At 40.0% G+C, this 110,232-nt stretch overlaps 4 protein-coding genes across 8 annotated transcripts; 3 read left to right on the top strand and 1 right to left on the bottom strand.

Annotated features, from left to right (window-relative positions):
• Positions 1–8,494: 8,494 nt before the first annotated feature.
• gpat2 (glycerol-3-phosphate acyltransferase 2, mitochondrial) lies at positions 8,495–94,857 on the top strand. The gene is made up of 24 exons (XM_028414784.1): positions 8,495–8,591; positions 12,662–12,723; positions 70,208–70,311; positions 72,867–72,974; positions 73,243–73,313; positions 73,405–73,515; positions 73,946–74,068; positions 75,815–75,914; positions 77,329–77,462; positions 77,650–77,749; positions 79,713–79,898; positions 80,863–80,961; positions 81,527–81,609; positions 83,644–83,774; positions 83,893–83,963; positions 84,232–84,392; positions 84,467–84,570; positions 86,470–86,654; positions 87,144–87,221; positions 87,559–87,681; positions 91,360–91,480; positions 92,652–92,720; positions 93,070–93,125; positions 94,741–94,857. The coding sequence occupies exons 3-24, from the start codon at positions 70,240–70,242 to the stop codon at positions 94,855–94,857; spliced, it is 2,403 nt and encodes an 800-aa protein (XP_028270585.1). The 5' UTR covers positions 8,495–8,591; positions 12,662–12,723; positions 70,208–70,239.
• A 963-nt stretch (positions 94,858–95,820) lies between these two features.
• On the bottom strand, positions 95,821–102,194 carry fahd2a (fumarylacetoacetate hydrolase domain containing 2A). Of its 5 annotated transcripts, none has more exons than XM_028414767.1 (8): positions 102,049–102,194; positions 100,274–100,539; positions 99,833–100,049; positions 99,021–99,080; positions 98,779–98,941; positions 97,905–98,013; positions 97,302–97,389; positions 95,821–97,202 (listed from the first exon to the last, which is right to left on the bottom strand). In XM_028414767.1, exons 2-8 carry the CDS (start codon positions 100,537–100,539, stop codon positions 97,140–97,142), a joined length of 966 nt encoding a protein of 321 aa, XP_028270568.1. In that variant the 5' UTR covers positions 102,049–102,194; the 3' UTR covers positions 95,821–97,139. The 5 variants fall into 5 exon arrangements, with proteins under 5 accessions (XP_028270568.1, XP_028270567.1, XP_028270565.1 ...); XM_028414766.1 differs by lacking the exon at positions 102,049–102,194 and adding an exon at positions 101,030–101,069; XM_028414764.1 differs by lacking the exon at positions 102,049–102,194 and adding an exon at positions 100,925–101,057.
• LOC114441710 (putative aminopeptidase W07G4.4) lies at positions 101,477–106,189 on the top strand. Its single transcript, XM_028414762.1, has 16 exons — positions 101,477–101,588; positions 102,206–102,247; positions 102,335–102,425; positions 102,692–102,840; positions 103,005–103,113; positions 103,251–103,378; positions 103,454–103,553; positions 103,641–103,716; positions 103,801–103,886; positions 104,521–104,625; positions 104,705–104,780; positions 104,849–104,967; positions 105,054–105,137; positions 105,231–105,288; positions 105,527–105,708; positions 105,793–106,189. Exons 1-16 carry the CDS (start codon positions 101,578–101,580, stop codon positions 105,928–105,930), a joined length of 1,554 nt encoding a protein of 517 aa, XP_028270563.1. The 5' UTR covers positions 101,477–101,577; the 3' UTR covers positions 105,931–106,189.
• Positions 106,190–106,629: 440 nt separating this feature from the next.
• pcna (proliferating cell nuclear antigen) lies at positions 106,630–109,363 on the top strand. Its single transcript, XM_028414045.1, has 6 exons — positions 106,630–107,088; positions 107,992–108,089; positions 108,176–108,243; positions 108,333–108,527; positions 108,614–108,737; positions 108,816–109,363. The coding sequence occupies exons 1-6, from the start codon at positions 106,868–106,870 to the stop codon at positions 108,890–108,892; spliced, it is 783 nt and encodes a 260-aa protein (XP_028269846.1). The 5' UTR covers positions 106,630–106,867; the 3' UTR covers positions 108,893–109,363.
• Positions 109,364–110,232: the final 869 nt, after the last annotated feature.

The following is a 110,232-nucleotide window of genomic DNA, read 5'->3' as shown; positions in this document are numbered from 1 at the left end:
GAACATGTGGTCTGTTGTTTGTTTGTACGTGCCCCCTGTCCTACTTCATATCACTGATGTATGACCTGATTACAGTGACCTCGTGATAGCCTTTGTTTACCATTTGCCCACTGATTCAACTATTTCAGTGTTAGCTGAGAAACAGGCTACAATGGCTGGATCAGTTACATGTTAACAAGACCTTGAAATGCTGAAACCCCCCACCTGGGAACCATGACCACAGATACTCAGTCACAGAGTGAGGCCCTCTTCTGATAATGCAGGAAGCACAATGTGGTAGAAAACACTGTGGGCAGCAGCATTCTTAACTTGTGTCAGCTATACTGATGTACTGATTGTGGACTCGTGAGAACATTTCATACTACATTGTAGGAAGTGGAATCACTGCTCTGTCTGTCTATGTAGATATTTATTGAATCACTTATTTCTTAGCATATCCGGAGCTTCTAAGTTCACTGTCTTTGTTGATATTCACTGAATATTTATTTAAACTAATAATATACAATATAAAAAGCATATAAATATAAAACTATGTTAACAATGGCAATAAAAATATTAAGAAGGCAGAGTTAGAAAAATAATAAAACCATTAAGAATAATTTAAAAGCAAATGAATCAGTTGGAACAAGAATATTTGGAAGTAAAATGAGACAAAAATTAAAAAGACTCTATCTCTAGATCAGTCTGCTATTTTCAGGAACACGGTAAGTAAAAAATTAATTCTCCAAGTATAGTAAAAACAGCCAAGGGGCCCACATTAAAAGAAAGCAATGAAGTCGTGCATATTTGTTGACTTTTACTTGGACTTCTTCCCAGTTTTGACGTTGCATGTGTGTCTGTGACACTGGCATACGCCACAGTGCAGCAGTAAACTCACATTCCAAACATTAAACAGAAGTAATGTGTGAAAGCATGAATTTAAACACCCACAGTTCAATAACTGACGCACAAAGATGTGACAAAATAAGGCTGTGCAGTTACCCAGCAGGAAGTGTGACGCTTTGTAGAAAAATATTGTCGCCTCTTTGCTGAATCAGAAATGAGACTCATTTCTGCTTTTTTTTCCCCCCATGGACACAATTATTCCCATGTTTTTCATTCACATAAATTCTGACGCATTATTGTGCCTCCTGGTGTTGGTAAAGAAACAGAGTCAAAACATCACATTATTATCATGAGTAGCACCAGGCCCAGCTGTAATAACTCTATTAGCGCTGAAGAAAAAAAAACACGCCTGGTGAGAATCCAAATCAGGACTGAATCATCTGATTGAAAAGTACACACGCAGACGGCAGCTGATGTGTTGGCAGATCAACACACAATACAAGAGGTGACTTGTGCAGTTGTGTGAGACTTCCAAGTGAAGGTTGCCAAATATGAAGAGGGGAGAAAGACGGCTGTGTCTTTATTTAGCCGGCCATCATGGAAAGGTCACAACGTTCATTTTGACACACAGGCACGCACAAACACACACACACACACACACACACACACACAAAGAGAAACAAACTGGTGCCTAAAATAGAGAAACAGATGACTAACACTCAACGGCACAAACAAATACACACTTATGATTTTCACAACAACCCCATATGGAAGGAGTTTTTGGATATATCCAAGCTTTCTGACACAGACTGACAGTTTGAGGCATCAGCCTGCATGACTCTCTCACTGATCCACAGAAATCAGTGTGTTGCCTGTGGTCGATTTAAAAAAACCTCAACAACAACAGGGGAGAAAAGATGATTAGAGTGTCAAAGACAGGATGTTTATTGACTAACTGTATATACAGTATGAGTGTGTGTGTGTGTGTGTGTGTGTGTGTTTGTGTCACTTTTGGCACAGGAAAGAGGACAGGATGTTCTGTTTGGATGTGAAAGTGTCATGTCCCTCCTCAGCTGTACAGTAGAACAGTAGCCTGAACAGTGTGCGTTCCCATTATCAATCATTAAATATTAACTTTTGGGCTGCTGTTACATCTTTGGCATCATGTTGCATCATTTGACTGTAGTCTTCAGCAACAGATCCTTCCTGCATCCCAGTATTTCCAAATGCAACCAATTAACCCCTCCTTCACGATGGAGAGTGTCTGGCTATAAATTACTTAATAATCTTTAGTTGGATAATTCATCACCACAATGATGAAAACAAGGTTGTTTTTGTGAGCTGAGCTGACTTTTTTAGAGATGAGCGTGTTTCTTACAGGAACGTATGATGATGTCACAGAATCTGATGCATTGCAATAGATTAAATCAACAGTATAAAGAGCACAACCTTCAGAATATGCAACATTAGCATTAACATTGATCCAACAACATCCAAACAAGTCCTTATACATCTTTAAAGCTGTTTTATAAAGAGCACATTATACAATCCACTTTATGCAATTCATACCATTCTCTCTATATTTCATAGTATACCTGCAGTGTAGTTTCTGAGGCAACATTTTGCTCGAGTACACTAGTAGCAGAGCGCGTCAGCCCATCCTGAAAAAGAAGGAAGAGTTTTTTTTAAGGCAGAAGAAACATCCTGTGGTTGTATAGTGCAGTCAGATGCGCCGCAGGACAAAGAGAACTGACAATTTTGGCAGGCTAGTAAAATGTTGTGAAAGGGTTTGATCTTTTCCTAAACCTCACTAGGTAGTCCTAAGGCCTGAACTATGAATGAAAATGAATCCCACGTGTGGATTTATATCGCCACCATCCACACCTTCACCTTTTCCTGTGAACCTTTGGTGGCTCTTACACCTTTGTACGTTAGAGGCGTGACCAAAAATATCATCCCAGCAGTCCAGCCATATGTGATGTGTTTTAGAGCTGAAAATGTTTGGTGAGTGTTTGTGCATTTCCACAGACTGTTCATGGTGACGTATCCTTTGAAAGCCAAGGCAGCATTACGTTGACTTTGTGAACATGCTAAGGTGGAATAATGAGTTTTAAGAGCAGCTTTATATCACAATCTTTGTATGCAAGTGAAGTGTCATTTCTGCCATTGTCAGAAGGGGGTACACACATAATGCACTGTAGCTTTAAGTGCATTTTCATTACTGTAGGATACTTCTCTTTAATTAAAGGATCTTCATGCTGGGATGGTCTGTAGCTCTACTGTGACCCTTAACAGAAAAGGATGCTTAAATAAATAAGATAATTAGTAAAGTTTAGAGGCCCATTTGGTCACACTAGGGTTGATGCTCCACTAACCAGCTGCTTGTGTACTTTCCTATTTCTGCTCTTTTCTTCTAACTCTCTGCAGAAAGTAAATACATTTCCCAAAATGTCAAACTGTCCCTTTAAACAAAAGCTAATTGGGTGAGATCATTAATTCCTCTCCTCTTTAACTGATCATATATTCAGAGGAGTAACACATGAATTTTTTTGCCCTCCTGCTGTGATAAATTCACTCAAGCCCAGACTTTTTTTTCCTGTTTTTATAAACATGGTCTACCTGATTGTGTTATTTTCCCCCTCACATCATTACATAAGAGGAAATTTCTGAAATGAGGTCATTAACCTTATAGTTTGCTGGCATCATCCCACAGTTTCTCTTCCTCCGCTCCACAGCTCGAACAGTGACTGATTTCAGTGGTTGGCCTTTCATTATTAGTGTGGATGAAGAGCTCCATGTGACTAACAGGAGGAGAACATCCAGCACGGCGAAGAGAAAGAGGCATTTATTTCTTATCACAGACTCAACATTCAATCCTTGTTTAGGTCTTTGTATCAAGAATCTCTTTTGAGTTTCAAAGCTTTTTACGTGGCATTTTTTTTTCATCAATATGTTTTTAGTCTACTTTGAAAGCTAAGAATGAGGCTGGCACACAAAAAGTAAGATCTGTGGTCTCTGTCAACACAACACAGGTCGTGTTTTGCTTCTTTGTTATTTTTTTTTTTACATTCAGGTGTCTCTTTAGCACTCAGCACATGCATTCATCTATTTTTATGTGCTCATAGCACTGAATGCTACACAATTATTATACATTTCCCTGGGGGGAAAAAGGGTTAGGGCATGTGATGGAGTACTGTAGCTCCTTTCTACTGACGTTTGTAGCAGCATTTTACAGTGTGGTAATGCGTGAATATTTCTGCTATCTATCAAATGTGTCCAACTACGAAGAGAGGAGGCCCTTGTTTGCTTTCTATCATATGCCGCTGAACTTGAGTCAAGTCATCTGAGATGTTTAAGATACATATTTTCTGTGAGCCTCCCTGTGCTGAGATGAAACACATTCAGAAAAAACGGGTTGTTGAAGCACACATACAGTGTTCTCATGCCAGTCATCGACTAATGTAGAGTGCCAAATGTCAAACCCATTCTACAAAATATTGATGGGATTTTTCCTGAAGCACGCAGAGCGAAAACATTGTTTAAAAACAGCTATTTTTGAAGCCTCCCCCTGAGTTTAAACTGTGTTTTGGTCATGTGTGTGTATGTAGTTTTATGCAGGCTCACCCAACTCACCGAAAAGTCAAATCCTGCGATTTATACAACAAGAAGAAACTTACACAAGGGCAATGTGGCTGCATCACACAGACATTCACAGTGGACCTTCAGGGATGTAATGTAGACTGTTGTAACTATAGATTCTAAATTTTTCAGTCAGAGGAGCCATTGATGTCATTTTTTTAGAAGCAACCTAACCAGGCACTTTAACATTTATGGAAATTAAATCACAGACACAAATTATTAATCAAAGTATTTTTATGCTCTTTGAACACGCCTGGAGGCAATCAAGGCATGAAACTGGTGTTCCTCTGTATGATATACAATTAATGCTATTCAGTGACTAATTCATCCTCTTCAGGGTCTGAATGACATTTGTTAACTAGCAGATCGCCTTGTGAATGATTGAGAATCACTGAGGGGAAGGACAACACCAGCAACCATTCATAGTAAAGTTATTGGGGGGGGGGGGGGGGGGGGGGGCTTAGCACCTGTGACTCATCACAGGTAAAGTATGGTGCACGTGGTGCTGCGTAAATGCTCTGTAACTGTCGACATACCTGCAAGCAGACGCGCTTATGTAGACTTCATAGCAAAAATACAAGAGTCTATACAATAGCCAAATATCCATCTTGGCATTCAGGTCTATGTGAATCTTCCTGAAGACATTCTCCTGGTTCCATACATGAAGGTGGGTGTGGCAGTGAAGAACTGTTGAAGGCAGTTTTTCCTCCTGTGGTTGTCATTGCCTGCCTGGTGTCAAAATCAGCTAACAGTGTGATTACAAACAAGTGGGGAGCCAAGAGAGGAGAATATAATTTGATTGGCATCAGTGTTGTTGATTGACAGAAGAAAAATCCTCTAAATTGATCATCAAGCATTGCAGCATGTGAGTGTCAGACTGAACAATAATATATCGTGACACTGTGAGAACACAGAATTCTCACCTATTGGTGATTCAGGCAGGGAGCCTAGTATCTACCTGTGACTGTGTATGTTCCTCACACTCGTACAGTACATGAAAACATAGCCATGTCATGAATGTGAAGTATGTTTTCACTCAACAAAATTGGATGTTTTTCTTCTTCTGCAGCAGCAGCAGCAGCAGCAGCAGCAGACCACTGGACTGATGAGCGTAGTGATGCATACTGAGTCTGAAATCAGCTGAGCCTCGGTGAATACAAAGCATGCAATTGAGTTGTCCTCTAATGTTTGGTGTAGCTGGAGGCAGCCCTGAGTCCTATAACTTCCTATGAATATGTGCACATGTGTGAGTCTTGTAATGCTGACGGTGACATGTTTATGCAAATGTAGATTTTTCTGAGGCAATTATCCCTGTGAAATGTCCTGGAATGGCTCCGTGTAGCTATGTGTGTGTGTGTATGTGTGTGTGTACATGTGGGTGGATGTCTAATCATCTCAGTATTCTGACATCCTGAAAGTACACTAACTGCTTAATTGACTCCACGTTTAGGGTGCAAATAAACACCCACATGCATCAGATACCAATTAAAGATATTCAGAGGACACATACTGTATATATGGTGAGTCAGAGTCAGATGGTGATGCATCTTCTATGAGGAGCGGAGAGATGTAACGCTTTTGACACCTACAATAAATATGCTTTAAGAAAAAATGTGTCTAATAAGCATATGGATCCTTATTTTCTGTGCAATTAAAACTCATAAATTCCACATTTAATAGGTTTGAACACGAGTTACAAAAAGTGATACGTCTTTTTGGTAGAGTCCAGTAAACCACATATGCCTCTCCTACAGTCATGGAGCACAGGTTGGGATGACATCATCATCACTGGTCAAAATGGTGACCAGTAAGTAAGTGTCATATCAGGTAAATGAGGGGACTTCAAGTACACAGCAAACTTTCTGCAGCGAGGTGTCCACTTATCATGAGGTTTGTAGTTCAATCCCAGATTCCTTCATATACTCCTTGCTTTGCACTGCTGCAAAACTGAAGTGTGGATCTATGAGTGAATGAAGAGCATTGTAAAGTACAAGTTAGGTAGAAAGGTGTTGTATATAACTCAATAACTCATCTTCTTCTGTGCACAGACTTGTCAATCATCACTCATATTGTTTGCCACTGTAGTGTGACGTTATTTCCTGGTTCCTTCCTGTGGTTTTTGCTGCTGTTCCTTTTCCTTGTTTTCCAGCTGCTGGAGCTACTGGGTGGAGCATCCCAATTGAAACTCACCTGTGTCCAATCTCTGCTCCCCCTCTGGTGGACTCTTAAGTGTCGTTTCTCCTCTGGTTCAGTGCCAGTTCTTCACGTTACCTGAGGTAGTAAGACACCAGCCTGAAACCTTACCTTTTTCTCCTCATCTCAGGTCTCCAGTCACATCGCCCAGCAGCTCCTCTCCCTGGCACCTGGACACCTTCTTTTCGTTTTTCTCGCCCTTGTGGTTGTTTTTTGTTCTTTTATCTATTAAAGACTGTGAATCCAACCTGCACTTGGATCTTGCTCTGAATCATTACATAACAGCCACACCATGAAACAACCTGTCCTGTTGAATTTACATTTGTTACCATTACACCTTGTAGTCAACGAAAAGCAAGGCCATGCAGACACAATGATCATATAAATGTCATTTTATCATGTTTCATCCTAAATGTTAGTGTTGCTGTATTAACATGATGATTGTGGAGTAGTTTATGTGGATGTCACAGAAGGTTTCTGCCTCTTAAGGCTCTGTTTTGCCTCTTCTGGCCCACAGACCATCACTAGGGAAAAAATAGTTTGAGTTGTAAATTGGCCTTGGAATAGACCACAGTGTGTGTCATACACAAATGTCATATGATGTGGGTGGATGGAAAAGTTAAAATATCTTTACCATTATTAAAGCTTTAAATACAGAGAAAAGGAGACTTATCAAACGTTGTTGTGTGGCTGCTCCCAGGCTGACATTCTGTTAATGTTTTTTTAATTGTGGTTTGTCAGTCTATCTAGTGAGCAATACCCACATTGTTTCCATGTCACAGAGGAAAAGAAGAATCATGCTTGGACCTTTGGGGGCCACTTGAGATGATTTTACTGATTAGCATACCTTCACCTGAAAAGAGGGAAGTAATCAGTGAAACATACACCAATGCCTGGTCAATACTTGTGTACAATAGAGAAAATCCTCACCCAGGTGTCTGAAAAATAAGTGTCCTTTCAAAGATGGAACAAAAGGATGTAAGTGCTTGATGCTGCATGCATAATCAAGTGCATGCAGCTCTTCATATCTCCATCTGTCAGAACATGGCTTCCTAATACTCTATAGCACTACAGATTCACAGAGAATCCTGATGCTTACCAGTCTTACAATACTTTACTTTTTAACAAATCTTTCACTGCTTTGGTACTGACATGGCTTTGGCTCCATACTTCAACACTCCCATACTACTTGAGATGAGTAACCGTCTGTTTATGTCTTATCTAACAGGCCCTTTTCTCCTTTTGGCCTCTCCTTTCGACGGCCCACTGTTTATCTGCCCTGGCTGGGTGACCTGCCCAGTTTGAAGCACTGAGAAGCTGTTAGCCGTGGAACACAAACAGGAGGCAGGCCAAACTCAAACACACCAGTGTTATTAACCATATAGGATTTAACACATTCAGTTCAACCCAAACTTCTCAGACACTGTTGAGAATTTGTACACATAAATATATTAAAAATATTTAAAAAAAACGTGTATGGCCAGAGGCTTATTTATTAGGCATCGATTGTATGATATAATTTACAGATACGATGCTAAATTTCGTGTGTTTTTATGTCTGCTGTCTTGACTTGTTTTGCTCCAGTATGTCATTTCCGGTAGCCATGTTTGTTTAGATCAATACAAGAGCAGGAGCAAATAAAAACACACAGTAAATAGGTGAAATATAAAGCTTTACAGTGAAGGTAAGAAGAGTGTTTGAGCATTCTGGGAGCGTGTTGAAAACTCTGGTAAGTCTGTTTAAAAAGTTTCTGGGTGTTTTCCAGGGACTCAAGAACAGTTGCTGCGGTGCTGTCAGCAGTGCTGCAGGGACTCAGCCGGCTGGTAGCTAGCTAACAGGAGTGCGCAGCACAGGTGCCACTGAGCGCGCACCGTGAAGTTGGAGCAGCTGTGAAGACATGTTGACCCACAGGACTTTTGATATTTAATTAGCCGGTAAGCTTGTTTTTGTTCTGTTACTGTCAGGAGAAAACGCTCCACAGGCCGCCTGCTGCTGCGTTTGTTTTGTGGAGCAACGTTGCATGCTAACAAGCTAAAACGTTAACCTAGCTAACCTTGCTAAGTGTGTTAGTTATACTACAGAATAATGCCTCTGCTGCTAAATCAGAATAATGGTGCCTCATTCGGTTTGCTAACAGCTAACACACCGCTCTCCTAGCTGATTAATTAAATTGCAGTCTTTGCTTTATATTGAATTTAGATGGATGTTAATTGTATTTAGGAAACGGCTGGTGCGTGTGTGAGTCATGAAAGAAAACATTTGAGAAGATGGATTCAATTTACGTCTTGTCTGCTTTGAAGGAACTTCACTTCTTGGTGGTGCTTGCGAACTAATCATGCACAGTTTTTAATAGTTGCTGTTTAATATTTGTGTCTCAGCCTCTAGTTTAGGCAACACTCTAAGTGGGTATAGTGTGTGAGACCTAGATTTGTAGAAATAAATATAGAAGCAAAAATAGAATATTTATAGTGTGTGCTTTTCTTTCCGTTTACATATAAATAAATGAATAATAATGTAATAGGCCAGTGTTGCATTACATTTTTCTGATGTATGTATTGTCAGCAGTGACTGTAGCCAGTTAAACTGCTAATTGTGCAATGTGACTCAAAGGTCCAGCTGTTATACAGTGCCAGAGGCAGAGACTGTCTCCTGCATAATATGAGCAAAGTAGAGAAGTGTGAGTGAAGCTACAGTGGGTGGTTGTTTTTGATAGTAATTTGAAGGAGCATCTATTTCAGGTAGCCACACCCGAATTATGCATTACTTTGATCCTTTTACACTTAAGTGGTTGAGTTATATAAAAATTCAATCATAAATTGGGAAATTAGAGACTTAAACTGATTTGTGTCTGGGACATTTCAGGGCTGCAGCTGTTGTGTGAAAGGGCCTCACGTATCTCATGGAGTTTAGAAGTTCCTTGATGGAGCAGGTTGAGACTCATAGCAGGTTAACAAAAACAGTTCTATCACACTATCAGCATAGTGTGCTTCATATCTGTTGTTATCTGTTATCTGTTATCCCAGACTCTCAGACATGTGACTGATCTGTTGCCATGCTATGACGGATGTGACAGTAATCTAATATTCTCAAACATGAACACACGTCATGTTTAAGTCATAAACTACAGAATTACAGTAGAAGCTGAGATTCAAGTAAGTCTGTAGACAGCATAAATTAAGATATCTGCCCTGATACATCACAAATGTTTCTTTCTTAAATCAGATCTCTTTTGATTTTTTTACTGCCTGTTTAATCATCTGTTGGGCTTTTCTCAGATTACACAGAACCACTTAAGCAACACTACACTTTGGCCCTTCAAATTCAATCTATTAAAACATTTTGTGCTTTTTGGAGTGGTAGAAAAGGTAGGATAATGTCCCACACTAACATTCAAGCAGTGGCATAATATTAAATGTTAAAAAGACAGCCAGCAAAACTCATTAATTCATCACATTTGGCAAATAAAGCAAACGACAACAAACAAAACAATGCTGACATCTGTGTTTTTTTCTGTGTAGGACCATCTGTGTCTTTTATTGCAATTGCCACAGAATCATAATAATTTTTTTTATGAATCATTAGACCAAATTAGAAAGCTGCAAAGACTTAGTAGATAGAAGAAAAAAGTAGATAGTCAAAAATGTTTCATTGTCCCTTTAGGTCTTGTTTAGACATAGGAAGTGTAGAATAATAAAGCCATGTATTTGTACACTTGTTTGTGACAGTGTGATTGTCAAGGCCGGATCACAGCAGGTGGCAACACATTTCCTTGTCCACTACACCAAAAACATAAAAATTAAGTCACTGAACAGTGTGGGTACAAAACGTTCTGTTAGCTGCAAATACACATTCTGTATTAGATCTCAGTAAACAAAAACTTCATGCAGAGCTGATGAAACTGGATAACGGCGATACACAAATATTCAGAAGTCAAGCTCGAAGCATTTCCTTTTGAATAGGACCTCTTAATTATCATAGCACCAACAAGCTGATAAACAGCATCAGGCACCCCCCCAAACAGCATTCAATTTAATTCTTGCGATACTTGGATTGCCCTAATTACTAGAAGCCCATGCATGTATCCCTGATTGGATTTAATTCAACATTCATGCAGCTTGTGCCAGATATCAATGAATCTAGAACATGATGCGCATTTGCTGAGGGTTATCATTCAAGATGTGTGGGCGTACAGAGCTTAGAAAATGTTACAAACTGACCACAGCAGACACACTAGATCGTGTAATGTTACTCAGGGTTATCAAGACGGTAACCGTAATGGCGGTAATTATTCTTGTTATCTTTATAGTGGCATAGACCATTTTTTTCTGAAAGACCAAATAGAAATCTGAGTCTTTAAATTTGATTCATAAAAGAGGTCAGGTATCTTTCATATGAGCTGCTGCCATATATATGGGAGGTAATGCGTCGATAGTATAAGTTTATTTCCTTTTGGTGCCATAAATCTGCAGGCATATGTTTGCTTCTTGTTTGCAGAATTACTGGAGTATAAATCCCTGAGATACGCCTCGTCTCTGATGGGTTGTGCTGCTTGCTAGAAGGAGGCTGTTTTTTTTTTTTTTTTTTTTTTTTTTTTTTTTAAAAAAACCACTGACAAGACATACTTTAGGTTTTGGATGCTACAAGACAAAAAAATCCCTTTAGGAATACACTATAAATGATAGCTGCTCAGACAAACTCAAAGAACTGAAACTTGCATACTCTTGGTTTCTAAATTGCGTCTCATGTCAGGGGCAAGCCTCTTTCAAGGGGCTGCACGCTTAACATTCATGTTACATAAGAGCCACGCCCAGAATTTAATCATCAGTGTTTTAGCATTTTCATAATAGAGAAGCTGTTTGTATAATGAGCCTCACTGATTGGTTAAACTGTTGAGATTCAGCTTGGCTCACAATGACTCACTGCTTTTTTCAAAGCTAGTTGTAATGGTGATAATTGATGCGGTAACAGAGGAGAACTGATGTTCAAAGGGAACACAGTTTAATGTAGATTACCAAAGCAGATTGACTTGGATTTGTGTACAATGCTTAAATCAATTTTACATTAATGAATAAAATTGAAGAGGCCGTTGCAGTCTGTTAACATCGTCTCAGTTATTGATGTGATGGTCATTTGTCACAAGTCTACTGCAGTATGAACTATATTTATTACACAGCATGATTAGAATGGCTGAGATTTTATATTTGATTTGATTAAAATGATTTACTAGCAGCCTATTTTCCAGTTTTAGTTGAGTTACTGCGCTTTGATGAAGAACAGAGGAGGAACACCTGTGTGACTGTGTGTCATGTTGTTACATGAGCTAATCCATGTTGCTTGTGTTTGTTGCCAGGAATGTGTAGTGGTTGTTGGCAGAAAAGTGGTCGACTGTAATGTAATGTCATGGGTCATGGCAAATAAATAGGTGCGTACACAGTATGTGTGCATCACAGTAGATAGGACAGCACTGCAATCGAACGATCTGAGTCAGTGGTTTTCTCTTCTACTCACATCTCATTGCTCTCCTCTCTCATTTGTCTTTGCTCGCTGCAGTCTTCCCCATTACCAGTGATTTGACTTGTCTTGTTGTGAATACCTAATCACACTGAAGATGCCACACTTTCATTTCTTAAAGGCTTTATTCTCAACCTTCTCCTTTCCCTTCATTTCATCATTGGGGTGACAATTATTCCTTGCTGGGAGGGCGGGTGTTGACGTACCACATGCAGCTCTACAGCCTTGACCTTCTTTGTGCAGCCACCTACACACAGGAGCACATGTGTATGCCATGCCATGTGAAGGGACTTCATAATAACACTTCAAATCATGCACGCAAACGTATTCACTTGGGTTACTATTTATGTATTTGTCGTCTTCAGGAAAACCCTCTATTCACCAAGAATTACATGCTTAGCTTCATAGTGCTTTGATCGTCTTATGTTCAGCTCTCAGTTACAGTCCTCACATTCAGGCTCATAACAAGTCTTTTTTGTTTCATTGTAAACAGTGTTGCGTGTCGAGCCATCAGTGGTCTTCACCAGAACAACCCTGCAGCTTCTCCAGAATAAGGTAGGACGAACATCAGTGTTTCTGTTGCCCATAAAAATGCAATAGGAGCCTACTGTGTCTTTGCCCACTTGTCATATTGGGGAAGCACTTGGATGAATGTCTTGGTATGTGTGAGCCCATTGTTTTTAATCCCTACTGGTTGGTGAATTGCTGTTGCCTTTGGGATTGTTCTCAAGGCCATGGCCAGGAGTCCACAGCTGTTTTATGGAAAATGTACTGAATAAGTCACTTGTTGCTATGTTACAAGGGACCATAGCAACAGTAGACCAGCATCCCCATCACAGAGAGTGTTAAGCTGTATTCTGAGGGAAAAACATCCTCTGAATTTTGGCCTGCTGAGAGCTTTATGTGTAACAATCAAAAGGAAGTGGGTATTTGATCATGGAATTGTTTGTACCACACACAGCATACATACAGAATATCTTTGTACAATGCCAAGGCACTGTTCATACATATTGTACACTGTTATTCAATACCTTCCTGGTGTGTACACTACAATTTTATACATGCCTGTGCTGTAGACCTTGGACAGACAATGAATGTAAATATGGCTGTAGCTATGCCTACAGGCATTCATGGCCAGAGGCCAGAGGGAGTATGGATTTGGCAGCCCATATATACCAGGAGAACATAAAAAATGTTCATATTCCCAGGCCATATGTTGGGGGGGGCGATCGTGAAGGACTGTGAAGCAACACTAAGACAAACTCCATCCTCCTAACTGTGGAGCAAAAATGTACACTCCATCCAGCCGTTCTACTGGCAGACTCAATTTGAAGTTACTAAATGTAGGCTAACTTTTAGAAGAGTCAGAAGAACAAGGACACAACATCCTGATATTCTTTATAGCCCTATATATTTAACTGGTCAGATATGTTTTGTTTGGAGAGAAAATGCGAGTAACCTTTGGATACTGAAGCACTGTGTTAATAATGAATCGTTAATCAGCTGTAGCTTACAGGTAGAGATGTGTGCCAAAACCTGCTAATGAGCCCTGGAGCTGTTCATAAAAGCTGTTGTTTTTTGGCAACAACATTGCTGATACCAGAGAATTTACTTTTTTGTCAGAGTCAGTGTGCTGGGCAGTGCAGCTCTCACACGTGTAGGCTGAGAAGCAGCAGCGAGCAGAGAACAATAAACATATAAAACGGTAATTGCACTTTACTGAAATTAAGGCTGAAAACGCTCATCATAAATCCAACAAGTTGTTTGCACATAAGGGGAAAAACAGGTAATTTCTTGAAGCACCTAGCAATAATGTACACATAGCTTCCTTTATGTTACATCTACAGTGTCATTGTTAGTGGCCTGTGTAGTCCTCAGCGTAGCAGATATGAGTAAGAGACTAAACGATATAAGTGTTTTGTGACGACGAAGATTATGACCACTAGGCTTGTATAAGAAACATTCTTTAGAATAGTATTGAGAAGGTGGTCAGAACATTGTAGCCCTGTTGTGTTACTAGAGGTACCTATCATTCACATAACTACAAACATGTGTCGTAGTGTTTTCTCAAAGTGTGTTTTTGTGTGTAATGAAACAAACTAAACTTTTTTGTAATAGCAGTGTGATGGCTGAACAGATACTTACAAATCCTTATGGCAGCATTTCACTGTGCCGACACTAGGAAGAGCCAAGTGCAGTTGAATCACCTGAACTGTCACCACCTCCAGACTTGGTGCAGACACAAAATGCAGATATTATGCAGAAAAACAATCAGCATCAAATATTGGTTGCCCTAATTTCTAAAAAATCAGCATTGGCATTGGCCAACCCACATCAATCGACCTCTAATGCAGAGAGTGCTTTTGAGTCTCAGCCTCTGCCTCTAGTCTTAACTAATCTTTTTTTAGTTACTGGGTGAGTGCTAACTCAAAGAGCTGATTGTATCTCTGTCTGTTTTGGTCCACCCTAGTCAACTGACACAATACCCCACCCACCCCGCCTTTTCTTCCTCCTCCTGAGGTGTCACTGACTGCACAACCACAGGAACAAGCTTCAGGGAGACTGTCTGAATTCTATTCCTCTCTATTCACTTTTGCCCTCTTTTTTATTTTCCTCAAGCATATGCTCTCACACAAAGCTGGTATTCTCTCTCTTAACTGCTCATCGTGTCACACTTTTACTTGCCAGGAGACAGTGGGCGGGCATCTACGGTCCTGTGGATGCAAATGTATCTACAAGTATCTCTTTATCTCAGCACGCCAAACCACCATTTTCACCATGTGCCATGATCTACCCCTCATTCTGGCAAAACTTAAAAACAAGTATTCATCTTTTAGGGTAGAAAGTGCTTTTTCTCCTTTTAATACTTCACTGGTTCATATGTAGATAGAGCATGCATCTCATTTTAAACACTGTTCAAGATTTATGTTTTACTGACTAAACGAGAAATTATGCTGCTCTTGCACCTGACTGATGAATTAGCATTGGACTGTGACTGTGTTACCTCGTATGATCAACAGAACCAGTCGGTCTGCATATTTTATTATTAATGCTAGGTGAAGAGAAGAAATTGGGTGAGGCGGTGTGTGCTAAAAGTCATTGATTCAGACCATCGGTTCAGGATTTGGACCTCATTTGTCAGCCCATATGTCGGATTTTCCTTTTTGCCGCATCCTTTTTACACATAGCAGAGCACAGGACAGCAGCTTGGCTGGCAGGTTACAACCCATGCATGCCATTTACCTACCTAACTTAAAGAACCTACCTGTGAAGGAAAACAGAGTAACACACTGCTTTGTTTGTCCCCTTATACCTCTCCTTTGGCAAGTTGGCTAAATATTTCATAATTTTTTTAAAGATAATTTACACATTCAGCTTAGCCACAGGTTGACATTAAAACATCATCATTTTGTTTTAACACAGATTTTTATAAAACTTTCCCCTCTGTATTCATCACTTTAGTGTCACTATTGTCTTTTTCTCCATATTAGCAACATCGTTTTTTATGGAGTTGGTTAGGTTTGAGTGGCATCAGTTCTTGCACCATCAGCATGCTTATGTATAACATAGGTGTACTTAGACTCCTGGACTTGGCTCTCATGAGCTATCTTAGAGTGCTTCGGAGAGGAGCATAATCAGTTGTCCGTCAAGGACTCGCTGACGTAAATCCATTTCCATGCTTTTGGCCTCTGTGCACCAAAGTCCTTTGTGGAGCTTTGTTTGTGCATTGTTTTTGCCACTTCACAATGTAGTGCCTGCAGTACCATCACATCTGCATGATGTGGAGAGGCTTGTGGAGTGTTTATTTGTTTCAGTATCCCTGCAGGAGTCGGATTTTTAATAGTGTATGAGCGGCTTCATACTGCTAACAAATTAACACTCTAGTGATGTTTTTGTAATGTCTCTTATTCTACCTCACTGTTTGCATTTTCATTTTCACTGTCCTAACACCGCTCTTTTTTCCATTATCAATTTGTTGCCTTTTTTCTTCCCTGGTGCTCCCTGTTGCTGTTTCACTGGAAGTCATCTCAGCCTCTCCCCTTCCATCACTGTGTTAGCCACTTGGGAGCTGAAGTGCATTTGCTAGGATGTTTATGCATATCGCTGATAAATTGTTTGGCTTGATCCAAGAAAGCAGGCCTGTTATTAGAATGGTTTATCTGATTTGGTGTTTGGGGAAGCAACACTGTCATTATTTTTATGTAATTAAAAAGGATTCCCAAGGGTGGGCTTTTCATTTATAGGATTCCCAAATGTAAGTACACTAGCCCAACTCTGTCTGAGGCTTCTTTTTGTCTCATTTAGATTAAACTTGCACTATTTTAGCAGCAAAGGGGCCTTTATACATTTCTTAATTAGGCTTCATTATAGAGGTACATGTCAGGTTTTCCACACTGATTTAATAGTGTAAAGGTGCATTGACCTTTTTTTTAGGAATGAGTTAGAATTGTCTGATGATGATATTTTTACTGCTGACAATACCATGAAAGTCTAATTACACACTCTTATCTCAGGGTGAGAACATGTCTCTGCTTTATTATACATTTTTTTTGTAAAATAATAGACAAAACTCTAAAAACATTATGTTGGCACTTTATTTTTGATTCATTTGCCCACATTTGTTTCTGGGTACAAGTCCAGTAGTCACCCATTAGCTTTTGCATCTACTTCAGTGCATTACTTTAAAAACATGATGAAACTATTTTTACTTTTAGGATATAATGAGGCCCAGTTCTTTTGCTTACATTCTTTCACCGACAATCATCTACCAAGGCATTATTTGCTGCCCTAGTGTTGACATGTTATCCTTTTGTGGACATTTTTTGCTTTATTCCCATGACATTGATCAGCTGCTCTACAGGGCTCTCAACTGTTTGTTAGTGTGTGTGCATGTATCCTTGGATGCTTGTGTGTTTGCACTAATGGCATAGCACTAAGTGTTGTGTCCAGGACCAACAACTGTTTTTCGTCTATATTATGGAAGGTTATTTTCCCAGCATTAACGAAGCTGAGATAAAAAATATAAACACTTAATATTTTACAAATTCTTCATTAAAACGTGAATAATAAAAATATCTGTATTTCTTAAAATTACATAGTTTAAATACTTCTTCGTAAAGGTCATAACCAGATTGTGTTCAGTATTTACTCTAGAACAACAATGTTAGATTATGTCTCTACTCTGTTTATATTCAAACAGGCTTCCTTAGTATCAGTTGAATGTGGAATGCATTAGTGATTTATCCTTGTGACATGTTTGTAACAAAATCAGAGAAAGTTGGGAAACCACACGAGAATAATCAACAATCTATTTAAAATGTAAATCTATTAGCATAAAATAATGACTGGTGGAGCTCCTACTCCCATCTGTTGCTATGCAGTATTATTTGGTTGTCATATGATCTGACGAAATCCAAGACATTAAACACAGAAAAGAGCTGCACCATATACAGGCTTTATTAGACAAGAGAATGTGTTGTACACTTCCAGCAATTGGGGAAATTGTGTCCTTTTCAACTGTAAACAGAACACTAACCTGTTACCAACATAAGCCTCAGAGAGCTAGCTGAACCTGACAGCTACCGAAAAGCAACCCCAACACTTCCTTACCAAGTACGACATTATCCAGTGGTGCACACAGTTATTGTAGCAAATCTGCAGCACATGTTCGGGCAGGTACAAAACTGAAAAAAAGGTAGTATAGCAAAACAAATAAGAAAATTTTATAAGAGATTGAAGTTCAAATGCCGAGAAAAGCAGATGGGTTAGCTAGATCATATCTCCCTCTTGGTCAGCCGGAGAAGACCTTAGACCAACTAGTAGCTCATGAAAACATTTTCCAGTCATCGTGCACTCTTTCAACCATGCATCTTTACAGACAGGGCTACTAGCTTAGACATTGGTTGACACACTGGAGTGCTTCCTTGCATCAATATCAGCCAGCAGCTTCAGTTTTTGTATGGGATCAAAATGCTTCATGGATATCTCCCTATGGAGTTATTGTAGGCCTGTGGAAGCCAAGCGGAAGCAAAACCAACATGCTGGAGAGATGACATATCATTTCTGGCCTGTAAACATCTTGGGATCCCCCCCAAAAAAAGACTAGCAGGGGAAGGGGAGGTGAACAGAAGGATCTGCTGTCACAATGACTGGGACCTGGATAAGCAGAGGCAAATGAATAAGTGGGTGGACAGAGGGATGGATGGATGGAAGGGGCTGTCCATTTGTTTCAAAGCCTGTGCTTGGCAGGTTAAGAATGCTTATCATTTCTTTTTTAGAAACAAACAAAAACTCAAAAGGACACATCAGGCCTGTAAATGGTTTTTTGCTTATCTTGTGCTTTTGTGCACCATAATTAGGTTTTCTAGCAATTCTTTGCAGCAGCTTTGCTTCCTGTTTACATCAACACAGATGGACAGCCCTGTTGGAGAGAATTCAAAGCCAGGCAGGGAATATTTTAAACAAAAACACATTAATGCGTGGACATGCACAACAAATACAGATATTTTTGTACAGGGCACAAGGCCAATAAGTAGTTTAATGATTCTGAAATTAATAGGAAGTGCTGGAAGGAATGGAATGGACTGTTTCAAATAGGTAGCATAGGTGGATGTAAAACTATAGGGCCATGGTAATATTTACTGCCAGCATCTAGTATTGGATTGCATTATATTTTGTACCGTGTAGTATTGTCCACCCCCATGTAGATCTGTCATCAAGACTTATTCCTTCCAGTCAAACTGTGCTGTCTGAGGAGCACTGAACTCAGTCACAGAATGACTCTCCTGTCACATATTTATAGCAAGTACAATATCGGTTTTATAGCCGTCATGGGCTTGTGCTGATTCATAGGGTACTAAAACATCTCAATCAAATGAAGTCAGTGACGTACTTTGAAATTATAATGCAATAAAAACAATTTCAGTAATGCAAAACGATTCCAATATGCTTTAGTATTGATGTCAGAACATATTTAATCACTGCCCATGGCTCAATTTATATTATTAGAATAGAAGCTCAAGTGGCAGGAATTGGACTGCTGTTTACCATGCTTTCTCCACCAATTGCTTCATGCATGTCCAAAGAATGTTCTTGAAGACAACTTTTACAGTTATTTTAGTGAGGTCAGAAGCGGTGAAGAGTCTGCAAATAAAGACCTTAATGGAGGTTGAGGGATGGATGGTACATAACATTGCTGCACTTTCACAAGGAGGCTGAGATTCATGTTCCCTGTGAGGTCATTGTCTTTTCCTCTAAACTTACGGGTTAGGTGTATGCATCAGAACTACTGTTGAATAATTCTATATTCAGACAAGGCCTTTAATACATAATAGGCTTACATAACCCTGATCAAAATCTGAATATTGTCTTATTCTGGAAAAACAGAGATTTTATTCACGTGAATTTACTTGCCCCTATAGTTATCCCTCCTGAAGAAAACAATAAAAAAAGAAAGAGCAGTAACATAATTGGGTGATAAACACAGCATAGCAACATTTTGATGGTTTTCCTTTATACACAGAGTGTGCTGAAAAGGCAGAAACACTGTACTTGCTGTGGGAAAATCCTGCAGTAAGATGAAGTTTTTTCCGTTACTTTCTGTTGTCTTTTCTTTCTCGGTTATTTTTCCTCCTCTACTGTGGTGATTAAATTGGCTCAGAAATGTAATATCAGAAGTTTTAGTTAATTCAATTCTTTTGAGACAGCGGCTGTAGGGTAAGGCTACTTTCTTTCAAGTAGTAAATTGATGATTGTTTTTGGCATTTTTCATCCCAGCAATTTTTTTTTAACATCTAATGGAGGAGGCATGGTGCAGTATGAACAGCCCAAGGTAGCAGTTTGTGCAGCACTTAATAGTATTGTTTCTTTTACATCCGTTTACAAGTGATTTTTTTTCTATGTTTAGCAGCTATTACGAAATCCATTGAGGGCAACTCATTATTCATAATCTGCACACAATGTTCTCTTTGTTGGTTAAGTTGCTTATTTTATTAGATTTCCGTCAGTTTGATATTCAAGGTACTATTAAATATGCATGAGAATTCTCAGTTTCAGGAGTAGTTTAATTTAACTATATTTTCAAGAGAATTCCTACTCATTCTGCAAAGAAACAAATGCAGGAACAGGGTGCCTGTGTGGGATGGTGGCTGAAGAAGTAAAACGGAAGTGTTTCTCAGATTAAGGAGGAGAGAAGCTGACGCAGCAGAGATTTAGTGAAGAGAGAAAGCTGTGAGGAGAGAATAAGCCAGGGCAGACAGAGAGGAAAGGAGTAAATCAGACCCTGAGAGGACTGAGAAATTGCAAAGCCTATGAGACTCAGAGCAGGGATGGAGGGATGTTGATTGATAGGGGAATAACTAGTCTGTTGTTTATCACTGGAGTTAAGATGCTGTTAAGTAGCCTTATGTTGTGGTGAGGGAGAAGTAAGAGACAGGCAGAGGAGGGAAGTGGAGGGTGGATGTGAAGAAAAATAATTATGGTGGGGCGGAGGTTGGCAGCTTAGAGGCACATACTTTAGAGGGTATTGACATTATGAAGTCATAAGGCAGAGATAAAGTTAGAGGGATATTACTAGGTACAAAGAATGAAATCTGGTGTGAATTATCTTTATACTATATCTTTATTTGTCTTGTAGAAGTGTATTAAACCACTCATTCTTAAATCCCACAATAATACTGAGTTTCCTTTCTGCTATAGTCATTCAGGTTTGGCAGCCATTCATCAGTTTTACTGCCAGACCAATCCTTTTCCAAAATATTTCCTTATTTCTTCTATTGTCAGTGATCATTTTGTTTCGAGTTTATTGTAACCAGGAGCTTAGTTTTCTGCTCTCTAGAGAGGGTTTTCTTCTTCCTGCACAGGACCCCTCTGGAGATTTATTATATAATATCCCTCTAGTCCTGGTGTGATTTAGAATAAAGACAATTTGAGAAATGGGCCTACATTTTTTTTTATATACAATATCGCCTCTAGAAAAAGGCAGTGTGTTTTTTTTCTAAGAAATCTGTAGTATGAATTTCGGTCCTTGGAAGCGTGATCTAAATGATCCATGTGTGTGTGTTGCTGTAGTTTTTGATAAGTAGGCCATACTGTTGCATTGGCTTGCTAGTATATTTTGTAAGCAATTTCCCCTAAGCTTAAATTACTCTCTAAAAGTTTGCTGGGCTAAATGTTAATCTTCATAAGCTGAAGTGAGACCCTTGGGATGGGAAGCTAAGTTACAGCTTCCCTTCACTGGGAAATTGACTATTTTCCATATGGTTACACTCCATTAATGCATTACAGGAAGAAAGACAACACACAACTTTTGAGAAGACATAGACACTGCTGAAGCTAATGTCAATAGAAAACCTATGCACAGATATGAGTGTGAAAGAAAAACTTCTGTGGGTCTGATTGCTATTTCTTGACAGTTTACTCACTCATGTCCAGAAACCATTTGGGGTACAGTTATTTTGATGCTTCATTTTCTTACCATGCTACAACATTTATGTATGTGCAGTAGAAACTAGTGCTTCAATTTTATTGCTCAGTTGCCTCAAGTTGGCCAGAGTCAGAACAAATGTGCAGAACTTTCTTTCACTGTCAGCAGTCTGAAATTGCATGGCAAATTATGCTGTATTTGATACATTTAAGTACGTAATTCTAGACTACTGCCATGCTGTACCCAAATAAGATCATATAAGAGTCTTGCAGAAATAATTATTCAGCAATCTTTCTGGTTTGAACTTTTCTTTCTCTTTCAAGTTTATCTTTTCACTCTTAATGTGACTCTTGTTCTTGGTTGAACAAACAGTATACAACACTATGAATGCCTTTGAGGTTGACTGTATAAAGATGTCCATTTATTAGTCCTTTCTTCAAGTGAAGCTCAGTAAAAAATACTTGACTTTAGATATTATTCCCTGAGATGTGTTGTTTCAAGCTTTCTGCAGGCCTTAATTAACAGATGTTCTTTTTTTTTTTTAGATTTCTGTTGCCGGTCGAGTTCTTTTCCGTATCTGCTGACACAATCACATCTTTTTCATCGGATGAGTGTACAGTGTTAAGAAAAAGACATTTAGTTTTAGAATGTGTCAGCCAGTAACTGAAGATAAATCTTGTCTCCACAAATGACTGTCAGAAATGTAATGGAATTGGTCCTGTGATCCATTTCCATCCCTCTGAGAAGCTTTTAGCCTTGTGATCGCAGAGATAACATCTCAGTCTGTCTCCGCAGAATACCAATGTCATACTTACCCTCGTCTCTGACTGCAGCACTTCTACACTGATTCATCCGAGGGAAGAAACTTTTGCGGCTGCTTGAGAGAAAATTGCGAGCTGCTCGAACAGTATGGTGCAGAGTGAAACACAACCTGGAAGGAAGGGCAAATTCCTGAAATGTATCTGAAAATCCCAAAGGTTTTCCTCTTTGTGAGGTTTCTGATGAAACAGGTGTTCCCCTTATCTTGCTGATATGAGAGCTGGGAAATGAGTTCACTCCTGCCTCATTTACATTCATATTGAACAAAGCAGTGGAAAAGTAACAAGCCTTTTCATCACATTTCCTGTAATTTGACTTGGAACAATGTGGGTTTCTTATCCACGGTGGTTCAAATTTAATCTTCTTTGACCTGCTGACAGCAATAATTTAACAACTGATCTTGATTAGGGGTCATGTTTAAATAGTGTACCAGGTTAACTGGCGTTACAAGTTCATTTGGCGAGTGTGTGTTTATATTAGTCACAGTTTTTGTGGTTTCTGTTTGTGAAAGGACTATATATAGTTTAGAGACTAGCAGCACAATGCTTACTAATTTTATTGGAAAGGGAGGCACTGCCATCCTGGATTGTTTTGATCCAATAACAAAGCAATAAACACATATTTCAACATATTGAAAAACAAGAGAAGTAGTAGTTGGTAGTTTTTATATTGCAGCACAGTAATCTCCACCTTTTGCATTTTCCACACTTATTAGAAACAGTGGCTGTCATTAAAAATTGGAACTCCATAACATTCAGATGTAATGATGCAATTTCGACTGACCAAAAGCTAGACAGTTAAGCTTGCACTGTTTTTCTAACTCACTGATTACATAGGACAGATGCTACACTTGTAAAAATGTCTGCTCCTGACAGCAGCAGGAACGTGACAGCACAGAGCAGCAGTGGTCAGAGTTCACAAAATATGACAAGTTTAGTCGCAAATTATTATGCACTGCATCATACATTGTAATTAAAGGTGGAGGGAGCCTCTCTGACATCATCCATAGTTTCCTGTATAGCGGTTTTGAAGCTCTGTGTGCAGGCTTCAGCTGTTACCATTTTGGCAGCCCTAAAGTCCACCTAACAGTCAATTCGTGTAGAAATTGGTGTGTAGAAAGTGATGGAACTGGAGTTTTCATTTTAACACGGGGAGTCAATGGGGATTGACTTGTTCTTGTAGCCAACCTCAAGTGAGGAGGTAAGAAACTAAATCTAACGGAGGTGGTTTCTATATATATGTACAAATATTTGAGGATGCTGTTGGCTAATCTGTAATAATGTTTCACATTTTTAAACCTTCTGATTTATTACATAACTGTCAGCAACCCTGGCACGTACAGCATGGCTGTCATGCTATAGTTAGTGTGTTTATTTACAGTATGTGTGACTTTGTAGCATAGTTATCAGGTGACATTCTCTAACAGTCACTCAGGCCTGTGTGTCGTCTGCAGCACCTGCTGTCTGCTCCCATCCTGAAGCTGTGCACAGCTCTGCATATCTGCAACCCCTGTGACAGTGCCAGTCTCTGTGTGGCTCTGTGCTAATGGTTTCCTTTGAATCATAAATTAGACTTGAAAGGAGGGAGAGAATGAGCACATGATTGAGGACAGAGAGGTACAGAGAGAGAGCTTGATAGATTTTTCTATCATTAATACAGATTGTCTTGCCACAGAGTCTCTATCATGTAGGCTAATTACATTGATTTCGTCCGTCAGTCAAGTATTTTACCAGAGTGTGGCCTTCATTCAGTATGCGTGTGTCTGCCTGCTGTAGAGAATTAGCCAGGTCACAGAGGGGCCTGTCAGAGGACTTTGTCTGTAATTAAAGACTGTGTGGCAGCAGCATGTTTCCTATTAGGCCACCAGTATCACTTCCCAGCCATGTGACTCAGCTTCAGCAGTCTGGCACTCTTACCCTGGTTAACAGAGTTAAACAGAAACGCTTAGGCTAATTGTCCACGTCACAGTTTGGATTGGCCTGTAGCAGTACAGAATTGTACAGAAAAGATTAGAAGAGTTAAAGATCCAGTTATGTTTAATTTAATGTATACATTGGGTAAACAAACACTTCTGTGTGTGTTAAGACTAATTACATTTCTGGGGAAAGACAGAAAATCCTTTATCCATTATTTATTTGGCTTTAGCATATTCAGAAAAGCTGCTTTCTAATCTGTGTTACATCTTTCAGAAATGGATTTCATAAGGTACATCTTCGTCTATGGCTCCTGTATCTTTTTTACTTTTGCGGGAGCGAGAACATACCATGAGATGAGGTGAGGATCTTTCATGATTGAGATAGACTGCTGTATGCATGCATGCAGACATGTCAGTGTCACTGACGAGACAAAACACTGTTGTGTTGTCAATAATTTTTAATGAGGTGGGTGGTGCTGAACCTGGCAAAGCAGTTGTGGGTGAGCCATCAGAACATAGGACCTTTGGATGAACTCATACTCACCTTGATGTTTGACTGTCTGCTGTGACTGTCTGCTGTCACTGTTTCAGGAAGTTGAGGACTCACTAGCTTTGCTGGTAGCTGTGTTGGAATAATCGTAGTAAAAGCTGAGCTGTGGTCAGTGAAGAAGATTTGGGCTGTTTCTTAAGCTTGACAGTGCTCCCTTTTTCCTTCCTTCATGTCTATGTCATTCCACTCGATTCTTCTGACTCAAGACTCAAGTCTTACTTGACTTATTCTTCTGTGGATTGTGATTAAATTTCGATGGACTTTTTTGTTTTCTGACATTTTCAGTTTTTACAGATGATTGCATCGTGGTTTTGTGTAGTCATATTATTTCTGACTGATATTTATCTTTCAACAGACGGCCACTCAGCTCTTGGCTTTTTTTCGTATTACTATATTACTATTTTTTGTTTGTTTTTTACTTACACAAGCATTTCTTTTAATACTATGGATTTGAGTTTTTCACTTAATCAAATACAAACATTTACCTTAACAGTGTCAGTGTGGTATTTTCTCTAAAATGTAATTATGATATTATTTACTTTTAATTTCGTATGCAACTGTTGTGAAGGAACATCAACAACTTGTGAAGGAAAGGGGTCTGGAAATTATAATCTTGTCTGCCTCTACTGAAAAATGCATAAACCGTTTTCAGTGTACAATTCAATTACTCAAGTTTATTTTTGTGTGTACTAACTAAGCACCTTAGCACCTAAAACTTAAACTCACAGACATGAACTTGTGTGTCAGTTATTGCTAAATTTCCCAGAAACACTAAATGCCATAAAGATACATCCTGTTTGTTCTAGTTAATCTGGTTATGTCAATTGACTGACCAGCACATCCTTTAGGAGAGCTGGAGAGATGCTGGAGCCAGAGTGATGACATCTTCCACTCTCTCTTTAAACACACATACACACATAAAGGCAAAGAGAGAGAGATCCACATAAACATGGTACATAGTCTTATATAAAGAACAGGACCTGTGCTTAGATGTTATTGATATGTCTAATCATGGAGTGCCCTACTCTAATGGAGGAAGAGTCAATGCCTCTCAGGAAGTCTGGCCTTTAGAAATGTCACAGTCGTTTCAGAGGACTATCCTTTAAAAGAGGAGATTTCAGTCCTGTGTACTTGTCTTTTCTCTCCCTTTTCAGTCTATGTTCTCTCTTTTGGCGCTCTAGTTTTCATTGTTCATCATCTCTCTTTGAGTCCATCTTAAAGCTTTGAAGAATGAGACAATGTTCTTTTTGATTCAGGTGCAGGTAATCAGGGACTAAACTGTACTGTGTCAGTTAAAGGTTCTATCTAACAGTCGTGGTGCTCGTGCTAATTCTTCTACTGAGATTTTACAAGCACTGCTTTGTCTGACAGTACTGTACACAAAATACAGAAAAACGGAAAGTAATCCAGTTGGGAGTTACGGTTTTTGGTTGTACCATATCTCCTTTGTTTGGATCCCTTTTTTTCTTCAGAATGTGGAGCACATAGTCTTCCCATCCTGTGCCAGTGGGACCCAACTGATATGAGTCTCATACACTTGACCTTAACATAAAACCTTTAAACACTCAGACAGGGAGTGAAGTGCTTTGCTTCACCAAAGGTCACTCCCACAGATTTCTCCCACTCTGGTGCAGTGCTTAGCAGCAAGAAGGGAAAAGGGTGAACCCAGCAGGCTGCTGCTTTATGACCTCAGGCCAAATATGTTCTTGGACAAATATAGCCTTGATCTGTCTTTACACCATACACTCAACAATTTAGGCCCCTCAACAAATACATTGTTTACCTTATGAAAATATATTAATTCCAACAATACTCAAATATGTTTAGAATGTGTAGCATAAAATGTATTTCCTGTGACACCCCTGCCACTCTCAAAGGTGGTTGAGCTCTCTCTAGGTTGAGTTAGACTGGTAAAAACAGGTAAAAATCATGTTGAACAAACTAAAACACATTACAATGCATGAATGTACTTGTTTTGAGTTGGGGCTACATATATTTATTGGATGGAAATCCTGCCTACAATTTATTTGAGTTCATCCAATGAGTCATTTTTGTGAGTGCAGTGTCATGCTTATGAAAGCACTCTGACAGAAATTAGATTGATGGACTGATGTTTACAGAGATTGTGCTCATTTGCGGTTAATCAACTTTGACCCAAGTGATCTATGTTGCTGGTTAAGATACAGATCATCAATCTTCATCTACAGCAGTTAAGACAGTACTTTAAATTCACATGCCACTAGTATCACATCACATGCTTGTTAATGCCCCAAACTGCTTCTAAATCAGTCAGTATGTGTTTGAAAACCTCAAACTAACACAACTTCTAGAGGTAATTCTTCTCCATAGTAGATTGTCTGTTTGCCGGACTCATTTATGTCCATTTTGTTATGCAAAAAACATTTAGAAAGCTTTTGGAGCAAACAAGTACATCACCGTCTAAAAACAATGCTGTTGTTGTTGCAAATGCATAGTTACTTTTAGCCCATATGTTTTTTAATCTGTGCTGGTCAGGTTGTTATTATTTTTATTAAATGTAAAATTAATGTAATAATATTATTCTCCTTGAAAATGTATTACATGTTTTTGCTTCATGCACCTCATGGATTTAGGTGTTAACTACATACATTGTCTTGGTGTCACAAATGCATTATATTTTGGTGTGTTGGGCTTGTGAGATTCTTCTGTTTCTGATCTATAACATTTAAAACCTGTGTGACCTCAAGTGCTACTGACTCAGTCACTCCTGCTCTGTCTTTGATTCAGTCAGGCGCGCACTACGCTTCTCTTTCATCTCCCTCCCCATCGCTTGCTTGTTTTGTCTCCCAGCTGTAGCGTGTGATGAGATGAGAACACGCAGTGTCGCTGTTTACAAAAATGACTGCCAACCTGACATTCAACTGTCCATCAGCTGCCTGAATTCATATTACACACCATTCTTTCTTCCATCTTGTCATTTTCCCCTTCCATCTCCAACATAACATGCCTTTCTTCTTGCTGTCTCAGCTCCTCCATCTCTCCTCTTTTTCCTCAAATCACTCCTTCTCACTCTTGCACAGCACTCACACAGGGGTGTCAGGCTTTAACCACGCTTCCCTTTTCTGCTATATCTTACCCCTGTGTGTTTCTACTTTTCTTTTCACGTTTCTTCATCCCGCTTTCCTGTTTCGAGTAAATGCAGCGGCCGCCTCAGATCTTGTAATGCATCAGTTTGTTTGAACTGGAAACAGCTCTTTCTCCGTGGCTCATGTTTCCTCCCACCACCCTATCACATTTATCTTCATCCGCCACTCGTCCCATCTACCTGTGTGCTTTTCTGTCTCCTCGCCTGCCTGTTTAATGTTGTTCCAACTACTTTGTGTGCTTTATCTTCCTCCCTTTCACCCTCTTTGGAGACCTTATTTCTCCCTTTCCTTATTGGAGATTAATATATCTGTCCATCTGTCAGGATTTGTCAGTATGGCTAATGTAAGTGCATGTACTCCAAAAAAGTAGAGAAATTGGATTTGCTATCTGTGTTTTTCATTTGATATTTTACTAAAAGATGTACCAAATGATGTGATGCTGTCCAATTGCAGCCCCTTACTGTGTGTTGGTCTGTAGAGTTGAAAGGCCTTGCTTCTGGCGGTCTAAGGCCCAGAGTAGTGGGACACAAACCTTGCTGGTCTCACCAGTTCTCCCCTCTTCCCCTACTGGGTAGATGAAGACCTTCATCCCTTTATTTATCTCTCACTGACACAGCAGGCACATCACTTTGCTCTTCATCCCCCTTCCCTTTTTTCCCCTCTTGTCTTTTGTCCCCTTTATCCTGCCATGGTCATGTATCCTACACTGATTTATTACCACATGGTGGAAAAAAAAAAAATCAAAATGTCACGTCGCTGACACATCCTGGGCTTGCCCACCCACACAATCCTAACACTTGAACGCCTCATTTTTAAAAGCACCAGAGGCCTGGATCACACAAAATGGTAAATGTTTTGATCATTACAAAAAGAGAACAGTGATTAATTTGTTTTACTGCCTGTCTCTCACTAAATTGAGGTCTGAAGTAGAGACAGAAAGTTGCTCTCAGGATTTTGCCTGTGTTGTGTTTCCGCAGTCTCTGCATTGGAGGTGTTGAGCTGCAAGTGCAAAATTCTCTTTAAACAAGGCACCAAACCACTGCAAAGAAGGTTTGGCTAGAGAGGAGTCTGGAAGAGTCAGATGCTACAAGGGGTCACACATTTTCTCATGTGGCTATTCTAATAGAAAAGAGATCATGTTGGTGTTCTGATCTGCTCCACCTCCTCTCCCATTATCACATTACTCTAAAACGCTTAGCCTTAGACTATTTGCCCTGACTCACCAAATGTGTTTTTGCTCTCATGACTTTTTTTTCCCTCCCTCCCTGTCCCTCTTCAATTCTAAAAATGCTGCTTTGTCACACATCAGCTGAAATCCCTCTTTATTTTTTAACGTTTTTTCTTTAATTTTTAGTACATTGCAGCTGCATAGAGAGTAGCTATAGAGAGAGACATAAGAGGCAGTGGATCAGCAAATTTACCATAGTTTTTTCCACACACACATTTGTACATTAAGAAAGTTAGTGAGCGGGGCTGAAGTGAAGTGTAATAGCTGTAGTGAAGGGCAAAAGAAGTGAGGTCATTTAAATGCTGTGTCAAGTGTGTCTATTCTTCCACCATGTGCTGCTTTTGGTTCATGTTGACCTTTGTCCTCCCTCTTCTTTTCTAAAAGCTGGAAAAACACCACTGTTAACCTGTGCTCTCATTGCAATTAAACAACTCACCAAATTCAAAATTCATAATTAAGCAAATTACTTGTCTGATTGAGTAATTAAAATGGGCAGTGTTGTTCTGATTCCCCAGAAGAGTCCAAAAAGCTGTTTGAATTACCAAGCTCTGTAATCAAATAAACATATTCACTGCATTAGACTGTGTTACGCTGATTGGATTTTTAGCACACTGCTATATGTAAATCACCTTTTTGAAGCTTTTAATGGTCAGTTTGGGTTGAGAGCCTGTTGAAAGCCTTGGCTGAGCACTAGATTGCATTACATTGTAAGGTGCTCTTGTTATCTCGAACAAACCCCTCTTAGAATATAATAGTATACAATGTTAGTCATTAAATACAAATATCTGAAGAGCCCTACTGTTCAGGAGTGTTGTTTTGTATTCTATGGTAATTGTATGGTAATGATATAATACACTCTTTCCTCGAAAAAAGTTCACAAAACTACCCAAAGTACAGACTGTACTCACTCACCTTACTCCACAAAGGTAGTGTTTATAAAAGATCACTTGTATTACAATACAGTTAGTGTTCTACATGTGTTGTCAAGCTATTAATGCTACATTTTCTCAGAATATTATTGTATTATAGCAAGTACCTTACAAGGCCAGTTCATGGCAGCTAAGTACTAAGATATATATAGGCACTTTTTTTTAACCTGCATTCATAAATTACCTCAACCGTCCACCTTGAAACAATAGAACCTGATGGGTTTAAATGGATGCACTGACACCAAGCTATTACCATTTCCCTTCTGTCCTAATTAATTGCATGGTGAAATGCCCCCCTTCTTCCCCCTGACTGTTGTCTAAAGCTTGACAGGTTGTTTGATGTGTGTGACTTTCCCTTGTTCTCTGTTGGATCTCATCCATTGCTGTGCTCTGTGACTTCTGGGCAGGGTGAGAGTGCTCCATGCACACACACACACCATACACACCATACACATAGACACACACCCATGTGAAAAAGAAAGAGCTTCTGTTTAAGCTGGAAACTCATGCCTGGCCTCCTCTCTGCTGCTAATTACCTTGTTTCCCATCTGGACTCTCTGGCACTAGGAGCGCTCTTTCACTTCTTCACCCTTTTCTCAGTTTTCTTCCTCCCTACTTGTACTTCGTTTTATAATCAACCTCTATTAGGATTTGTTCAGTGTGGCTTGAAATTACAATATCCATAAATGTTTACGCTTTCAGAAGCAAGATATTTAACACTGACACATTACCATTTGTAATAAGTTGACATAAATAAAAACACCCTTAAAAGATTAAGTTGTGGGTGTCAGAAAACTCGATTGTGTTCGTTATTTCCTTAATTACACTAGTATGGTATCATCACTCATCATGCATTTATTTGTGTTATTTTCATTTTAGACCATTTGCCTTTATTCATGTACCACAGTAGAGATAGACAGATGTAAAAAGTGGGGAAGACATGCAGTAAAAGGTCAAGTTAAACCAACATCTCTACAGCTAAGGGCATTTTAGCTCGTGGTATGCATTCTCACTGTTCAGCCTTAGAGTCACTAGCTTCTGTGGTTTTTGTGTGATGATTTGTGAAGGAAAGCATACATTAGGTCTCAAACCAGCATCAAAAAGAGGTTGTTTATTTTAACCTCCACTAATCTGGTCATGTGGAACAGATAATGTGTCATACTGGGATGAACGGATGCTGGAATGCATGTCCTTGATTTTCTTCATATTGGGTTTTTGTAGTTGTTGCAATCACGGTAAGGTATTCAAAATGAGCATGGGTCAGTTGGTATCTCGGTTTCCTCTTGATATAGTGTTCGTTGTTGAAAATGTTGACTCACAGGTGTATGTGCTTAACCTGCTCTGAGTTCATCTTGGAGAAGGTCATTTGTTTGCAGCTCAATTATTTCACTTTCCAGAGTCGCACGATTGTCAGGGCAGAGCTGTATGATGGTTAAAGTAAGAGAGGAGACATCCACATGGAAGGGGTTTTCAATAAAATTGAAAATCTCTGAATTCAGGTTACAGGTGATGTCAGTAATAAGGCTAGCTGCATAATCCAATCTGGGTCTTTCAAATCTGGCTGGTGTTCCCCTTGCTGTCTAAGAATGAGCACATTTCAGGAAGGAGGCTTAGAAATCGCTTCAGCAACTTCCCAATAGACAACCATCTTACTTCACTGAGCATCACTAAATCTCTGTACTCTGAGCCTCCTCTGAGTACTCCGGCATCTTCATGTTGACTTTCTTAATGGCTTCCTCAGACTTTTTATCCTACGAGCGTATCACTTTGGCTAGTGTGGCTATCGTAACCTGTGTTGGCTGTGTTAAATTGTTATATGTTAGAATAATTTGTTAATAAAACTAAAACGCATAGCATGTTCTTCTTGTGCTGACTGCTTTGAAGTTAAATATCTTGCATTTGTGATGTATAATAGTATACTGGATACACTGAGTAGTCAAGTGAGCTAGAGAGTGAATGCAGACTGGGAACAACCATTTTTTGTAATTGGTTTGATGGAACTTGCATTCTAAAGTACACACCTCTGCTATATACAAGCCTGTCGGAAGGTGCTGAATTAGTAGATTTGCAGCTGAAGTGCAGCTGGGATGCAGTCTTTTTTCTGCATTGCAGAGCAATGTAGTTGTCAAAAATATACATTATTTTAACAATTTTAATGCACTTGGAAGTGTGCACTGTGCACTTGCAGGATTTTATATTGGCAAATACTCAATGTTGGATGACTCAGATCAGGATCAAGTAGTAAAAAAACTCCTTCACTTTGAACACAGTTGTAATTTATGCAATTAATTTTAATAATGCTTCAAGTCTACTTTCTGTCAGTGGAACAAAATGTATTACTGGTAGTTGTCATTTTCCAAGAAGTCCAAAATAGGTGTCCTGTTGGCCTAGAGCTCAATCTTGACTGCTGATGTCTCTAAGTTATTATTTCCTTTGTGTACTCTTGTCATATTTGTAACCTAAAAACCAAAAATCAAATGAATAAAATAGCATAGTGATAGTGTCTGATCACAGCAGTTACTTCATATCACAGGCTTTTGTCCATCTGCTATAGTATACTGTTACCTGACCTGGCTTTAACATTTCTTTATATTACTGTAGAGGTTGCCAGTAGCAGAGCAACTTCCCAGCTATCAGCTTTTGAAAACACTGCAGCAGGTATTTATATAATGAAAATTATGAAAAGTGAAAAATTTCCAAACCAGACCTCTCTCAATAAATGAAATGTTTTCTGTCAAGGTTTCATATATTTTTTTTATTTGCTTTGCCTTGGTAGATGTGCAAAGAAGTTAATATCAGGGACCAATCTCATATGAACATTTGGACAGATGTGTCTGCCTTTTTGGTGTTGATTGTAGGCCAGAATTCCTCTGTGCCGAGTACATTTTGGCTGTGATACCAGGTCACTGGGAGTTCAGTTAAAGTTATTATACAGTAGTCATTATAATCTGAGGTTTCATTACTCAGCAGATAACTTTCTGTCTGGAGGCCAAATCCCCCTGCGTGTTAGACTTCCTGGATGCAGGGAGAAACAGAGTGAGCCTTTCATTTAGTGACCCTGATGATGTGCGACAAGCAGAAAATGAGGCCATTAAAACCAACAAGGAAAATAATCCCCACATGTCACCATTTTATATGTTATTGGCAACAAATTGGTGTCAAGATTTTACGTAGGCTCATTAGAGTCCAAATATTTAATTCAATTCTTCATGACCATGATGGTCAAATATAATGCTGCATCTAAGTTACATTCTTAGACTAAATTCTTTTGTCTTTAGGAGACAGAACCGTTCAAGAACGTAACAGGATTAAATTAAGCTTTAAAACAAGGGTATTGAAATTTAAAAAAGTCCAGTTAGAGAAAATTTCTTTAAGCAAAGGTCCAGAAGATTATAATGTCCAACTATTTAGTGTGGTATATATGTACCCTAGTAGTTGTATCAATATCTGCATGTAATCAATACTTGACTGTCAAATTAAATGGATTCAGTACGATTAAACCTTTTTTTTATTGTCAGGTAACATAGAAGTGAACATACTGTCCTCTGATTAACTAAATAAAAGTAGGGCTGCAGTTCAAACTAAGAAAATAAATACTGCCTACTAATGTAAATATTCTGCATGTTCAAATTAAGTGCCTAACTTCAGAAAAATACAATTTTTTCACTATTTCACATCTTGACTCCCACTGCTTAGTGAGAGAACTGAGCTCTAGCTCGTCCTGCCAGGATTTTAATCCTGGGCTTGAATTGAGTCAGGGCCATTCTCATACATATGTGGAGGTGGTCATTGGTGAGCCTGGAATGATATTTAGTCTTGATTATGTTCATTGTGGTGAAAACTGCCTCACAGTTTTATATGGAGCCAAACATGCTCAAGATGTATAGGGCTACTTTCCTCAGACCTGGGAAAGCCATCTTGGGGACCATTTGGAGCCAGGAAGTGGAAGGGTCAGTTCTTACGAAAAGCTCTTGCAGGGTCACATCTGCTTGGAGATCAACCAATTGCATCTGGAGAGGGCCAGCATTTACCCATGTCAAGTGCTGTGTGACTTCCTTTGAGGACCCTGTGACATCTGTGATGAGAAATGGGTTCTGAATGAACATACTGAGCTACTTTCCAAAGCTGAAGTTGTCAAAACGGTTGCTGAAGTTTACAATTAGCTTATCAATAAGTCAAAAGTCAACAAAAGAAGACGCATTTCTCTGTCTCTGAACCTGTTCTTGCACTGGTGGGAAGTGTACAAAGTCTCCCTGCAGGTCTTCCTTGAATAACTCAAGTTTCCTCTGAAAGGAGTGGACAGCTGTCATCAGATCACAAATTGAATTGTCCTTGCCCTGTAGCCTCAAGTTCAGTTTATTCAGATGGGAAGTTATATTATTATGTTTTTCATTTTCTAAAAAGAGAGAAAACTCTGCTGTTGCCTTCTGACTTCTTAGCTCTGCCAAAAAAGATGCTACCATCCTGGAAGTAGGCTAGATTAATGAGTGATGCAATAGTAAGCTGTGAGCTCAGGATTGTCCTTTTTCAGTCCTGCTACAGCTCCTTTCTCTCTCCCTATCATAGCAAGGGCACTTTTTTGGCTGTATTCCTCTGATTGCTTACATCTCCTCAATATTGCCAAGAGTAGATGTCTTCTCTTCTTGTACTGGTCTGAAGGAGAGTGGCACCTAACAGGTCTTCATCAAATGCTTTCTGGTCGTGTTGAAAAACCTGACATACACTGACAGCTGAGCCTTGTCACACATGTCAGTGGACTCATCCATAGCTAACCCTACACAAGGTGCCCTATGCATAGCTTCAAGTCAGTAAATGGCTTTTTGTGTTGACCCAAAATCTAAGCAACTGTGAGGGAACACTCATGAGCGTTTTGTTAAGCAGTTAATGTGTGGACTCTGAGACTAGTTATTTTTGGTGATCTCACTTAAGATTTGAGTGGTTATGTTTGTTTAAAACCTTTATGTTTTGTCTCATAATGGCGTTTCACATTGGCACTTTTAATAATTGCCACAGTTTCCGAACATATGAAACACACTGGTTTAGTGCTCCCAGTGGGAAGTATGAGTCTGTCCACTCCGGATTAAATGCCTTATTTTCGCTGTCCACTTTTCTTTTTTTGGAGAGTGCTATCTCTACCTTTCTCCGTCTCGCTAGTCTGTTTGTCTCCATTTTTCTCTCTCTCTCTCTCACTCGCCTTTTCCTCAGATTTCTCCATTTCTCTCTTATACCCCGTTCACACTGGGGAAATAAATCTGGCTAAAGCGGGATTAGGGCCACATCCAGCTGTATCCAGATGTTTTTTTTCTGAGTGTGAACATCTCGAATCCGGCTGTATCCAGTTTGATTTCAGTCCAGCTAGATCCACCTATGAGAGGTGGATCTAGCCGGATTGGCTCAAATGTGGCTCAGATGTGAACACAAATGTGGCTGGCGAATCCGGCTAGCGACGTGATACTTTCGGTTAGCGACACGCTACTTCCGATTAGCGATATGCTACGTCCGGTTCACGGGGCACGACGCGGGACAGAAAACCGCATGACGCATGCGCACACGCTGTCCTACCGTGGCCTGAACAGACTCTGTATATTACGAGGCGCCACCTAGTGGTTTGGAGGACAGCAAACATGCTGGATGAAGCCGGATTGAGTGCGGACACAAGTGTGTGCTAGCCAGATTTGAAAATAGGTCTGAACGCATCGAGCTTAAAAGCTATCTGGACTCAATCCTACTCTAGCTGGAATTACTTTCTCCTGTGTGAACGGGGCCTAAGTCTTCTTTACTTTTATTGCTATCGTTCTTTTTCTTCTCACCGTCTTGTCTCGGTCTTGTCACACATAATGTTTACCGTCTGGCATGCCCAGATTTGATTGGCTGTCGCATATCACGTTGGATGGTTAAACCTGCATGCAATTGGTCTGTGCTCCTCATGCCCTACACCATTACCGTTAAGAATATAAAAGCTGCGCTGGTTAATATAAATGTAATATCGAAGTAGGAGCAATTGGTAACATGTGTCAGCTTCTTGTGGTTACATTTTTTTTCCTTTGGTTGATGATTAGCTTTGATAAGCAGGGAAATATCTGAAACATTTGTAACTTTCTATAAACAAATAGCTGCTAACTTTAGGAATATGTATTTTTTCCAGGATTCTGTGGTTTGAATTCTATCTTTTTCTTTCCAGACATGCACCTGCACATAATGGGAAAAAGCATTAGTTATGACAGTGGAGTTATATTTTGTTTGAGTGCTTTTTGTTGTAGTTTTATCTGCTGGAGAAAATAGACAGATAGACAATAAATAGACAATTGAGGAAAAAAAAAATCAAATGTCCAACAATAAAGATTCTTTCCTCCTGAAAAGTGCCAAAGAGCTGCTCAGTATTTTGTTTTTTTTTTTAATGTTTTTGAGTTAGTGTACTGTATATGTGCTAAGTCTTTAATGCTGAGAAAACAATAACACAAAAGTAATTTTCACAAAACAATTTACAATCAAGAAAAAAGTAAAAAAAAAAAAAAAAGGGAGAGAGCGAGCACATACTACCTCTACACCTAACCAGTTATCCAGGCTGATTCTGGTTGGGCTTTAATTGGATTAGACTGACTGAGAACAAAACAAGAACAGTGGTAATTCAAGGTCAAATGATTTTGTTTAGTATTTGTTTGGAAAAAGGAGCTTGGCAACAAAGTAGGTTATGAGTAGTTAATTAAAGAATTAAATATTTTACTATAAGAAAAACAACAAATAAAATGTCCCAAGTGGTCATTATTGTTATATTATGTAAGATTTATTATGGAGACTTTTTGGATGCAGATTTCAGTGGAGTGGCTCGCTGCATCCATAATCACATTATCTTATGCTGTAAACAGCAGCCAGATGAAGACCAAAGTGCAGCTAAAGGCAGGAGAAAGTGTATCCACTCAAATTAGTTTTATTGACTTAAGAAAACAAGCATACTGCCAAAAATGTGTGATAGACCACAGTTGGGACTAAACTGTCTATTATGCAGAAAATGGTTAAAAGGAATCTTGCCAACCAGCCTTTTATCATTACAGTGTTGGTGGTATTTATAATTTGAACAGTGTTCGCTTTCTATTCTTGTTGCTTCGCTGGTCCCAGGGCTGCTCATGTTTTTTTTTTTTGTTCACCGCGGACTTCGTAGTGTGATGCCAGATGGATTGGGACTTCCTATATGAGCAGAAGACAGCGCCGTGCAAGAATTGCAGCATAAGGAGGAAGAAGCAGGGACAGGAGGGACTCTGGCTAGGTGTTTGCAGTAGCCAGAAGCTCAGAATAAACCCTTCGCATTTTCTACTACAAGAGATAAGTGGCTAGCACTGCTGCCTCATAGTACGAACATTCCCGTTTCACACCAGCTGGCTTTCTATTTAGAGTACACACATTCTCCTTGTGCCTGCATGTTATTCATCCCCCATTTCAAAGGCATGTATGTTAGGTTAACTGGGGACATGAAATAGCTGTAGGTGTGAGTTTGAGCATGAGTGGTTGCGTGTCTCTTGTCTCTGTCGTTAGTTGTCTGCAATAGACTGGTGACCTGTCCAGGGTGTACCCTGCCATTGACAGCTAGGGTAGTTCAGATGAGGTAGAGCTACACTCAAACACAAATATGTGTAAAAATAGCTAGGTTTAATTCCAGATTAGATGTGGTTGTCACTTCCACTTTAACTAACAACTACCTTACTAATCATTGCCACAGGAAAAAAAGTCCTAATCCTGGCTCGGACATTTATTCTGAGACTTCATGGTTTCATGTCCTCCTTGCAACTCTCATCATATCCCACAGGTGTAAAGGCACATCTGTCCACACAGGTGTTATGGAAGTAATGGAAGTTATAATGCAGCCTTCCCTAGGACTACCAGCAGTGAACTGCTACTACTGAACTGAAACTGAAATTTATTGGTGAAGCATTTTAAATAAATAAATAACATTAAATACAATGTAACACCTGCCTCCAGTCTTGGTGGGTGTCCCTTAAATGGGCTTTCAAAGTGAATGACGTATTGATTTTGTTGCATATTAAAATTTCCGAATACACCCGTGTTGACAACTGTCAAAGTGCTTTAGGCTGTAGAGGCACCCAGTCAATAGGATGCCAGCCAGACAACAAACAGACCTTAAAATAGCATGTGCATGGTAGAATTTACTCAGATGTTGCAGCCAAACAACAAAATGACAGTTTGATGAAAGCCATAACCTGACACGACTAAAACAGTTTCTGGCTTTCACCTAATACACTGAATTATATAGCATGCTTCCTTTAGTAAAAAACCCAAAGCATTTTACATGTTCTGACCTATTTATCATGTATTTTTGAGGAAAGCTGTTGAGGAAATTAAACTTAAAGCACAGTTGTAATCAAGGCAGGTTCTTTTAGTATCTGAGCAACACATTGTTGATTTAATATGAAACTACTTTGTACTACAGACAGCTGACAACTAATGCAAGAATCTCTTCCACCGGTCCCTTACGTCTTTAATAGGACAATAACAGTTTGGCATTAGTTTCCATTCACTTTTATTATCCTCTTAGTCACCAGAGAAAATATAAAGCAGATGGCATAAAACAACATGAAGATATAAACCTGTCATTCTAATTGTCTTGGGCGCTGCTGGAGTAAGACAATTAGAGAAGTGTATTATTTCTACTCTCATAAAGAACAAGAACATTGTGTTCATGAGTTAAAGAGTGCTCAGAATAGTCAATCCAAACTAAATTCATTCAACTTGCAACCAAATGCATTTTATTTTGCACAACTGAGTACCTCAATAGATTATCCTGCAGCAGGATGCTTTGTTTATAGAAAAGGTAAACAACAATTTATTCATTTGCTTTAATTGAGTTTTTTGTTGGGATGCAGGGTCAGAAGAGGGCTTTGAATAAATGGAATGGAAGTTCACAGATGATTGTTCAAAGTGCATTAAATGGTGTTGTTTGAAAAATCCACTCCATATTGGTTTCTATGTCTCTGACAGCTTATGTTTTCATTAAGTGGAAATTGTATGCATTTGCCCTTTTAATACAGTAAATGTACGAAGATAAAAACTGTTAACTGAGGTCAAGCTTTTGAGGGCACAAATGCATTGGAAATTCCATTTTGCAAAGAAAGAGTGTTGAGGGGGCCTAACAGGAGAGGAGCGTGCAAGGATGCCCACCCATTGGGTTAAGTGACAGAATCTAACCATTCTGCTTTAATTTCGTGACTAAAAACATTTTCTGGTTTGTAAAAAAAAAAATTGACTGATGAATCCTGATGACACTGTTATTAAAATCTAAACGAAGAGACACATACACTATTAAAAAAAATCACACTTGTCTGTATGATGTTTGACTGCATCGCTCAGATCTGCAGTGTTTCTCATCAGCGCTGATTCTTTACAATTTTTATTCAGTGCAATCCAATTTTCTTGTGCCAATGATTCTGCAGTATTTCCATTAGCAGGGAGATCCTTCGACTCTAACCAACTGTTCCTGATTTCCCCCCAACAAATGGCACGATTATAGGACAAGCTGTGCACTGGCAGAGAGCAGAAGCAGAATCTAGCATGTATGACCAGTTATAATAGCACTGTAGGATTTAAAAAAAAACAAAAGGCCACTGGGGAGAAAAAAACTAGTTGAAATAGTTGTGTGTTGATTCTACTTTGTGAGACATAAAATAAAATGCACCCCGCATAAATGTATGCATGAATTGTGTCAACTTATACAGCAAAACATATGACACAGGATTTTACTGGAAATCTTATGTTTTTAATTTCACTGACTGAAGTTTATGTTACATAGTAATCTACTAGGAATGTGGACTTATTGGATTTTCCTCCGCTATGCCTTGAAATGTGGTAATAAAGGCTGAAACACTATGAAAGACAAAGCTTCATAAAACAAAAGTAAGAACACAATTGTTGGGTGGACAGAAACAAATAATTATATCCAGGGAGACCAAGATATAGTAATATGTGTCAGATTTCACTGGACACATCTTTGCAAGGAGCACCACGTACAGCCCACCAAATATAAGATCTCACAGGCACCAAGAGATTACAGAAACAATGTTTTATTATTAAAAGTGGTGTCTGTAGGAATTGTGAGGATTTGAGTCACTGGATAAACACAAGAACCTTCTTGTGTACTTGTTGTATCCTTGAAAACAATGAATACATTCTCAAAGTATTCAGTTATTATAGTTTAATTTATTATAGTTAGTTTATATAGTGCTATCAGAATTCTCTCGAGGCGCTTTAAAGAAACCCGGAGCCTGAACCCCCTTAAGAGCAACAGTGGCAGGAAAAACTCCCTTTTAACAGGAAGAAACCTTGAGAAGGACCCGGCTCATAAGGGAGAACCATCCTCTTGATAGCCGGCCAGGTAAAAGAGAGAATTAAAGAGAAAGAGAGAGAGGAACTAATGTGCAGCAAAGATCATACATTACAAAGAACAAACATGATTGACATGATGAGTTGATGTTGTCAAGCAGACTGAAAATATTGTGTTCATATAATAGCAAATGTATATGTCATGAGTTAAAATAAAAATGAAAACAAAGATAAACAGCAGAGGTTACGATGCAGGCAATAAGCATTGGTATGGTCAGAGGCAGACTGCAGGTCAGCAAGCAGGTCTGGAGGCAGAGAAGAGAAAATAGGCTAAGGGGTTGAAGGGAACAGGCAACTGCTCAGTGGGTCATGTTTGTTTCCCCCTACAGCGTAGGCCTATAGCAGGATAGCTATGCTAAAGGGTAAGAGTTTATCAGCCCTATATGATTATGGCTGTAGCCATATCAACACATGACTGTATCTATGCCTAACCTCTCTACACACTATAGTTTAGATTAGTTAAACATCCTGTTAAACAGAAAGGTTTTAAGTCTCATCTTAATTCGTCCACCTCTTGAACCCAAGCTGGTTCCTTAGCGGTGCCGTTTTTTTTGAAGTTTATTCTTGATTTTACTGGAAGACAATGTAGAGGAGCTAAAACAGAGGAGATATGATCCCTTTTGGTGATTCCTGTCAGAACTCTTACCTGCTGCATTCTGGATCTGGATCCTGACCATAATAAGTTGCAGTAGTCAAGTCTAGAAGTGACAAAAGTTCATAAATGGTTATTGTACACCTCATCTCAGGGAAAAATGTGTTAAATAACATTTCAGGTGTCTAGGTCAAAAGTCAGGGAGCATGAATAGTTTCAATAGCAGGGTTACTGGGAATGTTTCCCTGCGAGTGTTGCTTTGCTGATAAAGCCTACGGCTGCTTGAGGCAATAAGCAGTCCATCCATGCAGGAACCTTGACAGAGCCAAGTGGACCAGAACTGCCAGCTCTCAGACAGTGGAGAATGATAATCACCAGAATGGGCATTAATATGCAGCATTCACAAATCAGGACAGTGCAGCTGGTACACAAATCAGCATTCCTGAGTGGATGACTACACCACTGGCTACATTTCATAGTAATAGATTTTGTAATGCTTGTAACATGACACATGCTTTTCTTTCATCTTTCTCTGTTGGAAACGTTTTTCAGTGGCATGTAAACCAGCTGAATTTATTTATTTATTTAGATATTTATAATGCAATTTCAAACAGGATGAGACAACGTCTCTGAATTTCATGGTTGCAGCATAATTGCAGCATTCTCCTACAAGCAGCGTGTGTTGTTCAGGGGCGTACAGAGAGAATATGTTTGTGAGTATCTCAAAGAAATAATTCTGCTGGGATTCTGTAGCTGCACAGTTCCTGGGTTAATTGGGCAGCACATGTTGATACTGTATGTAGTTCGGAGTTCAGAACATGAACTTATGTTGACTCTAGACAACTTTCTCTCCATGTAGAAAACAATCCTAAACTGACCCCAGTGTCAGATGTATTGAGTCAGGTATGAGTAAGGAAAGGATTCATATAAAATTTATAGTACTTACTGTTTCACTTCCTATTCTGTTTGACAATGTATATCCTGTTTCAGAAACATGGTGCATCTCTGTCATGGACAGTCTGTTCAAACTTTAAATATATATACCATATGCTATACACTGTAGTCGAAGGAATATGAGGAGAGGTTAGAATACAGTATTTGAGAAATCAAATAATGTTGCTTGTGAAAGTTCTAATCGTGTGTCACCTGTGTATTGTTAAATTTGGTTTCAGTGCAACCTTCCCCAAAGAGTCAAGCAAGAGTCAAAGAGGCAAGATTATAGTGCAGTTTTTTAAAAGCTCATGATTTAATTAGTTATTTGTTCAGGTTCCCTAGAAAACCTACTAATATATATTTAGAGCTACAAAGCCTGTTTTTTTCTTTTTCTTACATATTTTATTTGGAAGAATTTGAATGAATTCTACAACACACTGTGAATCCAGGGCGGCACAGTGTTTTTTAGTGTTTGCACTGTTGTTTGCAGCAAGAAGATTCTGGGTTAAACTTGCTGGGTCCTTTGTGTATTTCTCTCATAGTCAAAAGACATACATGCATGGTTAAAAATTAGGAAGGTAGGTACGTAAGTGTAAAAGCATAACAAGCTTAGGAGTGTAATGCTGATGGATGGATAGTCAAAGTGAAATGGCCAGTCAAGCGTGTTTCATAGTAACTTGCAGACCTGTGGCTGCGCTGCATTGTTTAAAAGGATTTTATAGGATTTTAAATTTATTAATAGGACGTATACTCGTAATTTGCTACTGTATGTGTTCATTACCTCATGATATTAATTTAACATATTGCTTACTACAGTCTGTGTGTCAAGATTTCTGGGAAAAAACCAACAATATTTCCTCTACTATTTTCTTAGGGTGGCAACTTGCCTCCCATCCACACGCAGGCATGTGTGCGCACATACAGGTGAGCACACTCCCACCAGCGGGTAGAGAGCGCATGTTGTTTTGCTCACCGTTGCTCATGACATACCAGTTGGATAGACTGAACCCCATTAAGCTAAGCTAACGGTAGTGATGCCAGACACCCCTTTCCTGCTGCACATGCTCCTCCCCAGAGCTATAAACCTAGGGGAAACAATGAAAAATGTCACCTAGTTTCATTACATCGAAGAAGTAGCAGAAATCCCCCTGGCTATTGTGAGCACTCTGGAGATATGAATGTGTTCGGGATGAACTTTGTCTTTAATATTTTATTTTCATATTCTGCTTGTGTACTGACAGTTGTTTAGATGCACTCTGCCACTGCATTAATGACTAGATTTTAGTGCAACACATAAAATATAGCCCTGCATTCATCTATAGGCGCTGTATGTATGGTGCTAAACTCTTGGGTTGCCTAAATGTATGACTCCAGTCTGATTGTTGCCAAGCAGAAGTGTGGGTTTAAAATTAATGTTGTGCTGTAAACAATAGCTTCTCATAAAAATTGTTGTAGACTAGTTGAACACATTACACAAATATGTCATACCCCAACAATTAAACCAACTTCCACAGTCTATCAGAGTCAGTATAGAGCTGGAACCCTGCCAGTGCTAGTCAGCAGATGTCTGAGTGAAACACTGCTATTATCAAAGTAAACACTCTTTGCCTGAGAAGTCTTCAAGTGAGAGAGAGTCTCTGTGTGTAAGTGGGAGAGAAAGGATGAGCAAGAATGAGACCTAAGACCTTATGCATGGTCTATAAAAAGTGAGTTAGTAGAGCCTCCTCAGGGGCACACACGTTGGTTCCTTGTGGTATGATTTTATAAAAGCTGTACACTCGGTTGCTGTCTCTCAGAGAATGGACAGAAGTTAATACAGTTTCTCACAGACCCACCCACTGAGGTCCTCTACTACATATAAACCATGTTTCCCCACTAAAAAGTTAGAACTGATGAAGCTGCTTGGATGAGCAGCAAAACGTATCAAGAAAGTTCTACAGGACTAGTTGCCTTGCTTCAACCTTCTGAATAAAAATGACATGGATGACTGAGAATCTTCATCAACATTTTATGCAACATGTTTGTAGCAATTATGTCTGTTATAATGATTCAGAGGCAGCCCACCATGTTATGCTCTGTCTGCTCTTATACTCTTCACATCTCAGTGCAGAGGAAACATCTGCAGATAACAGTTATTTATTGAGTGGGATTGTAGCTGTGAAACAGATTGTATATCATAACAGGAGTTTAAGGACTTCTTAGGCTTAGCCCTTCATTCTCTTCTTCTTTCTGCTTATCTGAAACTAGCTTGTAGAGCACCAGTTCAAGCAAGGTACCTATAGATGTCCATGCCTTCAAGCTTTTAACTGTGGGATCCTAACACGTTCCCAGACCTTGTGGGACGTATAATCCGTCCTGCGTATTCTGATCTTCCCCTGGGCCTCCGTGAATTTTGAATAGCTTCACATAAAAGCACTCAGGATGCATTCATCAGAGTCCTGATACCATGTGTCTATGTACTGTACTGTCAGTCTGATTAAATTCACTCAATTATCATGAGCCACTCTATAGTTACAGGCGATGCTTATGCAATTTGCAGTTTGGTGTGTCACAGTATTTCTCAAAATGTGATTCGGATGTTCGCTTACATTCATTAATGAACCGATTCAGTTTTTTGTTCCAGTTCCCAAAAGTGCTAAGTACAAAAAATATTTACACATTATATATGCTTGGTTTGGACTGTATTCACAAATAATTTTCTTTAAACAAGAATACTCACTAAAAGCTCAAAAACTTTATGGCAATCACTGGGTCTGTTGGAAAAAAAATGACAACAGGCAGCCAACAGGAGCAAATATCACCTTTCATTTCCACTTAGGTGGCTGATGAAAGCTACAGTGTAATACTCTTGACATTGTTATCAAGTTCCCAGGCTGAGCCCATGAGTCCTGAAGCCTGCAGTGTCTGAGGTTGCTATTTGAAAGCCATCATGTCCTAGCTGGATGTCACTTGGTGGGGGTGGAGGTTGGGGGGCAATGTCTGTCCCTGCAGGCTGTGAGTCTTCACGCACATATCATTCTTCACACATCCATTCAGCTCATCCATGCGTTAGCAGACATCTTCTGGGTTATGTTTTAACATCATGCATGATTTTATTTAATATGGCACATGAAATATTGGTCATTTCATTTAAAAAAAAAAACCTGAGCAATCAAACAAAATGGAGGCACAGAATATGGTATGGTTGCTTTGCAAAATTTAATGTTACTTTTAGTTTATAGTATTTAAAATTAATTTCCTGGCAGAGTGAATTAGCTTTCAGCTCATGCTTTTGGAAAGTTAAATCATTTGTTGGATCCTTTAAGAGAGAACCAAAAGAACCTAAGAATCAATAATTATTTCACCTCTGTACCTGCTGGGAGAAACAGCGGAGCGCATCACTGAACATTGATCTCACAGTTTTTAAGGTAACTGTTGAAGGAGTGCCTGATCCTGGTCTCTTCTCAAGTTGCTCATTACAAGAGAAGACTGCTGACTCAAACATTAGCACCAGCTGTCATAGGCGGATTAATGTATTGGTTGAACTTTCCAAAGTATGCAACATTATTTTGCTGATAAAACAGATAGAACAGAATCAGTGCAGGTTGCATCGGTGCCCTTACAAAGTTCATCCAAATTAAAATATATGCATGTGGCTTGGCTTTCTTTACTTGAGATATGCTCACGTGACTCTATGCTAGTACATTCATTCATTCATGTTCATTAAACTGGACATTTTTCTGCTTTTGCTGCATTTGTGTGTTAAATATTTGACCAATGTGAACAACTTGAAGAGAAGAAGGGACAAAAATGTGAAATTCTTATTGCTAAGTACCATTTGAAAGTTGAGACCTGTGTGAGAAAGTATGTGGTAGGATTAGGTTGATTTAAGGTTGTCAGAACTTTTTTTAAAAGCCATTTTGAACTGTCCTAGGACATGCCTCAGATGTCGTGTCCATCAGACTGAAGGTGAGTCTGTCAAAGGACTTCTCGAATCTTTTATCTCTCTTTGTCTTTCATCAGCAGTTGTTTCCCTCCTTTGAGAGTCTTTGACTTTAAAGCCCAGTTATCACACGATTACTGAAGGCTGCTTGCAGATGAATGGTGTCTGCATAACAGTGCAAAAGCCCAATTAGTATTTTTTAGAGCAGCCAGTACTAGCTGTTGATAAGGATGAATATTGATATCAGTATTGATGTCAGTTGGTATTGTACCTAACCGTCCAGTTTATTTTTCTTTATGATTTAATGTGATACATCTATATGAATGTGCACTGCCAATTATTCTTCTAAAAAAATCACAGATGGATAAGATCAGGTTAATAGTCTTCACTGGCATTGTTAAGGTTTAAATTTATGGTTCAGAAATAACAACCAAAGGATATATATTGGTATATGGACACAGGTAACCCAAAATAAACAAAAAACAAACAAAAGGAAAACCCCTAAACCCAGAGGGCATTTTTGCAATGCAGATGTTGAACGCAATCAACTGGATTTGTATAGAAAACAGCAGGTGCCAGCACGACAGCTCCCTGTTGACCTCAAATTTGTGATTGATGAGTGATTACATCACAGAAGTAGCAGCCAAACTTTGAGGCATTGGCCTCCATAAATTCCTGCTTATATCAATTTAAATTGGTAAAGGCATGTGTGCTGAGTCTTTTGAATAATATAGAAGATCGCAAATAATTAATGGAAAGCATTAGAACCCATTATTACTTTATACAGTTGTGTAATAAAAAAAGTTTCATTTCAAAATCATTCTATGCTTTTGTCATATAGATTTCCCTCTTTTTAGGTGTAGGCTGATATATTTGAAAATGACTTGATAATGAATTAAACAGGTTATTGAACAGATGGTTTTGTAGAGAAGATGAGGGATCTGCCATAGAGACAGCTATTTTTAAACCTTGAGTGCACTTCACTGCACAAAGAGGTAACCCATGTGTAAGATGCAGTCAGAGCTGTATAGTGTCTACTGGAGTTAATTCGCTAAACCACCTGAGCAGAAAAACAGGTAATTGTTGTTCTTGATAAAATGTATAGATTTCACAGCTGCAAAGACCAAAACTCAATCTCTCAGATTTTTCTACAAAGAGCTGTGCATTTAATTAGCCTAGGTGTCACAACATTTAATATTTGCTTCACTTCGCAATAATAGAAGTTTTGCGTCTTGATTGCAGATTTCCAATACGCCCCTGTTTAGGAATATGCAAAAACGATTTTGTATACAAGGCATTTATGCTTGTTGATTGTGGATTTAGCAGTGACAAATGTGCCTCCTGCACTTGTTATCACCCAGCCATATCTAAGGTTTTGCTGGAGACTGAATCTTGAATTCCTCCAGTGGTGTGTGTGAATGTGTGCTTTTCTGTGCTTCTCCCATGTCTTGTGTAGAATTTCTCTCCCAGGCCTACTGTTTGTGTTGAGTCCACCTTGCTGAACTTTGACAAGCACATTTGCATCAATGACAAAATAGTAAGTTCTTCTAGACAGTGCTGACCTTTGAGGGAACAGAGAACGAAAAAATGGAGGAAAATATTGTAGCTTATCAGCCGTGTCGTACAAATCACTTTTATGTGAAAGAGCTCTGTAACAGCTTCATAAAAATGCATGGTATGTAGTTGTGCACGATTATTCCAACATTAAAAACATCACTGATTGGCTGAGGGAAGCTGTCAGCTCACGAATTAATTGTAAAATTAAATTCTACAATAAAAATGCACTGTGCTCATTCTTTATGGTCAAAACTCTTTTGAGCATACGCCACCTCTATCGAGGGAATTATCAGAAAGGCAGGAGAACCTCTGACCTCTGGAGGTTCAAAGAGTGGCTTACTTTCATAGCTAGTATGCATTTGGTATTGCTTCCAGCATGTGGACATGCTGTTGAATGTATATGTGTTCATATCAAGGCCACTGGACTATGGCCTTTGGGGGAACTGTTGATCTGATGCTGAAAGCAACAAATTCATAATTAATAAATCTTAGACATACAGCAGTCGCGATCTACTCAGTGGACTACAGGCTTGTGTTTGATGTTATATTCCCCTGCGTGACTGCCACCATTTTTTACTCTAGAGGAGAGGACTATCCCTTGATTCTTGTGGCCTAGAACCACAAGTGCCCAAATTAGCAACATTTTTTCTTTAGAAGCTGTGGTTTGTTCTATTGTACAGGTTGGTGCAATCTCCATAGTAACCATTGTCGATGCTGACAACTCCAGTTTGTTCTCAGTGTAATTTGATGTGTGACGGACCTCACAAAGCCAGTGTATGCTCAGTTTTTTGCTAAACTGTGAGGAGAGTGTGGATAATGGTGTGACTCAGCTCCTCTCAAACCTCAGAGTCTTTGAACAGCTATTAAAAGTAGGCATTGTAGATATATAATGCAGGGTGTGTTTGCAGCTGCAGGACGTATGGAGGCATCAGACGTAATTAAGGAAACTGTACTTATCTGCAATTTTATATGGGTGTACACAGGCGTGTACACTTTTTGAACATTTTTATTATTTAATTTATTTTTTTATTTTTACCATCTTGAGCCTCATGGTTTCATAATCTCTTGCTTCAACTGGTGACGCTACAGACAAAACAGCTTAAACCTGTCGTCTTTTTTTAGAAGGCAGTGGGTGTGCAATGACAGAATCTATATCTGGGGCAGATTGAATGCCGATACTTGCCACATTCTGTTCCATATTTAGCCATCTGATGAGACTCATTAAAAATCCAGTAATGTCTGCATCCATATTGCTTGAATTTGCATGAAGTATCCATGGAAATAACATTCCCTTGCCTTCCTGGTTTGATTGCTACAATACATTTTCAGCACTCCCACTTCCCATCAAACCCATCAAACATAAGTTGGCCATGATTCATTTTATTGATTGATTGATTAATGTCATTTTCAGATTTTGACAGCCTTTCAAAACTATAAAAACAAAGGGTGGGGGGAATTTGATGTAGAAAAAGTCAAGGTGAGGGGGTGGGTGACAGATGGAAAGCATGGACTGTATTCATCACTAAATATGAAATTATTGGTCAAATCAAAATCTACCAGCGATGCTCCGGCTGTCTACTTGCAGACAGGAGTCAGAATTTTATACCTTTTTTTATAAACTTACATAAAAACAGACTGAAACTGTATAGCCTTGTATCCTGTAAGATCGCTTTCTGTAATGGAATGGTAGGTCTTTAAATCGGGTTTATTTACAAGAGGCCACATCATAATATCCAGGGACCTTCTTTTTTCTTTCCTTACTGACATCCTGACATTAGCTGTTAGCAGTAGCCTATTGAACACGTACCTAATTTAACTGTTATGTTTTATGTTTTAACATGAATCAATAATTAGTAATACTAATGTAAATTGGTGAACGTATGAATACTTGACTTATGGTGAGAGTAAATTAAAAGTTAGAGAAATGGTCAGTGGTCACATATACCACTGATACTTCAAGAATTTCCTTCGGGATTAATAAAGTTTTATCTCATCTTCTATCTTATACTTTGTAAAGTTTTGCTGTTTTGTTGGATTATATTACATTGTATAGACTCAGAAATAAAGTAGTAGCGAGGCAACAACACATCTTGAACTTTAAAATTATATTTATCTGTTTTCTTGATCAAATAATAGTAGTAAATCGATGCCTCACAGTCAAGCACTGTACGTTTTTGTTCATTGTATTTTATTGTATCTCAGAGTAGACCTTTTTGATGTGAGTAAGAATTGATTGTAAGTAAACTGTGCTCTGGCTGTCTCTTTTTTTTCTTTTCTTGTTTTTTGTTATTTTACAAAAGTCATTCTAAGCTCTTTCATTAAGGCACTTACAAAGATTTACAGTATACAGTTATTTGTCTCAAGACTTCACTTGTTACTGCCAATAGTTAGGGGAATAATTTGTCACTCAGACAAATTAATGATGGGCTCTCCCTGACCATGGGCTGGTTTCTATTGATTAAGGTCGGATGATTGAAATTTGCTGAGACAAGAAGGTCTGACCACATTTCAATAACAATTGTTCTGTCCAACTGTTTTCTTGCCTGTCAGCTCTTTGTAGGCAGCGGGGGGATCCTGGGAATCTTGCTGATGTTGGAGAGCCACAGTAAATCAGGTTAATTTGATTGGTAGTCTCCAGAAGGAAACTTCATGAATTAGAAAGTTATGGCCCGATTATCACATAAATTGCCTTGTTAAATAGATTTTACTTTCTTGGCAGTGAGTGTGTTTGCATTATGTGTGTGTGTGTGTGTGTGTGTGTATGTTTGAGGGAGAGAGCCAGAAAGCAAGATCCATCCAAGATAACTTGCTTGCCATTACTTATTTCAGCAGCACAGATAATGCTGGTGTGTGGTTGTTTATTACTGTCATCCGTTTTATTGGTGTTGTTAATACTATGGTTTGTTCCTCTGGCACTCTAATGCAGAAGAGATGAGTGGATCAATCACAGCTAGATTGGCTCCTGGAGGAGAAATAACCAGCATGAGGCAGGAAGAGAGTTGGGTAGAGAAAGAGATAAAAAAAAGACAAAGTAAGATGATATGAAAGAATAATGAGCAAATCAATTGAACAAACAAACAGGGCAGAGGTGAATTATTTGTCAAGTAAGAGACATAACAGTAACTATACAAGGAGTTGGACGGGAAATAGGTCACTCTGGATTATATGTCCTTGATGGATATAAAACTGATTTAAATGTAGGGGGAAAAACAACACATTTGCAAAAAAGGACAAAAGAAGTTTTCTTGTTTCTTGAAAGGAAAAGAGTGAGCCTGGCAAAGAATGCCGAGTGCCAACCTAAAAAAAAGAATAGAAGAGAAGTGGGATAAAATAAAATGGTTTACTGTTCTTTGTGCTGCCAAAGAAAGCCCTATCAGCACTACCAGGAGCTGCTGTGTATCTCCTACTCTACATTATTTGTTTCTCTGATGGAGACTTGGGCAGAGGACAAGATATGTTTGATTTGGTTCTGTTTGATATTTGTGCAGCCTCCTGCTATGTTCAAAACTCCTCACTATGGCGTTTGTCTTCAGTGGGATACAATTGCAATTCATTTCTATGTAAAATGACTCTGCAGCAGTCCCAGGTATTTTATTGGTTTTAGCTCTTTTTGAGGCGATGTGAACATGAGACCCAGGTGGACAGTGTCGGTACCTTTGCTGGTAATGTCTGCAACACTTCTCAGCCACAAATTCTGTTCTGATTCTGTCTAAGTGGCTTTTAAACATCATCCAGCCTTTCCTCACCTGGAGAATGTAAAAAGAATTTGATAAATCCAGACAATTGAGATGACCAATGTGTACTTTTCTGGCACCTACCTGATGTCTTGTCTATATAATGTCGAGCTTCTTGTTTATCGCCATGGTAACAGTGGAAAATGATGGGATAATTTTGCCTTGAAATATGTATTTGAATTCGTTTTTTACCCAAACTGTTTTTCTTATCATAACTTAGTGCCAAATCTTGACTGTGAGTGAAAACTAAAGCAAAGTGATGTTTACAATGGGTAATGAAGCACTTAAATAAATGAAAGCTTCAGTCTGTGGGGGACATAAGCCCATTCTCATGCTTGAATGCTATCGCCGTCATCCACGCCTCTGCCTCATTCTGTGGACTTTTGGCAAAAAGTAAGTAAATGCCATTTGTTAGAATGTCTGTCTGTACTGTCTGTAATGTCTCCACACAAATATTTTGTGATATCAGAGAGAGAACTTGAAGGTGCACTAGCACATCTGGCTCCAGGGGTGTAAAAACCTAATTTAAAAAGCTGATCAATTAAAGGCAAACACTGAAACAGCAAACCTGATCTACAGTTAAGGACAGTAGACTGTAAAAAATAAACATAGAAAACCAATAGATCTCTGAATAGATAGATCACTAGTTTGAGTTCATCTATAGGCATCATTTTTCAGGAGGCGCTTGGGAGACACACAGAATGTATCATGTGAAAAATTCAAGACAGGCAGGGAGTGTTGCAGAAACTGGGAAAGGAGGAGCAGAACACAGAGAGGGATGACAGTAAAAACAGAAGATGCCAAGGCAGTGTTTTGTAGTGTAATTAGAAGAGCTCTTACCTCGGGCCGCCATTGGGGATGTTACTGTTCTCTACTTGAGCGCCTGGCTGAGAAGGAAGGAAAGGAGTCGGGGGTAAACAAGACTAAGAGTGCATGGTGAAAACAGAGGAGTGAAGGCTTCAGGATGTCATGTTTTTGAGGAAAAAATGTGAACTACAACTCATCTTGTCTCCAGTTGTGCTTACTGTATGTAGGGGTGGGCGATATGGCAAAAATTTTATATCACGATTCTTTAATGATAAAATCACGATCTCGATTTTATCACGATTTGTTTTTACATTGACGCTAATTTGCATGTTTCTGTGTAAATGATGTCAGGTAGCCTACTCTGTCACCTCTCAAAAACTATCAGTAGATTTTAAAGGCAAACAACAACTCTGATAACGTGCACTCAGTGTTTTCAATACACATGAAAATTTAAATAACTTACAGAACAAAATAAAGTTTTATTTCAAATGGGTTAAAAAGAAGACTAATGTAATTCTGTAAAGTATTAAGTAAGTAACTCCTAAAGTTCAATGTGATTTAGAACAAATGATCAAACTTTAATGGGAATCATATCTAAGGACAAACGGAGCTGCTGCTGTCACCTCTGTCCACCGTTTACTAGAGTCCTCATGGAGCCTCTTCATCAAATGCCTGCGTTATTGTTTTGGTGACGTCATTAGCTGTTGCCTCTGTCTGCATCTGATGTACACACACGGCCCTCCCACACACACACACACACAGGTGTAGAAGGGCTGCTGACGGCACAACAGCAGCGAACCTGAATATAACGAGCTGGTAATGTTCAGAGAGGTGGGCGCGTACGTGCTCGTAGCATTATAATACATTGGTATACACGCGGCCCTTCCACTGCGACACACGTCGCGCGCGCGCGCACACACACACACACACACACACAGGCTTAGAAGACGCGCCGCTGCTGCCGGCAGAAACAGTACCGAACATAAAGGTGGAGTTCGTTTTAGGGACCAGTTCCTCCGTTCTCTTTTCGTTTTCAGCCGTAGCTTCCTAACAGGGAGGCTGTCATTGGTTGGTCAGGTTCACATTAAGCGCACTGAGAGTTGGCCGAGTGAAAAAAAAGAACTCATGCGTCTGCGCGAACATAGAACTGCAATTAATAGAACGTGCTCTATGGACGATAAAACGATCTGTCCGTTCTGGTAGATCGCCGATACGTTCAAATCCTTCACGATCATTTATTGTCAAATCGCACAGCCCTAACTGTATGTAAGCTTATTCAGCTACATGATGGGTCTCCTTTTCTGTATTTATGGCTCTGATGTCTTATGTTGCGCTGCACATTAAAATGTGTATTTCGCATTTCACATTAGATTTTAGATTATCGATGCTTTAACATCTACCACTGTCCCACCACTATGAAGGACTGCAGCTTTATTTCTGCCCCTCTTTTGTTTTTGCTGACCAAATTTTCAGAGTGTTGCATTCAAATCCACATTATGCAATAGTTGAAGTACCAGTTGCACAATGAGGCTTACATAAGTATTACTGTATTTTTTAAACCATTATTTTCCACAGTGTGCAGTACTGCCTTATGTTACCACTACTAGACATAACAGATTTGCTGTTGGTTTGACATATGTCCTTAGTTTGTGGCTAAATCAGTCTGTCTCTAAGGTATAAATAATTACAACAACAGTGTTTCCCACAGAGTTAGATTCTGTTGTACATGCACTCACGCAGAAGGAGGCACGCTGATTGGCTGTTCTCTCCTCTTTATTTCTCTTTCTGATCATCTCGTGTTGTTTCAGCTGCACTTGAGTCTGTGGAAATATTTTTCAATATTCATCTGGATTAAGGGAGCTAACTTTCAAGGTTACAGTATTAACTTTATCCACTCGCACGAGCAGTCGATCTTGACTAACAGCCGTGTAAGGTATAATAACACTGATGAAAACACTGATGTTATCTGGTGGTAGATAGGCTCCTCACATGCGTCTTAAGTTATTTAATTCTTATTAGGAAATTGAACAGCTGTCTTCTCTGTGGGGAATTCTTCCTCTCGTGCTTGATTCTGTTTTGCGACAATGGTTGCATGGAGAGAAGCTGCAGCAGCCTGGTATGACTGTTTTGAGTTTTTTCTATATATATATATTAAAGTATTTTCTGTGGCTGGACAATTTAGACTATGACCTGCTCAACACACTCTAGTAGCTACAAAAACAACATAGCTGCTACTTTCTTTCATAATATTTGAAGCTACTGCTAAAGTAATGGAATAATTACACAATCAGAGTAGGCCCACTGGGATGGAATTGCAGATGGTTATAAGAGATAATATATACTCAAGTAGCCATTAATATGCTTTGGGCAAGTGCGTGGGAGTATTGTGTATGTAGTGAAACAAAATTATGTACTGTTTTTATTATGATAATCATAATGTCATTGTTTGTCTGTGCAGTCCCTTAAGAATATCGTAAAAAACAAGTCATGGTGTAATGATTGTTTCCTCTGTGTTTACTATGCATAGTAATTATTATTATAGCTAATGTTCTCAACCTTACTATGTGTTGTAATTTGAGCATAACTAAAATGAATGTTATAAATAACAAGCCAAGAAAGACTTTAAGGGAAAAAGGTCAGAGTTTGAAGAAAGACCTGTTTATTACACCAGATAGGCACCACAAGTTTGCTAAGAGTGAACAAAAAATATGTCCATATGTCTGTGGTCATGTTAAGCTGAAACAACCAGCCAAAGAAAGTGATAAAATAAGTGTCCAGTTGTTTAGATGATGGGTATACTGGAGAGGGAAGCTGAAATCACATCTGTCCTTTGTGCTGGAAACGGATTAAACTGAAGCTGAACAGTGCAGAGTTTTCCAAATTCATGAAGATGAAACATGCAAGGGTGCAAAAAAAGCTCAGTTGTCATCTGCTGAGTAGCTGCACCCAAAGAAAAGCCTCATAGAGCTCATCTAAAGCTGTACACTACAGGACAAATCCAAACAAAAAAAACACCTCCATAAAACATCTATCAGGTACACAGTATTATTTTAGGGTCTTGACAAACAGCGTACAGCATCTCCTGCTTTTTCGCAGGAAGCAACTTAAAAAATGTGGCATAAAGAATCCCTGTGTGGTGGGTTTAGCTGGAAGAAGATCTTTCAGGTAAACAGCGATATTGTTGTACCCGCCTCTGCTTTTTCGACTGTTATTGGACTTCTTACACCCACTACTACACGCCTCCACTACACCAAAGAGACAAAGAGGAAGCATTTTTTCAAAACACCACCACAGAGTAGGTATGGAGACAGGAATTCATTCAGTAAAATACATGTTTTAGGCTCTGTGAGTAATAACCCTGCTAAATCCAGATTTTACACTGATGAACTCCTGTATTAAAATAAATGTTTAATGTTAATACAGGTCCTTGGAAAAACCTAAGACTGCCTTCGAAGCTTATAATGATCTTTAAATTATTATGAAAACATATTTTATTTTTCAGGAAGTCATTTCAAATGCAGCAGGATTAGCAAATGACTTGGCATCTGACCTGAAGATGGCTAATTAAATGTTGCTGTGGGTAAGGTTAAAAGGATTTAAATTTCCACCAAAACATTTTCAGAACTGATGAGACATCTTCAGCCCTTTTTTTGCTCTGATTTCCTTGAAACTTACAAGGGCTGATTTCTAGTTGTCCTCTTATTTCATTAAAAAAACACAAACCATTTAGCTATACTGCACATCTCTGCAGGCCGTTTCAGCAAGTGAGAATATGAACTCCACAAAAAAAAGAAAGAAAAAAAGAAGAGCGATATTGATTGTGTGTGTTTTTTTTACAAAGGCCTCCTGAGCAGGTTGCTTTTACCTTACATCAGCTGTGTATACCTGACATGATCACAAATAGGGCCGGCTGCTGGAGGCCCATCAGGTTAGATGAGAGTAAGAAAAATCAGCTTGTAGGCAGAGTGCTTTTAAAAAAAGAATGAATGATAAGCTGCGCTGAAACTGAGAATCCTTAGAGTCTGGTCAGACTTCTACACACCGGAGGCTGGAGAGAAGAGCCCTGAGTTCCTTTCCGGGAACCACCCCCACCCACTGGTTTAGATATGTGGATGACACCTGGGTCAAAATCAAGACCAACGAACTGGAACGGTTCACAGAACACATCAACGCAGTGGATAACAACATCAAGTTCACTCACGAGGACACCAAGGACAACAATCTGGCCTTCTTGGACTGCACAGTACATATTGAGGAGGACAGGAGCCTCAATGTGGAAGTGTACAGGAAACCCACACACACGGACCAGTACCTGTTGTTTGATTCACACCACCCACTGGAACACAAACTGGGAGTCATCAGGACCCTGCAGCACAGAGCACAAACTGTACCCACCAGCGCAGAGGGGAAGAAGAAGGAGCAACACCACATCAGGAAGGCCCTGCAAACCTGTGGCTACCCGAAGTGGGCACTCATCAAAGCCACAAAAACAAGACCCCCCAACAACAAGAAGAAGGACAACACCAGGCGGAGAAAGAACATCTCCATTCCATATGTGTCAGGAGTATCAGAGAAACTCTGCAGGATCTTCAACAACCATGACATCCCGGTCCATTTCAAACCGATGACAACACTGAGACAGAGACTGGTTCACCCGAAGGATAAGATTCCCAGGGAGAAACACAGCAATGTGATATATGCAGTCCAGTGCAGTGAGGAATGCTCTGATCTGTACATTGGAGAAACTAAACAACCACTCCACAGAAGAATGGCTCAGCACAGGAGAGCCACCTCCTCAGGACAAGACTCAGCTGTTCACCTCCACCTCAAAGACAAAGGACACTCCTTTGAGGACAACAATGTTCACATTTTAGACAGGGAGGAAAGGTGGTATGAAAGAGGAGTCAAGGAAGCCATCTATGCTAAGCTGGAAAAACCTTCCCTTAACAGAGGTGGTGGCCTCAGACATCATCTTTCCACCACATACAATGCAGTGATTCCATCCATTCCCAGGAAGTTTGCACATACTCACAGTAAGAACAAAGGGCTGTCAACCAGTCCCCCTCCGGCAGTTTCATAGTCGTTAGCCAGTCGTTAGACACACCTGGCCCAGTCAGCCAGAACATCACAGGTAAGTATGGAAACATTTAGTGCTATTGTTTTTAAGTTTTTTCAAGTTTTACCCAGACCCACCCACATAGGTCTGTAACCACATATAAACCATGTTTCCCCACCAAACAGTTAGAACTGATGAAGCTGCTTGGATGAGCAGCGAAACGTCTTCTAGAAAACTCTACAAGTCCAGACGCCTTGCTTCAATCTTCTCTACGTATGATGACCTGGATGACTGAGAATCTTCATCAACACACTTTTTTTAAAGCAGCACCAGACAGCTAACAATGCCAATTCGCCTGTGTGCCATTTAAAATTGCATGAATTATGAAATAAATCAAGTTCGCCGTATTAAAATTGCAGGGAGGTGACTAAATCCCTTGATGAACACCTGATATAACATAGCTTATTATCAGTTTTACTCATCCTCCAAGTCTCTTTATTATTTTCCTACCTCCTAGTTGTGTTATTATCGGTGGTGTGTACCTCTGCTGTCCATGTGGAAACATTTTAATTTGATAGTTTTTGTTGTTGATTATGCACCGTGGGGTTCCTCAGATTTGTTTTCCATTTGAACTACCTTGCACAAATGAAGGTTAACACAACATGGGCTGAAGTGTACTGTTGAGGTTCATCATTGTCCAGTCATCTTCTCCAGGTGTCATTGCTTTTTTTTCGTATTATATGTTATCACATATCTGGTGACCTGCCCAGGGTGTACCCCGCCTCTCACCCATTAATAGCTGGGATATGCTCCAGCCCCCATGTGACCCTGCACTGCAAGACAAAGCGGGTTCAGATAATGGATAGATGAATGGATGTTGTTACATACACATTCAGAAGAGGCCATTGTTTGGTTAATTTTTTTCTTGTTAAAAACATATCAGTTCGCTTTTGAAACTGAGATGAGAGTGTTTGAAATGCAAGCACTCTTAGTTCTGTAAAGCACTTTGAATAAAAGTGCCCTTGATGTTTTTTTTTTTTTTTATCAAATCACATGAATGAGTGGGGATATTGAGCATCATTCAATCTGTGCGTGACTCTTGGTCATTCATTTTTGGTAACCCTAAAGGGAGATTTATATTTATATATTTTGTTTTGTTTTTTTGCAATAGCACGTGAGGCATACATTATTTTTTTTTAGCTGGCAATGTTTAGGAACATCCAGTACCCAAGTCTTGTACTTTGTGGCTTAGACCATTCAAATGCTCCCACATTTTGTTAATATCTTGTATACAAGCTGAGCTTGAATCTGAGCTCTTGTTTTTTTCCCTTCAGGGCTTCAGACCAGCATACACTCATTCCAAATTGCTTGTCACAGAGTCAGATAGCTTCAGAAAGCTCCTCCTACACCCTTCCAGTGCAATATCAGGGGCTCTCAGTGTCCAACCATTTCTGTAACTTCACTTTCACTTCACACCTGGTTAGCCAGCTGTGCAGAGGTGGGATAGGAGCCAGGCATTGTGCTTCTCACTTTAGTTGTTTTTTCTTGCTGTTACTCAACAATTTATAGCACTTTTCTCTGAATAATTGAGTGTGAATGAATGTCTTTCTGGAGAGACTGCCAGAAAAGATGCACTTTAATACCAGTTTTTGGACAATGGTGCTTTATATGCCATCTTAGCAGAGGAAAGAGGGGGGGGGGGCACCCCTGTCCCTGCTGTGTTCAGCAGGGGGGGTGGGGGGTGAAACTCAGAGGGACTCTCCCCCAGGAGGTAGAGTCACAAGATCTGAGTCCAGCTCTTGCAATGGAATCACTGAGGTAGTAAAACACTCTGAAGTGGTGTCTGATGTGGATGTGAGGTGCTGAAGGCTTCTTTGACAACAGGGTACCAGAGGCTGAATGCCAATTATCAGAGTATCACACTTCTCAGCCTGCTTGGTGCATACATGTATGTGATAAATTAGTTGCAAAATTCAGTATTAGTTTGATGCTGTTTCAAAAAAAAAAAAAAAAGTTTGGGTTGAAACTGGTACGCTCACTTTAAATTTGATGCCAGCAGCATGTCTCAAAAAAAAGTTGAGAAAGGAGAACTTTTTCTATAAGCACTCTATACACAACACTCTATAAGCATATGGGAACTGAGTAGACACACACTGCTGACTGTTTCCAATTAAATACAGGGTTTAAGGGATTTGCATATCTATGCATTCTGTTTCCATATCATCAACTTTTATTGAAAATTGGTTATATTATTCTTTCATTTTATTATTAAATGTAACTAATTAGGATAAATTCCAACTTTGGTCCACCGATCAATGAACTTCCTCCGCGATACTGACTGTACTTCAATGATCCTGAATCTCCTGCTTGGATCAAATAGTTGAAAAATCATGGGTAAAGACAAACTAATGTATAAACAGGTGTTAAATGCAGTGTGTTAGAACAGCTTATCCGTCATCAGCAGTCAGCTCATTTTCACAGTGCAGCTACAGGTTGTAAAAATTCATTAGAGCTGCAGATTTCCAAGCATCATTTTTTTTAAATAGGAAAGGTCTGGATGATGCATGTTTAACTATTGTGTACTGTGTTATCAATCAGTGCATTGACTAGTGAGTCTAATCATGACAATCTCATGATTTAAACCCCACTCTTTACATCAGACTGTTCCAGGTTAATCTTGTATTTCAAAAAATGTTACAGTTGTGGCATGCTGAGGCAGCACTTCATGGAACTGTGGGCCAGGTTGGTCATATTAATCTGTCTGCAGCAGCATGATATACAGTTTGTTTATGGTTCCCTGCTTTAGTATAACACAGTACATAAAAGTTTATAAAACCTCCAAAGCTTAGAGAAAACTTTTTTTATTATTTTCTCTTTGTCAGAGGCCCAGTTTCATTTATGACTCCGAGGTCTGTTAATTTACAGCCAGCTTAAACAAGCCTCTTTGAAATTAATTTTTAATCGCTGTTAACAAAAAACAAACATCCTTTTTCCTTCTGTTTTCACAGCTTCTTACTTCTGATACCTCGCCTGTGGAAAAATATTTTTGTTGGGTGTGCTGTCTTTTTTTTCATGAGAGTCAAATAACTTGCATTGTTTTCAGAATTAGCCTTAAAGAAGTTTTGGTACTTTTCACTTTGCAGACAAGCAAGAGAGCTTGGCAACAAGGTAAACAGTGGTGCAACTGTATTCCATAAATCGTACACCCACAGGGAGAAAGAGGGCGATACAAAAGGGAGGGGGAGAGTCACATAGAGTATTCAGCCTTGTCAGCCCACGGGCTCCTCATTGAGCCCACCTAATGATGCTCACATGTCTCCCTCTTTCACTCTGACATATCACCACAGAGCCCTCAACCTTGATTGTAATAGATTTATCTGCTGTTAAAGATGCGATCATGAGACCTCAATAAATCACCTTCTTTTACTTCTTTTCAGAAAGCTTCGCAGCCATGTGGCAGAATTCCATTGACAATATTCATATTAGCATTTTGTCATTAACTGTATAGACTGTCCCCTGGAGGAAAAATATGATGCATGTCCCTAGCAATATTTATAATATAGCTATATCTAAGACATTAAACTGTAGGACACAAAAATGTGCTCAGGACAGACAACAGTTATAAGTAAGCATTTCAACTTTTTTCTTTTACAATTTCATATCAAGCAGACTAAGTTAAGAAAATATTTAAATTTTAAGCAATCAGCACCTATAAGATGCCATGTTAGCTAAAACATTTAAATTGACTAAAACTGATGAATACCTGCTCCAAAGCGTTTGATCATATTGCAGCAAGGGAGTAAGTTTTTGATCCACAGATGTCTTCTATTCATATATTCGTCATTTAATCAATGACAAGATTTTGGCATTATTCTACTGTTTTCCCATCATAACTTCCACCCATCTGGTGGAATGTTTTGTAAATCATTCAGTATTAATTAAAGACATTGATTAGGTAATGCAAAATAAAACTAAAAAAAGCACATCCAATCGAGTTCCAGGAAAGCTAAATAGGGCTGAATTCAATCTTCATTTTAACTCATATCAATTTATTGCACTTTTTATGGGAGTGACCCAGAGTGACACTGCTGCTTTTGTACCATTCAAAATGAGGACAGAGCCACACAAATATAGTAAATATACACATACAAACTAGCCTTCAGTTAACGCCCTCTGTATAGTAGGTAGCCTACTATATAATAAATATTTATTACATAACTTATACAGCTCAACAACTGAATAAATGTGTGTGTGCACAAAAGGGGGTAATAACACAATGTGAGGTAAAGTCCTGACTGACTTTCCCCATATCTGTACTTTAGCACCCTTTACAAGTTTTCTGTATACACCACTCTGTAGGTCAGACATCACTATCACTCTGAACGTGTACACACACACCACACACTCCTCAGCTGACCTTGCTGATTATTGTTGCTTATTATTTGATAAATCGGTTATGATGGTACTGTATATTTACAATTTAGCTGTCTCATGAATACTACTGAGCAGTGAGTTATTTTTCATGCTGGAGCTGAATAATTGATCATTGTCACTGTAAAAATGGATTAATGGATCAAACAATAAGACTGACGAGGAGATGATGGATAAAACAATGTACAAAATGATTTTTGTACTGTTGTATATGACAGCTGTGATGGGAGTTTTTCAGGTTGTTGGATATTTTCTGAACATATGAGTGGATTTGATTCTCCTCCACTTTGAAAGGAGCCAGCTGAGTTGGTGATAAGATAACCCCCTTTGATTTGGTCTAGCTGGCCCAGCTGGCAGAATTTCTGAGGGAATTTTGTGAATTCAGGCGGACCTGAGCGTCAGCTAATGGACTAATCAGTTGGTTTTGAGAATGAAAGGATTAAAGGTGATTGGCAGATTAATTATTAATTAAAATAATTCTGAACTCCGTCTCCAAATGTACTGTAGCCTGTTAAACTCAAATTATGCATGTCAGAGTTTTGAAGGAGCTCAAAGGAATGCTTGTCATATTTTAATCCAGCCCTGCAGCTTCATCCTGTGCAATGATGATGGACAAGGCATCCAGGAAATCTGCTTGGGAAAATTACTTCATTCTAATGGATAAGTTAAAACATTGATGTGTGAAGAATATTTTTTTTCAAACCTCGGGTCAGTCAGTGTGCCTGCCTCAATAGATTCCTTCTGTAAGTGATTTTTTTTTACAGCTGCTGAGGAATTTTTACTCACAGTACTGTGTGTTATATAGGAGCAGATAATTCAAATAGATTACTGTATTCTTCTTGTCACCACACGCGGTGTGCAGCTGCAGGAGGAGGCCAACTCTGGGTCAAAGATGTAGTAAATGTTTGTTTTATTAAGTTAATGTAAATTTAATACTATTACAAGTGGATTTTATCTGGTATTTGGTGTACTTTGTTCATATTTGATTCAGCTTTGGAGAAATCTGCTCTTTGACTTAGTGTGATCACATTGTAGAGTTTATTGTCCACTGTTGCATAAAAGCTTTCAACTCTTCCTGAATATTTTTGGAGCATGAATCAATTACCAGAAAGACCTGTTGCATAACACATCAGCTTGTGGTGTTTGAGGGATGTCTTCTGATTCAGATGCTGAGGTTTGTCTTTTATATATTCGCACATATTTAAATGTATCTGTTTCAGGGTTTCATGTGAAAAGGTGTCAATGTGGCCCACCTCAATGCATTTGTAATCTGGCAGGTTAGCTCAGAGAAGACACTTTGTTTAAATGTTGGAAAGAGGGAGAAATATGGAGGTGTGAACAGGGAGGGATGATGGGTATATGACGTGTAATTAGTACTCTTTTTTTGTGAATCCAGTGCGATGTAGAACTCTTTTTATCTGACAGTGTCGGAAAGAAACGACTCAGTGATCAGTGTAATTATCATCAGATCCTATTAGTCAAAAACACGTTGATCAGTGTAATTATCATCAGATCCTGTTAGTCAAAAACAATCTGATCTCTATTTTTCCAAGCCTATCCCCCTCCCCGCATCCTGTTTTCTATCAGTCATATCTTGTACTATTTTGTACATGCTTTAATGTTGTTTTTATGAAAGATCATCAAATGTCAGCCATTTGCACCTCAGTTTCTTTTTATTCTTCACACAACCATATGTTATCTTTTCATCACTCTTGTCTTTTGTGACTGGATGAGTGGGGTCACCCAGATGGAAGAAAAAGCTCATATCCGACCACATCAGAGAGATCACATACTCAAATTATCAGCTTAGGTGATCAGCGTTAATAGGCTCTTTTTTTAACAGACATTTTGACTTCCCGCGGTTAGAGGAACTCGGATGGGGCTGGCCTGGGGCTCCTTTCTGATCATGACATGACAGCTGCAGACACTAGAAAAACCAGATTGTTTTTATATATTCCTTTTGATGCCCCTGGGAGTCAGCTTGTGAGTCTGCATTCTATATAACCACAGTAGATTCAGATGTTCAAAGTGCATTCTGTGCTGACACTATTCTTTTCCCAAAGTCTGAGCATAAAGTATAAAACAATGTAAAGCTTAATTATGCTTCTATCATAAATTATGCGATCAGACAATATCATCAAAATTGATGCGAAAGCACACTGGTCTCAGTGCAAGCAGCAGACACCTGTTTATACACTGCCGAGAGCCGTGATCATAAATCAACAATGTTTGTGCACCACTGGGTAAGTGAAATATAGTATGTAGCCTTAATAATGCTTACCAGTAGTAACTGACTGAGCTGCTTATATTTTAGCAAACAAAATGCTTAAATAGATTAGAATGAGCCTCCATGTCACCATTAATTGAATATTTAATTAATGCATATTAAACAACAGACTTTGCAGCAGTATTAAGCCAAATTGGCTAGCTAGCAATAGTGGCTAGATCACTAACAACACGACTTACTTTGGAACAAAATTAGCTTATCTTAATGATCCTCCTGACATCCGCATGAGGTTTCTCACACTGCTTCATCCATACCAGACTGCTGTGTTGATTGGGGTTGATTTACACAATCCATATTCACACCGCTTCAGCCTCTTCACCCTGCTTGAAAGCTTGCCAGACTCCCTAGAAACAGTTGCTAAGATATGATTGGCTAGTAGATGTTCTTTAGAAGGAGTTTCTGTAGGGTGAGTTGTGGCTGAGTGTTGTTGGAGTTGTAGAACAAATGTTGAGCAACTATTGTTCTGTTCAGATTAGAGAGTCATTGGCATGTGTGACCATTGAGATGACTGCAATGGGTAGGACTGAGCGATATGGAATAAATCTTATCACAATCATTTTTTCACATCAGTGGTATTGCAGCGTAGTCCTATTACTAAAAAAAAATGTCAAGACAAAACTCTGGTCTTGATGATTAACAAGTCCATATGGATACATACCATGATATAAATTAAATCACTATTTCTGTCAAGCTTAATGATTTATTTTCACTTTTAAGCGAGATATGAAGCTCTCATTAGGTTAAAGTTAGTTGAAGCATTTTTTATTTTCTGTCTAAAGAACATGTCTGTCAAAACATTATAGGAGGATGACCTATTATCATAGTTATATTGACCATTTCTTATAAATTCAGCAGCCAAAAATGTGAATCCTCAACTTATCAGTCTTATCCTGGCACTCCTATATTAGTTTCTTTCTCTTTTACAATCCTTTTATAAAAGCGGTGAATGTGTCTCTCTCTTTCTATGTTCGCCATGTTTCACAACGACCCTTCATCCAGGTAATTTTAGGATGTGTTGCAAGGAACACATGTGTGAACATGTGTTTGTCATTACTAGTTTATTACCTTATTCAAATGAAGCTGCAATTCAAACACGAATGGTCTGAGGGGTGCACTGCAGTGTTTGAGGAGTGCTAGGTACAATCCACTCACCGCAACCTAATCAATCTTTTTGTTCTAGTTTAGATAAGTGGTTCTCCAGAAAGCTTCCCAAGTCCCAAAGCTTATTTGAAATGCTTTGAAATATACATTAAAAAAAAGCCCTGCTTACCTGCAATCACTTATTCTGACTAATTATACCTCAAGTTGATGTTTGGCAGGGCTATACTGGGAATATACCATACTTTAGTGTTTCAAACCATGACATTTACAGTCTCACAACATCTCACCCTAACCAATCAGTAGGAAAGAGTAGCTTTTTATGGCAAGTAAAGACAAATAAATAATAATTACATGACTTAAAATGATCAAATCCAAATGGAAAGGCAATGTACTGTCTCTGCCAGCCGTTAAAAGCTATTAAAAGATTAAATTAAAATTTATCGCAGCATGTCCACTGGCTGCCACTGTTTGATTATTGGGTGATACTTTACACCTGCCTCAATATTTGCAGCCTGTCTTCCTCAGCATGGCCATGACTGCGGCGCCAAACGATAAAGGTTTAACTTTTTTTCTGTCCTGACAGGTGATGACAAAAATAACTTTGCATGTCAGTTGAACTGAGTCTGAATGGTGCCGCGCTTTCACAAGATGAGGACTAATTATGCATATTAAATGAAAACATCCATGGGGGTGGAACATGGATGTGTTGACATGACACTGTTCTACAAACGTAATTGCTCAGTGTACAATAACAACAACAAATCTCTGTGTGTGTAGTGGAAAAAGGTGCCAATTTTTTAATAGTGTAACGCTGCTTTTTTCCCAGGTGCTAGTATTATCTCTGTTAAACTATCAGCTGAAACCACCCACACAAAAAAGATCTTTGCACATGTGCAAACAGACAGGTTCATGGGTTAAAAGGTGACAAGTAAAGGTAACAAAAAAGTTGATCAATGGAACAGTTTTGTTATTGTAATACGGGAGCAAAATTTTCAGTTGGATCATTTTTATGCTGTCACAAAATGTGTGGTGTTATATCACCATAAACACTGAGTGTGCGCAGGAGCAAGGATTCTGGCTATAAATTATGTCAGACAATTAAAGTCCAAATGAAAATGACAAACTGCTCACCCATGATTAGGCCGAAGCTTCTATCTAATCAGATGGTAACACAGTTATTCATAGTTTTATAACTGAATGCACTTTGATAGTTGGCTGTCAGAGTGTTTATATAAGCATTTTCTATAGGCACTGCTGGCATTAAAGGGAAAATGATAAAGCCAGAAAGAGAGCTGAGAGTAAAGTTATAGAATTCCTTTTGTTCTGGGAAATCAATGATACTCTCTGGCTCTATGACGCACAGCTACTGATTCACAGATTGATTTTCTATATGCGTGTGCACAGTGATGCAGTGAGAGCTTCCAGGTGCACAGTGTGTATGTTTACCATATTAGCATTCTTTTTAAAAGGCCTGATTTACTTGCAGACTGCAAATGCAAGCCCATCACAATGCTGTCCCAGTGGCATTATCTAAATGCCAATTCAGCACAATACTCACTCTCCATTGGTTTGTTTAAGGAGGCTCATAAGCATGCCAAAGACTTGGTGTCACAGCTACCACCAGGTACATTATGTACCACTGGATTTTCTTCATTTATTCCTCCCTTGCCTAAATTTAACATTTCTTTTCAGGAGCGGCATCGGCTCTGCCAACAACAGGCACTGAATTGTCAAATTTATTTTTTTTTACACCCAATAATTCAACAAACTGAATGGGTGTTGTCAACAAAGGTCACCCACTAATAGAGTTTACGTGTGGTAATATACGGGATTTACGATTGTAACAAATTGTCTGTCATTCTTACCAAGGTCTGCACAATAATAGTGCTGTCCTTCACCCAGGTACGGCATCAATAATCAAAAGTTTCCTTCCTTCTAGTCATCTGTTGCTTTCCTCCTCCTGGTCTCCTGGAGATCTGTTAGTCATACTTGTCTAACATTCTGCCTCCTTTTTCATCCTCATCCATCCTCCAAGGAGGACTGCCTCCTAGACACCCAAGCGGTTTAAAAGGCTGCGAGCCCATAGCACAAGCCAAAAATGACTCGTTCCTATTTCCAGCATCCTGTAGACTATTTTAACTTATATAAGATAGAAGATGTAAGATGAGAAGCAGTCTTAGATATTGTTTTCTATTAGCTTTAACTGTTCTTTATTTGATAAAGGGACACTGATGTTCATTGCTAGAATGCAGAAGTAAGAGAAGCCCTGCTCATTGCTGACTCTGGGAGGGCTTCTTTGTTTGCAGGTACACATCCTATGCCATGATGGTTTGGTTGCTACAGCAGATTCAGCTTTTCTACCTCTGTGCTCAAAACCATTCACTATATCAATGTATTTCACTCACGCTGTTTCTGCACTTCATTAAAAAAGGCAATAAACCAAATTGTCAAATCTATCTGCCAATCCTCCTGAAAGTATTTGAAATGTTAATGCTTCAGTACGTTCACTTGTGCAAAGTTTGTAAACACCACCATCTCCTCGGGCGTCCCACAGTTCTGCATTGCAGCAATTCAAGTAAAAGTAACTGGTGCTTGTTATTTAATTGCTCTTAAAACAAAATTAGATAATCAGACAATTAGATAATCAGATAACAGAGTGAAGCATCTATTTAAGTAGCTCAGGTTTTCTCAGTCCTGCCTAAAATTGACCTCTGTAATAATTGGCCTAGTCACGGTGAGGGATGTCTCTTCTGCCTTCAAGAGTCTTCTACATGTGCAAGAACTGTTTTTTATGCATATTGTGCTCATTTATTCAAATGTTATTAATCTCAAATTCTGCCATCAGGTTTGGGATCTCTGTCTGTTTTCTTCATCAGATTGCTCCACAACAGTCCACAAATCACCACTAATTATCACAAATGAATGTCAGTCTAAAATGAATGGTTAAATCTGACATCTGTGTTCTGCCTGAATTACAGGTTCTATTGATTGTCTGATAACTGGTAATTTCAGGGGAATGGTTCATTTACTGAAACACATTTTTATTATTTCTCAGCACTCATTTAAATCAATGATCTGGTCTCATTAATCCACAAAAATATTTTTCTAGCAGACTTCTAGTTTGTCCACATAAACTTTAGCAAACTGCAGATGGCCAACCATTCTTTTTGGAGAGCAGTGCTTTCTCACTGCAGCTCTGCCATGCACACCATGGTTGTTCAGTGTTCTAATAGTGGATTCATGAACATTAACATCAGCCAATTTAATCATTTATCACTTTGTGACCTTGTGACACTAACAATGTCAGTCTAAATCCAAGTTGTTTTAATATATTTTGAAAATCCGAGATCCCAGTTTTCTGAAATCCCAGCCATAAACATGCATTTTTGAGATATGTGTCTGTATTTTGGTCAGCTGTAGCTTAAGAACAGGTGTCCTGTGTACAGGTTTCTTGTGTTTGGAGAAGCTGGGTTGCCAAAAAGTATAAATCTGATTTAATTGAGATTCCTAATCTTCTATGTGCAGCTCTTTTTTTATAAATAACTAAGTGTATTAAAATGCCCTGCTGATAATCACTGACAGTTGTGGGAATAGATTTAAATGCACCACGTAACATCCACTGCTGCTCTAAATTTATCTTCACTCTAATCAAACCTGGCATCTCATAATGGCTTCTGATTTTTAGGCCCTTCTCATCATGTGCTCACTTAGGTCTGAGCTATTGCATTAGTAAACTACAGCATATTAATTAAAGGCTATAATTGAGCAATTAACTTTTAACAAGGGGACGGGCTAAGCTAGCATGAATGACAGCAGTTCAGGAGGAACCTGTGGGCCTGTCCTGTTTGTATGGAATCATGTGCTGTATGTTAACAGGTGAGACTGCATGAGGAAAATGATACTCTGTACTGTTGCACCAGCTTGGCCTTGGAATATTGCTGTCTCTAGCAGTTTCCATGTGGCCTTATATTCCCTGGAGAGTGGCTTATGTAACACCATTAGAGCCTTTGCTGATTCTCTGCCTGTTTAATTTACAGTTTTACACCCTTTACCTTCCGTTTTGCTGCCTTGTCTCTTCACATTACCTGCTGCATCTGTGAAGTATTGCAGAGCCTTGGGAATCTATTGTCAGTGTCTTTGTTCCCACCGGAGTTGGTAATGAATGTGGGAACTTGAGCCAGTTGAAACAGAGTGTCTCCCCATGGGGAGGGCTTAAATTTTAATTAGCAGAGTTAATGGGGCAGAGTGGGATCAACAGAAAGAGGCAGAGAGGCAAAAGAAAACATCTCTAATGAGACTGCAAAATCTAAAGGATGTAGCAGCAGAAAGGTTTGTTTGAAGTGAGTTGATGACAGCAGGACACGTCTTCATCCTTTCGTAGCAGAAACAAAGCCTTACACAAACCAAAAGGGATCTCTGTCAGCATGGTGGCTTTAGTGCTAGCTTAGCTCTTTCTTTGGAGACTGTGGACCGGTTCTTAATCGGCATTAAATCTACCTTAATTTCAGCTGATTACTCACTTTAACTCCAGCACAGCCATCGCTATCAATTGGATAACCCATTTAAGCTGGGGTGACCTGCGTTGCCAACACTCATTACTGCATTTCCGAGCAGGCCAGGGACCAGCATCAGTTACATAAGAGCTGTTTTTCAGCTGATGGCTATGTACCCTTGCTTTTAATGATTTATAACTCACCGGTAAATGTCTGGCCTGCACCACCTGTACGTTGCTGAGCAAAGACAGCCTCGAGAACCTCTCTGGCTCTAACCTCTTAATGGTAGTTCTGTCCTTGTTTTTAGTCTTACCTGCATACACAAGGCAGTAAGCACCAAAGTTTTAAACTAAAGTTTACCACAGATCCAATAAAAGGAAAACAATGGGGAACCGAGACAAATGAAACTGGCTTAAAAAGGCTGCTTTCACAGGAAGGTTAAGAGAATTTTTGATGGTGCAGAAAAGGGTGCTTCTTAGATGGGTGACGTTGTAGCTATGGGCACTGGGGCACACATCAGATGCTGCCAACACACCCTGGCATGGCCCAGAAGATGGAATGCATGTTGAATCACATTGAGTGTGCGAGGATTGTGTTTATTTTTTCTTAAATTGGATGGTGGACATCTTTTCATAGCCCTCAGACAAATCCTCCTAAAAACACAGACCACATTTAAAGGAGTAATCCTCTTTACTCTAATGCAACATGTGAAAACCCTGTTTTTTGTATGACTGTTGTTTATCATAGGTTTCTGGGGGTAAATCTGCAGCGGCGTCACCATGGTGCAAGAGGAACATGACAGGATAAATAGAGACATGGTCCTTCCATCAGTCCAACAGAAACGACCCACTGTAAGAACTCTGCCTGCATGCCTCCCTCTCCCACAGTCATCTCCCACTTACTCTGTGTGCACTAATCTCAAACGCTTTGTTCTTCACAATCACAAGAGAGCCTGCACGGTCCCACGCGCCTAATTCTGTATGACAACATGATGCATCTGTGAGTCACACTGGAAAATGAACAGCATTTTAAAAGGAATGCCGTTACATGTTTAATTGTGATTAAATGAGAAGATTGATGCCATTATGTGTGCAGATTGGCATAAAGACTAACTAGCAGGCGGCAATGGCTAAGCAGAGTTAAGAAAGTAATTAGGACCTTTAACAAAAAAGATATAAAAACGAGTTCCCTGTTAGCTCACTCTAGAGGCCCACGTGCAATTTCACTCCTTGCTGATGACATTCACTCTACCGGTCTAGTGTCTCTGTGTGCGTGTATTTAAGTGTTTTGAGTGTTTATATGCATCTATGTAAGCATAAAACCAGTGAGGTTCAGGTTTGTCACCCAGTATAACCTGCCTCTCTAGAGCAGACAGGGAAGAGTGCAAAGTGAGGATAAACATTAGATGAATATGCCAATATGAAATGAACCAGAATTATCTTTTGAAGGATATGCACTAGTTCAGAGCCTATATAAACATAAAATGTTTTCACTTGCCGTGTTGATTCTAGTCACATTGACCATTAAGAGATCCAGCCTAATGGGCTTCCAGTGTTAGTAATGGAGGCCTTACTGTATGATTGTATGTTTAATAATTTGTATTGCCTGTTGGGTTTCTTAAACACGTATTTTATGAGTGGATGTCTTTGTAGCAGCTAAATGGCTCTGTTGAGAGACTCATTTTCAATCTGTAAATGCACCACGAGGAAGGATTCAGAAATCATTTTAACACAGTTATATTCTAAAATTAAACTTCACAATGTACATGTGTTTCTTTATGAATCATTATCTGTGCAGTAAGTCTGCAAGTTTATTATAATTCTTATAAAAAACTGATGGTAATTGTGCACATCAAATTTTGGTGTGATCTTGCTTTCTTTTAATTTTTTACTTTTGTTAAAAATTATCTCTTTTGTTGACTACTTCGTGATTGAAACTGCACCTGTGCACATAAAATCCGTATCACAGTTATGAGTCTTATTTGCGGCTTGGATCATATTATCATGTTTATGCAGAACACGGTGACCTAGTTTTATTATTCTTGCAGAGCACTATGTGCAAATTAACTGAGCTACAAAATAATCAGCAGCCTGCAAATTAATGGCATATCATCAGAATAAGATCAAACGATTTATTCTTCCTCTTTGAAATCTACAGACAGATTATGGTGCTGTCAATCTTCTCGTTCAACTGAACTAAATCAGCTTATTTGGATGTAGTCTGGTACAGGGTCAAAGTTTGCTTCTGTTGTTCTCTTTATGTCTGTGAATGTTTTAAGTCATCCATGGCATGTTGTTAACAACGTAATCCTAACCTTCTCACACAGAGAGTCCCACAATGTGGCTAATAGGACCCCAACAAAGTCAGCGTGATTGCGTTTTAGGACCCTTTCAAAGGGCTTGCCAGTGCTGCATAATCAGTGGTGTCACGCGGTCAGCAAGTGCTTGTGCCAAGTGCCAAATCAAATCATATTGACACTTTTACAAGGCTGAAAATGAGGTATTATTGTGGGTGTAGCCATTTTTAGAGACAGGTGGGCACTGTCTCAGATCACTCGCTCCCTGCTGATCTCTTCTCTCCTATTTTTGCTTTAGCCTGAAAGTCTCATCAGTCAGATAGATCTGGAGAAGCCTGTCGGATGAGAGATGAAGCACCTCCAAGAAATGTCCTCTTTAGCACTTGGATTCTTTTTTCTTCACCAGTTCCTTTGAACCAGTGTTTTAATTATTGATACTTTGATGCAAGCTACGCAATTACTGTAGTATTTTGTCTTTAAATTGACTTTTTCTTGACTTCTTTGTAAGCTTCTGCTGTGGAATCCATTATACTCATTAACCAGGGGAAAGTGTCATTGATTCAGAGAGATTCATTATCTCCTTTCATCTAAACAAAGCAAATGGTCTGAATCCTGAAACTACCATGCAGTATGATAATCAGCCAGTGGCTTGTTTGTTATCAAACTGTAGTACAAATATTTGTACAACTGGCCAGCCGTCGACTTCCAAGAGGAGAAGTCTGGTTGATTAGTATGCAGTGCACAGTCTGGCCCATTGAGTGCATATGCTGTTTATATTTGATCTGCAGTGAATGCCTGATGCTGGGTCTCTTATGGGATCTGTATTAATATTTGCTGCACTGCTAGTTAATACTTGTTGTCATGAATTCAGTGTTAAACCAATCATGGTGTCAAAGAACATTTATTGAACTCAAAATTAAATCGAGAAACAAACAATCGCAGCAATTATAACTTTTTATATAATTACATCTTTTTTTGCATGGTCCTCTGCACCCTAATCAAATGGTGATCAGGTGCAATTTCAGTGAATGTACAGGGTTGCAATCCCTCTGTGTACTTATGTGATCCTATGTGATCTTACTTGTGTGATTGTGTTTCCATCTCTCTCAGATGTCATGGGAAATGAAGATCAAGAAAAAGCTGTCTGTGCCCGTCCTTATTGGCAAGTTCAGACCAGGTGTGGGACAGTGCTGCCAGCAGTGCACTCCAGACAGTGTGGTGAGCGTGCAGCGGGTAGCGGCCGCACAAGGCCAGGAGTAGAAATAAGAAGGAAGACAAGGCAGAAAACGAGACAGATGAAATTAAATGAGCGAGGCAGGCTGGACTGAAATAATCCGCCAGACCTAATTCCAACAACTTAATTTGTAATGAAACTATTTCACTGATTGGAAAGATACTGACTTTACAAGGATGGCCAAGCTTATTGAATTTAAATGTGTTTCCAATGACACTCCTGAGCTGCATGTGTCTGTCTGTCTATGCTTAGCGCAAGAAACTTGGACAAAACTCTTTTCTTGGCTTCAACAACCTGCTGAATGTCAACGAGACACAAACCAGGTAGAAGTAACATTCATAGTAAAAAAAAAAGACAGTTTCAACACACTCATCCTCTGTATTTCAAAGGGAAGTTTGTGTTTGCCTTTTGCAGGTATCGAGGCTGGTTGGTGCGGAGGGTGTGCTGTGTCCTGTTTGTGATGGGCCGCAAGGTTTACGGGAGTCCTGTTAGCAACAGATCGGAGAGAGTCTGTCAGAGCAACAGGTACCTCAAGCGACAGAGAGGAGGGAAGAGACCAAGCTTCCAGATGCCAGAGTAGAGTAAATAAATGCTAGGCAGAGATACAGAAAATGAAACTGGCTCCTGCATTTCTGGAGTGAGGCAAAGTGAAGGGACAGGAGGAGATAAGAGACACAAACAAAGATACTGAAAATGAAGGCTATCATGGGGCCAGAGCGGAAATGGAATAACGGAACGATCTTCACACTTTCCCTATCTCTGTCACTGAGTCTTCAGTTTGGATCTGTTGTTTTCTCTCTTTCGGTGTAATTGAGTTTAACCTTTATGTAACCTCTTCACTCAGGGCTGTTGCTGTTGTTGCTGTCTTACTGGAAGGTTGGGTGTTTGCCTGAGTGCATCACAAATGAGGCTTTGTGCTGTTTTAACCCAGCTGTCCTGTGACCATGTGTTTCAGGGTGAAGGAAGTGCTCGCAGCAGAGCATAAAGCACCCGAGGAGGGAGACGGCCAAGGGCAACTTGATCGCCTCTCACCATTCCTCCCCCTCATTAACACCTGCATTTCCTCTGGCCTTTTAAGGTTTGTTTGTGTGTGTGTGTGTGTGTGGGCCATTGGGTAAAAGGGCGAGGATCAGAGATGATAGTTTATTGTTTATTGCACTGTGTGACCTTTTTCTTTAGAAAAAGCAACAAACCAATAGCTCATGTAATCTGTTTGACTGAAGCAAAAACAGAATGTGCACCAAGTTCCTTTAATGATTTTCTTTTATCTACATACAAATAAAAATACTGTTTTAATAATATATGAATTCCACTCCATTTAGGAGAAACGCTTTTTTTAATAAATTCACTATTTAATGCAGAAGGTTCAATTCCCTGAAAACACCTAAACTAACAATGACTTTATCTTAGTGACAGGCCACTGCCTTATATAGCACATTTCTCTTTGGCACCGAGCCCCACTTCTGTCCAAAAACTGTGAAAAACACATTAATGAGCCACTGGCTGATGTTTTTCTTTTTTAATGCAAGGACAGTGCTGAGCTGGTTGAACTTACAATGTCCTTGTACCTTGAATCCTCTCTGGAGCACTCCATTTGTGGCGAATTCTCCTCAACAAATGCAGAAAAATCAATTATTAGACTATGGAAGGGATAATGTGTTGATCAACTATTGGATCGTTCGCTGTAGTGTGTATTAATGATACCCAGAAGTCAAAGCTGTGGTTGTTAGTCAGGGATAATATTAGATCTCTTACATGCACTGAACTAGCACAAATGTCCATACCAGCAGGTGGCAGTGGTAGGGATGCCTAAAGAGCACAGATCAAAGTGATGTCTGTTAATAATAGGCTTTGTTGCTGGACACTGCAAATTATCAAAAATACTGAGTGCTCTGGTTTGTTAAGTTGTGTTTTTATCACACATTTTGTAGTCGCTTGACTACATACTCACTCCACAGAAGGTGTCATGCCTGGCTACACCTTTTTCTAAGTGCTTTTCTAACAATGCCTGCAGACAATAAACACGACCTTTAGACCTGAGAATCCTGGAGACCTTTCCTTTGGAACTCTTTCCTTTGGGAATATTTCATGCCCATACAGCAATAAAACATGAGACAACCTCCCAGATATGAGCCAGAAATGGCTCTACGGACATGGATGTTAGTAAGATTGCTATATTTCATATGCGGCTGCTTATAGATGCATGACTATCCGTCAGTCAGTCAACCTACTCCTGGAGATGACTGACAGTTTTGAGGCCAGTCCGTGGGCAGTGGAGGACATGTAACACACTTCGATCGCTCCCAGTGAAAAGATGCGGGTTGTATTTTAAATTGAAATTGGGTGTTATGATTCTGTCAGCTCTTAAGAGCCTGTTCCTGTAGTCACAGACGGTGGTATAAATTCTATAAATGTCCAGTGAAATGGAGTGGAAATTATTTTTTTTTTTGAAGAAGAAGAAACTTTTTTGACTTTCTTGTAGTTTCTTCTAGTTTTCATTCCTCTCTCTTTCTCTTTCTGTCTTTTTACAGCACCAGGCTTTGTCTCTATCTACAGCTGTCACCATCATACACCCTCCTCTTTACTGCTTTCTGTTTATTCTTTGTCATCACTCTCTCTCTCTCTCTCTTTCTCTCGTCCTCCTCCCTTTGCTCCCCACTATCCAATCTATCTTATTTACATCTTGTCACATTTTACTTGGTCCTCACTTTCTTTGCAATAGCTACATATCTCTCAGTTTGTCTCCATGTTCTCCTTATCTCCGGTCATTAATTTATTCTCCTCTTCTGTCATACTATACATCCCTCCTCCCACTCTCCTCTAGGCTCTTGGGCTGGGTGATGCTGAAGATGTTTGCCTCCATGTTTGGCAGCATTCAAGTTAACCTCAACCATCTGTCCGCATTGCACAGAGCCACACAAGAGGTACAAGTGTCTCTGCATAAAAAATACTGATCTGATTAAATGTGCCCATAACTGATACCCCAAAGGGTGTGAACTCGTCCTGCAAAACATGGAAAGTAGTACACTGTATTTGCCCATAGTTGCTGTGATGTCTTGGCTCCACTCTCAGGGTGTGAAATTAGGTTGTGCTCAGCCATCTAATGAGATGGTAAACAGCCACAGCCCTGTTTGTGTACATCCACAACAAAACATCTCAAGACAAACAACGATGTGAGAATTTTTTTAGTAAAGTGAGGCAGCAACATCTAAATTTCCAAAGGAAAGTTGAAGTTTATTTATTTTCTTACTGAACTACACAGCTATAATGGCATCATCAACCAAATAAATAGTAAATAAGCCAGGCTGCTGTTTCAGAGCCTCCAAAGAGCATGAATTGATTCAGTAAGCTTTAGATAAGATCTCTCTGAAATCTGCAGCTCAATAAATGAAAGCCAGCGATTTTCATGTAAGCCAGTAAGAGTTGTTTTATCAAGTGAATCAAATGAAGATCAACAACAAGAGAGTTCATGACTTCACCATCAAGCATTTTTATGTGATGGCTTTAAAACCTTTGTAGTGTTAATTTGCCGTTTAGCATCCACCTTCATTTAAGACACGTATGAAACTGAAGGTTAAAGCTAAATGTTTAAGAAACACGTGTGAGGCGTTTGCATAGATAACATAGGACACATTGCATAGATAAAAGCATATTAATAAAGTAAACAGTTTATTTTTCTGTTGTACAAACAAACAACAGGCTAACTAAAGCAATCGATATGTTTTCATTATAGGTTCATCAAAACTAGCAATATTCTGGCTTCAAGCATGTTGTAATATTGAATCACTTGAACTACAAAACCTTGTGTCCACATGTACCAAAGTGCAATCAAATCAAAGTGTTGTATCCCTCTACCTTGACTTCACTCTATATATAATTGAGTTTTTGATAGTAGCTCTTCATTTCCATATCTGTAATGAAAAAAAACTCAAATGCTACTCAAAAGATAAAGGACCACAGAGTAAATAATAGAGCTGCTGTTGACCTCAGGGTAAAAAAACACTCATGTTGTGCTGTCAGCCTCTACTAGAAGCAGCTACTTAAACACACATACATGTATCTCTGCTCACATCTGTTGTAACTATGAGTGTAAAAATAAGATTGTGAGGTTTTTTTTATCTGTGCTGGTTTTTTAAGTTTAAATGTGTTTTCTCAGCAGTCCATTTAGCTGATAGAATCTGAGGCTTGTGGGGCCTGATCACAGCTCTGATTAAATATAACACAGAAACACCCTCCTAATCTGTGCGTCACCTCTGCACAGTCTATGCTTGTTTGCCCTAATGAAAGACAATCTGAGGAATGTTGTTTATCTAAAGTTGCTTCTGTTCTGTGATTTAGGGATCTCTGCTGGTTTATGTGCATGTGCGTCAGAGCATCGTGGACTGTGCTCTTATCCCTCTCATGCTCTTCTGTCACAACCTGAGAGTCCCATACACTGTTTGTCCTTTTCAGATTAACAGCGCCTCCCTAAGGTATGCTCACACTCCACACACACACACACCCACACACAGAAGCTGCTAGGAGTTAAACTGTAGCGGAAAAAAAGAAAGAAAGTGAGATGCTGATTTTTCTCATTTATATTCACAGCACCATATTTTGACTGACTATTAACCTTACATGAATCTATTGATGTCTGAGTATCATCTTCTCATCAAACAGATCAGTCCTGCAGAAAGTAGGCGTCATCCTCCTCCCACCGTCTGCAGCCAGCGAGCAGGAAGTTGAGATGGACAATTTGCACTTACTTGTCATGACCTCTGTAAGTATTTCATGGTGCGTGATGTGAGGACTTAAATAATCAGTTTTTGCTAAAAAATTTATCAACTTTAGTTTAAGAAGCCTAGCATAAACACACGATACTAACATGCTACAGATGTGGAGGTTAATCATGTTGTTGTGCATTCAGTAGAAAAAAGGACAGGAGACACTGACAATAAGGTATTCATTAATGTCAGAACAGTTAATTCACAAGCTGCTGAGATATGGGATTTCATTTAGGAATAATTTATTCATCTGGTCTGAGTCATGTTACTTTTGTGTTATTTGTATGAAGTGATTAAAAAATGCTAAATGGTCTTCATTCTCCCATAATTAGAAGAAACAGCTCTTAATAATTTACATAGAAATATGAGTGTGTACAGAGAATACAGTTTAAAAGTATAGCAGATTTTTCACCATAAATTTAGAGATCAGTTTTTCATGGTTAAAATGTGCTTTCTGCTGTCTGAAACCATTCTCAGTCTTGGAAGGCTAAAGCTAGCATCGAGTCAACCTCTCAATTTATGGCATGAATTTTAAAAACTTTAAAGACACAGCAGAAAATGGATTTATTTGAATATTGCTACTCTGTGAATCAAGTCAACTAGCACTCTTGTTTCAATTAAAATGTAGACAGGTCGCTCATAGATGTCTTCTAACAGCAGTAACAGTAACACAGGCCTCCCTGAGCTATGATATATGCGTCTGTCTAAGTATGTGAAACCCAACAAAAAGGCGCAGCACTCTGAATCCGAAAACATGTTACCAATACATTTTGCTGAAAAAGTAGAACTGGCAATTATATAAAATTGCGGAGTAAGCAAAAAACTACCTATCCTTGTAATTGGGGATGTTTAGTGTATGTGCATTCACTTCAATTCATTCTGGCTCACATGCAGACACTTTTCATTGCTCTCCATGGTGGAGTGTTATCACAGTCAGCTCTTCAATCAGAATACAACAACCTGTCTTTCCTCCCCCTCCTTTGTCCCTCATTCCCCAGCCTCATCCCACCTTCTATTCATTCTCAAAATTACCAAGGGGCTTGAATTTTGCAACAGAGATTGCAGCTTTTGAGTTGGCTAGAGTGACAAAGCAATGAGGAGAGGGCGGAGAAATGACAAGAATGGTGGTTAGTTTGATTGTGCGCGTTCGGCATGTCTAAGCAATCTAATCTTCCTTTTTTATTGAAAAGCAGTTTATGTTTATTATTTTGGAGATGGTCAGTATTTTCTTCTTCTTCCGTTTCACCTATCATAGATTCCTCAAGCACCTTCTCAGTAGCTCTATTTATGTCCATCATTGATCAGCACCTGTTCGTCATTCATGTCATAGCAAGAGAGAAATTTGTGCTTTGTCTGAAGACATTGGTGTAGTTACTGGCTTTATTAAGATCAATATGAAACACTACAGCTGAATAAAATGTCAACATACAATATTAAAGCCACACTGGAGCGTAAACAGGTTGTATATGTATGACACGGTAAGTAGTTTGTTGTTGTTGGTGTTTTCATTGACCGTTTATGTGACTGAGCATATTGGTTTTGCGTAAGAAAGCAGGCTTGTTTATTGGTTGTATTTCAATGTTAATAGACCTTTATTGTTTATTGAGTGTAGGCCTGCTCAGCTGCTGTTCAATGGTAATTGAATTTCCCCTGTCTGTGAAGGGAAAACAGTACTTGGGCGAAGGAAGTATCTCTGAATGTCATAAAGTGTCCCCCACAGTCCCTCTTTATTTCTGCTCCTTATCCTGCCTGCTTCCTGCTCTTTGATTTGTTGTGCCTCGGCCCTTCTTGCGCTCTAACCCTGCATGTTTGTGTTCTCTCCAAGGTCTGCTTCGCTATATTGCTTATGTATATTTTAAAAATGCAAGCCAGGCATTTCTTGTTAATTGCCCTTTTTCTGCTAGGTCATTTCAGACCTTTAGTCTTTACCTCTTTCTCTCTCTCTCCTCCCCTCCTCAGCTGGTACGTGAGCTGCTACATGAAGGCCAGGCGATCAGTGTTGGTGTGTCAGCACAGTCTGGTCAGGGTGGCCAGTGGCTGGCTCACATCAGGCAGCTCATCAAAGAGGGATCTGTCCCTGATGTCAGTCTGGTCCCTGTGGGCATCTCATATGACTGTGTGTCTGAGACCAACATACAGGTAGATGTGTGTAAACACACACCCCTAAGCACACACACTTAATAAGAGCCCTCTGTAACTGTTATGTCCTTAGGAGCAACTGAACAGGTTTGGTGTGAAATAGCTGTGAGATGGCTAGAGGAAGAAATGAGGAATAAATATGAGGCAAAGATACTGAGAGGAAAGGAGCTGTGCGGTAAAAACAACAGGAAGTCTTTTATTGTAGTTTGCACAGCTTATTTGGATCGTTTTTCAACATAAGGTTTGTTTCGACCTCAGGAATTGGAGGCTGGCGCACAACTGTTTACACAAACAGCCCCCTCATGTGTTCATTTGATAGGTTTTCTCCAACTCATTGTTGGCCTAAGAATCCTACAAAGCATTCCCTCATCAACAGTCTGTTTTTATTTTTTTCTTCAATCAATTTTTCATTTTTTGTGGTTGTTTAAAAATGCCCGACATTGTCTGTTTTAACCAAAATGGCACTGCAAAGATGACTTAAACCAATCTGCACCAGCCTCCTTCTACACCACTAATATTTACCAGTGGTTTCTGCTCCCATGGTTGATCTTGTAGTGACAAAGAAGTCAAACTCCAATGCTCTAATTTCATACTGTCCAGCATAAGTTGATTAGTTGAGGTAATGTTTTTGCTTTTTTCAAGTCATCAATTATGGCTATTAGTCTCCATTAATCTTGCCATCTGTTATCTGCACTGTGAGTCAGTACTACAGAGGGGGTGTTGCTATCCAGTAATTGCAATAATAAGGTCCTCGCCTCATCATTCTGTTCTGTCATTCAGACACAGAGCTTATATAGTACTCTATAAGCACTTCATGTTCTCATGGACACGCAGCCTGTTTATCATAGTATGCTCGTCATACATCCAGCCTATTAGTGGTTTTGCTACTGTAATGTCCCCCCTAAGACCTCTAGGACCCACTATATATATGTAACTTTGTCTGTATGTGTGTTTTGCATCCTTCTCATAGGTTGGCTTCAGATCTGTCTTGAAGTTTCTGTGCTCTCTTCTCTGGAGAAGACCAAGTGGAATTGTGAGGATCCACATCACACAGCCCTTTTCGCTTAAGGTACACAATAGACAGACCAAACATCTGCTGGTCGGTCAAAATAAAGCAATAAATTACCTACTTATGACAGTTTTACAACAAGGGATTCAAAAGGTCTAAAGCAAGGACAAAAAACACATTTTGTGTGAAAGATGTACCTGTGTGACCTCCCAGATTGAGGGCCATTGACTTACATGCTCCTGGTCTGGTGAACAATAAGCCTTGTCAAACACTGCACTGACCTTTAGAATTTGCATTTAGGAAAGAGTTTAGAAGTGAGTATTTTGTTTCTTAAAAAGAAACTTTACTTGACTGCTTATTATTTTAAACTTGTACGAAACCTTTTAAAATATGCAACCACAAACGTTGCCCTCTTGTAGCTCAGACACTGTAACCTTCCTGAAAGTAAGATTAATTGCAGTGTTCTTATATCAGACCACATTAGTGTTGTTCAGCAAAATCTGATGGAATTAACAAACTTCGTCTAATTTCCTGACTCAGTTAAGTAGAACATCAGTGGTAAGTGATTTAGAGGTGCTGCTTTCCAGCTCCTTAAGAGTGCATGTACATTATCCTCTGTGTGTAGGAGATGTGCGAGTCAGGGAGGTGCAGAGTAGATGAATGGCTCCCTCTACAGGACCTGTTGCTGCCTGTTATCCTCAACAACAGGTAAGCAAACCACCTGTGTACACCCACTTGCACACATGACTAAGAGATAATACTGTAATGTAAACGAAGCACACAATGGGATTCAGACTCGGATTGTGTTTTATCTAACATCTGTGAAATTGGAAAGTTACTTTCTCTTAAACTTTGAAGAACTTTCCTCTAAACCTTAAATCTGGCACAGATATGATGCAAACGCTGATGAGAGTTTTCATCCTCTTAGACTTGGTCCAATTACCATCAACATTACACAGTCTGCCAGTGAAAAAGATAACAGAAAGAAAATAACATCCTCGCTCGATCTCTTAGCTTCTCACGAGCAAAGTGGCTTCTCCCATCATGCTCTTAGTTCTTCTGAGAGAGAAAGATGGAGGAAAAAAAGGGTGAAAGAGATGGAACGTGATGGATGAAAAGATTGGATTGTTATCAGCATGTGAGCTGTTTTAGTTCCCCTTGCGTGTCTGCATCATTAACATGCTCCATACGCTGTGTCTTCGCCATGCTCTCCTGTTCTATTTGTCGCTGGCTGCTGACGTCTCCGGCTTCTGAAGCTTCTTTTTTGTTACCATGATTAATCTGTACATGGAATGTGAGTGCTGCTGAAATGAAAATTGAATGCAAACTCCTATTTACAAAGGTGCACACACTCAGAGCAGTTTGTTTATTCATGGTGGAGATCAGAGACAGAGAAACAGAGACACTGTTTATGAGCCTCGTGTATTAACAAAACCAGATTTGACACAGTCCATGATACACCACTGATATCTCACACAGACACACACACATAGCTAAGACGCTTAAACAAAAACTCAGCATAGCCTTAGGAAGCAGCTAAACAAATACACACGTTTAACTACTTTGTACACATAAGGTGTAGATAACTGTATGTTTAGTAATACAGGCTCTCTTACTGCAGAGTTTTGCCTATTTTCCAGTGAAGTCCTGATTACCCGAAAAAACCTCCAATATAATTAGAGCCATTTCATTTTCTTCAGCTGAGGCAAAGAATACTTCACATGATTTGTTATGCAACTCCCTCGACAATGGGTGCAATTTACAGCAACACACATGGCAAAAGGACAACTGTGGATCTTGTCTTTAAAGCTGTAAAAAGATGGTATAAAAAGGTCACTTGTTTTGTTAAATACTGAAACTTCTTTCATCATGATGTGTTTACTGGATGAAGAAGTAATTAAATCATCATGGGATCAGAATTAGAAACACAGACTAAATATGAACTGCAGAGCCACACCACAACTCCACCAGCAATGACAAGAAACTAGAAGCTATCACTAAGTTGATGTGAACATGCCAGCTAGCACTACAACACTTAGATTTTCCACTATGACCAGGTTATTTTTGCAGCTTTTCCAGTACCCAGAAGATCCACCTTGTTCGCCTTGCAACATTTAAAACTGTCCAGTAGATGCCATTTCAGAAATGTTCCTCTCTAAATGTAGCATCTCTCATGTTTGGGTCACAGACCATCAGGTTCTGTCTGGGGAATGGACTCCAAGTGCAGGATACAGGCGTCCAAGTACAGGTGGCTAAGTCCAAGACAGCCCAGAGTCAGTACACAGATTAACAGTGCAGAGGGAATGACTGAGGCATAGAATGGTCATAGAATCTTCACACAGACAAGGCTATCTTGTCAGCACAGTGAGGCTGCTTTAAGCCAAAGTAAATTAATACAGAATGACCTTTGTGCTCCTGTTCTATAGAAGGAAAGAAAAGAAGAAAAATGTCTTCACAACAATGCAGTGATAAATGCACTGCGTCTCCTATGGCTGCCTCACAATAAAAGCTTCAACACTCCTAATGTAATATGCGGTAAAAAAGAGAGCAGTGACTTGTGAGGCTCATATCTGAGATAAAATGGTATTAGAGAAAATAAAGTCTAGATTCCACCTCTTACAATGAAAAACAATTACAGCATATAGAAGCATGGAAACATATTGGATGGATATTGATGAAAAAGTGGTGACTAGTAGTTTAAGTTGAGCTTGTTTGTTTGTTGAGCTGATTTTTTCTTTGTAGAGCTAAGACTGTGTTTGGACAGAGGAAGATGTCATGGCTCTTGCCTTCTTCTCATCACATGGCTAAACCTGAAGAGCCAAATAATCCAGAGAGAAACCTCAACATCGCCATTATTCTCCACCTGATCTTCTGTAAGTCCAGGATAATGCACACTTGCTGAATTATAAATGAATCCCTTTAACCCCTTGTTTTATTTTTATGCAAATTGTGCCACATTATCACGGTGTGTACATGTGCGTCTCTTTCTAGCTGCTAATTCCTGCATGGCTGTGATGTCCACCAGCCTTGTGTCCAGTCTATTGCTATACAGACACCGCAAGGTAAATGCATCATCATCCCTGTGCTTCTGTGTTTGCCAAGCAGATTTCCCATCACTGCTAGTGGTGTTAAAATCCCCCCTCCCTTTTCCCCTTTAAGGATCTATCAATAAACCAAGAGGCTCATAAACAGAATTGGTTTTCCTGCTAGTGTAGTAGTGTGAGACAGTGATTTTCTGCGTCATACCCACCAGTCTCTAACTAATGTCACCAGATGGTTAATGCTCATGTCTGATTCTGAAATTAAACTTCTCCTTCTTCTCCTCTGCAGGGTGTGAGTACATCTGTCCTGTGTCGAGATATGGCTTGGCTCACAGAGGAACTCTTATTCAGGAACAAAGACTTTGGTTTTGGAGGAAGTCTGGTGGAAGTTGTCCACCATTCCCTCTCTCTGCTCGCCCCACACCTCATCATCGCTGCAGCACCTTCCAGGTCTGTTAAAAGCAAAGAAGCATGAGTCAAACATGAGTCTCAGTAATGTCTGGTTCACCTTTGCCTCCCTCTAGGGCTGACCCTTTCATTGTGCCCCGTCCTACCCTTGCTGCGGCCTGTCACCTGTCCTTCCAGGCCCAGACGGTCACACACAGCTTCATTCTGGAAGCTGTTGGGGGTGAGTGACTGTGACACCATGTATTTCGTGCAGCTTTCTTATATCATTTCAGCTTAAATATCATTTCGAGAACCTGTCTTCTCTGGGCACCGTATTTTTCGTAGGAGGCCTTGGCAGTGGCTTCAATTGTTGGCATGGCTGTACAGAAAATCAGTTTAAAATGTGACATTTTAAATTATGAGGACTTGATGTTCAGGGAATACCAATTTGAGAAGTGTCAGGGTACAGTACACACAGAAGCAGATTGTTTCCCACTTTTAAGAGGAATGCAAGGGACACAGGGACAAATCATCAGCGGCACTGAAGTTTCTAAACTGGTCTGAACAGTTTCTTGTTTGTTATTGTCGTTTGATATTTGTCGCTAGGTCAAATCTCAGGGGGGTTTGCACAAGAAACAGGTCAGTCATCCATAAAAAAAATAGATACAGCAGCTGGAAGAGTACCCAAACCAGGCCCTCCTCAGCTTCTTTTGACAGCATCCAGAATCTCTAGCCATCCATTATCTTAACCCACTTTGTCCAGTAGTACAGGGCAAAGTGGGTTTATCCCAGCTTATCCCAGCTGTCAATGGGTGAGAGGCTGGATACATGCTGGAAAAGTTGCCACACTCAGACCTATGGCCAATTTAGAGTACCTGATTAATCTAACAACTTTGGTATGTGGGAGGAAGTCGGAGTATCCAGAACTTTGTTTTTCACAAATGTTAAACAGCACCACAATGGAGGTGAAAACTTTTAATGCTCTATGTTAATTCTACAAGCTGTTCCAGAATTACCATTTAAAATAAGAGAAATAAAAAAACAACTGATTTTCTTTATAAATGAAAATTGGCTATTTAAATGCAGCTAGGGAAATGTTCCTTTCAGTTTTACTTTGTGATTTGGGTTGTTAAATTATCTGTGTGGCAACACCACAACAAACAAAGGTGACTCCCTGTCACTTCAGTCTGTTTGCAAAAAATAATTAAAAGCAAATAAAAGCTGTTATATGGTGGAATGGAATAGGCAAGAGGGTAACTCAGAGCTAAGAATTTAAACTTCCGAGCTGTAAAACCGAATTGAAATTGTGTGGGTTTTTTCTCATTTCTATTTACTGAAAGAGTGTACCCAGGGGCCAATATGTGAGTGTGGAGGTTGTGGATGGACATGCAGCTAATCAGAGGTTTACTATCCTCCATTTGTTTTTGATGATCAAATGTGACTGTACCTTGAAGAATTTTAGAAAATAGAAAATATTGGCAATGTCAGTCTTTCTGGCAGTAGGTTTGGAATGCATGAAACCTGTGCACAATATATGGTAATCATCTAATGGCAGCAAGCCTAGGTCCCAAATCCTTACCGGAGTCTTATATCAGCTCATCCTTGATCCCAGGGCTGTCTGCTGACTAAATTTAATTATTGTGCTGACAGGCAGACTGAGGCTCAAGCCATGAATACTGCAGCCCTATTTTAACTGGCTTGTTGGTGGAGGGAAAAAATAATGTTTTGAAGTACAAGGAGCTACTTGAACCTGCATGATTCATTGTTCCTGTTTTGGTTGGAAGTGAAGCTGGTGGGCAGTGGGCTGCGTACTGCTGAAAGCCCCTGTGTAGTATATACGTATGACACTGGTGCTAACCTCAAGTGGTAAAAATAATCAAATGTGTAATGAGGTAATGGGGAGCTATGTAATAAATGCTAATTTACATAGTCACATCTCCACGACCCCTATGTGGTTTGTTTTTTGTGACCTGGGTGTTGAGACTTTCCCACCAGCACATAAAAAGCAGGATAATGGGGATTTAAAGTATAAATAAAGGCATAACACATGAATAAGTGGCGGAAATCCGACATCAGTCTTACTACGTGCTCAAAGAACTACAGCAAACAGTGATCTGTTTGTGTGTTGTTTCGTTCTCAGCGTGTGCGGTGTCAGCCATGCTGTGTGAGGTGGCGTTCAGTGGCGTCAGCAGCAGGGTGAGGAGTGATGGCGTGGAGGGAGACGAGGTCAAAGGTGACATGGAGTTTGACGTGGTGCTCTGCCAGTCCGAGTTGACTGAAAGAGCCTTGCAGCTCTGCCATCTCCTGCCTCCGGGCTTCATGCCAGTGAGTCTGAATCCATATCACACGCACACACAGACAAACATCCAGTGTGTCTCATTCAATGGAAGTTTAATGGAGCTGAACAGCCATTCATCCTGCTCTGCTGCCTCTATCTCAGGCTAGAGAGGGGCTTTGGATTGTGTGTGTATTCTGTGTGTTTGTGTGTGTACGTGCTCCATCAGACTGACTTCAAGGGCTCCAAATGTGAGCCACAAATACAATTCCTTTCTGTTTGCCCACCTTTCATTTCAGCAGCTGCTCTTTCTTGTCTTTTCTGCTCGCAGCTACATTTCTCACTCCATACCTCACTGAAAAATATTTCTCCTGCTCTTGTCCCTTCTCCCCTTTTATGATCTGAGCTACATCTCTACTCCACACCTTATGCTCTGTGTCAGCTGTCCCCCCCTGAACTCCTCAGATATGTGATGGGCTGAAGCTGTTTGTGCCTTTAACCTTGCGTTAGCATTGAGCTTTGCCCCTCTCTGTCTCCAGCCCTGTCAGTCGTCCCAGAGTTTCGCTCTGGATGCTGTCCACAGTCTCGTTCGTTGTGGCATCCTGATCATGGAAGAAGTAAGAAATAAAGTTCTGTTCTCAAACACTACATAATTAAACACAGTGATGTTTTTTGAAAATATTGTTTCATTATTTTAAATCTAGTGGAACTTTTGTTTGAATGTATTGTACAACTGCAACAGAGATGTTCATAATATATTTAGTTTTTAAGGGTCTGTATCTACCTCACAGTAGTTTATAAATCTATCAATAAGCCCCTGCGTGTCTAGTGTCTGACATGGTGTTTTACAGAATAGTGTCCTATTTAGAGAATTATGCTACTGCTTCCTTTATTTATGCAGCATAATGTAATCCAGTACGACACCACTTCAGTCCTTGTCTGCCCTGTGTGTAGATTCCCAGGGATACTCCGCTCTGTGATTTCTTGAAGAGGGAGGGGACTCTGACCTGGACCGCCACTGACGAACCTAACCATAGCGACTCTGACTGTGAGGACCAGGAACTGCGCTCATACAAGGTAAAGGGCCCCGCTGATGGGCCCCTGTAGCCTCTACACATAGCTTGAGCTTGTATGATGAGACAAATGTTCCACATTGGTTCAGCCAGCAGAGGATCTAGGTGATAGAAAATACCAGAAACATGAAAAGAATTTTTGAAGCAACTAAATCTCCATTACAAAAGCACCAACACTGATTAACCAGGCATCTTGAATGTTAATTAGCAGCACGTGTCAGCTTGAGAAGATGTCCAACTGTCATGACCGTTACATGTGACGTTTCAAAGCAACACGAGGCAGCTAATCTGCCTCCAAAGGGACCAAACAACCAACCCTCAAAGGTGCAGGTGCATCAGTCATAATCGCTGCAAAATGACTTTGAGGTGACATTCTTAGTAGTAATAGCAGCATGTTAGACTGCAACAATCACAGTCCATTGACGTGGATTGACATGCGATTCAACAGAGCAGCTGACAGCTGCACTTAGAACACCTTTATCTATGAATTAAACATTCTGTAAGCTCGTCAAGATGTAATGAAAAGAATGGTGTCATCATGTCATGTTAATAACATCATCAGAATCAGTTTACCATTCTGTTTCTTAATGAAAAATAATAAAAGCTCGTTATGAATTTTGTTGGACAATAAGAAGCAAATTTAGGCTGAGTTTGGTTAACCTTCAAAACCCTATGCCAAAACTGTAAAAACAGCCAGAATTGTCAGACTGAACTTTTCCAATGGTTCTTGAATGCACTGTGTGAGGGGAAAAAAAATGCCAAATATAAGCTAAAAATCCTGATATTTCAACATGACTACTGATTGTCTTATTAAAATTGGCCACAATGTACTATAGATCTGTGAGCGGCTTTATGTGCAGAATGCTGAAGTGAAACATGAGCCCACACAGACTGTAAATCTCAGTAACAAAACACCCCTCTTCTTGTATTAGTATTTATTTCTACTGTGATTAGCGCATGGATTTCAGGCTAGGCTGAGGGATGGTTGTGTTTCAGGCTTGGATTTCACCCCAGCTGAGCTGCAAAACCAACCAAAAACAGGGAGCATGATGTTTCAATAGGGTTAAATACATGATGTGAGAGTCCATTTGGATATACAAATAAAAAAGGGAGAAAGCCCACAGGCTGCACGTTGCAGGCTCTCAAAAAATTACTAATGTTGGAACATTTTTGTTCATATTAGATCATTTAGGATATGGACTGGTAAATGGACTGGAGTTATAGGGCTTTTATCCAAAGCGCTTTAGAATTTGCCTCCCACACACCCATTCACACACACAGTGGTGTTTCCATTACCACAGAGGACTCTACAGTAATTTCCTACAGACTTAGCAGAACTATAATTACAACGGTACATGTGTTACTGTAAAGATTTCAACATAAAGTTGAAGATTCACATTATATAATTATTTAAAATGTGACTGTTTTAACAGATTTGTGTCCCTTTTTCATGAGTAATACAAACTATTACTACTATAAATATTAACACACTCTCACACACGTACCATTAGCTGAGGTCACTGGCTCAGCCTTGATGGGTAATTGGGGTCATGTTGTGATGGGTAGACATGTGGACAGGAGGAGTTTTAGAATTAACCACCTACCTGCTGGGTGACCGGCTCCACCTGCTTTGTCAGATCATGTGATCTTTTAATTGCAGATGTAGCAGTTATTCTGCTGTGGGCAGAGTGTGCGTGAGACTTGCTGCTTCTTGTTCCACACATGAACTCAATCAGACATTATACAGACTTGATAATGAAGTCTTTGTAATGTCTGGTCCAACTGATGCATACGCACAGCTCCTTTGTTCTTACATGTATTAGATGTATATAAATGTGTGTGTTTGCTTGATGAAAAGACTGAAGCACTGGGAGCTTGCAGAGTTCAGTGTGTGGACTTTCTCTCTTAGTTTTTATGAGTGAGCCGTGCTCCATCTGTACCACCCTTGTTAAATCCATACTTCAGAATTTGGTGGTCAAAAAAGGTCACCATGGTCAATAATTTATTATTATGAATTATGTATGTGTATGTATACGTTCCCATCCCTTCTTTTATCCAGCTAGTTGACAGTTGGCCATGCTGGTCATCAAAGTATTGCCACCTACACAGCTAAAATCTCTTCTCTCTGGCCTTTGCCTTGTCCACCGAGGAAGAGTTTTGCCTGTGTTTAGACAACTTTTCTCTTTCAAACGTCATCTTTCTTCATCCAGAACAATCACTCCTCCTCCTCCTCTTGCCGCCTCTGCTCCGCTGCCCTCTGCTTAGGTGCTGTACGTAGACAGTAAACACCTCCAAACCAAACACTGAAAAATATTCCCCAAACTCGTCCCTTACACGGCCTGTTTTCAGGTTGCCTGACTAAATCTACCTCAAGTGTCCTTCCAGCCTGGCAGTTATCCAAGCTAAGTCACATTAATAATAACAAATTCTCAAGAAAAAGTCTTTCCTCAGAGTTTAGAGCTTTAAAAGCTTTATTTTATTGACAAACCTGAACAACTTTGTTTCTGTTTTACCAAATGCATTTACAGTTTTTATTTGTGTAGATGAAGTTATTTATTTATGTTGTATCTCAAATAAACACATATTCCTTCTAGCATAAAAAGAAACATAAAAGCATCTTTTTTTCAAACAATAAAGAAAAAGACTCAACAGAAAAGATACACTAAGTGCTCCTCTGTTCTGGACAGCCATTTTATTTTGTCTTACCTGCCAATGATGACCTGATATTGGCCGACATAATGCTGTTTCTTTGCTGCTTATTTAAAATGTCACACTCTGAGTGCTTTTAATCCACTTGCCCTCTTTGTTATGTTTTTCTTGCTCACACCTATTAACTGCTACTCTGACTGCTCTCACTGCCGTTTTGATTTTGAAGTTCCACTGTCCGTGACGCTTTTGAGTGCTGCATCTTCACATAATGATTGTTTAAACACAGACAGGACAGAATGGAGACTTGCCATTAAAAATTAAATTAGCTCTACTTAAAATGTCAGCAGGAAGCAGAAGACCACCTAAAATCTTAGTAGTTAAGTACAGTAGTCAAGTAAGCTTCGTATATTTACCTGTAATACCTGCTTCTGACTGTTCAGTATGCTATGCTAGTGTATAGATCCATCCCCTGAGAGGACTTACACTTCATAATGGCTCTGTGTGGATGTGTAATGACCGAGGAATACACGGCCATTTTACAGGACCAGCTGCACTCCACCATATAAACTCTGCTCTCCTGCATTTCCATATTACATGATTATAATGGCCTCACACACGCTGCTAAACTAATTATAAAGTGCTTTCATGAAGCCTCAGTTTCATTAGCGGATGTTAACACAGTCTTTATATTGAAGGTGATTTCAAGCCTCTGCCTCACTAAAATAATTCAAGGGCTTCTTTACAGAGAAAGTGTGCTGTTATGTGAGCGCTTTGGGTTCACATGTGTACTTAAAGTTTAGTTTTATGCTGTGGTCTGATTTGTTCCAGCTGTGTTGTGTGTAGTTCACAATTAAAGATGCACTTTACCTGGAATGGCATCCAGAACACTCTGCAGTGGCACACATACCTTTCTGCTTCTCTGATAAAGAGAGATAGTGCTACCTCATTTCGTCCTGTTTTAAAAGTCTGTGCTCGCTGTAATGGAACATTCTCTTTCAGTCCTGACCTCTCCTGCTTTGGTCTGGTTTTCTAGATAAGCCAGCCAAGTCAGTGTCCAGAGATGCTCTTCTTCCTCTGCAGTATGCTAGCTGGACACCTGAGGGCGCTGTGCTGGACCACCATTGGACTAGACCTCATAGATGCACCTCTGGCTGGTATGCACACCCATTCATCATTTTTGAATAGTCGTGTAATGGGGTCTTGACTTGCTTTAGTGGTTTTGATTTTGCTTTTAAACTCATCAATCATGCATTCATTAGGTAAAGTATTGAACTTTGTACTGTAAATGAAGCTTTTGATGTCCTTCGTGTTTCTGAGCACAAGCCAAAATGTTTTATACCGTGTGATACCACAACAGTGAAGAATAATTAAGAAATTACTGCAGCAATTTAGTCTCAGGTTACTCACATAAGCCTGAAGACATGTAAACAGGTTAAAAAAACATCACAGTCTGAAATATTAATATTTTAATAACCTCAGCTTCAAAGATCAGATCATTATCACTTCAAAAAGCCTCCTATGGATAAAAAAATGTAAAAACACATGAAGGTGCTATCTGTTCTGCTGCCCTGTCTCGTCTCCTGTTTCCTTTTCAAGTTGCTGTTACAATGGTCCTGGACCTGCAGACAGACTTTGACTACAGCTGATGACAGTAACTTACACTAGTCCCCTGCAGCCTGGTGGGCTGCTTCAACCAGAACTTGGTAAAGTGGCTGCAAGTCACAAGCTCAGATGGTGGAAGTTCTTCATCCTCTGTAAAGGCAGCTGAATAACATTAGGGTTCGCTGCAACAGCAGCCTGATCAGCTTGCATGAAGGGAAACAGGATGACTAGTATGCACAGAATGTTGATAGAATACAGTCTGTAGGATGTTAAAATGTGTGTGCACGGATCACCTGATGCACACGTGGAGCTCTTAGATGTAATTCTAAGTCCCAGATCCACACGCATATACACCAAGTGCTGCAGGAAAACTGGGACATTTGGGCTTTGAGAATCTCTCTTCACCTACCGTTTTGAACACTTTGCTTTTTATGGAGTCTACACTGAGCCTATAAATGCAAATATAAGATGTAATTAAGCTACATCTGGGCAGTGGATGTCCCAGTGGCTCATCCTCTGAAAGAATATAGCAAACCATGCGTGCTTTGCAGTATGAATTTTCTTCATTTTTCATTTGTGGATCATGTAATACACATTTTTAAGAATTCTTTTTAACCATTGACGTCACTGAGCCACAAAGACACCCCTGACTGTTTCAGCAGACGGTCCGCACTTTGCTCTTTTGGTGTAATTGCCTCCATTTTCACGTCTTTCCTGCCACAGAAGCTGAGTTTGTGGCTCAGATACACTCCCATCTACGTGGCACAGCCAATAAGAAGAAACAGCACTATGGTGAGCACAACCTGACATCCTCTCCCAAACACACACACACACACAAAGAGTTGCCGCACAAAGTCTTCCATTTCTTTGTGTGGTAACTTTAAAAGCTTGTCACCTTGCTTTTTCCAACTGAATCAGTGTGCAGAGACACACAGCTTCTCGCTCACTCTCACATCACATGCTCTGTTCTTGTTGAAAAAACAATCAAGAACTACCCAAATGACACCCTTCAATAATACACGGTATAAAAATTACAGTCCCACTGGTAATGGCTTTGTTCTGTTATGCCGACCTGGTTTTTCTATACTGGATATCTGTCTGTTCTTTTGATTCATGTGTGCCTTTGTGCTGTATCTTGCAGAGAGCTGCTCAGAGGAGGCGGCACACACTGCAGTTAGAACACTAATAGACCTGGGGGTGAGTGACAGCCTCTCTGTGTAAGTGTATGTGTGTGTGTGTCTCTAGATTTGTCTGCCTCTCGAGAATTAGAGCACGACTCAGGACTAAAAAGTTGAGGTTAAAGTCCAACTCTTCAGGATGTTCACTTCTGATGTTACTCTCTTGCCAGGTGACCCTGATTCACAAAATCAGTAATAATCAATGACTGTCCGTTTTTGTCAGAAACGTTCTCGAGCCTGGAGCTCGCTCTGCATAGGCGTCCAACCTGATTTTGATGCAGCAAGAAAGAAACTCCGTCTGACTGGAGCCAGCCATATCCAATCATGTTTGAGACAGAAATGTCAGTCTATAAAGAGAACGCACTGGGCCAAGGACACAAGTGATTTAAAATTAGAAATTAGAAAAGAGTAGCACAGGCAGGTTAAGGTCTCCAAGCTGTGGCAGAGTGATTTACATTTCAGATTTGGGTCTTTAAAGAGGAGCACTGGTGTCACATGGACCTGTAATCCTGTTATTGTTATCAATTTTACATTTTCTGCCATTATGATTCCAAATATGCTATTTTGGATTAAATTAATTAACTGTCAGCAAATGTTATGGCTGTGTGGGGAAACAAAGGCACTAAAAACCACCTCAAGCTACAGTGCAAGTTTAAAGGACACAATGCATTGACTTTGAATGTAAGTGAACATGTTCAAGCCTTCACATAACAAGATCACACAGTGTTGATTAAGCTTTATATATTTTTTAACATTAAAATATTGCTCATTGGCTGGGGTACGAAAGCTAATGGCTGAGGATTCCTCTGTGATACATTTCTTGCTGCGGGCTGTGAGATGACCTGATATAAAAACACTGAGGCACAATGAACTGAAGATTAAACAGAAACTTTGATGAGCCCGATAAAAGCTTCCTGTTTATTGTGATAGATTATCCAGCAGCAGCAGCAATCGTCAGCGCTGGGAAAGTTGTTTTTCATACTCAATGGAAGGAAGGAAATGGTCTGTCTTTATCTGCACTGTTTCTGCAAACAGCAGCGAAACATTACCGAAAGGACAAAGGTAGCTTTGCGGGTTGGCACTAATTGATACACCTATTGCAGAGTGGAGAAAGCAGCATTTTCACATGTCAGTGTTTTTTAGACTTTCAACAGTGTAAAGAAGACACAGTGTCTTCTCAGTGTGCGAGGGGGGAATCGCTGTCTTTAAAAATAGAGCATCATTGACCCATATATCAGCAAAGATCTCATGAGGCACTTATTAAGTGTATTATCAAGGTTATCAGTCAGAAGTGGTCGTTATCTTGATGTGTTCAGGATCTGACAGCTTGCTCGTCTCCCTGAGGATTTCTGAAGCCCACAGAAAATGACATTTAAGTTTTATACAACCGTAAAACAATAGAAAGGACACACAGTCCCAAGTCTGGCTCTCATTCGGCCTCATTACTTCAGACCCTGAATTAGGTGAAGTTCCTTATGTAACATCTTCATCTTTGTTTTTGTTTTTCAGTGCAAAGTTTTTTCCCTCTTTTTTTATGGCCTTGTAAACCGCTAACGATAAGCAATCTTCACATCGTTCAAACAAAGGTTACTGTATAAAAAGCTGTGTGGTGACTGTATTATTTTCCGCTTCAGGTCCTTTCGGAGCAGTGTCGGGAGGAAGGCGTCTTCCTGGGTGTTACTCCTTTGTTCCAGTTGTCAGAAAACAGGCAGAAACTGCACCACTTCATTTCACAGTACCTCTACAATTAATGTGTTTAAGAGAGCAGCATGACTCAAGGCCCTGACATGGCTTTGTTTGGCTGCAGAGTCTGACCTCGTCCTCTGTCAGACTGTGTCAGTGCAGCTTGTGTTCACAATTTGAGAAAGATGCACGCTGAGCCGGGATGCTCGTGTCTTTAGGTTAATTGCATTTTGATTTTTCAATGAGGAGACATTGATCTTAAGTTTATCTTTAGTAATAGCATTAGCATAAAGCTGCAGGAGACGAGGATTATAAGTCCCTGTAATCAGTTAAATGGGAATGTAGGATGATGCAGTTTGAAGGTGTTTATGTTGTAACGCAGGCGGCTCAACTTAGTTTGGCTTTTGTTCTGTTACTTGACAATAAACGTTCTTATTTCATCAGAAATTCAGCAGCAGCAGCTTTAAAATTCTTCACAGTGATGCTTGTATTAGATGTAATTTCCCCCACATGGCTTATCATTCTGCTACTGAGCATAGTTCACTTAGTGCTGAGTCAGACCTCTGGAGAGTTTGTCTGTTTGGCGTAGACCTTTTGACATGCAGAGACAAATCGATGCCTCACTTGGATGCCGAGGTGCTGCTGGCAGCCGTTATTATTTAGGCCTTTACAGCTGACTGTTTGTACAGTCAGGGGTCTGCGCAGCTGTTTTTCATCTGACGCCTTAAAGGAGCTGCAGTATCTCCGATTCCCATCCACAGCGACACTCTACTGCTACCCAGTGGTCAAATGAGGATAAGACACACCTGCCACAAACCACAGCTCAAACCCAAAAATGATCAATTTGAAGCATGTTTCGTATGTGTTCAAGTCTGTCAGTACGCCATCAGATTTTTGAGTGTGTGCCATTCTCCACCAGTACTGTGCCTCCATATGTAATTAGTTTTATCTAAAACATCAGTTTAACTATTCATAAACTAGTCGTGTTTATTATATAATAATCAAGTGATAGAAAGTTTGAAGGGATTTCATAGGGCAAATTAACTTTTTTATTAATTATTTAATCATTAATTTCATACAATATGTAGGTGGTGAAGTTCATTGCCTAAGGTAAAAAAGAAGAAGATCCAACCCTCATTACATGCATAAGCAGTTTTAGCAAGGACGTTTGGAGTCAATAACTTTTTTAGTATTTCCGTTTCATTGCTGCCCAGAGTGCCCAGGGGATGATGGCCGCCATGCCAAAGAACAATCTGCCTGTTCTCCAATATTTTGAAGGTAGAAGAACAATTGAAACGGATAAAACGTCGACAGGCAGGTGGCCTCTGTTTTCTGATGGTTACTGGTGGACACCCTGGAAAAGGATTACAATATTACAGAGAGCGGCCGCAGTGATCTAACAAAAAAAAAATCAAGCTGAGAACACGCCAGCCTACAAGTCCACAGCAGTAATAGCTGCCATTATTTTTCACCTGATTTGTCCCCTCAGACCTCAATGGAGCTCAATGGTTGCCTTTTTTTGTTTTACATAAATAAAAATATGCTGCAACCTCTGGAGCAAATGTGGGTCACAAACTTATCAATCACTCAACTGTGGAGCTACAGTTTTAGTCGAGGTATTGTCAGGTTGTAGGTTTGAGTGTCCTTAACATGACACTGAACTGCAAATTACTCGCCTCGCCATAATGTGCCACCGTCATCAAACCTAATTTCGAGTCAGAGCATTTCACACATCACAAGTGACTCTGCGGTGGCAGACATAATTACCGGGTTCAACATGGCACATCGTCACACTGCAGCAAACTGTAAACAAGGTACATCTAGTTCTGTCATTTCCCTCCACCGCTCTGATTTATGAGAAGGTGCAGCAAGCGGGTACATGAATCAAAGCACAGATGAAAGCAATTATCAAAAAATGCTCTCGCAGCGATACCAAGGTCAGCATTTTTTAATTAAAAATCTGCTTTCTTTTTATGATAAGGTTGCTGTTTGATTCCTTGATTTAGTTTAGTTCTCTTTTATATGAAGCTTATCATCCATATTAAACATAATTAGAAATATCTGGTACACCTCACAGTTTCTGCAGTGCAGCTCCAGTGGGTGGCTGCTGAAGGAGGCTGGAGAAAACTGTGACTCAGCTCAGGTTGAGTCACATAATTACATAGTTTCATCTAGTAAAAATACAACATTTTACTTCCTCACAATTTCATGAATGAAACTCGTCAGAAAACACATTTTTACACACTTCCTGATGGTCCGGTGTGTCCTATTAAGGAAAAGAATTGGTATTTTCCATGTTAATAGTCACTCATTGTGAGAAGTGACGACATTTCTATGAGGATCTCCCCATTTAAACCACTTGGTTAATTATGGAGCCCAACTGGTCAATCTGGCACTCCACCACATCTCCTCTCTGAAACAAAAAAAAACAGTAACACACTTTTTTAGAACACATGCATTTACTCCTACACCAGAAGTTACATAAACAAGCTGCACTATATTTAATTTTCACCTTGAGAAAGACAGGTGGCTTCCTGAACACACCCACACCTGGAGGAGTGCCTGTCAGGAACACGTCTCCTGGAGCTAAAGTCACAAACCTGACAGGACGAGAAAACAGCAGGAGAGAGATATAGAGAGTGGTGCTAACAAGCAGCTTCAAATCTGAGGGTTTCTGTGCACATGGCTGTGGAGGATTATTAATTTAGATGCAGCAAACGCATGCAGACCTATAACTTTTGGCCTGCCATTATAAAAGAATAACACCAGGCACCAGAGTCCTCAGAGAGGAAGGGGGGGGCGGTGTACGTCCAAAAATCTCAAATCACATCAGAGAACACTCCAGTTGCTTAGGGTGCTTTGGGGCAAAAGGGTGCTGCTGGTGGTGGTGGGTAAGTCTTAGCTGAAGCATGTAATTTCAGATCTGAGTATGTGATAAACGGAGGCCATTTGCTGGCATGGCGTTCCTTCTGACACGATTTGCATAATTTCTTAAATGGAAATTCTGCACACTCGCTCCGGATACTGAAGAAGAACAAAGTTCTGTTATGTAAATCTTTTTAGCACTCGTCCTCGTGGGTATACGCCATGAGCTGTGGACACTGAGCAGACTTACTTTGAGACCCAAGCGACCAGCGCTGCTGTCTTAAAGATCATCTGATCAGTGTTGCTGCTTTGGACCGTGTCTCCGTTAACCAGGCAGCGGATGCTCAGGCTGTGAGGATCTGGAGGAAAAAATGAACATTGTTACTTGTTTTTGTTTTCATTGTTGACATACAAAAACATGCGCCTGGTTCTTGGTCTAAAACAGCCTGAAGCCGTTGTGTAACATGTGGCTCCCTTATTTGTAGATGCAGATACTGGTCCACTGAACAATTGTCATTACTTTCGAATTGGCGACCACTGAGCTCTATGTTCATCTTGAAGAAGACTTCTTGGATGATCTCATATCTACATTCCTGAACTTGGAGTGTTCTCACAGTGGAAAACGCCTTCACAGAAGAACAGCTCCTCTGCTGGCACCATGTCCTTGTGGACCTTTTCTTCTTCTTCTTCCTGTCAAGGGACGCCATCTAACTCTATCCTCAGCATCCTCTTCTCTCACACCAACTAACTTTATGTCCTCTTTTAGGGCCTCCATATATCTTCTTTGGCCTTCCTGCTGCTTGGCAGCTCCATTTCTAACATCCTTCTACCAATATAGGCAAATTTATGACCTAATGAAGGCTTCACAGACCAATTTCAAATTACCTGATTTACCTGAATGTAACCATTTCTATTGTCCTGAACTCAACAGGAATCATTTGGACATCCAGACATGTACCATCATCATGTGGCTGTGTCTTCTCCTGTCAGCCTAAAAACAAACAAACCAAACACTCTTTTCCCTGAATTGCAGCTTGTTAACTCAGTGAAGCTGCTGGAACCACAGATAATTGTCTTTAATTACCCCTTTCTGTTGGGCTGCTCATCGTTTCGCTCCATCTCACCTTTAACAGCATCAGTGGTTACTAAGGCAGGGCCGAGAGGACAGAAGCTGTCGAACGTTTTTCCCAGCAACCACTGCTTGCCATTGCGCTTCATCTGCCAGTCACGCGAGCTGACGTCATTGGCCACGGTGAACCCGGCCACGTGCGAGAGAGCATCTTCCTCCTGAAGAGGAAGAGGGACAGAGGCTTCAAGCAGAGCATCACAGTGCAGAGGCCATCAGGTGTGGTGTGGTGATGCTGACCTTGATGTGTTTTCCTCTTCGTCCAATCACAAAGGCCAGCTCCACCTCCCAGTCCACCTGCTGTAGTCACACAGAAAACCTTCATGTTTTCAGTATGCAGTGTGTGTCCACTGACTAGAAAGCAAAGCATCACATTAAAAAAAACAAAACATTGAATTGTAGGATTATGCAACTTTTTCCCTTTAATTATATTGACTGCATATTACTCATAAACATTAGAAAAATAGAATGTTAAAGTCGCTTTTTACTTGCAATATGTAGGAAAAAATGTTTAAGAAGTGATTCAAAACAATTGAAAGATTGATCAGAATAGCATAAATATGTGCTGTATGGGAGGTTTTTCTCCTGGGCAGAAACAAAGAAATGCCGAGGGACTTGTTTTATATGTGAGTGGAGGAGTTGTGCTTCCTCAGCTCAAACTGTTAAGTAACCCCATGCATGCAGAAACTGAGGAAAACTAAACAAGGAAAATGCCCCCGGTGTCAGAATCTGAAAGCCCTTGCACTAAATTATTAAGGTTTTTAGGATTGTTTGTTTGCCTTGCAGAACAGATTGTTGAAGAAAGTGAAGAAATGGCCTTTAAATGTTCCACACTATTTATTTTCCTTGATGTTAAACTTGATAGACTGAATAAATTCTCCTGAATTTAATTCTTCCTGAAAACCCCTTTGTCAGTTTTAGTGGAGACAGACAGGGATCGAGGGGAAAGAGAGGCTGACTTGCAGCAGTGGGTGCAGGCTGGAGTCAAACCTGGACCAGGGGTTGCTTGTCGTCACTTCTTTGTTTGACTAATATTTCCACAGTTTGCTCACCTGGCTCTCTGCAGGCAGAATAATGTCATCGTACGGCCCCGTGATGGCGCTGGGGAACTTGCTGAATATGATCGGCTCTTTGGGGATCGGGGCGTTCTGCTCCAGGCAGTGGTCCCGGTAGTTCATTCCCACACACACCACTTTCTCTGGGGCCAACACGGGGGACAGCAGCTGGATGTCTGCTCGATCCACCACACACTGACCAGACGCCAAGGCCCTGAGGAAGAAAATCATTTCATTTCATCGTTAAATATTTTAAAAGGGCAGCTGTTGATTGTAGGACGCATATGATTAAGGTAGTTGATTTAGGTGAGAGAACTGTGAGGATGAATTATTCAGATGATGATGATTAGTGGAAGACATGACGAGTATAATTAGTGAAGATGATGACTGATGAGGGTCATTTTAGAAGAAGTGAAACTGCCAGAATGTGTTTGATACCTCTGTGCACTCTCCAGACCCTCATCTCCGAGCTCCAGCAGCTCCCTCATGGTTGAGGGCATGGAGGGGTCAAACGCCTTCAGGTCCACCACGCTGAGCCCTTCACCTTGTTCCACTCCCACCCTGATTCCTCCTGTGTCTCCACGGCGACGGAACTGCACCAGACGCATGGCTGCACCGCTCAGGCTTCGCCTGTGCGTTTCTGCTGTTTGCCTTTGAGAAATTAAACTCCTAAAGATACCAAAGGAGCCGAGAGGAAGTCTCATCTGTTGATGTGAGAGGGAAGAAAAAGAGATGACAAGGCAGCAAATTAGACTTATTGTTGTGTTGTTACACCTTATTTCATTTATTTTCCCAATGGGTTGACAAATTATAAGCTTGTAAATGTCACAACATGAAGGAAAGTTCCTAATACTTGTGTTGTGGAGCACTGCCACCAGAAAAAAATGGCAATTTTCAGTGATATCTCATCGTTTATTTAATTATTTATTTTTCAGTTCTAGGCCTGCAGTTTATAATCCACAGAAGGTGTCACATGCACTTCTGGTTTGTTTGTTAACATTTTCTAGCATGCAGCCTATTACTATGCTATGAATGCTGAATCAAGCACCTGCATAAACAACGACGCAGCTGCTGCAAAACTCTGCCTACCTGTAGCTCTGCTTATCAAAGATTAAATGCCATTTTACCGAACACCGTGCATTAACAACCGCTACTTCATTCTCGCCCTTTGCACTGTTCACAGTCCAAACTCACCTCTCCGCTGGTTCTACACAGAAAACACCACTTTAAACTACTTCCGGGTTGCGTTTGTAGTCCACAAGGTCAGACCCGGTAAAAGTGAGAAATTGCTCAGGCGAGTACGGAGTGTCGTCATTATTAATATTAAATTATTGCATGAAATAATACATGTGTTGGTGATGTAGTCATTTTAATGCGGCCTTGCACTTTTGTTGAATCGTTGGTAAAAACAATTACCTTACGTGCCTGTAATTTTGCACTTTAATGTGCTGTCTGAATCTTACTAAAATGCTGAGAGTATCGCTGTATTGTTTACATTAGCAGATCAAAATATCTTACACATTGCTACCACATATTTCCACCAGTTCGATAAACAACATTAGCTAACCTACTTAATCTTTTAGTTCGGTTTTCTTGCCATTTTTACGACGGCTACGTATGTTCGTGAAGGCAGCACTATTTAACTGACCTGATCATGTGACCACGCAGTGAGCAGTTCAAGGGAGGCTGCGAACTGTCAGCTGCTCCTTTTTACCCAGAAGATACCGGAGAAGGAGGACAAAATGTGCTCCAGGTGGGTTTAAATGTTTGTTTTAATTAAAACCGAGGAGTTTGTTTCGAGGCAGCTAATTGTAACGTTCCTTTATCCAGTACCTGCTCTTTTTATTCATAAACTAATGCGCGTAAAAGCGGCTTTTATTGTTTGATTTTATTGTTGATTCGTCATTTAGCTAACTGCTAATTCTTTTCATTCACAGTGCAAAGTGAGAAAATCTAGAGTTTATTATCAGGATCAAGTTTCGACTTGAATTCCGCACAGCCTTTCGTGCTTAGATTTAACTTTCACTCTCTCTCGTTTTTTCATTTAAATGGTCATATGATGCCAGAAGCGCTTTACTGGTGTGGAATTAATCTCTATAGTTAACAAGATGAATCCTGCAATGATGATTATTGCCAGTACAGTGCAAAAACAGGAACATTTCCTACACAGCTTAACCTTTTTTCAAGGTGCAGAGCAGGAAAATTAAACTTACTTGTCACTTTATAACAGATCTCAAAGGTCTTCCACACTTTGACCCACTGTCTTATCATCAAGATGCAATATAAACCCTGTGATTGACTCACTCCATCTGAGAAATCTTAGCTGTGTGGTTTTTTTAGTTCTGACTTTGCAGTTTGTGTCTCCACCAGTGTCCAGCCAATAGAGTGGACATCTGACCTCAAGAATCAGAAGTGAGTATCAGGAGGATATATGTGCTTCCTCTCTCAGTTAGTTTGTTTTTTTACAGCCGATTGTGATGACTGTCATGTTCTTTCTAGTTTTGATGGCATCGTCTTAGTGACCCAGAGCCATGAAACCCTGCCCTCTGAGCTGGAGTGTCTGAAAGCCCTGCTGCAGGACTACAGCTCTGTAAGTGTCTGTTCTTTCTGCATTTATATTTTGTCTTGAAAGGGTTCTGCTCACAGCCAGACTATACTGACATGCACTCACACACTGCTTGTAACAGTAAATCCAAAAGCAAAAAGCTAATTGCACTGTCAGCAGAGCAAGATTATTCAAATGTTGCTTCGCTCACCACAGTCAGTGCTTCATTTCCTCTTTAAAGAGCTAAAACAAGAAGTAATGGACCCTCTCTCTGTTTTCTCCTTATCTGTATGGTGATATTCTTCCTCTAGGTGGACAGTGGTCTGGAGGAAGAGGTGGTAGTCCTCAAAGTCCCTGGTCTCCCTGGTAACAGGCTGGTGTTTGCTTCCACCGGCCCTGTAAACCGTGACTATGATGACATCAGACGGTTCAGTGATGCAGCTGTCAACGGCATCAAACGGTCAGTTAATAGTAGCTGAATTTTTTTCCCAAGATAACAACGCTTAACGTTAGTTTCCAGGGGAGAAGCTGCAATCTGCATTCACTTCTAATTCAAATGAATCTACAGTTGTAACTCGCTGCCTCAGTTTAAGCACTTAAATATGTTCACCTTTGTCTCTTCAGGGCTTTGAAAGCTGGTATGCAGCGCCCCCTGCTGGTTACCCCTCCACACAAGGACTACAAAAACAGCACTCTGGTGGCTGCACTCGGGGCCCTTCATGCTCTCTACATGGTGAGAAAGTTTAGAGTTTAAGAGTTTTTGGAGTAAAGCTCAGGATGTGTGTACGCTTTGCTGGATCAGTTATGATCATTTATTGTAATCTCCTGTGAGCCCACACTTACTTCCTACAACCTTTCACCCTCCCAAAGCCTCTTGAAGTGAGAGAAGGGAACATAAAACCCAGCGACTACAAGGTGTGTGTTCTCGGGCTGTGGGCGGCGCAGGAGGCTCAGGGCAGGAGGCTGGTGGAGCTGGCTAACGCCCTAGAGAGTGGGAGGTGAGTCTTGTCACCTCCTTTTCTGCTAAGGTTCCTCAGAGTTGTGTTTTCTCACATGCCGGCTCTCCTCCTCAGGCTGGCATGTCGTGACATCGGCGGCTCTGACCCTGAACGTATGGCTGCTCCTCGTGTGGCTGATTACGTCCAGGAACTCTTCAAGGACAGCCCTGTGAAGGTAATGAGGACAATAACAGAAGCATGAAAATATATTGACACTTCTTCAGTCACAGTCTAACACATCTGTGTGTTGAATCACCTCTAGGTGGAGGTGGTGAGTGACCTGAAGGTTCTGGAGAAAGAGTATCCCTGTCTGGCTGCAGTCAACCGCTGTGCCAATAGTATGACAGCATTTTTTTAACCCTTTTTATTACTTCCGCATTTGAACACAGAATTTTAATGTATTGCTCATCCTCTGCTTACAGGTGTACCTCGTCACCAGGCCAGAGTCATCAAGCTGCAGTACTGTGGAGACGGACCGATCCAGAAGACGCTCATGTTGGTGGGGAAGGTGAGATGAGATTTAACTGTGCGGAAAATACAGTTAAAATAGATGCAATGAAATGGCCTGTTTCTGAAAAGCTGTAATCAGTTGGTAACATGCAGCATTCAGGTAAATATTAGCCTTTGGGCCTTTTGGGTCATTTGTTAGATTGGAAACACCTGTTGTATGCTGCATATGCACCAGCTGGTGTTTATATTTTTGGGGCTGTAAATAATGACTTTATGAGTCTACAGGCTGCTGCATGTTTACCTCACAGATATTCTCTCAGCCAAAGAACATGCTGCTTTCCAAATGTTGGCCTAAATAACGGAGAAATTATATAATGTTCCTGCTCAAAACTTAAACTTAGTGTAAAGTTTTATCTCGTCATATCTAACACTTATATTGATTATTGATTAATCAACACAACTGTAAATGCAAACTGCAAACATTGGACTTTTCTGCTGGAAAAAAAAAGGCAAAATGATTTTCATTGTCAAAATAGTTGCAGGTCAGTATAATGTATATAATTAGCATAATATCAAATGAATTTAAACACATCTTTTAGGTATCTTTTTTTTAGAATATCAGCACAAGTAGCATCAGTATATCATCTGATTCCTTCACAAACAGAGGATGGCTCTCATATTTTTTTTTTTAGGGCATCACCTACGACACTGGTGGAGCTGACATCAAGGCTGGTGGTTTCATGGCTGGGATGCACAGGGACAAGTGTGGAGCTGCTGCTGTTGCCGGCTTCTTCCAGGTTAATGACCGTCCCTGAATCAGAATTTGTACCAGGAGTGTTTTTTCTTTATACCTGACCCACCTTTCCATTGATTCAGATATTAGCCCACCTGAAGCCAAAACATTTGAAGGTTGTCGGTGCAATGACCATGGTGAGGAACAGCGTGGGTGCAGGTCAGTGTTCTATCATGTGATATTTCTCTGTGTGTGACCTCCCCGGAGCTGACTGTGTGTTTTTCCAGATTGCTACGTGGCCGATGAGCTGGTGGTGTCCCGTGCGGGTCGCAGGGTGAGAGTGGGAAACACCGATGCTGAGGGACGCATGGTGATGGTTGACCTGCTCTGTGAGATGAAGGAGAAGGTCTGCATGCCTCATTAAAATCATGTCCTGAGTGGATTCTTTTCATCTCTTCTCGGTGTAATGTCTTCTACCGTGTGTCTGTGCAGGCTGTACTTGAGACCTCTCCACAGCTGTTTACTATCGCCACTCTGACCGGACATGCCATCAGAGCCATGGGACCTCACTACTCTGTGAGTGGTGCATGTGAATATTAAACATACACACCATTCAGTGCTGTAGAAATCAGTGTGTGTGTGTTCTGACTTTTGGACTTCTTGATGTAGATCATTATGGATAATGGACCAGCCCGTCGCAGTGGGAACGCTGCTCAGTGGCAGAAAGGTGAGGAATCAAACAAATCTGATTGTGAAATGACTTCTTTAAAGTTAAAACTATGAGTTAATAGTAATAAAACACTACTTTCCCAAACCTTTCATCTGAAGCCTTCTCTGTAGTACCATGTATTGTCCAGCAGATGTCACTGTTTTAGCTCTTTCAAACACTTTGAAACAGGTCTGTCTCCTGCTTTATTGTGGTCCAGTGCTTTCAACACAGACTAACACATGATCTTCATCCTCAGCTGGAGAGGTGTTGGGCGACGTGTTCGAGGTGTCCAGCATCAGACGAGAGGACTACGACTTCCACAAGGGCAAGTCTGAGTATGAGGACATTCTGCAGTGCAACAACCTGCCGTCCTCTGCCACACCGCGTGGACATCAGACCCCTGCTGCTTTCCTCATCATGGCCTCTGGGCTTGACAAGGTGCTCACTCCGATCACTTTAAATCTACCTGTTGTTCAATGTGAAATCATTGCAGTGATTAATCTTAATAATTGCTTGTTCCAGCACGGCGTGGACTCTGATAAACCTCTGCCATACTCCCACATTGACATCGCTGGGTCGAGTGGTCCTTTCCCCGGTGTTCCAACAGGAGCACCCATCCTCGCCATGGCAACCAACTACATCATGTCTGATGGGTTCTAATCAGATTGTATAAAAAAAAAAAAAAAAGTCTTTGCACTCAAACGCAGCACAAAATTTGTAAGCCGTCCAAATATGAAAAATCTGCCACAAACTGTAATGCTGACATTCCCTTAATACCTCAGATCGCTTAATGTTAGACTGTTTGTTGCTCACTTTCACACCTGAATCAAGTGCAAACATGCCTGTTAAGTGTCCTGGATCAGTATATTCTCAGGGGTTTAAATGGGCCTACGATAAAAAATAAAGTAAATTAAAAACATCTTTTTTTATATGTCGGTGTGTGTGCGACAGACTAGGAGGACATGGTTGTGTGTTTTGTGATTTTGTGTGCCAGTGAAAACTTCAAGCACTTCTCATTGATCAATAATAAAACAGTTTTTAAGGTCACTGTGTCCACATGAGCTATTTTTACACAGAACCATTACAGGTAAATATGAGGAGTTATTTAGTTATATTAGTTATTTGTTAAGTGATAAGACAAAATTGGTAAATCAAGATGTAATACTGATACTACATATGTTAGAAAACAACTGTTTTATATTGTACTGTACGTTTGTGTGATCAGCGTTAGGTTAAAACTCGAAATTTTGACCAAACTTGTTCATATTTCAGTTCTTTCCAATATGGCTGAAATCAGCGTCCACTGTTTTAGCGGTTGGGCGGTCCCAACGCGGACACGGAAGTGACGCAATGACGCAATATCATTAAAAACAGACGTTAGCGCGCGCTTGCAGCTCAAACCTCTTCCTTTCTGTTGAGAAAGCTTTGTCTGCGTCTCCGTCCCGCTGACAACACAAAGACTGAACTTCCAGTGGAGCTTCTCTCTCCCGGCCCGAGCTAACTTCAAACCGCAGCCTCCATTTTGACGGAGCGACATCAAAAGTCTCTTCCTTTTACTATCTGCGCAGACGTTACAAAACAACACAGCACAGCAACCATGTTTGAGGCTCGCCTGGTTCAGGGATCCATCCTGAAGAAAGTTCTGGAGGCTCTGAAGGATCTGATCACAGAAGCCTGCTGGGATGTCAGTTCGTCCGGCATTTCTTTGCAGAGCATGGACTCTTCACACGTCTCCCTGGTCCAGCTCACCCTGCGGCACGACGGCTTCGACTCGTACCGCTGCGACAGAAACCTCGCCATGGGAGTCAACCTCAGCAGGTAGCGCGAACACTTAGACGCCTTTAGATAGAGTTCACTTTCACTAATGGCAGTATTAGCTAGCAGCATTAGCTGGTTGGCTCACAGAGAAACTGAGTTGGTGCTGACTAATGTAGGTTTGACAGGTGGAGATGTCAAAGTTTATCCGCTACAAAACCGCCACTAACAGGCGACGTTTGTTCGTGTTATCTCTGTTTACACTCTTTGCAGCTAGTTCAAGTCATACACGCTCTGACGGACTCTTCGGTATCTTTTGTTAGCATGATTTAACTCCGTCTGTGTCTTATTCCTGATGCTGACAAAAGAGGGTAGCCATCTTTGCTTGAGTTGCCCGGGCATGTCTCTCTGCTGAACTCAGCCCTGCAACAGTTAATTAACTATTTAAACTCTGCTTTCAAACTGCGTCTGTCTGTCGTCTGTTGCCTGGATGACCTTAATTTTGTTTAGAAAAAAATATATTTCGTTAAGTTTGAAACATCTGCTACTATTTGATTACGTAGCGACGTCATTTGAGCGCCAAATTCTGTGCGGGGAGTGTTGGCGGGAATTGTTGTTTAACCCGGGAACTTCCACTTCCGTTTTGTGCGTCACTGCCGCCAGTACACCGGCTAACTGCATGGACCTCTTTGTTATAGCATTTATCACCTGTTTATTGATTTATTTATCGAAGCAATTTAGTTTCCTTTAAAATGCACAAGGACCCCAAATACACTTTAGTCAATTATAGACAGCTTTATTTTACGTTATTTAGTCCACAAAGTCAGAAATTGTGATGCCAGAAAAGTGGACATTTCCTTTCTATGAACTTTGTTTATTCTGGTTATTCAGTTGGATTATACACATTTGAAAAGCTCTGTTTTTGGTCATAATCCACTTTTTTAACACCTCTTTATTCTCATCCAGTATGTCAAAAATCCTGAAGTGTGCAGGGAATGAGGACATCATCACCCTCAGAGCAGAAGACAATGCAGACATACTTGCTCTTGTGTTTGAGACCCTGAGTAAGTAATAATCTTCTAATGATTATAATGATTCTGTTTAATTTCTGTATGATGTCTTATTTGTCTACTTTTTTTTATTCTTACAGATCAGGAGAAAGTCTCAGATTATGAGATGAAGCTGATGGACCTGGATGTGGAGCAGCTTGGGATTCCAGTGAGTGATCTGTTGCCTGTCCTCTTCTTTGCTGTCTGTTTAGTTTTGTGACTCCTGTTCCTGATCCTTCCTCTGTGTCTGCTCTGTAGGAGCAGGAGTACAGTTGTGTGGTGAAGATGCCCTCCGGGGAGTTCGCTCGCATCTGCCGTGACCTCTCTCAGATCGGTGACGCTGTGATGATCTCCTGTGCCAAGGACGGAGTCAAGTTCTCTGCTTCAGGAGAGCTGGGCACGGGAAACATCATGCTGTCCCAGACCAGCAATGTGGACAAAGAAGATGAGGCTGTGCGTATGAAACATGGATACGTGAACATTTTCAGGACGTATAAACTGCAGTGATGGCATGTTAAACTTCTCTGCTCTGCTCCTAGGTTACGATTGAGATGAACGAACCTGTCCAGCTCATTTTCGCTCTCAACTACCTGAATTTCTTCACCAAGGCCACGCCGCTGTCGAAGACCGTCACCCTCAGCATGTCTGCTGACATCCCCCTCGGTAAGTGCACATCAACCACCGGTACGCTTCTAATGTCCTCTGTCATGGCCCACACTTGACTGGTCTGTTCTTTTGCAGTGGTGGAGTACAAGATTGCCGACATGGGACACATCAAATACTACTTGGCGCCGAAGATTGATGAGGAGGCTTCATAAACAGTTTCTCACAGGCTTAAGAGAGAATAGAGAAAAGCAGTTAACAGGACTCATTCAGAGTGATTTACAGCACTGAAGTGATCTCCCGGCGGTCGCTCACTGAGGTTTCTGATGTCCTATCTATTGTGATGTACACGACAGAGGATGTAAGTAAAGTGTTTTTAAGCAGCCAGCTGGGCACATTGTGCCCATCTGTGTGTGTTGTGATGAAGTGATGCAGAGGTGTTCAGAGCAGCTGGATTAGGTCCAGACATCCCCAGTGTAAATCTCAGCACTTGCTCACTCGACCTTTTTTGAGTCACTCTCTATTCTTTGCTTGTTTTGGGAAAGCAGATTTCAGGTATTCCATTCTGTTTTGTAGATAACACACTTGTAAATACTTCCTGTGGTTTCACAGTGTCAGTCCCCCCCCAAATGTTTTTTGTATTCATTGATTCAGTCCAAAATAAATGATTTCGAAATGTTTTGTGACATGTTTGGGTGCATGTGTGGAGTTTGATGTGAATTAATTTTCTCTTGATTTCCTATTATCACAATTAGACCTAAAATGGTTAAAAAAAAAGTAGTCATTGGAACATAAATGCTTGGCTGTACTGGTAACCATATTTTTATATATATATGTATATTATTAATGTTCTTTAACTCCCTGAGCTCCTAAGCAGGTGATTGGGTTTACTTTAGGGTTTAGCCCAACCAGGAAGCTGTTCAGTTTAAGTAGATGGAACAAATATTAAACATTTCTTTCACAAGCAGGAATGTCTTAAACATATTTCTGACAAGATTTCTTTTAAAAACCTAGTTATCAACACATTTTTTCAAACAAAATATTATATACATATAAAATACATATATTTTAAGTGGTACATGTACAAACCTGGAAGCACAGGCTTTAAGCCTAAACAAATCTTCACCACAACAAGACAACAAGATTAATTAAAAAGTAGTTTTCTGAAATATCATTTTGTGACTTCTCAAAGCAAAGTGATGATTAATAGTTTTCTTATGTAAATAGAAACTTTCACTGAAACATTTTACACAGTAAATAAATTAATATTGTATCGTGCTGTACTCATAAAACGCCACTAGGTGGAGCTTGTTAGCTACTTCTGGTTGTTTTCAGTGGAAGAAGAAAACATTTTCACCTGTTGTGTCACATCAAACATAAACATAACATGTAGACACGATTTGATTGTTGCACCTTAACCTGTCATCCATCCAGCATCCATCTGATAATCTGTTTAACCCTGATTGTTCGCGTCCTCTCAGTATTTCAGTTACTCAACCAAATAAGAAGGATTTGGATCCCGCTCAGTTTCAGAGAAGTTACATCACAGAAGTTA

Source organism: Parambassis ranga, chromosome 9 (assembly GCF_900634625.1).
Source record: "Parambassis ranga chromosome 9, fParRan2.1, whole genome shotgun sequence".
Taxonomy (NCBI): Eukaryota; Metazoa; Chordata; class Actinopteri; family Ambassidae; genus Parambassis; species Parambassis ranga.
The sequence above is the reverse complement of the archived record's forward strand: the minus strand, read 5'-3'. Positions and strand labels throughout refer to the sequence as shown.

What these genes read in the sequence shown, in the direction of transcription:
- LOC114441710 (XM_028414762.1), top strand. An exon ending in TGCTGCAGGACTACAGCTCT is followed by an intron (nt 102,426 to 102,691) that starts GTAAGTGTCTGT and finishes TTCTTCCTCTAG; the next exon opens with GTGGACAGTGGTCTGGAGGA. An exon ending in GAGGAACAGCGTGGGTGCAG is followed by an intron (nt 104,781 to 104,848) that starts GTCAGTGTTCTA and finishes GTGTTTTTCCAG; the next exon opens with ATTGCTACGTGGCCGATGAG.
- pcna (XM_028414045.1), top strand. Translation starts at nt 106,868, where the DNA reads ATGTTTGAGGCTCGCCTGGTTCAGGGATCCATCCTGAAGAAAGTTCTG. An exon ending in TGGACAAAGAAGATGAGGCT is followed by an intron (nt 108,528 to 108,613) that starts GTGCGTATGAAA and finishes CTCTGCTCCTAG; the next exon opens with GTTACGATTGAGATGAACGA. An exon ending in GTCTGCTGACATCCCCCTCG is followed by an intron (nt 108,738 to 108,815) that starts GTAAGTGCACAT and finishes GTTCTTTTGCAG; the next exon opens with TGGTGGAGTACAAGATTGCC.
- gpat2 (XM_028414784.1), top strand. Translation starts at nt 70,240, where the DNA reads ATGGTGCAAGAGGAACATGACAGGATAAATAGAGACATGGTCCTTCCA. An exon ending in TCCAACAGAAACGACCCACT is followed by an intron (nt 70,312 to 72,866) that starts GTAAGAACTCTG and finishes CATCTCTCTCAG; the next exon opens with ATGTCATGGGAAATGAAGAT. An exon ending in TATTCTCCACCTGATCTTCT is followed by an intron (nt 83,775 to 83,892) that starts GTAAGTCCAGGA and finishes GTCTCTTTCTAG; the next exon opens with CTGCTAATTCCTGCATGGCT.
- fahd2a (XM_028414763.1), bottom strand. An exon ending in GGTCTGGAGAGTGCACAGAG is followed by an intron (nt 100,050 to 100,273) that starts GTATCAAACACA and finishes TTTCTTCCTCAG; the next exon opens with GGCCTTGGCGTCTGGTCAGT. An exon ending in GAAGAGGAAAACACATCAAG is followed by an intron (nt 98,942 to 99,020) that starts GTCAGCATCACC and finishes CTTCCTCTTCAG; the next exon opens with GAGGAAGATGCTCTCTCGCA.